Genomic DNA, 144,179 nt, shown 5'->3' on the forward strand with positions numbered 1-144,179 from the left:
GTCGTGTGTCTTTAGGGGAGTGCAAAGAGTCATTTGTACACTCAGAGAATAGTTCTTGCCTTTTAATGGTAAGTCCTCTATTGTGGTTTGTACCTCCTTAGGAAAGCCCGAGAGGTGGAGCCATGATGCATGCCTCATGACCATAGCAGTTGTGATGGATCGAGCAGCAGTGTCTGCAGAGTCTAACGAGGCTTATAGGGCTGTACAGGCTAAGAGGTATCCCTCCAATATCAAGGACTGGAAATGCTCCTTTTTGGTCTTTGGTAGATCATAGCAAAGTTCCTCCAATTTGGAGTAGTTCAGATAATTATACTTGGCCATGAGAACTTCATAATTTGAAATCCTAAATTGGACTGTGGCTGAAGGGTATGGCTTGCATCCAAATAGGTCCAGGCATTTCCAATCTCTGGCTGGCTGGCTAGATCAAGATTGGTATCAACAGCTCCTTTCCTACACCGCATTGACCATCAACAAATTTGGGGTGGGGTGCGAAAATAAAAATTTAGCATTCTTTGCTGGAACATATTTTCTGTCGGCGTGTTTGCAGGTTGGAGGGATGGAAGCTGGGGTCTGCCACAGAACTTTTGCAGATTCGAGACAAGCCTCATTGATTGGTAGTGTGATCTTTGAGAAAGAGGATGCATGGAGGATATCAGCAGTTTATGCTGTTGGTCTTTGACTTCCTCCAAAGGGATCTGTAGGGAGTTTGCAATCCTATGGAATAGATCTTGAAAGTGCCTGAAGTCCTTGGCAGATGTAGGGGATGGAGGCATAATTGCCTCATCAGGTGAGGAGGAGGAAAAATGTAAAGTTTGGGGAACCTCCTTTTCCTACTCTTCCTCCTGAGTTGGTATCAGTCGTGGTTTCACTTCCTGAGGATGAGAGATTGATGGAGAAGAAGAGGTGTACATCTCTGGCTTTGCTTTCTAGGACTGTTCCCAAATTGTGCCCTGTACCTGGCCGAAGGGTCCCAATATGGTCAGTTTGGTGGGAATGGCACATGTCGTTGCATCCACAGTGGCCCTGCCAGGACTGGGGGCCAGAGGTAGTCTGCATATAGTGAGGTTAAGCTTGTGAAATTTGTCCAGTAGTCAAGGGAACAATGGAGTCCTCCTTCTCCTCTTCCTCCTCCTCATTGGGGAAGGAAGGTGTTGTCCTTGAGAGAGAGAGGGAGGAATGCTGTGAGTCCAGAGAGGAGGGTAGAAATGGGGGGAAGAAGCGGAGACTCAGGAGTGTCAGATACCAGAGGTCTTTAGGGTTTCTGAAGTCTTGTGGAAGGGGAAGGAGCATTATCAGTGCCGTTGTAACGCATAGTGATGGAAAGAGAATGTATGTCCCTGAAGTTTCTGAAGATGGCACCAGAGATTTGGCCGGTGCCAGTGACTTGGCCAGTACCAATGACTTGCCTGATGCTGAAGATTTTGGTGTTGATGATTCAGTCGGTGCTGGTGACTTGGCCAGTGCCAACTATTTTGATGGTGCCGAGGACTTTCTCAGTGCCAACAGCTTCGTTGGTGCCAGAAACAGTGTTGGTGCCATAGCTCCTGCAAGTGGGCTGCCTCGCTCCCCAGAGCTGGGAAACGGTGCCGAGGGCTGAAGATGCCCAGACAATGTCTTTAGACCATTTCTTTGAGCCAGTACCAGAGCTACGTGGATGTGCCCTGGAGCTATGTCCTTTGTTGGATGAGGTTGAAGCCACCGACATAGCCAGGGATGGTGTTCTGGAGTGAGGAGAAGGAAGACTATCTCTTGTCATCTGCATGATCACAGATGACTTTCTCTTCACAGGGCATGGAGAGTGGGGGTCAGCAGACAATCTGGCAGAGCATTAAGGCCTCTCTGGGGAAGAATCCGGGCCCACTTCCAATCCTGGATGTAGCAATTTCTCCATGAGGAGAAGTTTCAATCTAATATCCCTATTCTTTCTAGCTCTGGGTTTCAGGCCGAGGCAGTGAGAACACTTGAGGGACGCGTCTCTCTCCCAGATACTGGATACACTGTGGGTGGATGTCCATTATCGAGAAGGTGGCCCCACATGAACGCACCTCTTATACCTGGGAGAGCCGGGCATAAGGAAAAGGGCTTCCCAGTCTGGAAGGCAGGAAGTGGGAAAAACGGAAACCTAAGATATGAGAATAACTGTAAAGAAAAAGTTAAAACAAAAGAAAAAAAATTTTATAGATAGAAGTTGAAAGAAGAAGAGGAAAATACTAACTACTCTATCAGGTAAGGAACTATCTATGAGGAGCAGCAGGCTCTGATAGTGGCTTCCATCCCAGACCAAAGGTAGTAGAGAAGGAACTGGAGCTGCCTGTCTGACCAAACAGTGCTCTCGCTCTCTCTCTCTCTATGTACATACATATGTATATATATATGTATATATATATATATATATCCTGTGCACAGTGTGAGAGACACAAGATGCACATGTGCAGTCCTACGGGCACTTCTGGTGAAAATCTCCAATCCCAGGTGCAGAAGACCCTGCCGCACCTACAACGGAGCACCAATAGGGACATCACTTGAAGAAGAACAATGAACTAGTCATAATGATGTCTTTAAATAATCGTTAATAACTAAGCATCTGATATAAGACAGCCTTCAACCTCATTCCACCACACACTTCTTGAAAATGTTTAATGAACAATTGAGTGGATGTCCTCACATTTGCTTTAGCTTTGTAATACAGATTTGTGTGTTTGTGTTTTATCAAGGAAAGTTTCTCTCAAGGGAAAATAACTGACAAGTCATATTTTTCTTGCCTTGATGTTTGACATTCATCAGTCATGACTAGATAAAGATAGCACAATCTCTCTCAAAGAAGCCAGAAAGAAACTGTGACATTTCATAGTGGTGTGAACCGTTCATCATCTGCTGCGTAGACTCCATTAGTCTGGCCTGCTTTTAAATCCAGTATATCGCAGGGAATCCCATTTTCTGTTGTCACTGGTGTGTCACATTTGTCTTCTAAATCACCTATCTCTGCAGACTCATTGTTATTTCTAAAAAGGAATAACAAAATTACATTACTGCTATCAAAGTGTACCATTCAACAAAGCCTGGAAATAAGAAAAATAGTTTAGCATGCACTTTTATTAAGAAGTTTATAACACACTATATACAAAGAGGCATAGTCTAGTCATCTGAGGATAGGAATGGGAGACAGAAATTCCTAAGTAAATTTTAATATCACTTTCACACTGGCTCCCTTCTGTTGCTTCACTTAACTTCTATACGTCAGTTTCCCCTTCTGTAAAATGGCTTGGAGGAGGGTGCAAAATAGAAAAGGAAAATAAAGAATAAAATACACATTCATATACTTAATAGATTTCAAGGCTATAAGGAGCCACCATGATCATTTAGTCTGACCTACTGCATAATACAGACCATAGATTTCACTCAATGATTGCTGCATCTATCCCAACAACTTGTGATTGAACTAGAACAGATCTTGGCATCCAGCTGTGACTTAAAGACACATGTTAGATGTTAGAGAATATATGCACCACATTTCTTGGTAATCTATTCCAATGGTAAGTTTCTCTCACTGTTCTAAATTTGTATCTTATGTCCAGTTCAAACTTCACTAGCTTTAACTTCCAGTCATTGGATCTTTGCCTGCTAGATTAAACAGCAATATGTCTTGCATACTTTCACTTTTCCAGACTCAAATTCTGATACCAACCATACTAAATAGCTGCTGAAGAAAATGATCTAAACTGACAAACTGTAAACAAATATAGTCAACAATGTCTGTATAGTACCTTTAATTTCCAGATTTATTTTGACCTTGAGATCAGCTGATTCATAGCTGAAGAACCTGCTGTACTTTACAGACTGTAGCATCAGCAATTTAGAATGATAAGAAACTCACAGGTTAGCTACAGTTTTTCTTCCAATCCCATAACACTTTGTGATAACCTGACTCAGTACTTATACATCAGTAATATTAACAATAATAAAACTTTATTGACCTGCGAGAGATACTTGGACTTTAGAGACCTGCTAAAAATAAATGAGAGTGGCTAATCAACTCCTCTCCTCCTGCTTGTGACATGCTTTTAAAGGGAGAGGGTGGCACAGTCACATCTTCTGGGGTTGTCCCTCCTAGCTTGGAAATGAGACAAGTCTGTTAGCAGAGAAGGAGATGACATACTGCCATGGTGATAGACAGAGGTGAAAGTAAGCAGGTATGCCCCGGTACGGTGTACCGGCAAGAGCCAGTGCGCCATACTGGGGTGAATCAGCTTTCCCAGGTGCAATTTAAAGGGCCTGCGGCTCCCAGCAGCAGCTGGAGCCCCCAGCCCTTTAAATTGCTGCAAGAGCCCCGCTGCCGGAGCCCTGGGATAGCAGCGGTGATTTAAAGGGCCCAGGGCGGTAGTGGCGGCCGAGCCTGGGCCCTTTAAATCATCACCAGAGCCCCGCCGCCATTTCCCCAGGGCTCCGGTAGGCTCTGGGGACGATTTAAAGGGCCCGGGGTGGTAGTGGCGGCTGGAGCCCCGTCCCTGGAGCCCTGCTGCCGGAGCCCTGGGGAAGCGGCGGCGGGGCTCCAGGGACAATTTAAAGGGCCCAGGGCTCCAGCTGCTGCTACCGCCCAGGGCCCTTTAAACCACTGCCAGAGGCCCCGGCTGCCGCTGTTACCCTGGGGAGGGGGAAGGAGGCACTTGCCGGTACACGGTGGGCCGGGGCTGGCTCTGACCTCCCCCAGCCCCACCCCTTCTGTCCGAGGCCCTGCTCCTTCCAGGGGCAGAGTTGGCCCTAGCCCAGGCCCATACCAGTAAGTCCCAAGACTTACTTTCACCCCTGGTGATAGAGCTAACACATTGGAAACCAGGCTTATGAAGGATTGGAGAAAGAGTCTGTTCAATATAGGCCTGATTCAACACCCATTGAGCTCAATGCCCAACTGCCACTGATTTCAGTAGAGAGCCCTATAATGAGGGGACCTGAAGCTAGAGCTAAATGGTTCTTGGAGTTGTATGCGGGGACAGTAGATTTTGAATGTTACTCACCAACGGCCTAATCAAGAAAAGCATCCTTATTCGGGACAGCACTGAAGCATGTGCTTAACTTCAATGAGACTTAATAAGTCCCACTGAAGTTAAACACGTGCTTACATGTTGTTCTGAACAGGGATGGATTTAAACACGTGCTTATATGCTTTACTGAATCAGGGCCTAAACTTCCTTACATTGCTCACTCTGTAAGGGTCTGATCCAAAGTCCATTGAAGTAAAAAGAGCCAGATTTTCAAATACTCAACACCTACAATGGGGGCTAGATTTCTGAAAGCACTCAAAAGGAAGCAACTCCCAGTGTGACCCAGTGTGACACCCAACAAGCTGAGCTCCTTTGAAAATCTGGTCCCAAGTGCCTGTCTCTTCCCTTGGGAAGCAAAGTGCCCCAGACCTTCCCTGTAACCCTTAAATCCTCCCAGCAGTGGACAGGAACAAACGCATTTGTTTTCCCTCATTTTCAACTCCCTTCAACCACTGTTGCATTGAAAGTATGATAGAATTCAAACATGAGCTGAGTTTGTGTTTTTCTGAGAAAAGATGGTAGCGAAAAGAAGACAAGGTAAGCCAACAGAAAAAGAATCTAATGAAAATATAAGGGCAAGAGATGGAGCAGAGAATGGGCAGGGTGAAAAACAAATTTAGAGAGGCTGACAAGAGGAAGAAGCAGAGAAGGGAAAAGAAAAATATTCTAAATAAAACAAATTAGACAGTATACACCATATATAGGGAGCCCTCTGTGCCAGCCTATTTATTTTTGAGAAGGAGGAAGGAGATGATGGGGTGTGTCTTTTGTCCCTAATATACAGCACAGGCTTCCCATTAACTAGAGAATCATGATTACTTACTATTATAGTTATTAATTTGTATTATGGAGGGCCTTGAGGCCCAAATGAGGATCCTGGCCCCACTGTGCTAGTCACGGCTCACATGCACAATATGAGACAGTTCCTGCCTTGAAGAACTTACAGTCTAAGTAGACAAGACAGTCAGAGGATGAGATACAGGAAGTATTATTATCCTAGATGTACAGAAGGGGTAATTTCTGTAAGAGTAACAGAGAGATTAAGGCTCAGATCCTCATAAGGATTAAGGTGTCTAACTCCCATTGATTTCAGGGGAGTTGATTGATGCCCAAGATTACACAGGAAGTTTCTGGCAGAGCTAAAAACTGGACCCAGATCTTCTGCGTCTGAGGTCAGTGCCTTAACCACAAGAACAAGCATTCATTCACTCGTTGGGTTTTGTTCTTGTTGTTTAAAACAGGGATGGGATTAGATAGTGAAGAGTTTCACAAATTCATACTAGTCTTCTGAATCCAAAAAAATAATTTGAAAGCCTCACCAAACCTCCAGCTCCATAGGGTTCACTCAACACTAGCAGTAAATGTTATTTTTACCCAGTTGTTTCAACCTCTTTGCCTAAAATGAGGCACTTTTATACTGGGGCAATCTCTGCAACATCCCAGTCTTCACACATAAATCCATTTACATTGGATTATTCATCAGTATTTTTTTTTTTTGCCACTGGACATTTGCTAATTTTTAAGCTATCCAGCTGTCCATAAGAGTTTGTACTTTCCCAATCTATCTCCGATTCCTGTTTGAGCCTGCAATGAAATCATAATGCTTGTGACAACATATCTATGTCCATGATGATCCAAGTCAAATAAAGGATGCTCTCTTCACTGTATGGTCAAGCAGGAGAGTCTCAGATGTGCTTAGAGTTGTCCTTATCTAACAACTATCTGAAATAACAGCAAGTAGGAACATAATGGGAGCCGGGTGTCAAAACCAAGGTTCCAGCCACTCCCTTCCCCTCTCCATCCCCATGAACTCACGGGCTCACAGCAGTAAGTATCAAGTAAGTAACCCTTATTATGACTGCTATGACTACTATGCACTCATCACTATGACTGGTGTTGCAATTCCCTGAAATAGGGCAGGGTAGTAAGGAGAGGGGAGACAACTACTCCTTACTCTACAGCATAGCTGTGATAATTTAGTCTCATGGCGAGTCCAATCTGGAATTGACCATGTGAGATGCTGAGCTCCTAGAACTCCTCATGAAGTGAATGAGAGCTGAGGCCATACACTGACTTACAGGATCAGGCCCTTTTAAAATTTCAGTCAAATAGCCCTTTGGTCATTGGTCTGGCCTACGTGTGGCTCCTGAATCTGCACAAATCAGGAGCAGTGTTTTAAATCTGCCAGTCTTAAAAATCAGTAGCCACAATCATTGCCAGCCACAATCATTGCCACAATAACTCTCGCATGCCTTATCTCTGACAGGAGACCTACCTGCAGTGCAGGGCTGGTGGCAAATAAACTCCTTGTAAAGCAATCATCTTTATTAACAAGGCTTCCAAGATCACATTCTTACCTTTAGTTAATAACTCCACAGTCCAAAATAACAACACCTGCCCTTTGAAAGGACAGATATCCTCAGCTGGGGAGAAAAGGCTGCTATTGTTTCTTTGTAACTAATGTGAACTGCAGGGTGACGCAACCCTAACACTTCTAGTTCACTTAATTCACTAACAGTTGGTTAAAACAAAAGCACAGCTTACTTTTTGCGTTGTCGGATTCCTGACACAACAAGGAAAAGAATTCCAGCCACAACGAGGCAAAGAACAACACTGAACACGATAAGCCAGACAGGCACAGTGAGTTCAATGGGTGGTGATAAAGTGGAGGAAATTTTCAAGAACTGCAGTGTGCTGTCTGTCAGTAGGAAGGCACTGTTGATTCTGTTTCTGTTCATCCTTTAAAAAAATACAAAACACAACACAAATGATAAATATATTTATAAATGAAAAGACAATGAGGAAAATATAGCCCTGATGTAGGCAGTACAACTCTGGCAGGGCTGAATGTGGCCCAATATGAAGTTTTTAGACTGCATACATTGCATAGCCACTGTCACTGATCCCTATATATCCTGTGCAGGGTGTTAGCCACAGAATCCCATATGCAACTGTTTTAAAGCTTAGGGGATAAGGATGACAATTGATATTTTCACTGTTTATGTATTTATTATAATATTAATTGTTTCTACTTTGGGTCATGCGTAGACTCTCATGAGATGGAATATGTACAAAACAAATGGAATTGTAGCTAAAACAAATGTTATTATTATAACTATTAGTGTAATTATTATTAAAGGAGGAATCTTGCACTTGTGAGATGTTGATTTTGATTCATAAACACTAAACAGATTTTGCATGTCCAACTTAGATTCAGAATACTGTCAGCAAAAGTAGTTGAATACTGAGCACAGGAGTTCTCATTCTGCAGAGAATTTTGTTTCTTGTCTCTAACCTACTGATAGGAATGTAAACATTTTTAAAAGTGTATACTCTTCTTTAGTAGGTGAGAGACAACAGTTAAAAACCAAACATGCTATAACAGCATCCAATTTCTGTGGCAAACAGTGCCTATAAAAGACTTACTGTAAATCAGCTTATGCTACTGAATGTATCAAAGAACAACAGAAATGAATTTAAAAAAGGTACATTCCAAGACTCTTAGCAAGTTTCAGTGAATAAATAACCTCCTTCGCCCACTAATGCACTGAAGTTGTTGCTGGGTATCTCTGTAAGAAATAGTTTAATCTGCTCAGAAGCTTAAAGTTAATCTTTCCAAAAGAACCCATACTCATTCATCAGGAATTAGGTATTACGCCTTTGCAAAGATAACATGATTTTTAAAGACAAAGTGCAATATATTTAAATACAATGGGTTTATTTTTCGCTTGATGCTTGGGAAACATATGTGGGTAACTCTATTTATGGGAGTTACCCTTGCAAAGCCCTTGTGAACACATTGTAAACTGTTGAGGTCAGATAACCTATTTTTCTTCTCTTCCTATGCAGCTCCATATTATGGTTTTTCTAGCTTCAGCGCAAGATTTTTAATGGAAAAGTGGGATAACTTATGCTACTCTGTATTGTGTGCAAATGGTGCTCATCTACTACAGTGACAGGCTTCCTACAAAGACCTAAGATAAAAAGAATATGAGCATTAGATTATTTGCTTGGTCTGACAGTGCAATATGAAACTGGAACATTCAGCACTAAAAGCATGAGCATCTGTTACTTGAATTAAAAGTACTAAATCTCCTGTCTGGGAGCTGTAGCAGACTCTGTGGATCAGCCATTAGAGGGGCATGTGCAATGCACACTGAACAGTGGGCTACAGTCAGAGCTCATCATGTCTAGATATCATAAGAACCCACAGTTTAAAAAAAGGACACCTTTCAAAGTTGCAATCAACCTCCCAAAGCCATACACGTTACAAGAGTTTAAAGAAATTGTTCTCCCTCAGCCACATATAATTCCTTTTAATCTCACATGCACGTAGGAAGAAGAGTATGGACCCCATTGTGTTTATCTATAAACTAATTCATGTAATTAAAAGATACAGAGTGCTAGTTCATATGGCCTGAGACATAGGCCCACATTAAGAAAGCATCTTTGGTTACTGAGGAAGAGTCAGAGGGAGGGCCAATTACTTTACCTTATGGCTGCCTCTACTTCACTTCCAGGAACAGTTGTCACATTTTTGGCAGAGTCTGTGACCACAAACCAAAATGACACCCTCTCTGTCATATTGCAAAGCAGCACATTGGAAATTCTGTGAACATTTAAAACAAAATGAAGTCATTGGAAAATAAGTACAAAACAGAAGTACATAATGAAGTGATACATATTATCACCGTATTTTGCAGTGTTTTAGTCTAAGGAGAAAAACCTTTTAGAAAAGGAAATTATTAGCTTCTGTTAATCTGACTGAGAAAGAAATACTGGTCATATTTTCTATCCTCCAATATAGGAACAAAACAACTACAAAATCACTGTATTTATAGAGGCTTTATTTTATTTTAAATACATTTTCTAGCCATATCATCACCGTCAGCTCACCACTAGGAAGTGTGTTTTATCACTGTTTAAATTTCAACCATTGAAATTTAAACTGTGAACTTGTAGGGCCAGCTTAGCCGGGCAGGGACCATATTTTGGTTCTGTGATTGTACAACACTCACCACAATGGGGTCCTGGTCCAAGACTGGGGCTCCTAAGGGATAAGATAATAATAAATAATAATAATAATAGTGTACAGCTAGAAATATGACATCAGGAGCAAATTCCCTAAAGTTGCCATAAGGAAGTGCACATTGTACTTCCCTGCTCCAGTATGGTCCCTTGTATCTCAGGGAGGACTGTGGGCAGAAGCGATTTTATTTCCACTTGGAACTCCATAGGCGCTCCTGGGGCAGGAGATGCCTTTGAGAGTGCTGAATCAGTGCACCTTCCAGCTGCCCTGGCCATGCCCACTTTCTGACCAGTGTCACTCATCTTACTGGGGCTGTGTTGGTTCCCTATGCCCTCAGTGGAAGAAGGGAGGCTGTGGACACTTTGTCTGACTGCAGTCTCCTCTACAGACTTTTGATCTTGAACCATTCTGAGAGGGTTTATGCCAGAAAAAGCCAGTCTAGCCCTGCGAATGAATCTAGCTCCTTTGTCACTTGCTGTAGTGGTTGTTGAGTGGATTGTGGAGGCAATGGGCTAAGTTTACTAGGGACTGTTAAACCTTGAATCATTCTAGCACTGACCCATTGCATTTAGGTTATGTTCAGCTACATTTAACTTTTTAGAGGCAGAAACATTCAGGTGGATGTGAAGCAGTTATTGGAAGCTTTGTATGCAATAAGATTTTCACGAGTTGCTACATAAAATAGAGTCTGAAAATGTCTTTAAAATTTAGGTTTTTGATACTCCTATACTTATCAGTAATTCATAATGAAAATACCATTAGAAATAGATGAAGGATTAAAATCCAATAGAAATTTAAAGTATATCTGATAGTGGCTGACTTTGTATTCTGAAAATAAAGGTGGCCCCAGACTGAGACTCCAGTATCTGAACAGATTTTAGGTGACATTTGTGTAAGCAGCTGTTCTGAGCAAGTGGCACTTGCAGATCAAACTCAAGAGTAAGGGCCCAGATTTACTTCCACTGAATTTCCTGGGCTGGTTAACACCGGCAGTAATTCAGCATAGCACTGGCAAGTCTCCACACACAAGTGCCCTGGCAGATCCCCACTGGGAGGACAGCACTACCAGCCCTCATGTGGAGTGAAACCCTGAGGCTATGTATGCAGTAATTATAATGCCCAGTATTTATTATTATTTTGCCATTGGTTCCTCCTCGTTTTTATGGCGTAGCCCATCCTTCTTAAAACAAAAGTTTTAATATTTATTCCCCTCTGGTTTCCTAGTGGGATATATTTCCTTCTGCAAACAGCTACCCACAACAGAGTAATGCAAATGTTCTATAGTGACATCTGCTGGCTGATCAGAAACATAATTAACTAATTTCCATCTCTATTTATATCATGAACAGGCAAATGCAATTATTGATATTTTTAATAGTCGAGCAGCAAGACTCATGAAAACAGGTAAATTGTACTTCCTTTGAGCTCCCTGTTATGTATAAAATCCTTGCATAATTATAATCATCCAGAACTTGGCTCCACGGCCACTCTTCATCAACAGAATCTGAGAGCAGCAAATCCTTCTAGGCTTTGAAAAGAATGAAGCTGTTGTTCATGGGAGTTTCAAGTCAGCTGAGTAAATACCAAGAGGGACTACAGTGCAAGACACACCAGTTCACATATCTTTCACAGCATGGTTATCATACAAAGTTACTCTTTTATATATACCATTTCCAACGCCCACATGTGGTCATTCATACTGTGCTGTAACATTATATGTAGCTAGGGTGACCAGAGGGTAAATGTGAAAAATCAGGATGGGGGTGGGCGGTAATAGGTGCCTACATAAGAAAAAGTCCCCAAAATCGGGACGGTCCCTATAAAATTGGGACATCTGGTCAGCCTACATGTAGCTAACAGTCAGAATCTGTTCAGACTGCAAAACTTGGCTTCATTATGTAAATTACCATTATGTAAATTGGTAAACATATGTCATGATGTGAATATTTTTTATTTATTGCAACTTTTTATTAAGGTAAAGTTACAATAAAACTGCCTTCTGTGTTAGAAATAGATAGCAAGTGTCAATATTTTGCCATGGAAATGATAGATGAATCAATGTTAGAATGACACACCGGACCGGATCTTCGGACCCACAGTATGTGTACTAGCAAATCTCACCAGTTAGCTTTTTTTAATATACGACATAAATTATTATGAGTATTCTTGTAGTACCTAAGAGCCTTAGTCATGGACCAGGACCCTATTATGCTCGGCACTGCACACACACAGAACAAAAGACATGCCCTGAACAAAAAGCTTACAATCTAAGTAATAGTTTTCTCCAGATCAGTGAGCAGAAGGAACAAATACTTGTAAGTTTCTTAGTCAGGGGGCAAAGTAACTTCTCTCCTGGGGGAGTTACCGGATTGTCAAGGAATACAAGAAAGTGGCAGGGAGCCAAAAGACAGTGCAGAGGCACAGAGCTTCTGTGCAGACCCTGTCCTCTACTGCAGTGGTTCTCAAAGCCAGTCCACGGCTTGTTCAGGAAAAGCCCCTGGAGGGCCGGACTGGTTTGTTTACCTGCCGCGTCCGCAAGTTCAGCCGATTGCGGCTCCCACTGGCCACCGTTCACCGCTCCAGGCCAATGGCACGTCCTTTGGCCCACACCACTTCCCGCAGCCCCCATTGGCCTGGAGCAGTGAACCACGGCCAGTGGGAGCTGCGATCGGCCGAACCTGAGGACACGACAGGTAAACAAACGGGTCCGGCACGCCAGGGGCTTTCCCTGAACAAGCGGTGGACCAGCTTTGAGAACCACTGCTCTACTGGATCATAGGAGAATCACAGAATTTGGGTTCTTCTGAGCCCCTTGCTCTGACATTTTGCAAGGCAGCAGACCATACTCCTCCCAATAGAACCTTCTGGAAATTATAAGGATTTTTCTGTGAAGAGTAACCAGCAGGGCCAAAATACTCATCTTGACATAATCAGTTCAAATCTGAGAACACACAAACACTTGTCATTCCATTTCTAAATGGTCAAAATATTTTAAATACAGATGTGATCCTTGTGTGGAAGATAAAGAACAAAGTTTGGTTCTGTATGGTAGGTCAATGAAAGATACTGCAGATTTTTAAACATAGGTGTGATAAAAGATACAGCAACAACTGATTCTGCTATTTGATTGAAAGTAAATGTTCTCACATTCTTTATGTGCTAAAGATTAACTTGTCTCCAACACAAAAGAGATGCACATTATTTCACACAAATCACAGATTAGGGAAACCAAAGTTACCAACACAAATTACAGAGGATCAATTTTTAACACTGCGCGATCAAAGGTTGGTTTATGTAGTTCATGAATGTCTGTATTTCAGAGTGAATTACAAGGCCCTATTAAGCAGGAAATCGAGGATTTGTGCCTCTGTTGGAAAAGTTAAACTTTTCAATAAACATTCATTTTCTGTCTATTATTAGAGAATTCTCAAATGGGTAGCGTGATTTTTCTGTTTCACACAACTTTGTACATTTAATATGTCTTTAAAGTGTTAAGCACAAATTACTGGTTTATTTTTAAAATTCTGATTTTAAAAATTTTGATATATTTTAGATTGAAGTTTGAATTTAATGGGAACCTGCCCTGACATCCTGACATAAAGTAAGGTCTAAGCAGGGCTTAGTAGTAACGGAGGGGCAGTAATGGGCACCTACTGCTGGCCTATTTCCATCTCCTATGCCAAAAGCTGGTCACTGTAGTGAAGAAAATCCTCTTTTATCCCTCCTCCAAGAGTCTAGCAAGGGGTCACTTTGAATTCTAGCAGGTAGGGGGTTCTGACTATGCTGATCCATCCACTATTCATCTCTCATGTCTTTGAAGAGTACGAATCAGGTGTGAGGGTTAATGAAGCCCTGAAACTGCAGGAGCTATGGAGCATCTCTCGTGCTGATCAGTGACTTTGTAGCAATGATTCTTTCCCCTCCCAGATCATCCCCCTCTGTGCACAGAAAGGATTTGGACCTATACTTGCAAGGGGAACAAGGATTTGGACCTTTATGCAAAAATGTAATCCTTCAAGCATTCTCTGGTTCCTGTGATTTCATAAATCTTTGATCAATTGTGTAGGACTCATATTGTTTAAATCTAGACCATAACATGCCTCAGTGGTAATCAGCTAGTTTTTCTTTTATGATACTGAGTAACTCATGGTGAATCTTCTATGACCCCTAATGAAAATTCATTGACGTTTTGCCAGTAAAATCACTGATACTGTAAAATGGAATTTAAACAGATTATCTAATCAAAAAATTAACTGGCACAAAAATTAAATTGCTAGATTAAAACAACCTTAGCCGATAAAGAAAGTGGAGAGGGAAATGTTTCTGTGACTTCAACACACAACATTTTAATTGGTCTAATATGACAAATTACAGTACACTGTTTCTCCCTTGACAATGTAGCACCAAAGAAGTATTCCTTTTCCAATGACACACAAAACCTCAACTCCAAGCAAGCAACACTGGCACAAAATGTCACACACCAGGGTGTTGGTAGTACGACCTCGTGATCAGAACAAGAGCCTGGCCTAGTGTTTGGAGCAGAACCAAAGGACAGAGTTGGAGGCATGGTCAGGAGACAGGCCACTGGCCAGAGCCAAAGCAGAGGCAAAAGGTAGAACTGGGGACGTGGTCAGGAGACAAGACAGTGGTCAGGGTCAGTTCTGAGCAATGGAGGGACCAGGGCTGGAGCAGGGCAGGCAAGGTGTCATAAATAAAAAGGGAAGGGTAAACACCTTTAAAATCCCTCTGGCCAGAGGAAAAACCCTTTCACCTGTAAAGGGTTAAGAAGCTAGGATAACCTCGCTGGCACCTGACCACAATGACCAATGAGGAGACAAGATACTTTCAAAAGCTGGGGGGAGGGAGAAAAAAAGTCTCTCTCTCTGTCTGTGTGATGCTTTTGCCGGGGACAGAACAGGAATGGAGTCTTAGAACTTAGTAAGTAATCTAGCTAGATATGCTAGATAGCTAGATTCTGATTCCTTTAAATGGCTGAGAAAATAAGCTGTGCTGAATGGAATGGATATTCCTATTTTTGTGTCTTTTTGTAACTTAAGGTTTTGCCTAGAGGGATTCTCTATGTTTTGAATCTAATTACCCTGTAAGGTGTTTATCATCCTGATTTTACAGAGGTGATTCTTTTTACTTTTTCTTCTATTAAAATTCTTCTTTTAAGAAATGGAATGCTTTTTCATTGTTTTTAAGATCCAAGGGTTTGGGTCTGTGGTCACCTATGCAAATTGGTGAGGATTTTTATCAAACCTTCCCCAGGAAAGGGGGTGTAAAATTTGGGAGGATTTTGGGGGGAAAGACGTTTCCAAACGGACTCTTTCCTAATAATAATAATAATACCGGTTAGACGTTTGGTGGTGGCAGCGAAAGTCCAAGGGCAAAAGGTAAAATAGTTTGTACCTTGGGAAAGTTTTAACCTAAGCTGGTAAAACTAATCTTAGGATGTTTTCATGCAGGTCCCCACATCTGTACCCTAGAGTTCAGAGTGGGGAAGGAACTTTGACATGGTGGCAGAGCGGTGGGATTAACTTGAAATCATTTTGAGATCAATTTGAGATTTTTTGAACCAAAAGCACAGATTTTAAAAGAGTTTTTTTTTTCCTTTGGGCTGCTGAAAAGCAGGTTTTTGGCTGAAAGCAGTTAGAGGTTTTTTTTCCCTCTGCTTTGGGGCCAGAGCTGAGAAAAAAGGGTATTTTCTTTTGTGAGCTGGAGTTTTCTCTACCTAAAGGCAGGGTAGTTAACCTCCTGCACGGAAATTCAAGTCTTCACAGACCTGAAGTTTTTTGTTTTTTGTGTTTTTTTTCTTCTCCTAAGAGCAACTAGAGGGGTTTTCTGCCTATATGCCTGGAGACAAAGGTGTTAGGGGTTTTTTTTAGGATTTCTCTGTAAGCTGACAATCACTATCAGAGAACATAGGTATTCGGACAGCACAGCAAAATTTTACAAGCCAAGTTTTTTTGTTTTGTTTTCTTTCTAACTCTCGGGTGTAAAGTTAGTTAAAAACAGAGAGGTTAGGATGACAGACTCCACGACTCAAACAAAGCTGGAATTAGCCAGATCTGAGGCTGAGGAAAAACAAAAGGAATATGAAAGACAGATAGAACTCATACAGAAAGAAATGGAGGCAAGGGAAAAAGAAAGGGAGGCTGCCCACAGGAGGAAAATGGAGGCAAGGGAAAAAGAAATGAAGGCAAGGGCCAAAAAAATGGAGGAGAAAGAAAAAGAGAGGAAGCATGCACTGGAGATGGAGAAGACAAAGGCTCAGGAGAATATGCCAAAAACCCTAGCAATCCTTCTCCAGGTATTACTTCCCATCCCAGAAAGTTCCCCACCTACAAGGCAGGCAATGATACTGAGGCCTTCTTAGAAAACTTCGAAAGGGCCTGCCTTGGGTACAGCATCTCTACAGACCAATGTATGGTAGAGCTGAGGCCACAGCTCAGTGGACCCTTAGCTGAGGTGGCGGCTGAAATGCCTAAGGAACCAGTATAAACTGTTTAAAAACAAGGCGAGAGTCAGAATGGGGCTAACACTCGAGCATTCCCGTCGGCAGTTCAGAGCCCTAAGGTGGAAACCAGACGTGTCATTTACCCGGCATGCCTACCACATTGTGAAACATTGGGATGCCTGGATATCAGCAGCAAGTGTTAAATCTCCAGAAGATATGCACTTCCTAATGCAAATGGAGCAGTTCTTAGAGGGTGTTCCTGAGGAAATAGAAAGATATATCCTAGATGGGAAGCCCAAAACTGTAATCGAGGCGGGGGAGATTGGAGCCAAATGGGTGGAGGTGGCAGAAAAGAAAAAAACTGGTCGCAGTTGGAGCAATACCAAAAGGGACAACCCCCGACCACACCCTACTACCGGAGGCAGCCCAAGGCTCCAACTACCCCCCAAGGAACCCTCCAGACACCTTATCGTCCCGCCACACCATTCTCCAGCAACCCACCTCGCCCCAGTGACCCGTCAGCTGGACGATGTTTTAAATGTAACGAGCCAGGGCATGTAAAGGCCAACAGCCCCAAGAACGCCAATAGATTATAGTTTATTGCACCGGAATCACCCCAAAGGTCCTCAGGCCCAGATACCTCCCAGATACCCTCGGAGCGAAGGGAAATTGTGAGTGTGGGCGGGAAGAAGGTCAATGCGTGGAGGGACACTGGAGCACAAGTGTCAGCTATCCATGCTTCCTTAGTGGACCCCAATTTAATCAACCCAGAAATCCAAGTGATGATTCAACCCTTCAAGTCAAACTCTTTCAATTTGCCTACAGCCAAGTTGCCGGTCCAGTACAAGGGCTGGTCAGGAATGTGGACTTTTGCAGTCTGTGATGTTTATCCCATCCCCATGCTGTTGGGGGAAAACTTGGCCCATCATGTGAAGCGAGCCAGGAGAGTGGGAATGGTCACCCGCAACCAGGCTAAACAAGCCGTCAGGCCTAGCTCTGTTCCGGAAACTTCTACCCGGACCCAGTCAGAGGTGATGAACCCGGACCCCAGGCCAATGTCTGCAACAGCAGTAGTGGATCCAGTCACAGAGACCCAGACAGAGCCAGTCCCAGAACCAGAACCGGCGGAACAACCAGCACCAGACCCATTGCCAGCACTGAATCCAGTACTTGCAACCCCAACACCAGAGGGCCCCACCGAACCTGAACCGGCAGCAGCTGATAACCCTACACAAGAGGCTCAGACGGAGCCTGAACCCCACCATAGTACACCAGTGGAGAGCGATTCACAGTCAACGGAAACAGCTCCATCCTCTACATCGCTTCCAGAGAGACCAAGCATAGGTCCACAATCCAATGAGGAAATGATGTCTCCAGCATCAAGGGAACAGTTCCAGATCGAACAGGAAGCAGATGAAAGCCTCCAGAGAACTTGCACAGCAGCATGGAGCAACCCACCGCTTTTCAGCTCTTCCAATCGATCCAGGTTTGTTGTAGAAAGAGGACTTTTATACAGGGAAACTCTTACTGGTGGACACCAGGAAGATTGGCATTCTCAGAGACAGTTGGTAGTTCCAACTAAGTACTGGGCCAAGCTCTTAAGCTTAGCCCACGATCATCCTAGTGGCCATGCTGGGTTGAACAGGACCAAAGACCGTTTGGGGAGGTCATTCCACTGGGAGGGAAGGATGTTTCTATCTATGTCCGCACTTGTGAGGTGTGCCAAAGAGTGGGAAAACCCCAAGACTAGGTCAAAGCCCCTCTCCTGCCATTCTCCATCATTGAAGTTCCATTTCAGCGAATAGCTGTGGATATTCTGGGTCCTTTTCCAAAAAAGACACCCAGAGGAAAGCAATACATACTGACTTTCGTGGATTTTGCCACCCGACGGCCAGAAGCAGTAGCTCTAAGCAACACCAGGGCTAAAAGTGTGTGCCAGACACTAGCAGACATTTTTGCCCGGGTAGGTTGGCCCTCACAGATGCAGGAACTAATTTCCTGGCAGGAACTATGGAAAGCCTTTGGGAAGCTCATGCGGTAAATCACTTGGTTGCCACTCCTTACCACCATCAAACAAATGGCATGGTGGAGAAGTTTAATGGGACTTTGGGAGCCATGATACGTAAATTCGTAAATGAGCACTCCAATGATTGGGGCCTAGCACGTCCCTTGGCCAGCACGTCCTTTAGCCCGCGCCGCTTCCCGCAGCCCCCATTGGCCTGGAGCAGTGTACCACAGCCAGTGGGAGCCGTGATCGGCCGAACTTGCGGATGCGACAGGTTAACAAACCCGTCCGGCGCGCCAGAGGCTTTCCCTGAACAAGCGGCGGACCAGCTTGGAGAACCCTGATCTAGATAATACTTAGTCCTTCCTTGAGTACAGAGGACTGGACTAGAAGACCTCTCAAGGTCCCTTCCAGTACCACGCTTCAATGATTCTCTTTGAGCAGTAGGATTTGTAAATTCCCAAGGCAGATAACTGGGTTAATATTAAAACTTAAGACCATTTGATATCAGCATAATAATTTTTCTGCTTCCAAGTCAACTTAGTATTATTTCTATTGCTATTAGCATAGCATGCAAGTAGCAGTGATGTCAGCAGGGGATGGAGCATCTCCCTTGTTTTTTCCCCAGGTGGGTGAAATTGCCACAAATTTGAAGAAAAAAATTATGAAAACGGTTTCTATCTAAAGTAAGTAAGAAGTGAATCTTCATGGATCATAAGCTGAAAAAGTGAACAATCTTGAAAAAGCTTTACAGGTCACCTTTAATGATTTGTTTACTTCAACTCATTTTCTCTGAGAAGCACTCATGTTGTTTGCAATGACGTAAAATAATAGAAGCATGCTGTCACCTGACTTGTTCCTGTGGAACCTGAGGAAAGCAATGGTGGTACATACCAGATATGGCTCTCTAGCTTCTTATAAATCAGAATGAAATGGTAATGAACCAACATCTCAATTATGGATGGGGTTGTTCTATTTAAAACTCAGTACTGTAGCGGCAATCAAATATCATATGACTCAGATTAGCTAATCTCTTTGCAAATATGGAAAATGCTTCATCAGACTCAGTGGCAGCCAGGGCCAGTTTTGCTTAAAAGTAAATCTAAAGCCTGGTCTCAGTAAAGTACTAGAGCTGCAGACATTTCTATTTATATTCATAAACAAAAAAATACAGGATACCAAAATATTTTTATATTGTTTTCATCTCTAAGGTGGAGGTGAGTATATTAAAGACATAGGAACTGCCACACTGACACTGACCAAAGACCTATCTAGTCTAGTAGCCTGTCTTATGACAGTAGCCAATACCAGAAATTTGAGAGGAAGTTATAATACTCAATAACATGGGGGAGATTTTCTCCTGACTTTAGCTGGTAATCAGTTTATGCCCTGATGTGTGAAATCTGAAGCTTTTTCCTGATTGAGTGTAAGATAATTAGGCAGTTGTACTCTTAGGGACAGATAACCCTCCAAATTCTGGTAAGTGTGCCATTGTACATCACTCTTGCCTTCTTGCATGCTGGCCTTTCTGCCATCTTGTCTATGAGATGCAGAGGGGAGCATAGGTAACCAATGACAAAAAAGGGAACTGAGCTTCTATCATCATGCCTACCTGAGAAATAACACTGCATTTCTCATTACTGCTACCCTTGTCCTTTCTTTCCCCTTCCTCCAACTCTTGGCTGTTCAGAACCTTCACTTATGGTGTCATATATTACATTTAAGGCCAAATTCTCTGCTAGTTTAAATAGGTGCAGGTCCCCTGAAGCCGACTAACTAATTTATGGCAACAGAGAATTTGGCCCGTAGATTGTACACTGCTTTGGGAAGAGATCATAAGCCGCCTAGCACATATCAGGATGGCAAAAAAAAATAACAGCATTGCAGTATGCTGGTTCTACATAGTGTTTATTTTTATAACTTCTCTATATCAAAATAGGTTCCATCATAAGCAATACTGTAAACACGTATATTGGAGGACTGAGTGTGCACTTACTGAGTTGTTTCTTTGTTGGAATATCTTCGCATTGCAAAAGCCACCATTGCCTTGAACAGGTATTCTTCACTTGCATCCCAAGCATACTGTAAAGAAAGACAGAAAAGTAACAGTTCTAGCACTAGTACTGGCAGGGAGGGGGTTACATGGAGCACTGACCCTGAAATAGTCTATCATTCAAAAAGAAATAAATATTCCTGATAATGCTATGAAAATAACTTCTTGAATATTGTTTGTTGTGCATAAAGGATTTTTAAATGGCTTGTCAGAAAGTACAATACACAGAACATTATAACTTTTCAAAAATCTGAATGGACTGAATGCTTATGAAAGTTGCCAGACTGACAGCACTAGAGATCTAATTTTAATCTTCATCAAAGACTAGGAATACCAACAGAAGCTTCCCCAAGCTCCACTAAGGTGGTTGGGCCCTATCCTGGTCAGATCACTTCTGTGAACAAATGTGAAGTCTACACGCCATTCCCATTCAGTTCTTGGCTTGAACAGGCAGAGAGAGTAGTCTTCACTGTCATTCATAGAGGTGGTCTGAACAGTACAGGGCAGAGGCACCTTCATTAAGTTTGGGGAAGAAGTGCTAGTTGTGATGCTGGTTTCTAAGATATGGACATCTGTACATCATGAAAAGAACTCATTTCATGCAGACAATTGAATAGTAATCAAATAGTAGCAACTTTCAGAGAAAACAGAGCAAGGCTAGATAGTGACATAGAAACGAAGGACCATTGTCTATACCTCTTTTACAATGAATACATTACTATCTGTCCATACAGTTTCCCAAATATCTGTGTGTGTGTGTGTGTGTATATATATATATATAAACTCAGCCCTTACATAAGCTATATATACCAGTTATATTCTACCAAATTAATCTTTGGCACAGGTAGGTATAATTCTAAATTAAGTTGAATAGAGTTGCACCTGCTTATGTAAGGGCTGAGTTTAACACATTGTCTTGAAACCTGACAGAAAACTGCACTTAACATCATTAATGTTTTAAGAGATAAAAACTGAAAGCTTCTAAAAATATTCCTATCTCTGAGTCCATATTAAGCAATAATTGTAACAACGTTCATTGAAACTATAGAACAAAGAGCTTAAAGTGCAGTTAAACTTCGCAAAATGACTTTGTAAAAAAAATTGTGTGGGTCCATGTTTATTATTCCTAAATAACTTCATATTGTGTTTGTTCAGTTTGCTAGTACAATGATTTTTTCCTCTAACTGTCCACTTCTGTGTACCTATTCTAAGATCTGAAAGTCAAACTGTGTTATTTTTGTTCACAAATTATCAACATCAGTTATAAAGATTCTGCAACTGGAATACAGGGCCAGATTCTCAGCTTGTGTAAAGTGGCATACCTCCACTGACTTCCCTGGAGCTATGCCCAACTCACACCAGCTGTGAATCTGAGCCGTCTTTATTAATTATTGATTGTGTGCCAGACAGAAAAGAATTCAGCTAACCCTTCCATGGGTGTATTGGCTGAACATTGGTAAAGGGTATAAAAAGTAGTAAAAATTAACTTTGAGTAAGAAGATGTCATTTTTATAGTCAATTTGCTGATTATAACTGCACTTTGAAATGATTGCAGAATTAAAGTTAAAGCAAAGCAAATGTTAGGACAGATTAGGATATTCAGCTAAAGGAAAACATATTTTAACCACTGGGCATATTATTTTACATTTCAATACACCCACAAAGTAACCACAAGTACACTCCTATACAGGTTTCAGAGTAGCAGCCGTGTTAGTCTGTATTCGCAAAAAGAAAAGGAGTACTTGTGGCACCTTAGAGACTAACAAATTTATTAGAGCATAAGCTTTCGTGAGCTACAGCTCACTTCATCGGAACTACTCCTATACAGTGGCTCAAATCCTAGCCCCATTACATTCAATGGCATACCTCCCAACGTTTCCAGTGGTGTTGGACAGGTCTTGCCACAGGAGGGGGTGTCAGGTACTGCCCTGAGGAGTAGAAGGCCCTGGCTGGAAGGAGTTGAGTGCTGCCCCCAGTGGGTTGGAGGCCTGGGGAGTTGCAGGACAAGCCCACCCTGCACTCACCCCACAGCAGTGGCTCCTGTCCCACAGGTCTGGACCTGGCTCCCTTCACCCTAATAGGGTAGTGGCCATGCCAAATTTGAGTGACACTGCGATGGGTGCCATGCTGCCCGTCACCAGGGAGGCAGGCTGAACCTGAACAGCAATGTGACCCCATGTGCCAAGACCCAGGTTGCAATGCCTGGAGTGGGGAGCTGGGCCCAGCCAGCCCCTTGGAACAGGAGCCACTTTATCCATGACAGGAGGCTTCAGGGGTCAAAGTAGGACAATCCCAGGAAACCTAGGACTGTTGGGAGGTATGTAGCGGGAGGTCTGCTATTTACTTCAATGAGGCCAGGATTTCACCAAGGTTTTCTATATGCAGAAAGAGAAATATACTAGCATGATACAACACTTATATATATTTTCATTCACAACTATGTACAGGATAACAGTTCTTCATAGGAGTAATAGCAGACCAATGTGGTGAATGTAACATCCCTGAAAAGGCAGCTTTCAGAATCTGCTCTGGAAATACTGCTTTGCCTTCAGTGTATGATCGGTCAGTGGCTTCTATTATGAGGATATAATAATGCTTCTCATTGGGTGTTTTAGTGCTTGAGGCCAGAACATTGACAAACTTGCATGGACTGATCATTGAAATGGTGTTTTGGGTCCTATGGGCATTTCTGGCATTTTCTAAAAGGGATATTAGCAGTCACTGAAGTCCAGCAATACCTAGTTGAGAGTGGTGAACAATGAGGCAGGATCGGAACGTGGTTAAGGGCATGTCTGCTAGTATTTTCAAAAGGCCTCACTGGGATTCCATATATTTATACAAGTCCTGCTGCTCTAGACCTGCCTTGGGAATGACAATCTTAACACTCACCACACACATCCCTTGGAGTAGGCTGATGCAGCGCACTTGAGACTTTCGCACTGATTATAGCCTGGTTACAAAAAGCATCAAATACACTGCAGATTATTACTGCACATAGAGAGGGAGAAAAGAGAGAGGCACTCAGGCTGCTTCAGTAAGTACAAATGCCACCAAAATATAGGCTCCATCCATTTATTTTGGTTTAGTCCTCTGCTATCCTGATGAAGAAATGTTTTCACAATTTCAGGTTTTCAGGCAGCTTCAACAAGTCCAATGGGCTTTTATTTTTTGTATTTAATTCTAATCAACCACAAGGATTGCATCTATTGCCATTTCTATGACAGGTTGATTTAACCTTCTTCCAGCAGTTTGCTGGAAATTAACAATTTGTTGGAATGATAATATTGGAGGTCAGAAACTGCATTCTACACCTAATTTGTAGCTTTCAGTATAAAATGAGCTTTTCAAAAATCCACATTATAATTGTCCTAGCAGAGCAGATACTTAGCTCTGCTGCACAGCTTGCAACTGTTTGTTTGTTTGTTTTTTTGAGGGGGCAATTTCAGTGCAAACATAAATAATAATACAGATCCAAACATAATAGTGAAAATGACTAATTTTGATTTTTAAACCCTGACAGCCACATGAGCAGGAGGAGGAAGGGTATATCTCTGTGCAGGGATTTCACTCCTGCACATAAACAAGGATGTGAACCACATGCATGATACCATCCTCACCTCCCTTGGGATCCACACAGGAGAAGTGGCAGGGACTCGGTGGGTTATATAAACTATGGTATAAACTACTCATCACCAAATGAGGAGACCTTACATAGGCCATTTGAGATAAGGCTGAACTTGGACATGGAATCTGTAATAACTCAGAACTTGGGTAATGTTCAGATACAGATCCACATCTGAATGTTAGCATTTGGGCCCATCGCTAATGTCTAGGACAGTGGTTCTCAACCAGGGGGTACAGCAACTCATCTAGATATTTGCCTAGTTTTATAACAGGCTACATGAAAAGCACTACTGAACTCACTACAAACTAAAATTTCATACAATGAGTTGTTTATATGCTCTACATACTATACACTGCAATGTAAGTACAATATTTATATTCCAATTGATTTTATAATTATATGGTAAAAATGAGGAAGTAAGCAATTTTTTCAGTAACAGTGTGCCGTGACCCTTTTGTATTTTTATGTCTGATTTTGTAAGCATGTCATTTTTAAGTGAGGTGAAACTTGGGGATACACAAGACAAATCAGACTCCTGAAAGAGATACAGTATCTGGAAAGGTTGAGAGCCACTGGTCTAGGAAATAAGAATGGTGCTAACATACGGTAGTGATGCGGGCCAACATAGAAACAAGAACATAGAAAGACAGAATGGTAGTCTGAACAAAGGACTCTGTCCCAAGGCCTAAACTTTCTTCCTACAGTTTACTTTCTTCCTACAGAACTGATGAAGATGTGAGACAGCAACAACAAAAAGACTGAGACTTAAAAATAAAAGATATAGTATAAAAGAACACTGAATGTAGATGAGAACCACAAACCTATTTTTCATCATTTTAAGGACATCTGCATTCAAACAACACAGCACTGTTTACACTGCTAAAAGAAAAGATCTTCCTCTTATTTGTTCATGGAATTACTGATTGACTCATGACTCACTATTGTACTTTTTCAGGACAGCTCCAAGAGGAAAAAATCCCTGTTAAATTCATCATTATACCTATTTGCCCAGCTCTCAAGACATTCACATGAGGGGCCTTGAAAACAGATGACTATATAAGCTCTAGTGCATGCTAATATAGATAATAGACATAGCACAGCATTACCAAATACATTTATTTTTAAATAGCTGAGTACAAATTTGGCTTGTTTACATACTATTTATGCACATATTGCACTGCTTTGTACAAGAGATATTCTGAACACATCACTTGCAATTCAGAAATCAATAGCACACTATCAGTGAAAGAGAACTGCAATATTTAACACTACAGGTTCTGTGCTGATCAGAGAGCTATTGCACATACCATCTTCTGTATTCTGTAAGTAGCAGAGTTATACAGACAGATCTAGCATTCAAAAGGTAATGTGATACTTTAGCAGTCTGACTCTATTGGTCAAACTGATCCTAGACCTAAGAAGGCATAACAATCTTTGACTTTAACACGTATTATATTTATTTACACCATGGCCAGTATGGTCCAATTAATTTAACTCTATCACTCTAAATACCTATGTGACTGGCAGTCATCAAAAGGATTTGAGTAGTACCAGAGTTCTCAAATTATTTCATCATGTTAAAATCATTTTAATGGTTTAATTTTATCTTGCAGACCACCTCCCCTTCACTGTGTGATCACATTCCCTCCATTGGTGATGAAATAACATCTGTGTGTCAGTTACAGCAACTGCTTACATGGAAAAGATATATTAGTAAAGCATTTACTGTATTTTCAGCTCCCCTTTAGTGTGATTTAGTAGCTAGAAATACAGAGGATATACAGTACCATGTGATCAGAGGCTCTCTGGGATCACCAATGGTCTAGACCAATGGTTTTCAAACTGAGGTACGTGTACCCCTGGGGATACAGAGAGGTTTTCCAAGGGCGTACAGGAACTCATCTAGATATTTGCCTAGTTTTAAAACAGGCTACATAAAAAGCACTACTGAAGTCAGTACAAACTACAATGTCATACAATGAGTTGTTTATACTACTCTATACTCTGAAATGTAAGTACAATGTTTATATTCCAATTGATTTATTTTTAATTATATGGCAAAAATGAGAAAGTAAGCGATTTTTCAGTAATATTGTGCTGTAACACTTTTATTTTTATTTCTGATTTTGTAAGCAAGTAGTTTTTAAGTGAGGTGAAACTTGGGGGTATGCTAGATAAATCAGATCCCTGAAAGGGGTATAGTAGTCTGGAAAGGTTGAGAGCCACTTGTCAAGACAACAAAGTTTAGGAAACTCAGTAATAACTTATAATGATCTGAATTAAAGAAGTAATAATATTATCATATGTATATTATAGTAGCACCAATAGGCCAGCCAGGTCCAGGCTCCATTGTGTGAGGTGCTGTATAAACATAGTAAATGACGGTCCCTGCACCAAAGAATTAACAGCCTTATTCTTGAACATGATAAAGAATGGTGTCTGTCTTTGCTACCATTACAAAACAGGAGAAAATCATTGATTACATTATTCTCTATTATTTGTTAGCTCTACTGACCTATATGCTAAACCCCTGGATGTATAGATCTTTATGGGTGATCCTGCCATCCAAGATTTAAAATGCCAGTACTGCTTATAGTCTTGTATCACCGTATATTGCACATTCATTTGAAAATGAATAAAAGTGATTTAAGTAGCAGAACATCTAATCAATGATGCAATAGGAGACTAAGTATTTTCCATCTGAAACTTATGTGATTGCACTATCTCTCCTCCATGTTAAAACTGGAAAGATAGCATTGTGCCCCAAATTATTAAGACTGAATTAATTTTAGAGTATATTGATATATATTTGAATGTAATTTATTTGCAGACAGCATTAGAAGTGCTGTAAAAAAGTAACCATTCATTGTGCATCTAGAGAAGCAATTATTGACCATCTGTTGATACTTCTGTGAGTCAACAAACTATTCTCAGAAGATTGTTGATGTAAAAACTATCCTAAATCAGATTGTTGCAGTTCTTTGCTTTATTCAAACCTCTCATACTGTGAGAAATAAGCTACAATTTATTCTGTGTAAAACAACTAGAGGAATACTTTATTATAACAAAACCCAAATTAAGGGGTACCTTTTTGAGCTACTGCTTCAGTAAAACAGTACTGAGTGATGTAACTGAAAAAAATATTTATTTGACTATAGTCAGAAAGATGATGTTATTGTTAAGGGAGAAAACACTGTGAACTGTCATTTTCATTCTTTGCTCAGAATGGAAACAGTTGTAATCAAGGTGAGTGTCAGGTACAATTTCATCATATTTTCTGGTTTCATAGTAGCAGCCGTGTTAGTCTGTATTCGCAAAAAGAAAAGGAGTACCGGTGGCACCTTAGAGACTAACAAATTTATTAGAGCATAAGCTTTCGTGAAGTGAGCTGTAGCTCACGAAAGCTTATGCTCTAATAAATTTGTTAGTCTCTAAGGTGCCACCGGTACTCCTTATCATATTTTCTGTTGCAGGATTATGTTATTTTAAATATATTTTTAAAACAATCTAATTTAATCTGTTTTTATTAAAGTTTCTTAGCCAAGGAAAGCTGATTTAAATATTGATTTTCAAAGACAAATACTTTAACATATATCCTGACAATCTACAATCCCTATTTGTTCTGGCTGTTGCACTTTCTATCACAATCAAGTCCCTGCTCACTCAGATTTAAATTATTTCACATTTCAGTTTTATTTGGGAATAGTTTCCTGTGCCATAAAAAGAGCTTGCATATCTGCAACAAATACCTCTTACAACATGTTACTGTGGCACTTTATTTCCCAGGCTTCTAGCATAACTGGGTTCTTGTCTTCCAATAAAGAAAAGTTCAAGACATTTCATATCTAATTCAGTGTTGAACCCTGTAACATACAGGAGATATACTGTTAGTATTTGAAACTGGGGATGAATTGATGGGTTCTGTCCACTGATCTGAAAGTCTGAAATAAAATAAAAACTAAAGAAGATCTAAGTCTTTTCCTGCTTATCTGCCAAAACTTGCTTGCCTTTACATTTAGCGTTCTCAAGCAGAGCAGGTTTAGCCAAACTAGGAGAGACAGAATTTGTATTTACATAGCACTTTTCATATTGAAGGTACAATATCTCAAAGTGCTTTCCAAAATAATATACATGGAGCATTCTCTTTATGAAGAGGTATGCTTTATACTTACTGTTAAAGGACGTTTGGTTTAGACCAATGCTATCCTAACCTCAAGAAACTAATACCTGAATTATGACTTGATGGACAGTTTATTACAGTGAGGACGTTGGTGCAAATTGTCCCCTCAGAGATTTCACCATTTAAATTAGCACTTCTTAGTCAGTTATTCAGTCAGAAAGAATACATGAAGATACTCTACTTACTGCATTATCTCCCAAAGCTGTTTTGATACTAAGCCGTACTTTGAAAGCATTCTGTGCATCTGAGACAAAGAAAAAGAAAGCAATAAACAGAAAAATAAGCTTGGAAAATTAGTTTTTAAATTATTTACTTTTCCAACTGTATTACAGATCAGAGCATAAAAGCTTCTAAATGTATCTTATTACATGATTAGGAGATGTCAACATTATTAGTGTGAACAAGCCTGGACACTGTGGATTCTCAATGTGGTTTTAACCATGATCTCTTCAGAATAGAATAAGATTGGCTTTAGCAACCTATTCACAAACTCACAAAAGAGGTGAAGGCTCAGAGTATACACCCTCAAACTCTATACAGAAGTGTTACAAAAATAAGTCTAAGCAGCCAGCTTTGAAAGTGTCTACCAAGTTGAGACATTTAACTGATAAAGGATGAGGCTCAATTGCAAAACTTACCTGGCTTGCAGAGCTCAGAATGAGCAATGGTAAGCAAGGAGAAAGCAAGCAGCAAAACCCCTAACATCCTTTCAGAGTGGAAAACTTGTGGCAAAAAGAAAAAAGTCACCACAGTAAAGCAGTCTTAAACTTTCTGTGACCCAGGATTAAAGCATCAGCAGAAAAAATGAGCAACTAAGTAAAAGGTTTAATAATTAACCCCATTATTTTAGCTAAAACTGTCATTGGAAAGAACCATTTTCTGTTTACTTTTTTCTCTTTAGCAAAGAGAGAGAGAAGACACATTTAATTTTCTTCCTCCAAGCTATTTCCTAAAACAATCAAAAAACTTCATATGCTAGCCATAGCTATACTTTCTGGTCTTTTTGATCATGATCTCCAACACATACCAAAAATGTCTGAGATCATAAGGTACTTAATTCAAGGTCAATCTGCAGTCTAGTAGCTGTGTGATGTGCTACCACTCACAGGATGTGAAGTTGCATTGTGCTGCCATTGTGCAACATCGACAAGTTCTAAGAGAAACTGCAACCAAGTTTAGCTAGAAGGTTCAATTTGCATGACAAATGGCCTTAACATAAACAGAAGAACAGCCATACTGGGTCAGACCAATGGTCCATCTAGCCTAGGATCCTGTCTTCTAACAGTGGTCACTGCCAGGTGCTTCAGAAGGAATGGATAGAACAGGCAATCATCTAGTGATCCCAGCTTCTGGCAGTCAGAGGCTAGGAACACCCAGAGCATGGGGTTGCATCCCTTACTATCTTGGCTAATAGCCATTGAAGGACCTATCCTCCATGAACTTTTCTAGTTCTTTTTTGAACCCCATTATATTTTTGATCTTCACAACATCCTCTGGCAATGAGTTCACCAGGTTGACTCTGTGTTGTGTGAAGAAGTACATCTTTTTGTTTCAGAGTAGCAGTTAGTGTTAGTGTTAGCGTGTTAGTCTATATTCGCAAAAAGAAAAGGAGTACTTGTGGCGCCTTAGAAACTAACAAATTTATTTGAGCATAAGCTTTCATGAGCTACAGCTCACTTCATCAGATGCATTTGGTGGAAAATACAGTGGGGAGATTTAAAATCTGTATTTTCTACCAAATGCATCCGATGAAGTGAGCTGTAGCTCACGAAAGCTTATGCTCAAATAAATTTGTTATCCTTTTGTTTGTTTTAAACCTGCTGCCTATTAATTTCATTGGGAGACTCCTGGTTCTTGTGTTACGTAAAGGGGTGAATAACATTTCCTTATTCACTTTCTCCACACCATTCACAATTTTACAGACCTCTATCATATCCCACCTTAGTCATCTCCTTTCCAAGCTGAAAAGTCCCAGTCTTTTGAATCTCTCCTCACATGGAAGCTGTTTCAGATCCTCAATAATTTTTGTTGCCCTTCTCGGTATCTTTTCCAATTCTAATATATCTTTTTTGAGATGAGCCAACCAGAACTGCATGCAGTTTTCAAGATTTGGGAGTACCATGGATTAATATAGTGACATATTTTCTGTCTTATTATCTGTTCTTTTCCGAATGGTTTCTCACATCCTGTTAGCCTTTTTGACTGCTACTGCATGTTGAGCAGATGTTTTCAGAGAACTATCCACAATGACTCCAAGATCTCTTTCTTGAGTTGGAACAGCTCATTTAGCTCTGGATTATGTTTTCCAGTGTGCATTACTTTGCATTTATCAACACTGAATTTCATCTGCCATTTTGTTGCCTAGTCACCCAATTTTGTGAGATCCCTTTGTAATTCTTTGTGGTCTGCTTTGGACTTAACTATCTTGAGTAATTTTGTATCATCTGCTAATTTTGCCACCTCACTGTTTACCCCTTTTTCCTGATCATTTATGAATATATTGAACACTGGTCCCAGTACAGATCCTTGGGAGACACCACTATTTACCTCTCACTATTCTGAAAACTGACCATTTATTCCTACCCTTTGTTTCCTGTCCTTTAACCAATTACTGATCAATGAAAGGATCTTCCCTCTCATCCCATGACTGCTTACTTTGCTTAAGAGCCTTTGATGAGGAAAAAAGAAAAGGAGTACTTGTGGCACCTTAGAGACTAACAAATGTATTTGAGCATAAGTTTTCATGAGCTACAGCTCACTTCATCAGATACATTTGGTGGAAAATACAGAGGGGAGATTTATATACACACCTTTTGATGTGGGACCTTGTCAAAGGTAGTCTGAAAGTCCAAGTATACTATATCTCCTGGATCATCCTTGTCCACATTTGTTGACCCCCCTCAAAGAATTCTAATAGATTGGTGAGGCATGATTTCCCTTTACAAAAGCCATGTTGACTCTTCCCCAACAAATCATGTTCATCTATGTGTCTGATAATTCTGTTCTTTACTATAGTTTCCAATTTGCCTGGTACTGAAGTTAGGCTTGCTAGCCTGTAATTTCCAGGATTGCCTCTGGCGCCTTTTTTAAGAATTGGTGTCGTTTTAGCTATCTGCCTGTCATATGATACAGAACCTGATTTAAATGATAGGTTACATACCACACTTAATAGTTCTGCAATTTCATATTTGAGTTCCTTCAGAATTTTTGGGTGAGTACTGTTTGGTTCTGGTGACTTATTATTGTTTATCAATTTGTTGAAGCATGAAGGGACATACAAATATTTAGCATATCTGGTACGTACATATCTTGCAATCCTGGCTACAACAGTGCCATGCGAACACCTGTTTTCACTTTCAGGTGACATTGTTAATAAGAAGCGGGCAGAAGTATAACTAAGAACTGTCTCATCTATGAATTTAATCTTGTTTTTGGAAATAGTTACCTGCTGCAAAAAAAATGGTCCCCCAGTTTCTGAAGAGACTAAAGCATATTGATTCATGGACAGCTGTTTACTGTTCCCAGCCAGCTAATTCTGTTGTCTGCTCAGATGCATATTTGTGCATATGAAAACAAAGGAAATGGTGTATTCGTGTTTAATGATGGTTTAGACTAACAGGATTTACGCACGTGCCTCAAAAGGAGAGCATACAAAAATTTTCAAAGATTTTCAATGTCACAGTTCAGGGCAACTGCACATGTATTTCCTGCTCCGTGGTCTACCAAAGGCATCCACTCTAGGTTCCTGGCTCTGCAGCCATCACCACTCTTGGGCAGAGACCAACATCTCTCTCCCTCTGTGACTTTACCCAGTGTACAATCTGGACTGATGAACAGTTGTGTCCCTTCAATTCTCCAACCTGGGGTGCCTTTTACACTGCTTTGCTGTGAGAGCTACCACTCCTGGTCTACTCACACATAGCCTCCAACATGTAAGTTATCCCAGTTATATTGTATGACTGCTGTAACCAGCCACTCATTAATTACGCTGCAAAGCAACACCAGCAAATTTGCAATCCCGCACTTTCCCCAGAATTGTGTGTCTTGTACTGCCCAGTGCCCTCCTGAACAATACAAGCTCATATAAAGTTGTTGTTTTATTAATAGAAAATGATATGCACAAATCCTGTTAACCCAAATGGAGTTTCCCCACTTCTTCAATCCAAACACACTGATTTAGATGAATCTATAAAACAAGTTTATTAACTACAGAAAGATAGATTTTAAGTGACTACAAATAATGAGGCATAAAAATCAGAACTGGTTACAAGAAAATAAAAGTAAAGCAAAACTAATACCTAACTTATTAAGCTAAATGAATTCAAAGCAAATGTCTCTTCATCGCATGTTACAGCGGTCTTACTGGCTGAATCGCCTTCAGTCAGGATCCCTCCCCCAGTCTGATGCGGTTTCCTTTGTTCTTCAAGCATTAAGTGCTGTGGTTAGAGACAAAGGGAGGAATCATATGGGGTGTCTCTTCTTATAATTCTTTCTCTTCTTCAGGAATCATCTCCCGCTGATGTTCAGGAGACAGAAAGTCTATGTGGACAGGAACCCCCATCTGTTTCTTAGTCAAGATGTAGATTTTCACCCACATCCTCTTTCCTGCCAAAGAATAGCCACTTAACCAGGTGATGGTCCATTTGATTTTGTTGACACCTGGCTGAGGTATTGGCTAGGCTTTTGTCTCTGAGGAACTTGTTTATAGCTCCTCCCCTCAGACTTGGAATATGTCTTAGTAATACCATATGGAGGAGTCTTATAGCTTTACAGTCAATGTTGCCAAACATATTTTACCTGGACAATAATGATCAGCAAATTATGAGTTTTCAAATGATACCTCACAAGGTATACTTTGAACAAAATTTATCATCATCCTGTAAAAGGGGTGAACACAGAGGTACAGACTGTGTCACCTTTTCCCCAGGCTGCACAGTTCCTTGCTCACATTGTGATTTCTTCAGCAAATCAGACTGCCTAAATAGGCCAGTGTCTGTATGTTCCTTTCTTTCCCAAGGCATGACAGCTGTAACTGCCACCCATTATAAGTTACTACACAGCCCTTTCTAAGCAAGCACATTTATTTAACACTGTTTCCTATCACAGAGATGCACAGCATCATTTTCATGAAGTGGTGGCAGCTCCCAGGATCCTGATTTTTTTTGTTTTGCCCTATCTGTTTGTTTATACATTTGCAAGTCTCCAGTGACTCTGACATCAGGCATTCTTGTTTTCAGTTTTCCATTTAATAAAATGGCAGCAGATGACAGCCCATTTTTATTGGTGCCCATTCTGTAATTAAACAGTGTTAAATATGGGTCAGAGTCTGACTCTGCATCCCTTTTCAGTAGGTGCTTTATTATTTTGACACCATTTTCCATCAACCAGTTGGACTGGGAATAATGGAACTAGCAGTTAAACGTCCAAGCCTGTACTACACTTCAAACTGCTTAAACTCACATCCATGAATCTGTGGCCCACTGTCAGACATTACGTCAAGTATACCTTGTCTAGCAAAAACAGATTTGATAGGTACAATCAACTGTTCAGTTGCAATATTTTATAAGAAAGCTATCTCAGGGAAGGGTGAATAAACAGTCCAGAACAAGTAAATTTTTTTTTAATATTGGCTGGAAAAAACTGACTACTTTTTTCCAAGGGATCCATTTTTCCTGTACCACCAGCATGAACTCTTATTTGACTTGCCATGTATTTTTGACATATGAAATAAGCTATAACTGCTTCCTCAGTGTCACTGCTCATTTGAGGCCAGTATAAAATGTCTTTGACATTCTCTTAGATTTTTTCAATCATGAAATGACCTTCATATACCCTTTTTAACATATTTTTCTGCATCACCTTAGGAATCACCATCCTGGCGCCTTTAAATAAAATCCCATCTAATACTGACAACTTCCCCTTAAACTGATAAATAGGGGCTGGGAATAAGCTGCCCTGGCCACCCTATTAAAACAATGACTTTCTGCATGGTCTCATCCTGAGCAGTAGCTGTGGCAATCACAGTCTACAATTCATCTGAGTCCAGACACAGGTATTGTTTTTTTAAAATAAGGTTGACATGTACTAACTCTAGCTTTGGACTTTGCTTCACTGCATTTTTGTCAAATGCTCTAGAGTGTGTGTCTGCAACCACCTAATCTCTTTGAGGTTTGTATTCAATTTGAAAATCATACATTTGAATCTGAAAAATTAATCTCTGTATTCTCAGGAGGATATTTGCAAGTCCTCTTTGGCAACGGCAATAAGTGGGTAATGGTCAATTTCAGCTAATGTAGGCCTCCCATAAATAAAGACATGAAACATTTTACATCCATTACCTAAGGCCAAAGTTACCTCCTTTATTTGAGCATATGGACACTTAGTTTTTATTGGTGCCTGTGACACATAAGCCACTGGTCTCCAGTTTTGACTATATAGTACAACCTCAGTTACGAACACGTTGGGAATAGAGGTTGTACATAACTCTGAAAAAAAACATGTTTTTTTCAAAAGTTTACAATTGAACATTGTACAGTTTTGAAACTTAATACAGCTTTGAAACTTTATTATGCAGAAGAAAAATGCTGCTTTCCTTTTATTTTTTCATTTAACACAGTACTGTACTGTATTTGCTTTTTTTTTGGGGGGGGGGGGTCTTTGCTGCTGCCTGACAATTTACTTCTGGTTCCAAATGAGGCGTGTGGTTGACTGGTCAGTTTGTAACTCTAGTGTTCATAACTCTGAGGTTCTACAGTACTACTGTAAGAGGACTACACTTACGCTCCTTGAAGGCATCTGTGGACAACTTACTTTTGTGCTTACCCTCACTATACCTCACAGCTGGGGCTTCTTTAATTCACTTCTTCAGTTTCTCAAAATCCTTATTAAGATTTGCATCCCATGTTTATTAGACATCTTTGCAAAGGAGTATTTTCAGGTTGCTGGTACAGGCAACTAGATTAGGTACAAATTTCCCTATATAGTTCACATTTCCAATAAATTGTTGTACCTCTTCCTGGGCTACTGGGGCAGGCATGTTGGTGATGGCCTCAGCCTTACTGTGATCTACCTGTTCACTTCACTGTGCTCTCTTCTCTCCCAGATACGTTATTTCCATTACATGGCATGTATATTTGGTTATCTTTAGTCCAGCAGCTCTGGTTCCTTCCAAGGTTGCTTGGAGCCTCTGGTCATGCTCATCTACTATTTTTGCCCCCTCCAGTCAAAACAATTATCTGTGTAAACCTTAGCACCTTCTATACCACGAAAAATTTGCTGTATTTTCCAGTTAAACACCTTGGGTGTCAAACACAACCCAAATGGCAGTCTGTGGAAACAGTGTGTCCTAAAAAGGATGTTGAATGTGAATAAATGTGTCCTGTTTTTGCAAGGGCACCTGCCAGAATCCTGCTGATGCATCAAACTGAAAAACATCTGGGATCAGCCAACTCCTCAAAAATGTCTTCTGTTCCATGTAGTGGAAAATGTTCCCTTTTTATTTAAATCTTTTAGGTCTATACCAAAGTGAAGGGTTCAGTCTTTTTTCAGAATGACCAACAAGTGTACCCGCTCTTTTGATTTTCTATTCATATTATGATTCCTAGAGTAATTAGCCTATCCGGCACATCTTTTAGTTTCTTCCTGAGGTTGAATGTGGGGTGCATGGGCTCTTTCAGCTCTATTCTGTACTCTGGTGAGAGCTTCTCTATCCCATGTAAGACACCCTCCAACTCTTCAATTACTTTGGCGTCCAATGAACGCACCCTCTTGATGAGACCAAGGGCTTGACACACTTTTAACCCAACAATGGGTGCTGTTTTCCTTGGTACTGTGACAAATTATATCTTTTCCAATTTGTTATTTACCCATACATTTAGTTCACATATACCTCTAGTGGTAATATACTCACCATCGTAAGCCCGGAGTGTCACCCATTTACCCTCCACTATCTGTGGCTTTTCTTTTAGTGCTTTTATCACCCTTTCTGGCAACACATTGTCTTGTGCACCAGTGGCCAACTTAAAAGTAATAAACGTCCCGTTTGCTTTCAGATTGACAGTTCAGTTGTCTTCTACTGCAACAACTACTGTTCCTAAAAAGGAGCTAGTGGTATGGTGATCGTCCTCTTTGTGCATACTATGCTGGTGCTTGAAAACTCTTGCAAAGTGATGTAATCAATTTAATGTCTTGCGCCTTTTCCCATATGCTGGGCATTGTCTTGATTGTGCAGCTTCATGTACTGTTTTTGCTGGACTCTGAGCTCCACGTGCTTTTCTGCCTCAGGTTTATTTTCTTGTTGTATTTTGGGTTCTCTATCATATCTACAGCATCAGAGCACTGTCCATGCTCCATAAGCTTCATTCTGGACTGAGGGATTTCTGCTTCTTGGCAAATTCTAACTGCTTTGTTGAGGGTTAATTCAGGTCTTTCAGTAGTCTTTCTCTGAGATGTTTGTTCCAGATCCCAATCACAATCTGGTCTCTTAATAAGGACTCAGTCCCCTGTGATGGGATAGGTTCTCACCCTAGTCAGGAAGGGATTAAAAGAGCTCTCTGGGAACAATCAGCCCCAACCTGTTGCACCAGGATAGGGGAGGCTCCTTAAAAGGGAGGATCCCAGCCCAGCGCAGGTGGCACTTAGAGGCAGGGACATGCACAGGAATTTAAAATTGACTGCTTTTGGAGGGGCACGTTAAACACCAACATATTATATACGCATTAAATCCTATCAACACATGCACATACATCATGTGCATAGAAATACACAGCAGTACACTCACCATTTCAATGAAAATCCATGTGCTGTGGAGCCATCTAAATAAATGTATCCACAAGTACTTGGCTGCGGCAGGGTCAGACAGCTCCTCTGGCCCCAGAGCCGCAGCAGGGAGAGAGAGAGCGAGAGAGTGCTCCTCTGGCCCTGGGGCCATGGTGGGGAGAGAGAGCTCCTCTGGCCATAGGGCCAGAGCTGTGCCCCCACCACACCCTAGGGCTAGAGGAGCTGTCAGCTCCCATCACGGCCCCAGGGCTGGAGGAGCTCGTTCTCCCTGCTGCAGCCCGGGTGCCAGAGGAACTCTGTGACCCTGCCACAGCTAGGGTCACTACCTGGCCGGTATTTGACCGGCCTGGATATTTTTTTAATGGATTTGCCAGTTGCCAGAAAAATCATTTAATCTGCTGGATTTTTTTTTTACTTGGATCTAAAGATTTGCATTACTAGCACAATACACTTGGATATCTAATGTTAAAAGTTTCTGAGTACAGCTAAAGATGCTGCAGTGTTTCCAATTCTGCAGTTTAAGCGATAACAGATCAAAACTGTTGAAAATACAGCAATCTACCCACTAACACACAAATGCATTACACATGTGTAAGAGAGGGGTTTGAGTCATGTGTGAGTGAGGAGAACGGATGGTTGCAGAGTCACCTTGTGATTGGGGGTTAGTGTTGTGGTGAGCTTGCCTTGTGTGTATGTATTGGGGGTGGGGTGACGCCACGTTTTTTGCATTTCAAATGTGGTAACCCTAGCTGAAGCCCTGAGGCTGGAAGAGTTCTGTGACCCTGCAGATTACTGGGGGGTTGTGCCCCTGCTTGCCCTCCTTTGTGCACACCCCTGCATAGAGGGAAGCAGAGCTAGAGCTCCCTAGCACCACAGAGCACAGTTGCTTACCCAAAAAGCTGCTGAAGAACTTCTGCCACCTGAGCCCTCTGGAGAGATAGAGGGACCATCTTCACTGTACTTTTCATTTGAGCCCAGAATGCTCAAACTGGGGCTCTCAGACTGTGGGGGAGGGGGGGAGGGGAGCATTAGGAACCCAGCCACCTTCACAGCAAATGCAGAGAAAAGTAAGGTGAGCCTGACTGTTTTGTGGCTGCAGAATTACTTTGTTTGCCTTTTTATTTGTCTGGACTGTGGTCACGCTCGGAGGTGGGAGAGCCGGCTCCCTAAGATGTACAGCTAGGAAACTGTATCCTGCACACCAAACAGGCACAACAGAATCCCCTTCAGCCAGAAAGGATGGGAGAGGTGCCCACCCTCATCCCATGAAGGTGCCCCAGAGTTACAATCAGAGATATCCCCCAAAAATGCATGATTGGCTCTTTCAGCCTTACATCAGTCACAAACTCTTCAACTCTTTTTGTACTCTTTGTTTAAAAACAAAAAATCTCACCTGTTTCAATTTTATATGGAGTGTATTACTCTTCAAATTTCTGTCAGACATTTTCTAGTTGGCCTCCTCTGCCTGAATTTACTGAAAACTATGAAACACAACAGATACCTGAGGATCAGAGATTGTCAAAAATAAGGCTACCTTCTGATTGTGTGTGTGTGTGTGTGTGTAATGAGTTCCAGAAAAAAGGAACAAACACACACACAGAGTGAAGCGCTGTTTAAACCAGTTGTTTTCCAGCCCAGTAAGACCTACAAAGCTTATAAAGTTGACACAATAGTCTCTATAAACCTTGTTTTGATATTGTTAGAATAAAATGCTTTGATTTTTCATTTTCAAATTACTTTTTTCCCCGATTTATTATAATTGTTTTAGAAAGCAGAAATCAAAATGAAACATTCTGATTTTGTTGAAACAAAACATTTTGAGCAAAAGACAAAAAAATAATTCCTCCGATTTGAAATGAAGCCAAATTTTGAAATCATTCTAAATGGAACTGTAGTCATCCGGCCAGCTCTAAGATATACCAGTAAAAATGCTAGAAAAGGAGATTTAGGGTATCACAAGTTCATGCCCTTTTATGCTACAAGCTGAGCATATCAGCATAACTGTAAAAGGCACACACCGTTTTGTAATTCTCCTTCATATGTTCACAATGAGAAATTCAAATGCATGTACAAGTCTTTTTCAAACCCACTCTTCTTCCCTTCTGGTTTGATGTGTAAATCTGCTTGCACATGTGTGTACTCATATGTTTAAATATCATTCGTCAGAACATTCATATGACATTTTTAGATGCACATATGGTGCATCTAAAAACATTTTCAAAAAAATTCAACATAAAAAGTTTTGAAACTGTTCATCTTTTGTAATGACTTTACGAGAGACGATCCTTTTTTAGTCATCTTTCAATTACAAGAGACAGCAACGCAGAATCTGATATTTGATTAACTTCTTAGAAATATCATTGAACTAGTGCAAATAATTTAGTACGAATCATAGAACTGGAAGGGACCTCGAGAGGTCATCTAATCCAGTCCCCTACACTCGTGGCAGGATTAAATAGTATTTAGACCATTCCTGACAGGTGTTTGTCTAACCTGCTCTTAAAAATCTTCAATGCTGGAGATTCCACAATCTCTAAACATGAATAGGACTGACTGGTTCAAAATACAAGATAACTGATATTTCTAAATAGTAGAATCCTCAAAAATATCTATACAATTTATAAATATATACATAAAATTATACCTTCATTCTGATTTTTAAGCATGTCGAGGTAAGGCTGAGATATACATTCAAGTAGGTATATGACTTTGATTTGCAGTTGTCTCCTGTGAAAATTAAAGTAGATTTAGCAAGATACTATTCTGCTTCCTCCCCACATTTAAATGTCTTTGAAATGAAAAGTCCCAAGGAACAAGTATTTATTGATATCTGTGTTGTTGTAGCCATGTTGTCTCTCTAATATCCTGAGACCAAAGTGGGTGAAGGAATATCTTTGAATGGACCAGCTTCTGTTGGTGAGAGAGACTAAAAGCTTGTCTCTCTCATCATCAGAAGTTGGTCCAAAATAAAAGACAGCATCTTACACCACCTTCTCCCTTTATTGACAGCTGTCATGTAAGTTAATCAACAACCATAGCTGTGCTTAATCCTGTTTTTTCTGTTTGACCAACTAATAGCTTTACATTCTGAGAAAGTTAATCACTACCACTTGGGACTAAAAATTAACACTTATGTGCTACTATCAGCATTTAATCACTCACAGAAATGTAACTACAGGCAGTATGGACCTAACCCTATAAGGTGACTAGCAGTTCCAAGCACTTCAGAGGGATCACAGGCACTCAGCACCTCTTGAAGTACTCAGAAATGTGCAGGATCAGATTCCAAGTGAACATGGGGTCCCCAAATGATAGGTCAATGTTGGATGATATAGGGCCCAATCCAGCTCCTATTAAAGTCAATGAAAAACTCCCATTATTCAGACAGAAGTTGGATTGGACCCATAGTGACTATCATTAAAATAATGGAAATGTAACTAAACTTACAGTGACAGGTTGGATCACAGAACTCCCTTGGGAATTGCCAATTGACGTGCCGAGACTACCTCTGAGCCCGTTTTCCCTGGCAGCTTGGGACTTCAGTGCCCCCTGCCTGGTTTGAGCCAGACACGCTTGCCTGCTACAAACTCAGACCCAGGTCTGAACCACATCCCCAAATGCTGCAGGCTTAACTGAAAACAGCTTAAGAAGTGTTCCTGTCTCCAACATCCAGGTACCCAGCTCCCAATGGGGTCCAAACCCCAAATAAATCCATTTTACCCTGTATAAAGTTTATACAGGATAAACTCAAATTGTTTGCCCTCTGTAACACTGATATAGAGATATGTACAGCTGTCCCCCCCCTCCCCCAGGTATTAATATATACTCTGGGTTAATTAAGAAGTAAAAAATGATTTTATTGAATACAAAAAGTAGGATTTAAGTGGTTCCAAGAAATAACAGACAGAACAAAGTGAATTACCAAGCAAAATAAAATAAACCATGCACGTCTATGCCTAATACAGCAAGAAGCTGAATACAGATAAAATCTCACTCTCAGAGATGTTCCAATAAGCCTCTTTTACAGACTATCCTCCTTCTAGTCTGGGTCCAGCAATCACTCACACCCATGTAGTTACTGTCCTTTGTTCTAACTTCTTTCAGGTATCCTTGGGGTGGAGAGGCTCTCTCTTGAGCCAGCTGAAGACAGAATGGAGGGGGTCTCCCAGGGCCTTACACAGACTTTCTCTTGTGGGTGGAGATCCCTTCCTCTCTCCTATGCAACCTAGCTACAAGCTGGAGTTTTGGGAGTCACATGGGCATGTCACATGTCCATGCACGACTCAGGACTTTACAGGTGGCAATCATTGTTCACATGCTACCTTGAACATCCTCAGGTAGACTTCTTATGTGGATTGGAGTCTTCCAAGGTTCAATTGTCCGTTAAGTGTTTCTTGACTGGGCACTTAACTTGCAAATGCCTTTCTTAAGAAGGTTTCAGAGTAGCAGCCCTGTTAGTCTGTATTCGCAAAAAGAAAAGGAGTACTTGTGGCACCTTAGAGACTAACAAATTTATTAGAGCATAAGCTTTCGTGAGCTACAGCTCACTTCATGATATTCTTGTTAACTGCTGGAATTAGCCTACCTTGCTTGTCACCATGAAAGGTTTTCCTCCTTCCCCCCCCAGCTGCTGGTGATGGCTTATCTTAAGTGATCACTCTCCTTACAGTGTGTATGATAAACCCATTGTTTCATGTTCTCTGTGTGTGTGTATATAAATCTCTCCTCTGTTTTTTCCACCAAATGCATCCGATGAAGTGAGCTGTAGCTCACGAAAGCTTATGCTCTAATAAATTTGTTAGTCTCTAAGGTGCCACCGGTACTCCTTTTCTTAAGAAGCTGACTGAATGCCTTACTGAGGCTACTTAAAATCGAAGAAGTACACAGCCAACATTCATAACTTCAAATTAAAAAAAAAAATGACACACCCATACCAATAGGATGAATATATTTAGTAGAGCATAACCTTCGCAGAGATAGGTTACATGGCATAGGTAGTACAAAACACATTCCACTTAGGTCATATATACAAAACGCCCTGACCCGCCAGTGGCTTACCCTGACGGGCCGGGAGCCAAAGTTCGCCAAACCCCTGAAATATAGGGCCAGCTTATGGAAGAGTCGTACAGTTTCTACTGTTTTTACCTATCCATTTTGGGGGGCTGGCTTATAAACGAATGAGCTAACGCACAAGTAGATCTGGTCATTTTTCAGAGAAATCTGACTCCATCCCAAGTTTTAATATGACGTCATTCCCAGCCGAGCGCGCGGCGGGGCGCAGGGGTCCCCGAGGAACGAGGCCCCGCACGCGCGCGCACGAGCACAACCCTCCCCGTCTGGGACCAAATCACGGCACCAATCCCGCCCCCGCGTCCCTTCGCCCCGCCCCCGCACGCCGCCCATGCGCACCGCGGCCCGGCGTGCGTGCGTAGCCGACGCTCCCTCCTCCCCCCCCCCCCGCATGCGCGGGTTTAGCCGTCGTCGGCCCTGGGTCGTGCATGCGCCGTTTTACTCACCAGTCCCAGCTTCCGCCCGACCCAGGGAAACGGAAGGAAGGCGCCGCCGTATCCTCTTCCGGTTTCGTATCATGTGACGTCCCCCTTCCCTGCACAACATGGCGGCCCCCATGCTGATTCCCGCGGCGGCCCCTGAAAAGCTGGGGTGAGTCTGGGGCCGCTGCTCTGACGACCCCTCGCCCTGCCTGACGCTGGCGCCACAGGGGGCCGCTCCCTGGTGCCGGGCCCGCCCGGGCCGCTGTGAGATTCCCCCTGTGCTGCCGTTAGCAACAACGGGGAGCCTGGGGAGCGCCCCCAACCCCCCACATTCCCCCCCCCCCACCCGCGCGCGCGCGCGCCAGGGTCGGCAGCGACATAAACAGGATCCCTGCCCCGCGCTGCGCCTGTCTCGTCTGTATCGTGCGGTTAGTCAGCGCCCCTCTCTCCCTTGTGGCTGTGTTGTGGAGGAGGAAGCAGCAATATGTTTGTCTCCTGCCTGAATATTTGGGGCAAGAAAGAGAGAAGTCAACGAGGATTCTTCTCGCTCTCTCTCCACAAGGCCCAATTACAGGCCGGAATGAGAGGAAGGCTAGCGATTGTGGTAACAGTGCCAGGAGATTGGAGAAGGGGAGAAGTTTTCAGAAGGAAATTATAATGAGTTCAGTTTTGGCTGCAGTAAATTTACCTTGATGGAGAGCCACATTGATGCAGAGCTGTCAGATGCAGACTGAGATGTGCTGTTGGCTAGAAATTAGAATTGGAAAGGTAGATCTGAGAATTATCTGTAGTATTTATACACCCAGACAATATTTACAAGGGGAAGAAGGCAAGGACAGAATTGTAAGGGCCCTACACACAACAGAAGAGAGGAGGAAGAGGGCCCACCACAAGAGATGCCTGAGGAATAATCAGGGAGATGTGAGAATAATTGGGAGAAAGTGGAGTAAACAACTGTCAGTGCTAGCCTCATCTCTCTACATCATATAAGTCAAAGAAGAACATGATAAGGCATGTGTGATCAACATTGTAATGTCAAAAGCAGCAGCGAGCTTTAATTAGTAGCCTTAATTATTACTACTGGCCAGACATAGTTCTAAAGACAAGTTTTGCTGCTTTTTTTAAACTAATGTCTGAAACTTTTATAGAAATACTGCTTCTGTGAATATTTGGTGTTATTTAGCATATTTGATTTTATGACTTTTGTGTTGATGACAAACTTGAAATGTTTAACTATACAACAAAAATGTTCTGATGACCTTTCATAATACAAGTGATGTACTTTACCATCTTTAGCCATAAAAAATACAAAGCTATTCTGAAGAAAGAAAAACGAAAGAAAAAGAGACAAGCGCTTGCCAGATTAAGAGATTCAGGTAATAGATGAGTCTTTTTTGTTGCTACTTTTGTAAGGATGTACAAGTTATTTTTTCTTGTCATAAAGAAAAGGAGACATTAAAATGTGAGCCACATTATTGGAAGGACCAGAAGACATACAATTTTAATGATGCTCCAGAAGAATGAGATTTATAAAATAGAATTTTTCTTTAGGAGATCTGAGCATGTAGTGCATTATTACCCACATACAGTGTCAGATGACTTAAAACAATATGTGGGAAATATTTTTGAAGGTTCTTTCAGGTTTTTTAAATGAATCTTAAGTTTAAATCTACAAGAGTAAAGGAAAGCATATACTCTAACACATGAATATCTTTGAAGAAATGGTATTTTTGATGTTTAGTTAAGAGAAACTAATTTTAAAAAAAACCTAGTGTATCTCTAATTTGAAGGTATATATTATAGCATTTCTGTTATATATAGTGAAGAAGACCAAGAGAAAAATTATATTTAGCTGTATGTACAGGGACATGTTACTCTTTCCTCAGAAATCACAGAAAAAAGTGAACCATTGCCTGAAGAGGAGGAACTGGAAGAAGAGGAAAAACAACTTGAGGCTGAAAGGTAAATCATCTAGAGTTTAAAATAATATCTGCAGTTGAAAAATTGTTGTTTAGTCTTTTATTTAATTTCATGTTGAAATCCCTGACAATTATTTATTTTGTAAATCAAAATCTATTTTTGTCCATATTATGTAGCGTACAGTCAAATTTCTCTGAAAAATTACCATATGTACACGTTCATTAGCCCATTCTTTTATAAGCCGACTTCCCAAGATGGATAGGTAAAAATAGTAAAAACTGTATGACCCTTTCATAAGCCAACCCTATATTTCAGGGGTTGGCAAACTTTGGCTCCTGGCCCAGGGTAAGCCACTGGCGGGACGGGAAGTTTTGTTTACGTGGAGCGTTCACAGACATGGAGCCCCTCCGTACCCTGTGGCCACGGTTCGCCGTTCCCAGCCAAATTGGCTGGGAACGGCGAACCGTGGCCACAGGGAACGGAGGGGCTCCCTGCCTGCAGATGCTCCAGGTAAACAAAACGACAATAGATATTCAATTCAATAATTTCATAGAGTTTAAAATCATCAAATTTTGGTGTAGACCCGTTTATAAGCCGATCCCCGCTCTTCGATGCGTCGCGTTTTTACCAAAAATATTCAGCTTATGAACGAGTATATATGGTAACTGTGGATTGAACTGAGTTTCCTGTGCTCAGCAATTTCAGAGAAACTGGATTTCCTTGTATCCATAATATATGCAACAATTTAACCAAAATCACTAAATTGGAAAATTTAAATCAGTTTATTTTGCCTAGTTTTAGCTCCTAGGATAAGCAACAAACATATGGCTGACTATTAAGGCCCGCAAACATATGGCTGATCATATGAGAAACTGCTGAGCTTGAATTAATATGCAAACTAGATACCATTAACTTGGGTTTTAATAGAGACTGGGTGTGGCTGGGTCATTACAAATATTGAATCCATTTCCCCAGGTTAAGTATCCTCACACCTTCTTGTCAACTGTCTAAATGGGCCATCTTGATTATCATTACAAAAGTTTTATCTCATATTTATTATCTCCTGCTGATAATAGCTCATTGTGATTAATTAGCCTCTTACAGTTTGTATGGCAACTTCCACCTTCTCAATGTGTGCGTGTGTATGTATATATATCTTCTTATTATATGTTCCATTCTATGCATCAGATGAAGTGAGCTGTAGCCCATGAAAGCTTATGCTCTAATAAATTTGTTAGTCTCTAAGGTGCCACAAGTACTCCTGTTCTTTTTGCGGATACAGACTAACACAGCTGCTATTCAGAAACCATATTAAATTATGTTCTAGTCCTGCCCAGAATTAATGTTGATCTATTGATTGGAAGCATATCTCAAGAAACTCATAATCTGGCAACAGAATAAAAACGGAAGTATGACTCTTTAAAATTCTGTTTAAATTCTCCTACATTTTTCCAGAATCAAAACAGCACTTTGGTATCAAAAGAACATGAATAAGCACCTTTTTGGGGAAATGTAACATTAAGAAAAAAAACTTATAATATCTTGCTGTGTTAAATAATTATAACTATGTTTAATAAGTCTGCAACCATGGCAGCTGAAATATAAACAAAAGTATGTCCATAAATTACTGATGAACACTGAACTTCTCTTGCTAAGTAGCATCTGATTTTATTGGTAGGCAAAAACTACATGAGGAATGGTTGCTGAGAGAAGAAAAGGCTCAAGAAGATTTCAGGCTCAAGAAAGAAAAGGAAGAGGCCACAAGAAGACTTCAGGAAGAAGAGGAGGTGAAGTATAAATTGAGAACAGTGTTTAACTGATACTGCCCATCATTTGGGAAAAATATTAATGTCTTTCTGTTGTGTAGCAGCTATACAATGCTTTTGGAAGTCCAGTTTTTTTTTTTTTTTTTTTTTCAGTTTTGATCTTAAAAAACATATAAACCATTCCGCACCAAAGGATATCTATGCAATGCTCTGGCCACCCTTGCCATAAATCTAAAAACTCAGTTCTGGAAAGGTTACAACATATAACATGGTTGATGGCAGGATGAATAAAAATCAATTATTATTTTTAATAAAAAATCATATTTAAAATATAAATACAGGTTTATTGTTAAAAATTGTGCTGACTTAAAATTTAAATTTGAAATGACAATATGAAATATGTTAAGGCCTATTTGTGACGGGTTGGACTCCAGGGGATGTCATCTGGTGTTCTGAGACGCCACTGAGTCAGACTCTTCTGCCAGCCTGGGCCCCGTTACCTGGTCTTGCTGTGTCAGGCTCCCTAGCCTTTTCCAGCGAAGCACACCACAAGGCCACACCCAGCTGCACAGAGAGACCGAGATTGGCTCTGCGAAGGCTCAGCTTAAGGAGCTTGCCACAATACCCAGATGTTCACACCTCCCCCCCCCCCGGAGTACAAACCCAAAATGATATGAAATTCGTCTCTTCCCTCAATGTGGAGGAGGATCTGCACAACTTCTCGCCCCCCCCCAGTTAGAAATCACATAAACTGGGTTATATTGTAAACCAGAAATAAATGTATTAACTATAACAGGTGTATTTTAAGTAGTTAAGGAGGTAGCAGACAGAACAAGGCAGATTACTAAGAAAATAAAAACAGAGCACACAAACTAAGCTTAATACACTAAAGAAACTGGTTACATGTAAATTCTCACCCTAAATATGGTTCTAATAATCTTCTTCGCAGGCCAGACACCATTCCAGTCTGGATCCAGTTCTTTCCCCCAGTTCAGTCTTAGTTGTTTCCAGTAGTCATCTTGGGTGGGGTAGCAGGGGAAAATTGACGACCTGGATTACCTTACTCCCCACCCTTAAATAGGATTTGCATCAAGCGGGAGTCCTTTGTTTCCTAGTTTGACCCCCCCCCCCCATCTTCTCCTGGAAAAGTACAGAATTCAAGATGGGTTCCAGTACCAGGTGACATGGTCATATATATGCCTCTGTAGGGCCCCTGTAGCCATTCTTCACAGGCAGATCCACATGTTCACAGGAAGACTAAGCTCTTTTACTGTCCATTGTCTCTTGCGGATGGGCCATCAGCGCTGTCTGGCTTTTTCATTGTTTTACGTGAAGTGTTAGCTGGGGCATCACCCAAAGCAGCATAGTTAAAATACAGATACAAAGTCAATATTCCTAACTTCAGATACAGGCATGCAAATTGGATAATCACATTCAGTAAATGATAACCTTTCCAATAATATCTCACATGAGCCATCTTGCATAAAGTATATCTCAGTTATGTCACATTCATATCATAAGCATATTTCCATAAAGAATATGGACTGACAGGTCACACTATAATCTATTAAAATAATTTAAATTAAATAAAAATATTTAAGCAATACATGATTGCTGCCAAGTTTTGAAGAAAGTCAACCAGTGAACTGGTGAAAGTCACTGGCTGAGCATCTGGAATCAGTTTGCTGAAGTACTGAGCCAGCTTTTGATAGCAGTAGCTCTTCTGCAGATGCATAGACAATATTGTCATCATCTCAGTTTAGTCAGCAAGTTCAGTTACATTATTGTAGTTCATTCAAAGTTAAGAAACCAATGGGGAGTTGAAAAAGCATGAAAGCTTATTTTCTTTTACCAGTCTCGGTGTGAGATAATAAGATTGACTGGTTCTAAAATCTAGAAGGACTTGGTGATCAGTTCAATTCACTCTTTACAAATTGTTTCCTTTATTTAATAAATCAGTTTTAAATGCAAAACGTGTTTTAATTAACCTTTTTCTTATGTATCCAGCGCATTGCATTAATAACAAATATTTTAAAATGCTGTCTTTGTGCATATTTGATTGAATTCAAATATCCATCCAAATAAAGCCTGACACAAATTACGGGTACAAAATTATCTAGTCAATAAGAAATGCATCACTTACCATTTTTTACTATATTAAAAATATAAGCATTAAGAATCTAAATAAATGTAAGTTAAGCTGTATAATTGCTTAAATGTATATAGATATATATCATGTATCCTTCTGGTTTGCAAAAAGTACCAAATTTAGTGGAAAGGCTATATTTAGTTGCAAATCAACAAGTTATAATGACATGTTTCAGAGTAGCAGCTGTGTTGATCTGTATTAACAAAAAGAAAAGTAGTACTTGTGGCACCTTAGAGACTAACAAATTTATTTGAGCATAAGCTTTAGTGAGCATCCAATGAAGTGAGCTGTAGCTCACGAAAGCTTATGCTCAAATAAATTTGTTAGTCTCTAAGGTGCCACAAGTACTGCTTTTCTTTTTGCAAGTTACAATGGTTACCAAACAATGAGAATCAAAACTTCTTTAGGAAAATAATTAAGATGTATAAATGCAAAGCAGCATTAACATTAAAGATTTAAATCAGCGTTTATTGCTTGGTGATTTAAAACATGATTAAAATCGACAATTTAAGTTGCTTTGAAATAAATCAGTCCACCCTGGGTGATGGGTTTGGATTTACCTATAGTTTTCTCATTCACATACATATTTGTATGTACTGTATTTTTGAAGGAATATTCTTTTAATAATTTACCAAGAAAATGAACAGTTTCTTTCTCCTCATAAAGAGAAAGATAAAAGAAGAATGGGAAGAACAGCAAAGGAAGGAGAGAGAAGAGGAGGAGCAGAAGCAACAGGAGAAGAGAGAGAGAGAGGTGATGCCTGCACTGGGAGGATAAACACACTTTATATCCTCTTACAGTACCAAATGTAACAGTCTACAATTATATATAAATGTCAAAAGACAGCTTGTCCATTTATTGGAGTTAAAAAATGGGGAATGGAAATAATTGACAGGTGTTTTTCTGAGACCTGGAAATAGACCCTCAGTATTTTATTATACTATAATGAAGCCTTATATTGGGGATAAAAATTATACAAAAGTAGCCTCAGTCCTTCAGTTTATGTAGCAACATATGGCTTCTTGTATTACACTTCACTTGTAATTATTTGCATGGCGGAAATATGAAGGTATATTGCTGGCACCCTTTCTCACATGTGCACTTAACATGTGACACGTTAAAGATAACTCTTAACGTAGTATTGTATATTTTCCCTATCAGACATCTGAGCAATCTTAATGTAATCATTTTTAAAAAGTTCCTTACTTTGATCTGGAATTATATTGCTGCTGTTCCTTAACAGTGTTCTTACTCAAAAGATGTTACAGGTCCTCTTTACTTGACTCATTCATCAGGATGTATCTTTTTCATAACTTGTTGGGTGGGGAAGAATACAGTATTGAAAAGTGATAACAGTTTTATAATTAATTTAACCAAAAAAAGTTAATTGGTAGAGTATCTGCTTAGAATTTAGAGAGATTGTAGCTGTCCCCCTGGATTTCCTCCTACAAAGGTCCAAAGTCAAGTTGACCCATTGCTGTCATCGGGGAGGGATGATCACAACTTTCTGGAGTTCATCCATCTCATTTCAACTTCTCCAGAGCAGCAAGAGATGAAAACTGATCTGATCCTACTCAGTTTCATTCAGAGCTCCTTCACCAGAAACAAAGATGTGATTCAGCCCACTGCCATCTTCAAGTAACTGCTGCAGGAGAGGAGAGAGAACAAGTAGTTTTCCCTCCTGCTTTTAATAATGGAAGATAGTACTGAGGCTACTGTACATACAGTAACTCCTCGCTTGATGTTGTAGTTATGTTCCTGAAAAATGCTACTTTAAGTGAATTCAATTTCCCCATAAGAATTAATGTAGATGGGGTGGGGGGAAGGTTCCAGGAAAAAATTTTTCACCAGACAAAAGACATATACAGTGTAAGTTTTAAATAATTTTAAACAATTTAATACTGTACTCACCAATGATGATTGTGAAGCTTGGTTGAGGCAGGGGCCTAGCAGAGTTAGGACACGGGGGCTTGCCCCACTCCACCTGCCCGGCATTCCTGCCAGGGAGTGGGGTTGAGGCATGGGGGCTTGCCCTGTTCTGCCCACCAGCGCTGCTGCCAGGGAGCGAGGTCAGGGCTTGCCCGCTCCTCAGCTGGAATGCTGGGCGGAGCTGGGCAAGCCCCTGCACCCCAACCCCGCTCCCCAGCAGGAGCGCTGGGCAGGCAGAATGGGGCAGGCCTCTGCTCCTGCAACCTTATAACGGAACATTGCATGACTTTAAATGAGTATGTTCTCTAATAGATCAGCAACCTAACAACAAAAGTGTTAACCGGGATAACTTTAAGGGAGGAGTTACTGTACTTCTCCCATAGAAGCAAAAGAGTTGACAGAAATTGTCAATCACTCTGTGGAACTACTGAGGAAGTGATATGAGTGCATGTGAGGCAGCCACCAAGATATAGATATGATCATCTGGATAAAGATAAAACTAAAAAGTAAAATGTGGGTGAGTGGTAGAAGTGGACAGTAGACTAAGAGGATAGAAGACTGATCCAAATGGAATGAAAGAGTGGAGACTGTAAAGGAAGGAAAGGGTGGTTGGACTTGGTTGAGCAGTCAGCACTTACCCAGCTGGGGCAGAATTATGTCCCTCGTTCCCTGGGTAAACGGGAGCTGGGAATACTGTGCTGTCAGGCTGCAAAAGCAGCTCTATTCACCACTCCCCCTCTCCCTCCACCTCACAGAAAGTTGCTACGACGCATGTCTTCTGTGTATGATTCTAGATGTCCAAACCAAGATGAAGGTATGAGGAGAACCTCAAACATGGTGGGACAGACTGAAATGGAGAGAAGAGAAAACAATAGAAAGATTGAAATGATAATTCAAGGGGAAGAGAGTGGTGGAAATAAGGTGTTAGTTGTTAATTCCTGGAATCCAGTATACAGTATAGAAGAGCACTACTGAGTTGACAGAACAAATGTCATGCTTAAACTGGCCAGCAGAAATTTGTGAATTGTTAGCTAAAACTGGTTCCTGAATTCTTCGTGGTCACCTGATGGTGGGCCACAGACAACTACATGGTCAAATGGTGCTGACTCTGCACCTTGTTTCAGCTGCTAAATTGCATTAAAATCAATATAAATACATTACATACTCTCCTAAAATTGCTCTTCAATGTAAACGATTGCTGTAATTGCCCAGGAACTATATATTATCAACACTCGGAAGGGAAGTGGTCCACATGATTGTGACTGGGAGGGGAGGTGGATCCATGAGCCATTCGTTATTAATACATAGTTCTCAATTTTTTTTTAATGGACTGAACACCAGAGTTAAAATAAAGTCCAAAACTTTTTCTATAGATGTTACTGAGTGGGCTGTGTGTATGCAAAGAGACCTAAGACTAGGAAAATCCAAAGCTAACTTATTAATATTAAAAATGCATTTTAAACTTAAGTGGTCACTTCTCTTGGCTTGTCCTGAATTCCATTTTATATTTATGCCCACTTATCAAGCAGAGTGTTCGTGCCACAGATATGTTTAGGTATGTAAAGTAAAATACAGTTCAGTGGCAGCAAAAATAGAGAAAGAAAACTACTAGCTTCAAAAGTAACTTTGTGAAGTGCTCTAGCATTTAGATATTAGAAAACGCTCATCTACATCAGTCTTCTCAGATGTATCCTTTAACAACATTATAGGGGGTCTGACTTACTGCAAAGCAAAATATAAATTTTCAGTGTTTTTAAAACAAACCACCACACTACTTTAGAGAGTATGGTCATTAAATATTGCAAATTAGGTTCTTAACTAAAGAAACCAGATGAGTTACCTCCCTTCAGGGTTTTCACTAGTCCTGTGTTTGCACCATTTATAGGAAGCTGTGCAGAAGATGCTGGATCAAGCTGAAAGTCAGGTATGTTCAGTCTCTTTTCAATAAAGAACTGAAAGATCACTATGGACTACCATCTGACTTTTGTCTTTTGGCATGATATTAATCTCTTCTGAAGAGAAGCTAATGGCCTTGTATAATTTAATATGTAAGGGTTTCCATGAGCCATAAACAATATATTTACTAGCTGGAACATATAATTAAGCACATTTGTGGCTATGAGGTAGCAGTGCAGCTGGGAGTGCTTGTTGCTGTTCAGGAGAGCCAGGTCTAGAATGACTTTGGGATTCTGCTTTCTGGGCCACTGAAGACTTGTTATGATGGTATGTTTTCTTTGAATAAAAGCAGTCTTCAGCAGGAGGAAGTACTGATTCTGAAATAAGGAGGGAATCACGTGGCTACCTGGAAGAGTGTAGATCTCAAATTGGTAAAGAGTAGTAAGAAAATCTGCAGAATGTTCTTAAATTAGAACTCAGTGCCTGAATTCAGTCTTTCCATTTCTTTAAAAGAAAACAACTAATTTTATCTCACCCAGTCAGTAAAGGTTTGTAAAGGTTCTTGCACTGAATAGACTCTTGAACGTATCCAGAAGTAAACTTAATTATAGTTACCCATTTCAGAGTTGATTGCTATTAGCCACATTGGAATAGTGTTGGATTCTCAATTATATTTAGACTGAGCAAGGGAACTAAACTTCTAATTAACAAAATCTGGATGGAATACTGCTTTGACTGTTTTTATTGTCTAGGGCTCTAATATACTTCTGGCAGAGAAACAAAGGGAAAATGTAGTATATTGGAGTTTGAAATTGAAAGATACGAGGTTTCAGTTTGTGAGTTCTACCACTGCTGAAGCCCCAAATGACATTCTGCCCCGGCCCCCTCCCAAATGGTGCTATCCCCAGTAGAAGTGCCAACTGTAAATAATCATAGCTTTAACTTTATTTGATGTGAGAAGCACTACTTCAACACTCTTCCAAACTCTTTTTGCTTATTAAAATGAGTAAAATTCACCTTTTTAAGGGTGCTTCCAACTTTGCTTCAAGTCAACAAATATTTGCAATTTGGTAATCTCATGTTGCATTTTAGGAGTCCCAGGTCAGTGTCTTGAGTACAGAATTAGAAAAGGGGAATTCCTGAGTTTTAATCCCAGTCATAGCTGTGACCGATTTTTTTTCTGTGGCCTTGAGCCAAGTTACTTTAACTTTAGTACTTCATTATTCCTATCTTCATAAAAATTGATACTTGTTTACCTACTTCACTGGACTGTTGTAAGGATAAATTAATGGACCCAATCCTCAGTTCCTGCCAGAAAGCATTCAGCCCAATTCAGGCAAGGGGGTGCAAAGATGTCTTTAGCCACTGTTACACTCTCCCAGTCCTGGGGTTGCTTTGCTCTGAGGTGAATCTCTTCCCTGAGGATCCCCCTATGCTAGAATGGTGGGCTATCCTAATGCAAGAAAGAATATTTGTAATTCTCTTTGATGGTGCAAGTCCAGTGTAAGGACTGAGTACTGTCGTTGTTCGTAAAAATTTAATGTATCCTGCACTCTGGCAAATAGAAAATTTCCATTTGTGATCTTAAGTTCCTTTTTTGTAGAGTTTCCTCGAATCTGTGTAGTTACCGAGGAAGAGCTGTCCTCTTTAGATAGATCAGAGGCACTTGGATGACCATACAGGGCAGTATTTAAAATCCTTGGTTCAAACTCACCTGGGTGTCAAAGGAGATAACATTGAGTTACATAAGTATTGAATTTGACTCCTTGCTTTCACATTTATTTATTTATTTTACTGTGTTTTGCTCGTTAAAGTAATGATATGTTAATGGTGTTTTTAAACAGCTGGAAAATGGCACTACCTGGCATAACCCAGAACCCCCAGAGAATATAGGAACGGAGAAAGATAGAGCTAATTGCCCATTTTATATCAAAACAGGATCCTGCAGATTTGGAGACAGGTAACTGGTCAAATGTTGGAAATATAACATGGTTGAAAGGGGTTTGCTCCTTTGGGATTTCTTACAGGTTTGTGATCAGATTATCTCCTCACTATTGCTGTGTGGGTTTCCTGTAGACTTACTAGATAAGATTCTGTTCTCAGTTATACAGCTGTGACTTGAGAGTAAAAGCAGTGCACAGTCAGAATTGGTTATTTTTTTTTATTAGAACATCAAACTGCTAATAGTCTGGTCCCAGTTTTGATCTGACTGATTCAGCAGAAGCATTTGCAGAGGTAGATCATTGTCATCAGAGTATATGCAGTTTCCTATAACTATTGGTGCAGCTCCAAAAGAATATATCCAGTCAGATGTCTTACTTAAATTTGCATACACTGCACCTAAAACAGCTACAAAAACAAGTTAGTGTACATCTGCATGACTGGAAGTGTCATGTGACTTTCCAGTATCTCATTATTTGTACAGTACACATGGTCATTGCACATGGGCCATCTAATTAGTATCCTTTCTCCAAAAGTGCTCTGGACCAGATGCTTTAGAGAGACAGACATGCAAAATACCCATTGTGGACAATTCTACAACAGAATTCTGGGGAAGCTTCTTTGGCAGTTAATGGCTGGCTTCAATCCTGAAATATGAGAGTTGGTACCACTTTTAAACCTCATCCTAGCTATTTCAACTGCAGATGACGTTTTTACTACTCAAATTAATATTTAACCCATTTTAATCCTTCTAAGTTCTTTATCTCAATGGTATATTGTGACAGAGAGTTCCATGGGTTAATTATGTATTGTGTAAAAATAAAAATGTCAGTGGTTTTAAATAAAAAGAAAAGGAGTACTTGTGGCACCTTAGAGCATAAGCTTTCGTGAGCTACAGCTCACTTCATCGGATGCATCCGATGAAGTGAGCTGTAGCTCACGAAAGCTTATGCTCAAATAAATTTGTTAGTCTCTAAGGTGCCACAAGTACTCCTTTTCTTTTTGCGAATACAGACTAACACGGCTGCTACTCTGAAACCAGTGGTTTTAAATGTTTCCTTTTAATTTCATTGGGAATCCCCCTGTTCTCATATTATAAGACAAGGTGAACAGAACTACCTGACCTTCTAATCTCTTACTTATTGCCTCTGAAAACTTAATAAGCCCTAATGTGTTCCCATGACTTGAATTACACATGTCTCCTTTCTTGGGCACTCTTCTGTTATGAAATATATAAAATGAATGGTACAGAAGGTCAGTAGGGTGCTTTTACCATTTTGCAATATCAGAAGGGGTCGTACCATCAAATTTAAACCTGAAATGAAGCCTTTTTGTATAATTCATAAATAAGCAGTGGAAGTCTACATGTTGAGGTTGAGCTTAGTAGGACTCAACGTTAGACTTCTGTTGATATGAAAATATGAAAACATATTTACAGTAGATACGATCTGAGTATGTGTCAATCACTAATTGCTTGGAGATAGGAAAAAATTTTCTTCCTATGGAAAGCCTGTTCCATAGTTTTCTGTTACAGGGCTTGTACCTTTCTCTATAGTATTTGCTCTTTGCCGCTATCAGACATGATACTGAGCTAGATTGACCACTGGTCTGATCCGGTATAGCAGAATCCTGTTTATCTGATCTAATTGGGACCAGGGCCAGATTGGATAATCAGAAAGTGGGATAATCTGGAGAATGGGAGAGTGCAATGCTGCAGCACTAGCTAGCAGCGCTTCTGGCCTTGGAGTCCTGGTTGTTTGGTTAATGCGGAGAGCAGGAAAATGGAGGATTGGATAAACGGGGTTTTACATTCGTATATCATGAACAAACCACCTAGCTTTATTGTAACAGGGTTTCTGTCTTTTCCAATTTTAGTTTCCTATCATACAAGGTTTCTTTGTATAGAGTTTTAATAAATGTGGTAGTTTGACTGCATTATATTTAAGATGTATCCTCTGAAGTGTGCTTTCAAGAAAGAACTAGCACATTTTGGACAGAGCTTTTTGACTCAGTTACCTGGGTGAACAGGGGAGTGTTTTGAAGCAGAGATCCTAAAGCATAGTGAAACCCTTCTCATTCAGAAGTAAGACAGAGAGATTACTATCTGAGGGTGTCTCACTGAGCTTCAGGCTGTTATGGTGAACGCTGTATTGCAGCATCTGAAGGCCACTTATGGCCACCAATATGATGTGATGTAGGTTAAAATAAAACTTCTGTACAGAGCTGTCACTTGTAAAATGTAGTATTTCCATAGCTGTAGATGTTCATAACCTGGAGCCTAATTTTCCTTCCCCTTCCCAAAAGGATGAGAGTAGTTTCATTAACTTCAATAAGAGTTATTTAATTTTGCAGAGAAGAATGGAGGGGCTCTTACAGAAGTAAAACTTTAAAATATCTTGCAAGACCCTTCAAAAATTGAACAGACATTCCAAAATAGCAGCATTTGAATTAAATGCCTTTCATTTTTGAAATTTCCAACTGATGATTCTGTGTGTGTTTGTGAACATTATTGTAATTTGTATATGGCAAGATGCTTTAAAACTATCAGGAAACTTGTCTTGAATTACCTGCTTTACTCATTGAAATATGCTGATTCCCATAATTACACGAATGAAGCTCCTTTTTAGAATATTTTCTTGCAATTCAGAGTTGTTAGTGGGTCCAGAAATAGCAAATGTTTGCAGCTTTAGCAGGCGTAGCCTTTGCTGAAAGTGAGGTTTTTTTCTTTACCATAAATTATATAGGTGTTCCCGCAAACATAACTACCCAACATCCAGTCAGACGCTTCTGATCAGAGGTATGTTTGTTACATTTGGGATGGAGCAGTGTAGAAGAGATGACTATGATACGGATGCGAGTCTTGAGTACAGTGAGGAGGAAACCTACCAGCAGTTCCTAGACTTCTATGAAGATGTACTGCCTGAGTTCAAAAATGTGGGAAAGGTTATTCAATTCAAGGTATGCATATGAGCCCAGTGATGATCATCACATCTCATTGTTCCTTTGCCAGTCTTGACTAGTGTAAATCTCAGTTGTGAAATAGGCCATAGCTAAGTTTATGTACAATTTCTCAATTCAAACTGCGTATTTCTGATGGCACCTGTAAACTAATCTCTGTGTCATCACAGAGGATTATATTTCTTCAAGATATAGGTGAAATCCCTCCCAAAGCGTATTCTGGGACAAACTCTCAACATATCTATAAAATTACCTTCTGAAACAATCTGCTTATTTCTCAGCCCTCATCTTACTAAGCTTTAGCGCAGGCCAGCATATTCTCAGATCATTTTCAGGGCTGGAAAATTTTACCAACCACCTATTAGCCCAAGGACTAAGCCTTTTAGCCAAAGTAAAGGTAGCTGTGCTGCCATGGCTGTGCGTCTCTCACCTTCCCCCCCTTTCCCCTTACAAGCTATGCCTGTGGTAATTTAATGGAGTAAAATGGTTATATGCTTGATTTATTTAGAACACAGTCAACTTTCTGTTTAATTCACTTTTTAAAAATGTAACTTGCTACTAGGACTTGGTGAAGAATAGAAAAATATTGAACTAGTATGAAAGTAAAATGTTTGAATAGTACCTGACTAGTTAGAAAGGGTAGAATTTGTTGCAGAAACTGCAACTTTGACCAAATACCAGCTTTTATAGTTGCTGCAAGTTTGAATGGCGTTGGACCTCCTGCACCAAGTTGCAGTGCCATGCAATCAAATTTGGCCTGGCTGCCCCTTTGTCATGAGCAGGTGGCGGCGGAGGCCGATGAGAAGGATGGGGCCAGGGATCCATGTGGGTTGAGGCCAGGCTTCCCAGGAGGCTTGTCCTGCTCACTATCCAAGCTCTGTGGTGAGTGCTGCTGCCTGCACTTGGCCCTGCTGGTGCTGGCCTTGCACTTTGTCTTGTTGCAGTTTTGCCTCCACCAAGTGATGTGGGCTAGGTCCGCCAAGAAGCAGCTTCTGTGTGATCTTGAGGACTTCGCTTTCTGTGACTGCCCAGCTGCACCAGAGGATAGGCTTGGGGAGGCCTAAGTGAAAGGGGCCGGGTTGGGACTTGTGCCTCCCACAGACACAGGGCTTCGGACAGCAGAGCCCCAGCAGTTCCAGCCTCCCACAGGCCTTCAGAGGTCTCTGTGCCTGGGGCCAACTCTAGAGCACAGGGGCTCAGGCCCTCCACACCAAAACCGCAACTTTAATCAACTGTGGCTACAACTTTTGAACCAAAAAAACCACAATTTTTTTTTCTTACAGCCTTAATTCAGATCTATTCCAAGAAAGAGAGAAATCGTCTCATGACCAGTCCTGATTGTTTTCCATTTTTATCCCTCCACCCTCTTTCCTTTTGTTGAAATCTCTGCCTTTCCTTTCCCCCCAAATATTTTTCTCCTGTTGTACAATACACTTGTCCATTGTTGGGAATTGTATCCCTGAACGCTGTGAATTGCATTGTTGATAATGAGGCTTTGGGGATTAGAAAGCAAGGCAATACACTGACTTTCAGTGGATTTCATTACACAGTATTGTATACAGGAGTTGAGTTAGTTGATGATCTGGCCAAAGTTGGAAGATCTGAAACTCGGATTAGAATGACAATGGTTGAGGATATTGATGCCTTATCAAAAAAAGTATTAGCTGAAATAAATGGCTGAAAGACAAGATCTTCTGAAACCAAAGGATTTCTGAAAATAACATCCACTGTTGTGAGAGTAAGGGGACACGCACTGTAGGAATGAACATCAGCAGATGGGATCAAGATAGATGCACTCTGCAAGATTTTTCAGGAGCAGGCTTTCACAACCATCTATGCCTTTGAATATAATATGGTATGGATTTGACACCTTGCATCAAGCCCTTCCAAAGAACCTTGTAGGAGTCACCTAATTCATTCTCAGCTTTCATGCTGGACATTATTATTGTGGGACAAGACAACAACAAATTCCTACCAGGCAAAGGTGTAGACAATGCTCCTAAGGCCAGTCCCAGTTGTACCGCCATGGCAATTAAACCTGTTGAAAAGCATTGCTTGTCTGTTGAAATACATGTTGTTGTGGCTATTTTTTCATATCTGATTTTTCACCTCTGTTGTTTTTCTCCATCTCCTTATTCATTCTCCCCCTTGTCTTGTCAATTTTTCCTCTCCTGTAAGTGCTGTTAGTGTCTAAAGTGAGCATTAGCTGCTCCAGCAGCACTTCTAGCATTTATTACTACTAACTGTCATTAGCTATTAAAAGTCCAGATGGTGTTGACTGCCTTTGTAGTATTGGTGATGCCTTCTTACAGTCCAGCTGGACAGAACACCATGTAATCAGGAGGATTAATCATGTGGTGACACATCAGTGTTGCCTACCCAGGGTGCAATTCTAGAGAATAAAACAGAACCTGATTAACAGAGCATGAGGGGTGTGTGTGTGTGTGTTCGTTCAACTAAAAGCTGTCAGCTATAGGGAAAAAGAAAACTCCTATGTTTAACATCAAAGCAAACCATTTTAAATGGTGTTCAAATATACCACAAATACTTTTTTTTAAACAAACTTCTATTTAATCAGAACTAAGTATTCAGTTTTATTAAACCTGTATGTGAAAACCAGGCCAGAAGAATTGATAAATAAATAAAATACTTTTACATTCTTGTCACCCTACGTATGAGCTATACGGGTGAGTATAGTTCCATCATGAACGAACTATATGGATCTCTCAGTATTTCAGAAGCCTTAATCTAACATTTCATCTCCTCTTAGGTCAGCTGCAACTTTGAGCCTCACCTGCGGGGAAATGTATATGTTCAGTACCAATCGTAAGTGCCTTGCAGTTAACTCTTTATGATGCTTGACAGTTATATACTCTAGATCATAAGCAGTACCCAAGTAATACAATTTTACTTTTTCCTGTTGGGTTCTAAAAGGTTTAATTCCATATTTCCATTTTACTTAAATTTGAATGTCACTTAAACCCCATTTTATCTAAGTGTTTCATCCCCACACTGCAGTAAGAGTCCAAATTTGGTAGAGAACATAATTTAAAGGATTGTATGATATCCCAGTAATGCTACAGGCTGCCTTATCTTTAAATTAAAGGGAGCGAGACTGTCAAGAAGCCCTTACTCTTTTCAATGGACGATGGTATGCAGGACGACAACTTCAGTGTGAATTTTGCCCAGTGACAAGATGGAAAACTGCTATATGTGGTATGTAAGGGATAAACCTTTATAAAAGGGAAAGTCTCTCATTACTAAAAGGCTTATAAGAGAACTGAAAGATTAAGAAGTGATGTCTTACAGGCTTTCAAATCAGAGAGATCCACATAAAACTGTGTACCACACAGTACAGGAACCTTTTGGGGTGCAAGGTGACAAACTGAAAACGTACTAACTTGATTACACAAGCTTTGGGCAGGAAGTGTATATGGTGTCCAACTGACACTAATGGGGGGATTTAGAAAACTGACTGTAGTTAGGATGCAGTAACACCCTCAACCTTTAGGAAGAATGTTTTGGGATAACAAATGATTGTAAAATAGGCAGGATGTACGTGTTTTTCTCTCATTCAAAACCAGCAACCTAACTGGTTCTGAAACATTAAAACATAGCTTCTTCATTATGATCAGTGTTAACTATATTTAGCTGACTGTTACCTCAATCTTGCTACAATCCGAAATGTATTTATCTTGAACAGAAAATTCGTACCTCCAGGATAGCATTTAGGCTATAAGGGGCCAGTCCATGCCGATTAACTCATGCCTTTACCTAAAATCCCTGAGATTTAACTAACGCCCATCCTGCCCAATTTACATAACTAGGAAAGTTAAGTTATAAAATTACAAACTCACTTTAGTATAAGAATGTTTGAAAGCTAAAACTAATATCAGGATGTATGTGTCTCATGAGTAAGATTAAAGTATAATCTTTGAAAAGAATTGAAGTGTGTTTTTCCTTTGTCGATGAGGCTGATAGGCATGGTATGAGTATCTACAGTGGAAAAAGCCAAAAAATTAAGTGCAACAGATCTTTTAAAATACATATTTAATTAAAATGGCTGACATTTCATTAAAAAAATAGAATTGTTGCCTTTGTATAACATTACCAGTAACCTTCTTTTTAAAAAAAATAAAAATATCTGTTGCAGGTTTATTTGAAAGGCAGAAATGCCCAAGAGGGAAACACTGCAACTTTCTTCACGTATTCAGAAATCCACACAATGAATTTTGGGAGGCCAATAGAGACATACATATTTCTCCTGAACGGACCAATCAGTCAGCTAAAAACTCTGAAAGGAGAAACAGAACAGGCCATCATGAGGACTATTACAGCAAGTCAAGAAGACGGAGCAGCCCTAGCACAGATCATTCTTACAAAAGAAATGGCGAATCAGAGAGGAAAAAAAGTAGCCACAAGCGCAAGAAAAGACGGCGGTCTAGCAGGTCAAGAAGTTGGGAACGAAGGCGGTCACATAGTAGAGGGAAGAAGAGGAGAGGTCGTAGTCGCAGCAGAAGTCGTAGTTGTACACGTGGTCGTAGTAGAAGCCGAAGTAGAAGCTCCTCTCGGTCCAGGAGTTGGGGCACAAAGAGGTCAAATAGCAGAGGAAGAAGTAATGAACCCCCTCCAAAAAAGTGAGAATTCTTTGAGGAGTTGCCACTTGAGCAACTGTTGTGTTACCAAAGATACCATGTGTGCAGTAGATGGCTATGTACCAAGAATAATGTTGTACTACATTAGGGTATATCTTGTATTAAAATGAGTATCTTCATAATAAAGGACCCAAGCAGGACTTAAGAGTTTAAGAAAGATGGTACAGATTTATTGATTAAAATTTACCACATGATCTTGGGAATTCAGTATTTTGTGTAAATCCTTCCTGTTGGACTAGACACCTGAATGTATCCTCCGATCAGCTGGAGATCAGAGATCAAATTCTCCCCACCGTGGAAGAAAGCTCCCTGTGTTGCTTCTTCCACGCAGTGCTTGCCCAGCAGGAATATGGGGGTGAAATTAAGATTGTGAATGTCACTTTGCCTCGCCTGCTAATGACACTGAGCAAATCCTGCATGTAGGCACAGCACGGAGGTGGTCGTGCTGAGGGAAGGAGAAGTGCAAGCCTGGAGAACAAAAATGCCAAGAGGGAGTGCACAGGTGGTTGGTTCAGTGGTAGCCCACGTGATATTCAATACTGTGCTCCCTGAGCTAGCTGTAGAGATCATGTGCTTGGTTCAGCAAGTTAGCTGGGGCATAAATCAGGCAGTAATGTTAAGGCATGGAAATCTATGGGTTGGGTTTTTTAAAGTGAAGTAAAGGCTAAAGATTACTGCAGGGATACTATAAACCAAAACACAAGAGCTGTTAACTGAGGAGCAGAGTGGCTGAAGAAATGAATAAATAATACTTATAGGGCTGTCAGGACTTCCTCATTCCAATTCCTTATATACTTTCCTATGTGGAGCATGCTGCCACTAATGAATTTGGATGAATTGTTTTGAACAAAGCGGTAATAAAATAACTTCTAGAAATCAAGGTTAATCTTGATAGATGGGGTGCTATTTGTGTTTAAAATCTGTTTGCATTCCAAATGGATGTTTGAAACCTGTACAATCTTGGGGTATAAATTAGATACAATACTTAGATGCCTAATTGCCCTTTGCAAATCTCTCCTTAACTCCCACTGATTTTTTTCAAGAGGAACTGGGAGCCTATCTTGTTCTTGAAAATATCCCCCACAATGCAGATACTTATAGGCACACTATTAAATAAAAAAGGAAATATTTATTCCAGCCTTGAGGGTGCAGCTTCTTCTAAAGCTTTTACTGTGCATCAGTGGTTAATATCAATAGTGCATTCAGCAGCTGCTAACTGTTATATTTTTCCTCCACATTCAGCATGCATTCAGCACCAAAAACTAGACTGCCACAGGTCTGCTGCTACAGCTTTGAGGTGTTAACATTCATTTTCCAACTGCTTTCATATTTCAGTACTACTGTTTCCCATAACACCTAAGTGAGGTCTGAGTCTGTGAGGATTCAGAATCAAACAGCCATGTGCATGGCTTTTTGTAATAACACTACAATGTAGTGAGTGATTATTTTTATTTGAAATCACAACCAAAGATTTTTTTAAATGTAAGCTTAAATATTGCAAGAGAAATAGCAGAAGGGCTCAAAAAGGAACTAACTTGAGAGGATGGATTTTCCATGATGTGTATTTCTACTGCCCTTACAGCTCATGAAGACTTTACAAAATACAATAGTACTGGCACAGGTCCTATCATATGGTATCCTAAAGGAATATGACAGTAGGTCCCCAGTGTGCTAGGTACTGTACAAATACAGAGACAGTCCTTGCTCCATGGAGCTTACAATCAAAGACAGGCCCCCCCCCGCCCCCGGAATGAGGGCATTTCAAGCAGTCTATAGTGAGTGTAGGCTGTTGCCAAGATCCCATCCCAAAATGACTTAATCCTGGTGGAATTAAACAGGGTTCCTGTACTGCTGCAGCATTTCTTCAGAGCACGTAACTAATTTTATGGCTATACTTCAGAGAAGAGCTGAAAGTTACTGAGCTAGATGCAGAATAGTGGAAAATCAGGCCCTTCATCTCTTCTGGCCCTCTTGGTTCTCCAGTTCATAGCAGTAGCAGGACAGGTTTAAAACATTTTTGGTAATCTTTCAGCTCTAACTTTTGCCTTTCATGCTTAAAGGCAAGAGTCATTTTCTCAACAGAGATGATGACCATCCTGTGCATTACCACAATTATTGTATTAAAGGCTACATAGCTGTTCAACAGTGAGTGACACCTGTCTCAGTGCTATTTGTCATTCATTGTTCTCTGCCTCAAAGAATAAAAACTGCAGCTATACTGCATGTCAGACAAGTTAAATTGCTTCTTGTCCCAGGTCAGTAGCTCTCAGAAGCAAAGCTCTCAGTACTATTTCTTGTTCAGCCAATCACTCAGACAAACAAGTTTGTTTACATTTGCAGGAGATAATGCTGCCAATTTCTTGTTCACATCACCTGAAAGAGAGAACAGGTGTTTGTATAGCATTGTTGTAGCCAATGTCACAAGATATTTACATGCTAGATGTGCTAAAGATTCATATGTCCCTTCATGCTTCAACCATCATTCCAGAGGACATGCATCCATGCTGAATAACAATCCAAAGCAGTGCAGACTGACACGTTCATTTTAATCATCTGAGTCAGATGCCACTAACAGAAGGTTGATTTTCTTTTTGGTGGTTCAGGTTTTGTAGTTTCCAAATCAGGGTGTTGCTTTTAAGTCTTCTGAAAATATGCTCTACAGCTCCGCCCTCTCAGATTTTGGAAGGCACTTCAGATTCTTAAACTTTGGGTCAAGTGCTGAAGCTATCTTTAGAAATGTCACAATGTACCTTCTTTGTGTTTTGTCAAATCTGCTGTGAAAGTGTTCTTAAAATGAGTATATGCCAAGTCATCATCTGAGACTACTATACCATGAAATATATGGCAGAATGCAGTTATAACAGAACTGGAGACATAATTCTCCCTCAAGAAGTTAAGCCACAGATTTAATTAATGCATTATTTTTTTTTTAAATGAGAATCAACATGGAAGCATGTTCTCTGGAATGGTGGCCGAAGCATGAAGGAGCAAACAAATGTTTAGCATATCTGGCACGTAAATACCTTGCAACGTCAGCTACAAAAGTCCCATGCGAATGTCTGTTCTCACTTTCTGGTGACATTGTAAATAAGAAGTGGGCAGCATTATCTCCCATAAGTGTAAACAAACTTGTTTGGCTGAACAAGGAGGAGGCCTGAGTGGACTTGTAGGCTCTAAAGTTTTGCATTGTTTTGTTTTTGAATGCAGTTAGATAATAGCATTTTTAATCAATACTGGATTTTTCTGACGTATGCTCTAGTTCAAGCAGGAATTAATGCAGGAAAGTGGCATGGTTTGTGTTATAGAGGTCAGGCTAGATAACAGTCTCTCAAGACCTTATCTATGAACCTCTTTCAAAAAAGCCTTAATGGAGTAGATTAGCAGCAAGCTACAGGGCTCCACTTCAGCATGCTGCAAAAATCAGCATCCCTCATAAGCTATGGAGTCTGTATGCCTCACCCTTGTTCCAGCTTCACAGGATATGAATGGGAGGGAAAGCAAGTAGAGAATGCACTGGTAGAGGAGGTTGGGGGGACAAGTGGCTAAAGCAACAATTTTCGGTGGAAAGCGTAGCTTTGAGGGAAGAAGAGAAGGTAGGGTGCATGTTCAAGTTCTCTAGTTAGTAACAAATGGCAGCGCTAGTTTACAGTACCCTGGAGAGAGAAATCTGACAACCTTGTAAAGATGCTGGTTTATCACTTCACTGAAATATGAAAACAAAAACAGAACATCCTCCTGCTTTCTAAGGCAAGTAAAATCAAGCAGCAGAACAAAACTTTTACAGTCGTGGTACCAAATGAGATCAAAAGATGGAGTCCAAACTGCCAGGAAAACTAGATTTCTATGGTAGCTGGCCCATAGAGGTAAATTTTGCAGCATGGCAGAATTAGCAGAATCCTGCTTATAAATTAGAGAAGTGGGGTTAGCTTGAGGTTGATTTATACCCCTAAATGCTGTTTTGCAGTCTATCCTTCAACACTTAGAAAAATATTCTGCAAGGCATTCAGTTTGAAAATTCTTGAAGAGTCCAATGCTCAGTATTACAAGCACAGCACAGACTGTGTGGCAATAGCTGGTGTAGAAAAGGACAAAGTAGAGAAACTTGCTCTTGCATTTAAGCTTGCTTTCATCTTATCCGTGTCAGGGACCCTTTAAAGGGACGGTACTAATGTTTTTCCACACTCTTCTTCCTTCAGGTAAAGCCAAGTGAAATTCAGACAAGAATCTTAGTGCTCCCTTTTTGAAAAATGGATGGCGGCTTCTCCCAGTTAGACAAACACTTCAACTGAAATGAGGACTGCGTATGCTGTACTGAACTGCCCTTTATTAGTCAAGAAATTGAATGTTAAGTTTGTATTATCCAACACACCTTCAGTTAATGTGTTTTTGGCTTTAATTCTTAAATGAAATAGCACTATAGTCTAAACTGAATATCCATTTAGATGAAGTTTCTTTACAGTAAAGTGTTTAATGTGATTAAGCCTTCTATTACCTGCTAACTTATTTTCTGTAAAATTTTTAATAGCTGTAAATAAATGGAATCCTTGAGTACACCTTACACTTTTTTTTTAATAAAGTTTGATGCAAATCCAGTGACGTAATGAAGTTTAATTGTACATTTTTACCTATCAAAGATTTACCCATCCTCTCCTTCCCCTTGCAAAAATATTAAACCTTTGATTATATATAAGCACACAGTATGGTGTAAAAGTGAACATTTATTAGTATCACATTAATTTAATTGTAAGACAGTGGTTACAGGTTTTGATACAATCACAACAAAGCTTAATCCAGCCTAGCACATACAAGTGACAGCGTAAACTTTAGAAATAGGTTTGTTTAAACACATAAAAAACTGCTTTCAGATTGACATTTTAAATAAAGGAAATTCAATAATTCAATCACTTCAACAGCACAAACAGCAGGCCATCCCATACCAGTCGTATCCTTTTTTTTTTTTTTTTTTTTGCATATTCGACATGAGTGAAATGCAGAACAGGGCTCTTGTGTACCTTTTCAAACATGATATTCTAGTGATTTGAGAGGCCTGTGTTTTGTACACGAGATGAATGGAAATGAATACTGTAAATGTGTGGTACTGCTTACGTCAAGTGAGCAAACTGAAATGTTATGGAGCCTATGGTCAGTTCCAATACAACAAGTAAGCTTAGAAAAACACTCACCTTGTGATCACTGCAAATACACACAGTAGAACTTTGCTACTCCACATATAATTTGCAGAAAAAAAATGGCACTGACTTCTCAGCAACAGAACAGAGTTCTGTTCAGAGATCTCATAAGACTAAATACTTAAAGTGTAGACTATATTGCAAAACATCTATAACTGTCAAAATAAATGAACAAAATACATTTTGTGGTGTATTACCCTTGATTATTTGTTCATTTACACACTGAAACTCACTCAGTAATTTTCAATAGGACCTCAGTGTTAATTAGTTTGGTGGTACTGTATATAAACACTTGTTTGCTTAAGTTTAGTAATTTCACAATGAATATCACCTGCATGTACGGTGACAGTCAGGACATTAATGTTTATCAATGAAGCAGGTTAATAAAATAGATTTTTAAAACAAGTGCTTATGCCCCCATTGAGCATACCATAATATACTAGTAAATGCAAAGCCATTAGTCTTGTTTCTAGGGTTCAAAATAAAAACTTCTAAATTAGTTATATGCAATGGTATAGCCATGTCTGTCACAAATTATTAGACATGAGGTGATATCTTTTATTGGATGAACTCTGTTGGTGAGAAGCTTTTGATTTTGCATGGAGCTCTTCTTCAGGTCTGAGAAATGTACTTAGTCACAGCTAAACACAATGTGGAACAGATAGCATAAATAGTTAACACATTTCAATGGACCATTCAAGGTGAAGTGGCCTGTTAGCACCCAGAAGAAATATGGGGGAAGGCAGCTTGGGTAGGGGGGGTTGTTAGTGGATACAAGATTGTTGTTATAAGTCAAATTCAGTGCGTCTGTTCAGTCCATGATTTTTAGTGTCTAGCAAAGTTATGAATTTAAACTCAGAGGTTCATCTTTTGAAAGTGTTGTGCAGGTTTCCTTTGAGGATGAGGACTGATATGTTAGATCTAGAGTGATCACTTTGAGAAAAGTTTTCATACACAGGTGATGTGGTGTTTTTGTCTTGTAATTTCCACTGGATTTATGGTTTATCACAACAATCTATACCCCCCCACTAACATCAGCGCTGGAATGGGGGGGCTATGGCCCTCCCACTTTTTGAAAGCGGATGGGCCTGGCCTGTCTGCTTTTCACCACAGGCCCTGCCCCCCACTTTTGCCCGAGGCCCACCCCGCCAGGCCAGCAACTGGAGCCCGGCTGGGGAGCCTGGGCAGCAGACAGCACTGTGCTGTTGACTCAACACTTCCACCTGCCCACGGTGGGGGGCCCAAAGAGAAGCCCCTGGCCCATGTCCCTGCCCCTAGGCTCCCCACGCAGGGCAGGTGAAAGTGGGCTCCCCATGCCTCCTCACAGCTGACGGGCTGTGTGGCTCTTACCCCTATCCCCCGGCTGGAGCTGGGTTGGGGTAAAAGCCACGAGCCCTCCACCTACCATGGGCTGCTCTAGGGACCCCCACAAACCCCAGGTAGGTGGAGAGTCCACAGCTCCCAACCTGCTCCAGCTTTCGGCTTGGCAGGGACTCGGGCAGAGCCACAGAAGGGGCAGAAGCCCTGGTCCCCCCCACTTTTGGGAAGGCTCTGCCAGGGCTGACTAACAACCCTCCCCCAGCTGCCTTTTCCCACTTTCCATTTCCCCCTATGACTGGAGGGGTGTTAGTGGGGCATTTCACCTTGAATGGTCTCTTGAAATGTGTTTTAACTACTTATGCTAAACCATCTGTTCCACCTGGTATTTAGCTGTGACCCTCAGAGTACATTTCTCAGACCTGAAGTGTAGTAAGCTCAAAAGCTTCTCTCTCTCTCACCAACAGAAGTTGATCCAATAAAAGATATTCTTACCTACCTGCTCTCTCTAACTCTTAAATTGCACATTTTTAACTTTCCCTTTAGATTATCCCCTTCTTTCCATGATGTTAAGTGCTACCCCAGTATATTTTACATTATCTATCTACTAATCTGAATAGTCAGAAGGGCAAAATACATAATCTAGGTACAAGTCTACAGTGATTAAGCAATAATATTGATGTTAAAAACAGGATGATTCCAATAAACAAATTATTTCTTACAACCTGCATTCCCTTTATAATACATTAACTCTCATGTACTTGTGTGAAAAATCTTTGTATTGTATACTTCCATTTCTATCAAATGGTCCGGTTGCAGCTCTGTTCCTAAAAAATGAAGCCACCTTAACAGATCATACCAGTTTGATATACAGATCATAATAGGGTTCTTTGGTATAATGAAAAAAATTCCATAGTAAACAGTTAATTCCCAATCTTTCTGTATTAACTGAAAAAAGCAGATTTTTTCACAAATGTTGACATAAAATGTAGATGAACAAATAAGTCTTTGGTTGCATAAAACCAAGTTCCATATTGTTACGTTTCACATTTAAAGTTGTCACACGTACTTTCCTTTCTGTTAAACATGACAATGTATTGAAGCTGATTCATTTGTTTCCTTAAGTCACTGGTGCTTATAAAACAGTGTAATTACCGAAGTCGTCACCTATGATGCTCTCAAATGCACCAAAGAGAGGTCTTGAATTGAAATCCCTTTCTTTTATCCTTTTTTGGAGGTTTTAAATTTTTGTTCCCTTTTTTAAAACTTTAAATGGGATATTTTCTTGTAGGCCTGAATGAAGCAACTTAGCAAAACAGTAATACTGACAAACAGCATCTTACACCATTAGCTAAACATTAAAATGATGGCAGTGAACATTTACAGTACGTAAAACACCAGGAGACTTCAGAGGAGATTTATGTGAGTCCAATTTCTTCAAGTACACTACGTGGGGTCTCTGCTTCCTGTGGAGGGAAAATTTGAGACAGTGGTAAACAGATCCTGTGCTCCTATTAAACAAGCTTATATGTGGAAAGTTAATATGGAAAGTGCTTTATTAAAAATCATAAGGAAAAATGTGAGTTTATATGTATGACATCAGATACATTTCTAAAAGGATTATTAAGAAGCTTGCCATGGTTTATAGGGATGGCTTGTAAGCTTTATGACCCCTTAACACTAAAAAGAAAATAAATCAGACCTTCCACCATGGAACAAGTCACAATTTAGTAAAACAGACATGAATTTTTAAAAATCATGTAATGGATTAACTTTATTTCGTTTTGTGATATTTTATGGAGAGCTCCAAAAATCCCTCAAGTAAAAATGAAATGGCTGATGTACTGTATAGCTACAGTATCCTTTAAACCTAAGTTTTGGAAGCAACAGGTCCTAGTCAGGCAGAAATAACAGTATTAATTCTCAAAATAGCCCTCCCAGCTAGAGACACTATTGTATACTGGATAAAAACTATTTGAGAAGGATGAAATGGCGAATCTTGAAGTGAAGGGATGCCCAAGATTTGGTGCTATAGTATTCTAGGCCAGGTATAAACTTCTGGAACCAGGTTCTTTCCTAAAGGTACTGCACTAAATTTTCAATGAAGACCGTTGGCCTGTACCAAATAAAGCAAATAAGTGTTTAATATATTTATATATACTAAAGTCTGTATCCGACTTTCATTTTGGGAATTTGAAGCAATACTTCTAAGCAACTGGAAGAAGATCTAGCCAATTAGAAAAACTGGGCTGTCCATTTCCACAATTACTTAGCATCATCATCATCGTCAATGAAAAGAGATACTGTGTCTTTATGAAACCAAAACCAATGTAATTTTAAAGCACCCAGAGAATGAAAAAACACAAACTTACTTTAGCATCCTAAGACAAGGCATGTCATGAAGCAAGAAAAAGAAAAATTACAATTTAGCAGCAAATCCTCAGAAAGCTTAGTTTTACAGACTATTTAGATGCATTTTAAAAGCGTCAGTTTACTAGTCTTATACCTATTTGACTCAAGTGGTTTAGTATTGTAACATTAGCACTTCAGAAATGAGTCATTTAACCTCTATACATGTAATACGTAGAATGATCAAGTTTTTAATCTTAGATTAATAGTAAATCAGTGTATACACATGGGTTAAAGGCAAAAAGATAAATATTAAGACAGTCCCACTTAACTTGAAACAGGTGTATTTTTGTACTTTGAAAGGACACTGTTGAGCAGCTTACGCCCAACATTTGACCCAAGAGGTCCATTCTACCCTCAATGTATACACAACTCCATCAATAATGCTGGAAATTAAGTACGAAAAGGAGACTAAAATCACTCACTTATTACAATCTGATTAAGAAAATCCTGTGGATTTTTTCAGTCCACCCACTTTTCAATGAAATTAAAAATCTCCCCTTTCTAATAAAGCCCAGGACATAAAATCTCACTTCAAACCATGTAACACCCACAGATATGTTTTCCCACTGAAGAAATATTTAAATATTCTCAGACCTGTACTGAGATGGAAGCTGGTGTGAAACAGCCTTTGCATACTATCATTTTAACTATTAAAAATGTTAAAAATACTTATGCAAATTTCTACTCCACAATAATAATTTAAAAAAGATTCTAAAACAGGGTGGGCAAACTACAGCTCGCAAGCCAAATCTGGCCCCTCAGGGCTTTGGATCTGGTCTGCGGGATTGCCCCCCATGGTGCCGCAGGCCCCGCACTGCTCTCAAAAGCGACCAGCACCACATCCCTAGTACCCTGACCCCGGGGGGGGGGGGGGGGGAAGCTCTGTGCATTGCCCTTGCCTCCAGGCACTGCCCCCCGCAGCTCCCATTGGCCAGGAATGGGGAACCGCGGCCAATGGGAGCTTCGGGGGAGGTACCTGGAGGTGTGGCAAGGGCAGCACACAGAGCCCTGTGCCCCCCCCACTTCCCCAGGGGCCACACTGGATTGTGGTGCCGGCTGCTTCCTGAAGTGGTGCGGCATGGGGCCAGGGCAGGCATGCAGGGAGCCTGCCCTGGCCCCAGTATGCGCCACTGCCACTCCAGAACCACTTTAGGTAAGCGGCGCCGGGCTGGAGCCCAAACCCCTCCTGCACCCCCAACTCCCTGCCCTAAGCCCCCTGCGTGCACCTCACACCCTTCCTGCACCCCAACTCCCTGCCTTGAGCCCCCTGCTGCACCCTGTACCCAACTCCCTGCCGAGCCCCCCATCGCACCCCACACGCCTCCTGCACCCGTCCTGAGCCTCCTCCTGCACCCCAACCCCCTTCCCTGAGCCTGTTCCTGCACACCACACCACACCCCAACCCCCTGCCCCGGCCCTGCATACAATTTCCCCATCCAGATGTGGCCCTCAGCCCAAAAAGTTTGTCCACCCCTGTTCTAAAATGAAATATCAAAACTGGTGAGAAAAGAAACAACATTTTCATGCTTTGAGAATATTACAGAACAAAAACAAATTGAAAAGTATATTAAAACAATGAGTTGACAGTGTCTTTTTAAGTATTTGTTTCCCTGTGCACTAATTTTAAGCATTTATTATAATAAATGAGGGTTGAACTTTATTCTGATGGTTGGATTAAGAGAAATAGAACTGTTAAATTCTCATGCAAGCTGCTGGGAGCTTGATGTCTACATTTATCCTGTTTATTTTAATGCAATTTTTCAACATTTGTCAGGGATAGTCTAGGTTTACTTGGTCCTGCCTCAGGGCAGGGTGCTTGACTTGATGACTGCTAGGTCCCCTGCAGCCCTGCATTTCTGTGATTCTAACTTTTAATTATAATGGATTTGAAAACCTACAACTACAGAGGTGAAATTGATTTCCTAAATGACCAAAAATACTTTCCACAATAACTTCATGATATCAATTAATATTGTTACTTCAATTTTTGTACACTAAGGAACTTTTCTGCCACTGTATATTCAAATTCCAGATAATCTTTAATTGTAAAAGTATTTACTGTACTCAAAATAAAGTTTCTTCCAGCTAACTGATCCTGTGTAGTTAAGCGCATTGCTTCACTCATGACTCAAATAAAATTCAATGGGATTTGACTGGATACTGTGTTATTAAAAATCTAGAGCTAAACCTCGTGAGTAAGTCATGATTATGCTTATTGTACAATAGCGAAAAGAAATAGTCTTGTGACAGATACATTTTATCGTGAATTCTTACCGACTGCCTTCATCATTCCAATTTAGGTTGCCTTGATATTTTTAAACATTTTGTTACCAACTGCAGAAATCAATTTAAGATTTAAAAAAACATGGACAAGATCTATGCTATATTTAGTTCTATTTGTGTTTTTTAGATTTAGAAAACATTAGCATACATTTTTATCTAGCTGTTATGGGATGCTTTTTACAACATTTTATATGGCACCTGCAATACAGAATTTAACAGAGGTAACAAATACACATTTGAAATACCAGAACCAAGAGTTGAAAAAAAGCCATTCACATGAGACAGAAGTGCATGCAATACTTTATTTCAGACATGCCAGGAAAGCTAATTCATTATCTAGTAATTTAAAAGCAAGCAGCTGTATACAGATAAGAGAAACAGCATCTTGTTACAGCTCAATGCATAGCATTTTAAGCCAACAGGCACGAGAGAATGCAGATTAAAGTAGCATTAACCAACTGCACATGTTCACACAAACTGTTAATGTCTTACAAAAAAGAGTAACAAACTTGGAAATGGAAAACCATCACTATGATCTAATTTTCTATAACATGTCCCAAAATGCTGCAAATTAAATCCAAAAATTCCCCTTTCATGTCCTCCAAATTTTTTTAAAGTCAGATAGACATTTAAAATGTAGTGCATCACCATATATGAAATACTTTTGAAAATTTAAACTGTTTGTGGTCGATTTATTTAACCAGTTCCTTTCTATTTAAATGTATGTAATCTTTGCCTTAAAGATAAACTCGCTCTATATAATGTAATCTTTTAGTGGACAATATAGGGTGAAGTATACGTCTTCATCTTGACTCTGCATACACGCAGGGTAGTTATTTTAATAGACATCTTTAAAGCAGTCTTCCTTTTTCAATTAAATACATTATTTCAAACTACAAATACTGATCAATGAACATTAAGATTTTAATATGCTATTAATGACTGAATAGTAAAAGCAAAAAGTTACAACCTCTGAAGTATTAGGTTGCAAAGGAATGTACTTGGGTAACAATTTTAACCATTACTACCATAAAAGGAGGACAAGTGCTCAAGTGTACTCAACCTTTAAACACAAATCAGAATGTTAGAACTCTGAGATTGTGACATTACCAAAACGTTATCTATCTTAAATGCCAATGATTGGGCATAACAATTTCTCCCCGCTACCTCTATACAAAACAAACAGTAAATCACCACTGCCCCCAACAAATACTTTCAAAAGATATTAAAAGATAGAGGAAAATGCATTTTACTTTTGCATTTTTCATTAGAGATGTACACAGTTTTACAACTATACATAAAGCTTATACATATGTATGTATGTATTCTATACACACTTTAAAAAGATAAACCTTACACTATTCCATGGAATCACTAGTTTCTCTCTATAAACTTCTGATGTATACTACAATTTTATATGTATTTTAAAGTAACACCACACCTGAAATATTTAAAAGATCAAGTGATGTTACAATATGTACTTATTCAAGCTGAATGACTTCCACACAAACGTTAAACAAAAGACTTGAAACTTTTCACACAGTAAGAGATCATTTGCTGACAAGCACAAGTTATAACAAGATGAGACATGAGAATACACAAACAGAAGGGGAGAAGGAAAGTACAACAGCAAAGATAATGGTTGTGGTATAGTCTAGTGTGTTCAAGATGATTGATTTCACCAAGCTGAGGATAAAGTTCTGCCATGAATAAGTCAGGTCTATCTCCTCTCTGAAATTCTGCATGCATGATGAATGAAGTCATTTAGTACACTGGGACATTAAAGTATTCATGACGTGGCTACAAAAAGAAATGTATACATTCTTACACATAGTACACAGGTGGACATATATACAATAAATATTCTTGCCAAAAGGTTCTTACAATACTATCTCTAATATAGAACTACACACTAGCCTTGTCTCCATTAGCCCTTTGGGGGAAATATTTTACCATTGTACTACCATTAATGCCCCTCCACTGGTGATATAATGCTGGGAGAACTAAGACAGGGCACAAGCATTTTTACCACTATATCATCTAGATCTAATAAGTGGATCCAGAAGACATGGGTTACAACATGTTGCAGATCTTTCTGCGTAAGCTCTTCCACCACTACCAGTAGCAGCACTGCCCCAGTGAGATTTCCAAGAAAGCTTCATGTAGACATAGCACCATAATTATTCCAAGTAGGGTTGTTTGTTTGTTTTTTTTGGGAAAAGATGTCTTTTTTCTTTCCTTTATGTAAACACCACAAATTTCATTCATAGGTTGATGACTGCCTTTCATACTGGTAGGACAGCTCCTTTAGAAGAGGTGAATACAACATCCATGTAACAATATGCTGCTAAAATGTTTGTGTTTGGATATTGAGAGCTTTATAAAACTTATCTAATCTTCTACTGTGCATTACATGTGAAAAGGACCCATATCAACTACCTTAAACCAGATTATGGCCGGTACTACCAAACACTTTATCTGCACCAGTTCCAGCCAACAAAGACTTGCCCACACTAGGGCTCCGCATACTAATACCAGTTCATTTGAAACGATGGTAGTGCAGATCAGAATTTTCTGATAAAATTCTGTAGTATGAATCCTGCCTCTGAAGGTACAAATATTTTAATCATCAGATACTCAAAAAGGAACTGTATTTCAACTAAATTTACCAAAATGATGGGTTGGTATGTTTTTCCTTACAGTTATCTTCAGCATAGTACAAACTGTTAAAGGAATATTCTACAAATACTAGAATTCCATTTGTACTTCCAAGAGGTTCAGCTGCAACAATTCATTTTTCTGTGGTTTTAAAATATGTGCACGTCTCATGAAGAGGGGCCAGATACTATCAAGATTCCCTCCTCTCAAAAAAAGCACTTTTGTTTAATGATTGCAAGACTTCCTTAACTCAGTGTCAAGATCAAAAACTTTTCACAGATTAAATCTTACTATTTCACTGAAAATACTCTTGATTATTAAAAGTTTGTTCTTGGACTGCATTATGAATATGCACATTAGAAAAACTGCTTCAGTTGCAGTATATGGTTAAAACGCACACAGCATTCACAACACATGTTCACTTTATGCAATGCATTATCATGTTTTGAGGACATTTGGGTCAGAATTTCAAAAGCGCTCAAGGGATTTAGGAGCAGAAGCCACACTTAAATAAATCTCCCCTCTGTTTTTTCCACCAAATGCATCCGATGAAGTGAGCTGTAGCTCACGAAAGCTTATGCTCTAATAAATTTGTTAGTCTCTAAGGTGCCACAAGTTCTCCTTTTCTTTTTATCCTTTACTGTATGCCAATTAAAGACATTGTTTCACTTTCCATTCCAGGAGTCAACAAGAAATCTCAATACAAGCAAAATTCTTAAAAAAGGGATGGAAATACTTGCAAGAAAAACTTCCGCACTTGCTAATCTTATCTGTAACACCCCCCATATAGCTGGTCTTTAAATAGCTCCAATTCAGTTTCATGTCAAATGTTTTAACAAATCATAAAAAATAAAAATGTATAATTCTCAATTTCCATGGAAACCATTCTTGAGGAAGTAACATTATTCTGCAATGTTTGCAACCCAACCCAGTTATTTAGAAATTGACTATAAACAAGTGAATTTGACCAATTCAGCACTTCTAAAACTATGCTACATATACCATTGGTAGGAGAGCAACAATCAAGTGGCATATGGGTTGGTTTAAATTTATGATGGATTCTTATTCAGATATTAATTGCACTGATTAAATTAATAAAAATGCCATGGCATGACAGGTCTTTAAGTTTGAAAACTTTCTCATTGCCCAACCCAAAACAGGTGTAAACTAACAAATAGTGAAGAGAAAGTTTCAGTCTTGGTCTACACTAGAAAATCAGGCTGGTTTACTTATGTGAGTCAGGCATGTGAAAAATCCACACCCTTAAGTGTTGTTAAACAACTCAAAGTCCTTGCATAGACAGTGCTAGGTAGACAGAAGAATTATTCTGTTAACCTAGCTACCGTCTCTCGAGGAGGTGTATTATCTATGCTGACAGGAGGGGTTCTCCCATCGGCATACATACTGTCTACACTGAAGTGCTACAATGATGCAGCTGAATTCTTGAGGCATATTTTCGGGGAGGAGGCATCTTCTAGCGCTGGGCCCTGGTGCTGTGGCCTTTGGGAAAGGAGGCATAAGTGCTAGCTCTACACCTACTGAGCTCTCCCTCATGCAAGAGGTATTCCCTACAGGGTACTTACAGAAAGTTTCAGCTTCCCTTGTGCTGATTGAGTGGTGCAAGTTAGTGGATTGGGGGAAGCACTGCAAGATAGTAGACTGCCTATTTGAATATTCTGTTAACAAGTCTAAAGAAAGTGCTTTTTAACAATGTTATATGAATTTTAACTTTACTGTGTCTCTTAGTAAGTACATTTAAACTATCTGCCCCCAATTTAGATTTAGGAAAGGTATGTGAAATAGCCATAAATGTATATCATTTTCTCCTCCTGGGTATAGCTGGAAGGTGTCTTGGGCTCCCTTCCCCTAGTCCAGCACCTGCCACTATTCCACCTGGCTGCGCTATTCCTCATCTCACAGGTACCCGAGAGCACTTTCTGGTCAGGGAGAAGGAAGATTTACTGAACCCAACAAGACCTCGTTTCCATAACTCTCCTCTGAGGAACTCACCAATTAATTGAAGATCTTCCCAGCACAGTGCCAACTTCTCTCCAGCACAGGGGATTGCCTCTGAATATAAAGGCTCATAATTCAATTTCTTGCAGGATTGATACATGACAAATAAGAATGCCCTAATCCTTCACTTAATGGTTTATCCAGTTGCTACCTTGCTGTTTTTTGTACTTTCCAAATTAGATTTTTTATTCTTGCCTCAGTGCCAATATGGAATAAGCCTTAACTTTTGTTTCCTCTATGCTAACCTAAGGGCTTCCTGATGTTGTATTCCAGTTGAACAATAAAAACCCTAATCTGTTTTGAAAAGCAAATATTTTCTGAAATGCATTGGTCTTTGAATGGAGTAAAAGTCTCTGAACAAGAATTTACTTCAGTGGGACTCGCTGGACATAGCTCACAGTGAGAGAAACAGGAATGCTGGAGCCCAGAAGCACAGTTTTGGAGCCACTGAGACTATGTGGCCTACCCTTGTGGCAGAGTGTGACCCTTTGGGGGTCTAGCACACTGAACATATCCTCCCCATGGACTGTCTAAAGGTTAGGAAATGGCACAGATCCTGTAAATCCATGACATATGGAACAATGAATTTTCTACACATGGTCACTAGCATGGCCGATGAATCTGCAGCTTCTCAGCTTGGCCACATGGCAAAAGAAGAAACATTTAAAGAGCCATTTAAAAAGGGGTGCTGCTCTGAAGCAGGGGGCTTGACCATCACCACATATAAGCCTGATGGGCAGGAATCAGAAGGGGCAGGAAGGACTCTGCTCAGCTTGAACACTGACAAGTTTCAGATTCTCAGAAGGAACTAGATCAGGCCCAGGAGGGATGCGTCTCAGGCCTGTTCTCAAAGATCTGTAACTCTCAAATACGTTATGAGTAGAGTAACTTTGGTTAAATTCCTTTGCTAAGCCGATGTTCCTTGCTTCCATGCCACGTTTTCCCTGAAGGTGTTAAACTAGAAGCTTGAGTTCCACTGCCTAGGTGGAACTCTAGAGAGCGTGTCTAAGCAACTGGGGGCTCAGAAAAGCTGAGACGTTGGTTTCAGGGCCTAAGCGACTGCACTGTGGAGTCCCATGTCCCAAGGAAGGACTCAGACACAAGGTCTGAGCCTGGGAGTGCAACCTAGAGACCCAGGACTACAAACAATTAGTAGATTCTACCCAGACCACATGGGCTTAGAAGCACATGGAACCCAGCAGTTAGGTCTACTCACAATAGACTTGTTTCAGAGTAGCAGCCGTGTTAGTCTGTATTCGCAAAAAGAAAAGGAGTACTTGTGGTGCCACAAGTACTCCTTTTCTTTTCACAATAGACTTGTATTCGTACAGTTGCAGCACAACTGTCAACGTTGTAACATCAACCACCCACTTCTGAAAATCACTAGTCGTTTTTGAAAATTTAAACTCCAGCACTTTGCCTGACATCATGAGCTTGGTTTCAGATTTCGCTTTCTCAAATACTTATTTGGAAATTAATGCATCATGAGTACTACTTCAAATGACAGTCTTTTTTACGGGAAGGATGTTCAAAGGAACCGAAGAGAGCAAGGCTCCTCTGAAAATCCCAGCCTGTCACTAAAGATTCATATATATTAGGAAAGTGGTTCAGATGAGATTCATGTTAGCTAAAATATCTAGCTAACCCCAACGTAACTTTAATCCTTTCCCAAGCATAAATATATAGGTTAACAACTTTTGCCTCAATTTAGCTGATTGATGTCCGTAATACCTAAACTGAGTTTAACTAATATTGTATCTAGATCAGGGAAAAGTTGATATTAGCTCTCTAAGTACGTATGCATTAAATGATGATGCATACACCATCACTGTAGTATCTGAACACCTTCTACATAAAATCAATAGCAACAGTGAAATCCCTAGTGGACTTCAGAGTGTCTCTTACTGCTCCATTTTTGGGATCAATATTCTATGTAGCGTAGAGGATAGGTAGGGGTTTAGAGGAAGGAGAGAGAAATGCATTGAACTGTGAGCGGAAACGTGTTGGCTAACCTCAGGCCAACCTTGATCACTTTTCCTAGTCTAAACAAATACAAAACTGGAGCAACAAATCAGTAGTCAGTATAGAACTGGTAACAACTGTAGTCCATTTTTCAGGAGTGTTTTTGGTCAAAGAAATGAACCATCTTTGGGGGAACAGTGAGAAGTCTTGATTAAGACTGAAATCATTAACAACTGTCAATTCGAAGAGATTTCAAGGAAAAATGCACTTGAAGATAAGGTTGCAAAATTAATGATTCCCCCCAACACACACACACACACACACACAATTTGTTTAGGAAATATTAATAGGTTTACATATCCTAGCCATGTAAATATAAGAAACAAAACAAAAATAATTACAATAGTAAGATTTTGTTTAAAAGAGACATACAGGAATCCATCAGATCTTAGATCAGTTTAGCAAATAGAGGTTGAGTCACCAGGAAATATTTCATAAGAGATTTCTCTGTACAAAGCTGCTACTGTTCACTTCCTTTGCAGTTCCATTGTTAGGCAATTCAAGCATTATTTTGCAAGGATATAAAAATTTTACACAGGCACACAGTGAAGTAAAAAGAAAAGGAGTACTTGTGGCACCTTAGAGACTAACAAATTTATTAGAGCATAAGCTTTCGTGAGCTACAGCTCACTTCATCGGATGCATTTGGTGGAAAAAAAAGCTTTTTTTTTTTCCACCAAATGCATCCGATGAAGTGAGCTGTAGCTCACGAAAGCTTATGCTCTAATAAATTTGTTAGTCTCTAAGGTGCCACAAGTACTCCTTTTCTTTTTGCGAATACAGACTAACACGGCTGCTACTCTGAAACCAGTGAAGTAAAACTGTCATTTCCCTAGTCTTCACTTCACCAGTCAAGGAAAGAGTGAGACACAACAGTAGTGACCCCTCTCCTCCTCCATTCTCTACTGGGGAAACAAAAGTACCAGCTGAACCTTCATTCATTATAATCAGTCTTCAGTGGGTGTCTTTTTTTACCCCCCTCACCCTCTCCCACTTCTTCTCTGATCTGGTTGGAACAAAGGTGATAATCCCTTTAGAATGCAACACTTCACACCTGCCAGTTAATTGATAAATGGTGTATTCCAAAGGTCAGTAACACTCAGCATCTGTCATGCTGTAGCCCCAAACAACTACCTCTAGGAATTCCCGTCCATGCCAGGTACCCAGGATCTAGCCAAGAGCCATTTCCTATTTGGCAATGTAACATGGGAAAGGCAGGATGATAGCACAACCCCCAATTCGAGTACCCATGTCCTAGATGAATGTCCTTCAAATATAAATGTAGTATGCATCTTCTATATCATTATAAATAACTACCCTCCTATGGCGTGTAGGACTATATAAAGGCCACACCGGAGGTTGTTTTAATAAGATACAGTAAGTGCCAATAATTCTAATGAAGGCTCCATCCCACAGGACAATTAACTGCATGAAAAAAGTGCTGAAGGCTTTCACATGGAGCTCCACCCAACTAAGTTTCAAAAATATTCCAAGCAAACAAATGCATTGTTATGAATGTTTATTCTCTATTTCCCTTAAACCAGCCTATTATAATTATTTTATTGAATTAATCCAAGTTTTTGTTCATGTGCCCCAAATCTCCATCCTACACAATTTATCAAGTCCCCCCCTCTCTTCCCACACACTTTACAACACTGAACTCCCTCACATTCCAAAGAAGTAAAAAGACTCCCTTCCTCCAAATAATTTCCAAGTGAAAGTCATTAATAATGTTAAATCTAGATAAGTAATAACTGAATCTATGAGGTCCACAAGATTTTTACTGTTTAAACACAGATGCCAACAATTGTATTAACTGACATGATTTTGAATGCAATTTAGTGGTCATTGTAGACCAGAACAAACTAACAGCAATGTAGTCAGTTGACATGAACCTGATTTTTTTGTCCTTGTTTACCTTGACCATTAAACTGCATTCAGCATCATGTAAATCATAATTGCTGGCAATCATGTTCATGTAAGATAAAATATTGTAGTGCAATCCAGCCCCTTTGAAGTCAAAACTTTATCTGCACTCTTGGATGCCATCACAGGAGTCATCAAATGAACAGCAAGCTAAATTTTATTTAAAAGGCAAAAAAACCTCAGATTCATAGACTAAGGTCAGAAGGGACAATTATGATAGTCTAGTCTGATCTCCTGCACAATGAAGGCCACAGAATCTCACCCACCCACTCCTATAATAAACCCCTAACCTATGTCTGAGCTCATTGAAGTCTCCAATCATGGTTTAAAGACTTCAAGGTGCAGAAAATCCTCCAGGAAGTGACCCATGCCCCACGCTGCAGAGGAAGGCGAAAAACTCCCAGGGCCTCTGCCAATCTGCGCTGAAGGAAAATTCCTTCCCGATCCCAACTATAACGATCAGCTATATCCTGAGCATGTGGGCAAGACTCACCAGCCAGACACTCAGGAAAGAATTCTCTGTAGTGACTCAGATCCCACCCCATCTAACATCCCATCACAGGCCATTGGGCATATTTAAGAAAATTTAACCACTAAAATAATTATGCATCATATACATAAACCAAAATTATGACTCTAATCATAAAAGGCAAGCTGAGCATCTGAACTCATTCTTTGCAAAATGTATTTTCTTAAAGATGAAATTTCCTTTCATTACTTGCAAAGTTTGTGTACATTTACATTCAACTGGTCTAATGAATGAAGTCTTAATCTTTATATATCTGAAACCACACTTGAAATAAAACATTCCTGGTTGCATGTGTACACAATAAAAGTTGATACATTACATAAAGGTAGTTAAATATAACTAATTTACACAGCAAGACCTTGACTAATAGGCTTTCAAAGTGACTCATTTTTCAGATGTGTGCTTTTTGAAGACAGTCTTACCTTTTCTTTGTAACATTGCCACAATGTATTCCTCTCTTAAGGGCCTGCACAAAAATATGTAGCAATGCACTATATATGCAAATAAGTTTGTTCTCTCATGCAGCATCACCCAGTATTAGATATAGAGTCAACTGAAGCAGCACCCATTCTACACAGGGGCCCATGTCATTTGCCTACCAGAGGTAACAGCACATTTTCCAGTAAACATATGTTTAAGTGGGTTGCTTACAAGTAAACAAAGCCAAACATCTGTTTAGTAATTAATTTTGGTATACTACTTCTCTACACTCCATTAACCCACTTAATTACCAACACCAAAACAAAGCTCATAAAAAAAAATCACATTTCAAACTGATGCTGTTAGTATAAAAATGAAAATAAAACAGAACACCCAAAGCACTCTCCAAATACCATCATGCAAATGTTGCAGAAGGTTAAGCCCATCACCATAATTTCTGTGTATATCCTTTACTCATCAGGCAAGGACTTCATTACACGTGCAACAGTCTCTGCATAGCACCCATTTAATCCATGCCACCAAAATGGTAAATCTGGTAGTTACCAATTTAAAGGGGGGTCAAAAGGGCTAAGGCCTTAGACTGCTCTTAATCATAAGATATCCTCAGACAAACCTCCCCAGTCTTCATTCTGGCTCTACAAACACAAAATCAAGCAGCAGTGAACATTTCATAGTTATTACTTTAACCAATTATTTGTAGGTAGCTTTGTCTAGATACACTAAGAAAAATATTCTGAACTTCATACAAAAAAATCAGTTACTTATAGCACTATTGTACTTCAGCTGCTATTGATTTTCAAGAAAACAAATAATTTCATTACATTAACTGAAGTCCACTGCTAGGAAAAATGCAACTAGCAAAGATGAAGAACATCTGTTGAGGATCCCAATAAGTTGCACTGTAAGAAAAAGCTCACTATGGTTTGATTTTGATAATTTTTTAAACAGAAGCATGAAGTTTAATGATAGAGGAGTTTTAAACCTTAAAAAAAAAAAAGGAGCTTACTGAAAGTTGTTTAGAAACCCACATTAATAATTAACCCCCCACCCAGGAACCAACTGAGCTTTTTCTTACAAGAAAGAACTGTAATATTAATTGTTCACTACTTATAACCGTAAGATTTATAAAATATCAGTAGGAAGTTACAGCAATATTTTGTATATATTTAATCCCTGTGGTTGTATTTCACACAGAAAACTGATTTTTTAAACCATTAATACTGCTCTGTAATTAGAGCAAAATTGGTTTTATGCCTGTACAAGGCAAAAGTTACATCATAGGTTCACTTATTAGCTACCATACCCTCTCTGTTGCAGTTTAGAGCAAGAATTTTAATACAAAATTTACTCAACCACATTTTTACATCACTTCTCCTCTGGTTACCATATCAACAACTGAGTTCTGTATGTCAATAATTCATAGCAATTATTTTCAGGTAGCATTACTATATACAAAATGTTAAAAACAGTAGATGGATTAAGTACAAATGTTAATGGATTATCAAATTTATTTAGATTACTGATTGTAAAGAAACCATTTTCTTTCTATGTTCAATCATATAGATTCTCTGGCTTAACATCTAAAAAACTCAGCAATTATTTGTTATGGACCTTAAAATTCAGCACTAGAATTTACATCTTCTTGGTCAAAATTTCTTCTTTTGCGTAGAGATAAACATAACAGAAGCTACTGTAAAAGGGCACCAACAATGTGCTTGGTACTAATCAAGACAGAGAAAGACAGTCCCAACACAAGGAACTTACAGTATAAGACATACAGAACAGGACACAATGGGAGGACAGATGCAATGTTAATATTTTTTTCCTGTTGTTTTGAAGCCTCATGAAACACATCTTTAGCGGTAACGTGAACAAAGAGAGGGTGAGAACACTACATGGCAAGCTATTCCATGCAACTGGAAAGCCTCTGTACATATGAAACATTATATATTACTCTCTTCAGCATTGTGTTGATTCAACGAAACTATGAAATACACTGAAATGTAGATTATAAAAAAGTCACTAAACAGGAAACACAGGATTTGAGAGACAAGATGTATAGAAGCTTTATTGTAAAGCAGAGTGTTCTCCAATTGTTCAGTGAACTTATTGTACACATTGACGGATAACCCCAGTAGCTAAAATCCTCAAAGTAAGTAGGATACATTCAATGGCAATGCAAGATTCTTCACATTGCCTTGTCACAGCCTGCTTCAAGCCTGTTCTGGAATAGAGCATCTCTAGGGATGAACTGGTAGTTTACATTTCAGGTATACCGATTCCTTGGCATGTCTGCAGAGTTTGTTGTTAATTTCATGATAATAGTTTTGTAAGGTGGATGCTGTTCACTAGACCTTGCACCACAGAGGCTTCTGAACAGCTATCAGATGGTAAGGACTTCCAATTAGCACTAATGAGTCTGAGAGCCTCTAAATAGGAAGTATTATCATTGGGATTTCTTGTAGTACTTTGAACACAGCTAGCTGCTCTAGAAAACTAAATCTAGCATTAGAGAGGAAGACATTTTCCAGTTGGCATATGTGACATTAAGAATTTATTTTCTGTTTTTATTTTTAAATATATGAAACTTTTGAGGACACAGCTCCTTTTTATAATGTCCTTCATAAAAAGACATGTAAATTTTGAAGTCCCCTATCTAATTCCAATGTGAACAAAATTGAAGGGGGGGGAAGAAGGGGAGGGGTATTGTTACACAGCTGAATACATTTTTTGGGAGGCAGAATTGGTGAAATGAGGAGATTTTAAGGATCTAGGAAACTGCTTGAAAACCTGCAGCAGCACACATTAAGTGAAAATTCTCTGCAATCATGTTTCCTAAGTAAAAAAATTATTTTCTATTTAGAGTAATTCGCATAGCAGCTGTTCCTATTCCTCCAAAGACACAAGAGAAAAAGTTTGCTGGTTGGTCATAAAAGAAAGCATGGTTAATGGCATTAAAAGGCTGATTTTACTTTTTAATAACTTTTATAATATAGATTCCACACTAAACTAGCAACACCAGCTTAGCCTACCACTATTTTAACAAATTGAGAATTTGATCTCTATTGTTTTAAGTAATACTATCCAACAGGGTGATGTTCCAATATTCCTGCAGTTTGCAAATATGCATACTTTTGTAATTTATCACAAAGCCAACTCTACTTCTATGATACGTTTAGGACATTTTAACAGTAACCTTAAAAACAGTTAATGGAAAGTATATTAGTGAATTTATATACCTTTTTAAAACGTTTTACACAAATCTAACTACAAGCAGAGCAGTCAAACATACAGCCAACCATAAAACAAATAATATAAAAACAGGATATAAAGATTATAAATCATACTTTATGCTCAGATATAATGCTATGAAGAGTTAAGTAATTATAAAACAGACACATACAAAGAATACATGATAATGTGGCATGGTTCAGAAGTTTTATTGGCATGACTTTGGGATGACCATATTTCTGCAAGTCATTGCAAACAAGTGCTGATCAAACCTCGATACCACACTACCATGTACCCCATATGTCATGTTACCAAATAAATTATCTTAGAAGTGCTTTATTTATAAATTGTTGTACAACCCAATGACAGTACACAGTATAACTGAATGACAACTAGTTCAACCCACATTACATAAAATTTGACTGAATATGAATTGTTCATAAAACAATTGTTTTAGCAATCTCTTCTTGGCCAATGGGGGACAGAGACTTTAAAATATAAATATTTACTTCCATCAAAAGTAACTAACTGGGCAGGAAAGGATAATAATTTATGTCTATTTAAGTTATAAGCTTGAAAACAAACATTTAAATAATTGACTTAATTTGGGTTAAGCTGTTGCAGTTTGCTTTGGAATTCAATATTTTGTAACAAGTTACCCAAATCTCAAGAAACAAGCTGTGCAAAAGCTATTTTATTTCACAGTTAGAGCCTACAGAGCCTTCTATCCCAGAGGATTCCAAAGTGCCTCACAAAAAGTAATACACTTCTCCCCCAACCCTAGCACTGAGATGCAGCCACATCTTGCACTAAAAGATGCAAGAAAGCAAATGAGACTTCAGGGGAAAGTTAAGTAGGATGAATGTAGCGTCCCAAACTGTACTTAAGTATTTTATTTACATATAGGCTTTTCTACAGCATTTATTACCATAGTATTCGAGCGCCTCACAAACATTAATATATCTTTACAAAACGTATAATCAGATAGGCACAAAGATTAAACGTCTTGCTCAAGATCACAGGAAATCTATGGCACAGCCAAAATAGAACCCAAATCTCATGACCCAAACTTGTCACAAAACAGTTCCATATGCATGAGATCATCTTTCTTGTGTCTGGCCAGAACACTAGGGCTAACACCTGTTTGTTGGCTATCCCTCTATACTAGGATGATGTCTGCCATGGGAAAAAGTCATTGATGAGACTTAAGATGGCTGAGGTGTCCAATTCGTACTTTACAGGTTTTTCCCACATAACAGGTGGTTGCTTGGAAAGAGTACAACTGCTGGTCTGGATGCTGTACAGTTTCCTTCCTCCTCTGCTGTTTCTCAGCCTCTGGAGCAAGGCGATTCTCTTCAACATGGGATGACGCTTGACGTACGATATGCCACCACTACAGCTCTTCCTAATTCATGGGGTCAGTGCCTCCCTTCTTCAGATATACTTTCAGGGTGTCTTTGTAGCATTTCCTCTGTCCTCCACAGGTCCTCTTACCATGACTAAGTGAGAAAAGAGGAACTGCTATGGATGATGAGCATCAGCCATCCATACACAATGACCAGCCCATCGAAGTTGATGTTTCATAATCTTGCCTCAAGACTGGTGATGTTAGCTGCAGAGAGGCGGCTTGCATTGGTGCAATGGTCTTCCTATCCAATAGAGAGAATCTACCTAAAGCAGCGCTGTTGGTACCACTCCAGAAGCTTAATATGGCTTTGGTATGTCATCCATGTCTCATTCCCTGAAGAAGAGTGGGGATTACTACTGCATTGTAGACCAGGATCTTAGTTTCCAATAAAGACACGATGGAGCAACTTTCCAAAAGATACGCTGGCACAACAGATCCCATGTTCAGTCTCCACATCAAGACTGGTTGTCTGGGAGAGGTGGCTACCAACATAAGGGAAATGCTCAACATTTTCCAGGGGTTCACCACCAATGACAATTTGTGGGAGAACAGGAGCAGCTTATTCTGGGGCAGGATGGAGGAGCACCTTAGTCTTCCTAATGTTGAGGGAAAGTCCCATGCTATGATAACTATGCGAGAAGAGATCTAGGGTGGATTGCATGAGGATAGCACAGTCATCAGCAAACTGAAGGTCAGTAATAACAGTCCTGGTGACTTTAGTTTTAGAATGAAGACATCACAGATTGAAGAGCCGGACATCCATGTGATACTCAATCCCAATTCCAGAAGAAATGCAGTCACAAAGAAGAATTAAGATTATGGCAAGAAAGATGGAAGAAGGGTTGGGGGCAATAACACAGCCCTGCTGTGGCTGGCTGGCTGGCACCTCTACTGTTGCTTAATAGCCCTTAGCATCTCCTACAAGTACAACTGATCAGGACTTATTTCACATCTCATTCTGAAGACTACACCTCCAAAATGCAGAGCTTCACTCCTTCACCCTCCTGACATGTTGGGACACTGGTTCAGTATTACGCTTAGGGGAAAACTGCTGTCAACTTAAATCAACACTACCACTTCCTACATCTCCCTGAGACTTTAATGTCTCCCAAACGATATATAGATTTCCATTGTTGCCCAATCTTCGGACACTTCATTAAATGAATGCCTCCTACTGACACACACACACACTATTGCTTTTCCACCAGGTTTCCTACAATATAGCTTAATTTATAAAATACAAATAAAATGTTCAATGAAAAAGAAATCCTTGCATGAAATAAAGCATATGTATGAATTTCTAAAGGATTGAGGTCTAAAGGTATGATGGTGAGATGTGTCCCATATACAACTCCCACTGATGTCAGTGGGAGTTATGTATGAAGAACACATTTCCCAATAATACTGTCATGATATGCAAGCTTGCACTAATTAGTTAAGACTCTGCTATTCTCATTAATTCTTTTGCTTTTGTGGAATATGAACAATAGCAGAAGCACCAAATCTGACAACAGTCAGGATGACAGTATTTCATTGCTTTATACTTTAAAATTACATTCATAACTATAAGGGCTAGAAACATTTTTAAATGAAAGATCAGATTCTGCAGAAACTGAATGTGAAATCACATTCACACGGAAAGTGCTCCACTCACCAGTGGCTGAGTTTTTCAGCCTCTGTTTACTTGGATACAGTAAAACTATCTTAAGCAATCACTCAAGGGGGACAAACAAAAGCAGCTGCTTACAGAGGTGGTCTTTTAATAGAGATGATGAAAAATTATGTTCCCATCCACTTGTAGAGATCCCTTATACAGATTAAAATGTTCGGGGATTTTTATTTTTAAAAATTGCTATTGCTAGCATTATTTATATGCACAACGGTTACATACACTGGACCGTGGCTAGAACGTGGGATTTGGGATCCATGTGCGGTACCGTGTTAACGCAGGGACCACATTACAGCAGGAACCACATTAAAATGAATTCCACTTAAAGTAATTAAATTTGGGATCCATGACCACGACCGCATTATATGCGAATTCGCACTATATAGATGCACGTTCTAGTGAGGGTCCGGTGTACTACTAAAGGCATATTACAGCCTTTAGAACCATACACAATCGTACAGTCTACATGTAGTTGCTCTTTCCAGTTGAGAAGTTCTTCCTCTGATGGAAAATTCTTATGGCAGTTCCAAAATAGCCTCCACTTCCATACACATAAGTTGCTTATCTCAGTGGGGAAGCAGGTTTTTAATACCAAAAAAAAAAAAAAAAAAAAAAAAAGTATTTGCCTTCAAAAAAGTAGACAGGAATAACAGATTGAAAATACACTTATTCTTCCTCATATACAAGGACAAGAGGTCACTAACTGAAATTAGGATGCAAGATATTTTTAAAAGATGAAACAATTACAGCTAATTGTTAATTTTAACGAAGCACATACGTTAGTAGTATTTAGTAAAGGATTAGACAATTATATGAATAATATGGAAACGAAAAGTAAACAGTTTTGATTTACCAACAGACCTTTTGGCCATACTGTTGGAACTTCCAATGAAAACAAACATCAATATTCACAGTGAAATATCCAACCTGTTCTTCTGAAGACCCCTAGAGGAATAAATAACCTCCAGTGATAATATGTAGGTTGAACAAGATTTGGAAATTCTAGTGAAAGAAAAATTCACCTTCAAAAAAAGATTACAAAACTATTTTGAAATGTGGTTACTAGAAAAAAATTCACCTGCTGCCAAGCCTTTAACAGTTATGTTCGTTGTTTAGTAAACACTGATGGTAATGGTTTTGTTTAATGAGATTAATTTTTTACTTGTATTGGGACAATTATGTAGGTTTGCACAGTGTTAGTCGGAGACAGTATCTCATACTAATGGCCATCATTGAATGACAATTCCTATATGAAAAATGGATACTTTATTATTGTTCTGTACTATACTCAGAGATACAAGTGGGTGAGGCAATATCTTTTATTGGACCAACTTCTGTTGGTGGGAGACAAGTTTTCAAGCTTCACAGAACTCTTCTTCAGGTCTGGAAAAGGTAACCAGAGTATCACAGCTAAATACAAGGTGGGACAGATTGTTAAGAATAAAGGGTTAACGCATGTTGCAAGAAACTTCTTAAAATGAAATAGGCAATTAACCTTTTTCAAACCTGAAAGAGGTATGTGCAGCTCTAAAGTTTGTCTCTTCCACCAACAGAAGTTGGTCCAATAAAAGATGTAAACTTACCAACTTTGTTTCTCAAATCCTAGGATCACCATGCTACAATATCAATGCAAACTATATTGTTTGTGTTATTTATTTGTTATGGTGTCAAGTATTAAAAATAATTAGCAGTTTTAACTGGAATAGTTAACAATCATGAAATTGGTCACATGACCTTTACTCATCCACAAAAATATGATGCATAAGGAAAAGTAAAATTACTTTTCAGCTGTTCAATAGGAGATGCATTTGTGCTCATTTATGTAATGAGCTTAGGGAAGAAAAAAGTCACTAGAGGCAAAGAGTTGAGCTATGACCTCAAAAGCAATATGTCGTCTTTTAACAAAGGTATGCCTCAGTAATGGTTTTGAGTTACTAAATAGATTGGTAACTGCAATAAAACAGGATTATCAAATAAGGTCCTGATTCAGCAAAGCACTTAAACACTTCCTTAACTTAAAGCGAACCACAACGCTTAAGTGCTCCGCTAAACCAGGATTTACTTAAGATTCTGCTTAAATGCTTTGCTGAATTGATGCTTACATCAGGAAACAACAAAGAAAATATAAAATGAAAAGAGCAATATCCACACAGAAGAAAAAAGTGCACATAGAGATTAGAAATTGCTACAGTTCTTCTGGAATACTGTACTAATGTCAATGCCAACCTGAGAAAAGAATAGAAGGAAGTGGCATGGAGAACTGGCTCTGTAAATATAATTACAATGCAATGTGGTTAATATCACATCAAGACCTGAAAAATTTTATTTCACAGCTCCATAACAGGACAAAAAATGTATTCTTCTCAAATGGAAATGCATGTGCCCCCCTACACCTCCACACACAGAACGTCAAACTATTGTCAGGGTTGCAGCTCTTTTAAAGATGAGGGTGAGCTGTGTTTCACTGATAACTTTAGCGGACAGCACCAGATACAAAAACATTCAATGTGTTGTCATTGTGAAGAGAGCTAAGAAGAACGCTAAAGAAAAATGAGCGTCAACTACACATGAAATCACAGCTTGCAAGTCTCCAAAATCAGTACATTAGTGAGATGAGCACTAACAGAAATGAGGACTGCTCTGTACTAGGAAATTATAACAGTATAACTACGTCGCTCTTGGGTGTGAAAAATCCACACCCCTGAGCAATGCACTTAAACCTACCTATCCCCTGGTGTATACAGCAATAGGTCGATGGGAGAATTCTCCCATCAACTTTGCTACTGCTTCTCAGGGAGGTGGAGTATCTACGCTGATGAGAGAAGCCCTCCTATCTTCACTGAAGCACTAGAGGCACAGTTGCAGCATTTTAAGTGTAGACAAGCCCTGAGTGTTTGTAAGTGATTATAACAGTACTGAAAGTTTAAGTGCATGATACTCTAAAAGGTGCTGTACAGTATAAAGCATCTCCTGGAAAACTGCTGGGGGAATACAAATGGACGAGCCTATAAGGGGCCAATTCACTCTTCAAACAACTCTTGCCTGTGCATGTTTTCCTTTTAATATTACTCACAACAGCCACTGCTTCCTCCCACTTAAGATCTGTAAAATGATGTTCCTTTGTGTGATAAACATTTCTGAACAGCTAGTCATCATCAAAATGCATTAGAAACACTAACTACTTAATGATACATACATAAAATTTATTATATTTAATGTATTAAAAATACAGTACTTAATTATTTTTTTTTTAACAACTGTCAAGTAACAATCCATTTAGGGCTAAAAGAAAATCTTTAGCTTTGACATATATTGTGCATATGAGGAGTGGATCTGGTGAGAAAAAAGCAGTGATGTTTGAAAAAACTTGGGATTGGTAGAACTGAAGAATGAATTCTATTTTTGTGGACTTTTTCTGAACTATTCAGAGAAACAAATTCACTGAAATAAAAAGATTCTCCAATGGTGACACATTAATTCAACATTTCAGTATTCTTCATTGTCAGACTCTGGACTCACTTTGCACCAACTAGCATGAAAGGAAAGATCCTACACTAAAATACATAATTTTGTGCTAAACCTCTAACATCCTGAAGTCCTTAAACTGAATTCCCACTGAAGTAAAAAAGCAGCCATATAAAGAGTGCCATTTTACATTTAATTGACATCATTAATCTATCAAACAGTGACAAAAATCTCAATTAAATTTCCACCATCACAATGTAAAATAAACTTCAAAAGCAGCAAGGATATAGATTTTTGTTACTTATTGGTTACAATCAGGAAAATAGTTAACCCAGAGACCATAAAATAAATCAGAAGGCTGGGGGGCAGGGCACAGGGGGACGACTTTCAAAGAAGCGAAGTCCACATTTAAAAAGAAAATGGAGGGAAGGAGAAAATTTCCCATTGTAAAAAAATTTTAAAAAGGGAGGCTTCTTTTTTTTTTAATTTTGCATTATTTATTTTTAGTGTCAAACTAATCTAGGGGTAATAGAATGAAATTAAAAGTAAAATTTAGGCAGAATATCAGGAATTATTTCTGACAGTAGGATACAATAAAACAGCCTCCCAAAGGAAGTCTCATTGTTTGTCATTTTTAAAACTAGACTGGACAAAATGCTGCAAGACATTGTAGGGAACAATCATGCATTTGCAGGAGACCGATTATTTCCTAGATCACTTCCCATTTGTAACTTCTGCAATTCTTTGATTCTAGGAAAGCAGATGCTTTAGATGAAAAACCCCATGGAACATTTTCTCTATGCCATAACAATAGATGGCATTAGTAGAGTACCAAACAACTAAAATTTCAGCAGGCCTGTAATATCCACCACAATAAAGGAGTGACGAGGAGTGACGAGAGGAAGGTTTCAGAGCATCCTTTGAAAGCAGGAATAATTAAGCTTCCCAAACCAAAAAAGGATACATCACACAGAGGTGCTAATAAACTATCTACAAATATGAGTCTTAGCTGATATGTCATCCTCTTACTTTCACCTCAATAGGATTACAAAATGCAACTAAACTATGAGAGTGGAGAATAAAGGATGGGATGATTTTTCTATCCTATAATTTAGCAATAAGATGTTCATGGGACAATATCCAGGATGGCAGAAGGAGAACCTCAGAACTGTGGAATGCTCACATGACAGATCAACAGAAACAGATCTCTCACAAGACAAAATAACCCATTAAAATGTTCACAGGACAAAGCTCGAATACTATTTTGCATTTATATAGCATCTTTTACCAGTGACCTCTAAACATTTTAGAAGCCTTAAACTTTAACATGCACGTGAGATGGGCAAGTTGTACATCCCTGTCACCAACTGGTGCACAGAGAAGTAAGTGACTTTCCCAAGGTCTTACTAGGTGTCATTGGCAGGGTCTGAACTGCCAGTTCAATGTTCTAACCTTGAGACCATAGTTAATAAATAATAAAATACAAAGGGGCTGGTAGAGACAAGAGGGCTTTTTTAATTTACTTTATTACTAGGGATTTTGCAGTACAACTTTTAAAAACTGCTTTCCAAATTCTGGGTTTAAGATCTGAGTTCATACTTTAACAGTTCTCCAAAGTCAGAAATGAACAATAGAAATATTTTTATTTCAATAACTGAACAACAGGTGAAGTTTTGAACGCCTTTTCTACTTCATTCTATATATTTCTATGACTACTGATGAACTATTATTCTAACTTTATAATGCATTTCTATTTTAAAATAAATTAACTACAACATTAAGACATAATGCCTTTAGAATAGTTAATATTAACTATACCTGAAAGAGGCTCAAAGAAGAGAGTCTAGCTTCTGGATTTGAGCAATGAAACAGTAAAGAAGCACACATGCATCAGGTATGACAAAAAAATAGTGATAATTATCAAGATAACTGAAGAGAAATTAAAAAAAGAGCAACATCTATAAATATTTGGTATATGCATGAAAAGAGCAGCTTGCAATTCTAGCAAAACATATAACACAGGGACAATCTCTAAATAAATCTAAAGCTTTAAAAAGAAGCTTTACATGTGTGTGTCCTGAATACAAGGTGAAAAGAATAAACAAGCTGAAAGATAATATGTGATAGTACATATACTACACAAACAGAAAAACTAACAGGAGATTACATGCTAAGCATGCTAAAAAGCGATTTCTATCATGTTAGAAAAGTGAAAGCCTTCATTAGACATTAGCCAGAGCACAGCAGGCTGGTGCTTAGGCAGGAGAAGTACCATTTGCTTACCTCCTGTAACAGATCTGCCTGCTCAATGGCTTTAAGAACATTTTTCTTGGAGGTCTCCTGAACTTCCCCTCCCAACAGGAACTCATCCAGAATAAAATAAGCCTTTTCAAAATTGAAGATGATATCAAGTTCACACACCTGAAAAGTACAATAAGTGTTGTGATGGGATGGTAGCACTGCCTTATTAAAGTTGCCCGACACTTCCTATTACTAGATTCTTCTTTCACTCGTTCACAACTTTGCCAAGCTAACTGTTTGGGCTGAAAATTTCGATTTCAGGCATTTTCCTAAGGCTGAATTTTTTGTGGAGAATTTCAGCCAAAATGGTTCCACCACTTCTGAGAATGAGGCTAGTGAGAATTACATCTTGCCTATGTTAAAAAATTCTGGTGACCATTTCTCTGACAAGCTCTGGTCCCCGCAAGCTTTGGAGCAGGGACTTGATATTTGGCAGGAGGGAGGCCTTTGTGTCAGGGATGCACCTTTCACTGTCCCCATGAGAATGCACCCAAACTGTGATTTGGCCCAAGCATCTGAAAAACCACATCTGCTACTAGAGACTTGCTTGAATTTCATAGCTAACTATGATTCTATCTGCATTGAGTATGCTCTAGCCTGCGGCTGCAGAGGACTGCACAGAACTTTTCCTGAATTTGCAACTGAAGGAAAGTAGATTGGGGAAGGAGCCTGGAGGGAGAGAGGAACAGGACACACAACCACCTCCTCACTTGACAAGGGTGTTGTGAAGATAGGTTAGTTACCAGGTTGGTTTGGCAGATCAAGCGATATAAGATTTGCCATGTATATCAGATATCCATGTCCAGCAGCAAACATATCACTTTTAAAGATATTTTTTGTCCACTAAGCAAGATGACGACACACTTACTATATTAACAAAAACACAATGGAATTTTGTAAAAAAAATGAAACCAAAATTAGAGTCACTAACTTACACTGCCAAAATACTTGTCAAGTAGTTCCACATAACGATGAATTATTTCCAGGGTTATCAGTTCGTTGTCCTGATCTTCAATAGCACAACAAAAATAAAGGCTTGCATATCTGCAACAACAAAATTATCTTTATGTTTTTATAAAAACACCAGCCCCCATGTCAGTTAAATTTGTGCTCCTGAAAGGTGAGATTGTTCTCAGTCCTGGAAACTAAGATCTGTGTATCCTCAGAAGTAACAGATTAGAGGCAGCAGCACTGCAAGCTTGCCCACATAGCATGACCGCTGTTCCTTAAAAAGAACTGGGAGGGACCACCTCCATGGATCAAATAATGTTTCAATTTCTATGGCCTTTTTAACCATTGACTTCTCTCACGTCAAACTGAACTTGTTAGAAAATTTAAAATGTTTTCAATTTTTTTTTTTTAGCTTTTTTGTCAAACCTGATTTAACAGAAATAAAAACAGTTACTCCAGAGGATTTTTAATGCACTACAAAACCAATTATGTCTTTTATACACAGTTGTTGGGTAAATCACTTTCTACTAGCTTAGTTTTTAAACGAGTACAGAAAGCATCCAATAGATAAGATCTGAAAATCTAAATCAGAAATAAAACATTATTAAAACATCAGTCTGGAAAGACAAAAATACCTGTGTATTTTTTAGCACAACAGTTTGAAGCTTACTCTAATTACTAGCACTCAAAGCAAATCTGTCTGAATCCTTCTATTCTGTTACTCAAGGCACATGACTTTCTCCACATTCATTTTCATGTCAGCTGATTATTGCTATGTTCAGCTAAATTGTTTCCCTTCCAGTGCTTAAGGATAATTTGAATCTCATGACAATAGCAGACCTTCATTTCAAGTTAAACGAATAATAAGCTCTTAAAAGGACTGGACTTAAACATGATTAAACAAACAATTTGACCTGTTTCAGACAAAACAGCTTTTGTGTCACTTTAAAAAAAAATGAACTCCCACTCCATAACACTTGGTCATAATACCATGTTCACAACTAAATACAGATTTTAAAACTACATCCAACCCTTTCAGACAGGGCTTTGGAGCTGTGCTCTGGCTCCGCTCCAGCTCCAGGCAAAAACCTACAGCTCCACTGCTCCAGCTCCAGGCTCCGCTCCAAAGCCCTGCTTTCAGAGTCCATTTTAATAGATCAAATTACTTTTCAACAATAAAAAAGATATCACCTTTCTTCTTAGAAGACTGTCCTTCATAACCATATTTAAAGACAAATTTAAGGTTGGAAACCCTGTCTATGTAGTATTTTCAACTAAATTAAAGCAAGTGTTAACTAGAATGCATTTTCAAGTTCCACAGCATACAGTTTGGAGGGGCAAATTTAAATATATTTAAGTACAAAAGCTTCTAAGTTGCAACCTCCAACACAAATTGGAAGCAAAGGTACCTATAATGATATGCTGGCAGGGGAGAGAGCATTGTCCATCAAAACATTCAGCAATAATCAAATAATCGAAACAGGAGCAAGCCTGATCTCTTGAAAAAACTCATTCCCATATCCAGGCTATGAACACCAAGCACCTACACCAGATACAACCACAATTGCAAGGGCCACATCTATAATCTTCTGAAGGAGTAAATAAAGGCACATGCTCTCAACAGGCCCCAATGCTTGAAGGCAGTCATATTGGTTCTCCTAGCTTGGACCTCAAAATATTCAAAACAAGCCCTGAGACGGGCAAGCTAAATCTCTTGTCAAGACTAGAGTGGGTCCTCTGGAGATGAGAATGTGCAAGAGTTTATTTCTGTGTTTTTTCTCACGGACATATATGAAAATATATTTTCATTTTTTCCTCCTAGAACACTTCATTAAGAGGATGTCTTGCCAATACTAACCATGATGAAGGGCTACCGCCTTGGTCAAAGCATTTCAACTTTCTTGATTTGTGTACATTGAATATTTCAGGTGATGTATATATGGCACAAGCTATAACGGGCAGGCAAACTTTTTGGCCTGAGGGCCACATCGGGTTTCCAAAATTGTATGGAGGGCCGGTTAGGGGAGGCTGTGCCTCCCGAAACAGACAGGCATGACCTGGCCCCCACCTCTTATCCAACCTCCCCCTTCCCCCCCCACCTCTCACTCCCTGATGGCTTCCCTGGGACTCCTGCCCCATCCAACCCTCCTGCTCCCTGTCCCGACAGCCCCCTCCCCCAGGACTCCTGCCCCATCCACCACCCCCTGCTCCCTGTCCTCTAACGACCCCCGGACCTCCCACCCCTGACTGTCCCCTGCCACCCCATCCAACCCCCCCCCCTTTCCTGCCCCTCCCCCCCAGGAGACCTGCCCCATCCAACCCCATTCCCCACCCTCTGACCGCCCCAACCCCTGACCACACCCCCCGAATTCCCCTGCCCTCTATCCAACCCCCCCCAGCTCCCCGCCCCCTTACCGTGCTGCCTGGAGCACCGGTGGCTGGAGGCACTGCCGCCACCGCACCACCCAGAGCACAGGGTCAGGACGTGGCTCTGCAACTGCGCTGCCTGGCTGCCAGGAGCATTGCGCAGGCGGCACAGCGCGCTGAGGCTGCGGGAGAGGGAGAACAGCAGAGGAGGGGCCGGGGGCTAGCCTCCCGGGCCAGGAGCTCAGGGGCTGGGGAAGAAGATCCCATGGGCTAGATATGGCCCGCAGGCCGTAGTTTGCCCACCTCTGAGCTATAAGCTTACCAAATTTGTATTTGAGTTTGTATTGATCTCACAACAAAGGGATGTTAATGAGGCCCTTGGACTTCTTTTTTTAAAGCACTGATGATCATTTCAAGTGTGAAATTTCCTAGAAAATTCTCTGTAACAGAGTGGATAAAAACTGACTTTAAAAAATAAGTCAATTTTTTCAACTAAATTTATTTAAAATTAAATTTAAAATTATGACAACCCATGTTAAGGTTGAACTTACTTTAACCTATTAAAATCACTTATATCAAATAAAAAAAATTAAGCAGTGTATGTTTACTGCCAAAGTTTTAAAGAAAGTCAAAACCACTGAACTGGTATATGTCGTTGGATACACACCTGGAACCAGATTTTGTTGAAATAGTAAATCAGCTTTTGACAGCAGTACCCTCTTCTGCAGATGCAGAGAGAATAATTTCTTCATTTCAGGTTATTTAACTAGTTTAAGTTCAATGACTAGTTAATTCAAAGTTAAAAAGCATTCGAAAGTTGAAAAGTAGAAAAGCTTGTTTTCTCTTCCAATCTATGAATAAAATCTAAATGCGAGAAAATGAGATCTGCTAGTTCTAAAATCCTGAAGGACACAGTGACCAGAAACAACTAGTTCAATTCACTAACTGCAAGTAAGACTTTGTTTAATAAATCAGTTAGTTTTAAGCGGGTTTTGATTATTTTGTTTTTGTTATGTATCCAGCATATTTAAGGTAGCTTTAGTTTACTAATTAAAAACTTTAAAATTTTGTTTGCATTTTAATTGCATTTGAGTTCAAAGAGCTCAAAACAAACCACAAGTAAAAAAATTAATCTTGCAAATAAGAAATGCATTATTCACCGTTTACTAACATAATACAAAATGAAAAAATTAAGCATCTGAATAAATGTAAAGCAAGCTATATAACTGCTTAAATGTGTATAGATATAGTGTTTCCTCCTAAGTTTGCAAAAAGCAGCATCAAATTTAGTGTAAAGGCTGTACGTAGTTGCAAATTAACATGTTTTAAGTATTATCCATCAGTAAAACCAATTCTCTTTAGGAGTACAAAGGCAAAACAATTAAAATTGATTGCTTAAAATCTGCTTTGATTTAAATAAACCTACTACCTTGCTCTGTAATATCTGAAATTCTAACAATTAGGTAGTTCTAGAAGAAATAAGAATTAAGCATGCATTTCAGCAATTTAGATTATGAAATAAGAAAAACATGAACTAGCAACACGAAACTAAAAAATGTTAAATGTTTTGTGTTTTTTAATAAGTCATGGTTTTTACCCAATGTGAGTCAAACTGTCCCCAAACTATGGGACAGAAGAAGGTAGACCTTGATAGAGGATTGGCTCAGGATTCTCTGTAGCATCCTCAACCTTGCAACCAAAATGGAGCACCTCTTGCTAAGGAGGATTGTGACCCCTGCCAAGGTTTGTCATTGTCTGGTTCTCTTTTGGCTACCTGCCCAGGACAAAGACTACCGGAACGCCCTGAATATGAAGGATTGTTTCCTCTGAAGGCAGCACTTGGACTCTTGGGCCACCAGAGCCTGCTCCTATTCCTTCTGGGTTTCATCATTATCTTTGGAAGAATGCACTTTCTCCAAGCCCAGAGGCACTTATACTTAAACCAAGTAATTTTTATTTATCACTACTTAAATCCAGCCCTCTCGGTGATGTTCCCTCAGCTGTGTGAGGACCATGACTACCCAAACTTGAAGAAAAACAAGGAAATAAAACAAAGGAAAAATTAAATTACTTTCCCTGACATCAACTAACTTGCAATTTTTTTTTTAAACTACAACACAATTTTTTTTAATAAGTTCCTCAACTTGACCACACCAGTTGGTGGCGAGAGTGAAACAAGTGATTACAGTGGATGTTGCATGCCTTTGGTCAATAGGTTATAGGACTCAAAGGATGCATGTGTACCCCTCATCAAGTACTGCCTACAAAGGTTTCATGGCCAAGTAGCGAGGCATGAGAGGTATAGACACATGTATATATATGCTTCAGGTTATATCCTCTTTCATACTGAGGCCCTGATCCTGCAAACATAAGCATACCTTAACTCACACGATTAGAATGACATTAATCAATGGCAGTACTGATATGAATAAAGTTATTTACACTCTTAAGCAAAGGCATTATCGTGGCCTAAGTGTCTAATTCTTTCTTAAATCCAGCTATACTATTTGACACAATGCATCAACATTATTAAAGTTATCTACATAACAATTTCAGTTCCAGTTTTGGGGTGGAGGAAACTATCTTCTCACCAATGGAAAGAAGGTGAGAACAGTAGGGCAAGATATTTTATTTACAATCCAACAGGGAAATACAGGAAATGCTAAAAAATATAAACCTCTGAAAGTGACCCGATTCCCTACTTAAATATTAAAAATGAAAGGATGAAACTCCTTTTATAAAATTAGCTTTTAGTAGGATTCATTTATTTCCTTCATCTCATTGGAATGTCAATTACAGTAATTTGTGGAGAAAAGCAATTTCACAGCTGTTTTGTATTACATTCAAAAGGTCAGCAGAAGGAAAACATTCCAGCTGCAGAACTTTAGCATTTTGCAAGTAAACAGATACAAAGGGAGATTTCTGACTAAGAAAATTAGACAGTACTTTCACCCATAGAAAACTGATCTTGATTTCTCAAAGTGAAAAAATACTTTTTTGTACTGACAACAAAAATCTTTTCTTATTCATATATCTGGTACCTGAGACCAAATTATATTTGTAACCAATTTATAGTTACCCAGTGCTTGAGGTAAACATGTTTATAGAATTTAGTCATTCTAAATAGCCCTGGAATCATACATTGTTTTTCATATTTGTATTCATCCTTTTACTTAGACAGCTGAACACAGAACTGGAAAGAATCACTTTTTCTTAAGTTTAAGAAAATCTAATCTCTGTTCTTCAACACATTTCTAAACGCATGAGTGGCTCTTTACATATAAATGCTTCCTACTAGGTTATCAAACTAAATTGAAGAAAAAAAAGCTCAAAACCAGTCTGTTTTCATCATGAGTAAGGGAGAAAACATTTCACATTCATTATTTTCTTTGCTATTCATTACATCTTTTTTGATGTCTAGTAATTACAAGCTTAGTGAGGCAGAACCACCTTTTGTAGACAATCTTCAGGTCTCTCCACTCCAGGAAGCTGCACATTTTTGGTTTACGAGCCAGCACTGTCTGAACGAGTTCCCTTGTGATTTTCTTCTTCTCTTTGTCAGACAAGGGGACATACCACTTCTGAAGTCTCAGCTTCCCCTGACGACTAAAAAGCAACATAAACTGCATCTGTTGAATTAACAAAAAAAACTGTAATGACTCTGTCCTTCAACTGTATCCAATGCAAACATTTTAAAATTAGTTTTGTTTTATTAGTTGAAAAATGTTTTAAAGTAGGAAAAGAAATTACAAGTGTCAATGACAGCCATTCAAAAGCTCGTTTACTCTGCAAGATACTTTTAAAGGTGTAACCACTGATTTACTAAGGCACCTTCTACACTAGAAAAACGAAGCACTGCTGATAGCAGATGTCCACAAGGAGTTAAAGAGAGGGCTGCACAAGAGTAACGTGGAGACGAAGAAACAGTGTTCGGGAATTTCAGAAACAGAGGTTACCACCACCAGACGCTGAACGCGTTAGTCTGAGCTTGCGGCTAAACCACGCTCAGCACTAGGTGCACTCGCACCTTTTGCGGATACTCATTGTCCTCCACACAGCTGTTCCACTGTCGACAAACTAACAAACTGCACCCTCATCTCCTTAATGTCAAAGCCCATGATTTCCCATACCAAACTCGCTGCCAACGGGATTATAGCTGTGGCGTTAAGAATACTTTTTCCACCTCTGTCAACTTAATCCAGAGGCACTTTAAAGGCGCTGATCCAGCGTCCTGGCTCCCTGGGAGGTGGCAAGCCTTTCCCCCACGCCCCAGACGGGGAAACGGGACCAAGGGCGAAGAGGCTGGCCACGGGGCTGCTGTCCCTCCCCCAGGGATAGTCCCACTGTGTTTGAGAACGCACTGGTTTTAAGCACGGGTTCCTGCACGCTTCTGGGGGGCTCAAATGTCCACTGAAGGTGGAGAAAGAAAAGGAGGACTTGTGGCACCTTAGAGACTAACAAATTTATTAGAGCATAAGCTTTCGTGAGCTACAGCTCACTTCATCGGATGCATTTCTGTTTTTTCCACCAAATGCATCCGATGAAGTGAGCTGTAGCTCACGAAAGCTTATGCTCTAATAAATTTGTTAGTCTCTAAGGTGCCACAAGTCCTGCTTTTCTTTTTGCGAATACAGACTAACACGGCTGCTACTCTGAAACCTGTGAAGGTGGAGAGCAAGCGACGCCCCCTTCGCCTTTCAGGCGGGTCTGCTTCGCGCAGGGTCCCCGCCGCCCTGCCCCGGGTCGGCCTCTCCCCACGAAGGGCTCCGGCAGTCGGCCGCCTCGCCTCGCGAGCGGCGGCAGGGAAACCAACCCGAGGCCGGGCAGCGCCAGCCGCGGAGCCGCCCGGGGGCAGGGCTCGCCTCCCGGCCCGACAAGAGGGGCCCGCGGCAGGCAGGCGACATCGGGACCGCTCCGCGCTCAGAGTCCGGCCCCCCCGGGGGGGGGGGGGGGCAGAGCAGCAGTTTAACCGTCGCGCGCGGACGGGGGGGGGGGGAGGGCGCACGGCGCGGTCCCGGGTGTCCCCCGCCCCGGGGTCCCGTGAAGTCACGGCGGCCACACGCGCTAAGCAGCCGGGCGGGGGCAGGGCTGGGCTCCGCGAACCCCTCCCCCGTTTGCGCAGCGGAGCGAGCGGCGCGGAGCCCGGTATCGGCCGGGTCTATGCCCCGGAGACTCTCCCCGCGCACCCCCCTCCTCCGGCCGGACTCGGAGCCGCTTACCGTGCCCGCAGGAGGAGGCGGCAGCAGCAGGGGGGAGGGGAGCCGCCGGGAGGCTCCGGCTCGAGCTCTTGGCGCGCGCGCGCGCGCGCAGCTGGGCGAGAAACAACCGCCCCAGGGCCCGAGCCGGGAGGGAGGAGCCGGGCGCGGCGAGCGGCTCCAAGAGGGAGGGGCAGGAGCGAGAGGAGGCGCCGCTTCTCTTCCAACAAAACTTTATTAGCTCGGCGAACACAGGCGCCGCAGGGGCTGCACGCACCGGGCGGGGGGCGGCACGGTTGGAGCCGTCAATCAGCGAGCCGGACATATAGACAGCTCGGGAGGTAGCCTAGCAGTAGCCAATCAGCGAGCCAGGCACCTTGGCCAAGGGGGGGGCAACGAAAGGAGCCAATCAGCATGACAGAACCACAATAGGGGCGAAGGAGGGATTACGGTAGCCAACGAGAAAATCAAACACACCTAGCGTTTTTTTTTTTTTTACAGCAGCCAATCACCGAGGGAGACACAGATCGGAAAATGGCCTCCGTCAATCAGCAGCCTGGAGATAAACCCCTCTCATCCACCCACAAAGCCGGAAGTGACTGAGAGCGCGAGGTGCTCATTACGCATGCGCCCTCGGTAGCGGTCCCTAGTGTACTGTGCCCACAGACGTCCCATGGGTGTTCCCTGAAGCACGAGCACGCTCGGCGGGGGGAGGGTCGGCCAGGCCTGGGGCAGGAAGTGAGACACGTGCTTCCTCTGCCCCAGGCCAGGGGCTTTTCCGCGGCTGCGTCAGGGTGGCGAAGGGCAGTGGGTGGTCCCCGCTGGTTTCCCCCCCCCCCGGGGGCGGGCGCAGTCACCAAGAGGGGGTCCGGTTATTACCACCCTCGTGGTACAAGGTTTAGTTGTAGAGAACAAAGACTTCCTTGCTGAGCAGTCTGAGTGTAACGCCTTGCACTTAATTAACGTGCACACACTAGTGTCAGTGCCGCGTTAAAGTTTGCGAGATCATCTACTCATAAAGTCAGAAATTCCCAAGAGTTACAGTTATCCCTGCAACTCTATACCATCCATGCTATGCATCTTGTATATTTTATAGGGCAAGTGCCTCCATTTCAGTCTCCTTCCTGCCTGACAGCAGGCCCTTCTCCTTTGTATCCCTCCCTAAAATGCACTTTCCCCATATGTTTTATCCCTAGTTTTTTCCCTCCAGAAATATTAACTAAATTCCTTGAAATGAATTTTCTTGAATATAATATATTCCACTGAAATCAGTTGGGTACTGTTTTTTTTTTTAACAAATGCATAGCTACACTTGAGTCTACAAAACTGGAAATACATTGCGTCCATGTACAAAACTGCTGAATTTAGACATGCATAATTTTAAACTTACTCAACAAATTTTCTTAAAAGTCACCTTCTTTTTGAGTGTCAATGAGCTTCATAAAGTAATCTCAAGGTCCTCTCGTCAGAGGTTTGAATTACGTCAGAGTGCAAAATTTCTTATTAGAGTAAATGGAAGAAGTGTTTTTTCCACACTCACATAGCTCAAACAGCTCAAATTATTTCTCACCCCCCCTTTTTATGCATCTTTGGGCTGAGAGCCTACATGGAAAATTTCAGTATAGAAAGAATGCGAGTAAGCAAAAATTGGGAATGATAAAATAGAGGATGGAATTAGTCTTAAACTATAGTCTATAGTCAATGTTACATGTACCTGCTGCCCTTCTAAACCAACTTCTATCCAAGCTACTCAAAGTGCTTTAAGAAACAACTTAAATTTTAACACTCCAATGGTGTTAATAATTATTTCCCCCCAATATTAGAGATGGAGAAAGTTAGCCATACAAAGCTGTGAATAATTTGGCCAACAGTAAATCATTAGTAGAACTAGGGATTAGAATCCAATTTTGTGCTTTGACCACTACACATCGCTCACTCCCTGATCAATAGCTTCAATCACTTTGGAAAGTGTCTGTTTTTATATAGCTTTTTACTATTAACATATTTTATTTTAATAAATTACATGCTTTTGGAGAGAAAACAGTTGTAGCAGCAGAACTGTTCATGAAAACAATATTTTAAAATGTTTCCTGCCATTTCATAAGATGTTTTAATCAAAAGTACTTGAGGAAAATTGCAAATATATTACTTTTTCCTTTTATAGCCCACCTGGCAATTGTAAGACTGGAACCTAATGTGAGGAAGGGGAGGAATGTGTGGAACTAAAATGAATGGAAAAGTTGATTATAAGCTTGAAGACTAAACAGAAGAAGAGAGAGGTCAACATTCACAAAGGGACCTAGGCATTGCAATGGCCAGCATCACAGTGTCTAACTTTTAGGTCCCTAGAAAATCATTGAAGCAACAGTGGGATCCACAAATCCTGAGTGAGGCACTTTGACTCCCTTTACAATGAATGGGGAGAGATAGACACCCAAAAATGAAATCTACAGAAGCGAGTGTAACAAATGGTCGGTGGTGGGCAGGGTCGAACCAGGAACTTCTGGAGCTTAGTGCGTGAGCCTCTACTGCATGAGCTAAAAGCTAACTGACGGTTAGCTAAGGCTGTAGAGCAGACTCATTTTATCTCTAAGTGGTCCCAGCACATCCAGAAGGTGTGTGGGTTACATGACCACACTAGACAGGGAGCTGCCTAGGCTTACCAGTGGGAGATACTGAAGAGAGCAGTGTGTCCTAAGCCTTCTAAGGAGTTTGGTGCATAAATCCAGGCTGCAGGGAGGCCCCATCTCTGTTTGCAATCTAGAGCTAGGAACCCCTCTCCTGGAGTCAGGCAGTTTAGGTACCTAAATTGTTTCTAGTGAGAATGAGTGAGGCACCTGCTCATTCCACACAAAATGGTCAAAAGAGGAAGTGGTGACCATATAACTTTTAACCTATTAATTAAAACACTCCCCTGAGAGGTGGGAGACTCAGGTTCAATTCCCCCTTCCACTTGATGGAGGCATGTGCTCAAACCATTAAGTTATGGGCTATGCTGATGTGGGATTTATTGAATCTTACCTGCTGAAGCTGTTTCAGCTTGTATAAATAATGAAGGCGTCATTGGAGCAGGGGGACTGGACTCTGTGTCACCCACCTCTCGAGTTGGTGCTCTAACCACCAGCTATGCAGGCATTCTCAACTCTGACCCAATGACTCTGAATTGTTATTCAAAGTGGAACAGCTTCAACAGGAGAGATTGAGGGAGTCCTGTGATGCTGGCAGACCAGGTGCCAGCTCATGCCAAGGTCCATAAGCCTCACTGAACACTGACAAATGCATAGCTGAAAACCATCCTGGCTCACCTGTGTGTTAGCATTGTTAAAATAGATGTTAAATTGATAAGAATGTATTTAGTGTGATAAGAATGTGTTTAGACTTGATGAAATGCTTGTAGGATGCTGCATGTACTGATCTTACTTATAACATCTGTAATGTGTAGTAGGAAGTTATATTGAGTGTTTGCATTGTAAACCTCTCTAATTGTGTAACTCACCAAACAGGAAAGAAGCATTAATGAATGTGAAGTGGTTTCACAAGAAGGCCTTTTGAAACCAAATGAGCCATTTTGAAATTCAAAGGACAAAGAATTTGTTGGTTTCCCTTCCCCTCCCCTACTGATATCCCCACCCCAGCCCAACCCAACCCAGCCCAGCCCTCACCCTATACCCTATATCCATGAAGAGGAAACAGGCACTAACACTTGACCCATCAATTTGAACTCTGGGGGAAAGAAATAAAAATCACTAACCAGAAAGCACTTTATCACTGTGCTGCTTGGAATTTAGAACATAAGCAAGAGTTCCCCAAATTTACTCCCTGGGGGAATTCTGCACAATTGCACATGCATAGAATTCAGATCCTCCACAGATTTTTTTTCTCTTCAGAAAATACCTTTTTGCTTGAGAGGCAGTGCAGTTATGCCTTTTGCCCACCAGGGTTGCTGTGGTGCCAGAACAGACGGTAACCGACTCAGCCAGCCACAGAGAGGGAGGAGGAGAGGTTGTGTTCCTCACAGTGCCCTGCCCATGGGACCAGGTAAGGAGGCATGGGATATTGGGAGGGACAGACAGCAGGGCACATAGGGCTACTGGGGCAGTCACATAAACTGGGGTTCAGAAGGTCTAGTGGAGGGGACAGACTGGGGCAGGGGCTGAATGGGAGTCGGGGTGCAGGGTAACATGGGGATGGGTAAGGGGTGGCTGAGTAGGGGTGCAGGGACACATGGGGATGGGGGGATTGTGGGAGTGCACTGAAACATGGGGAATGGGGCAGATGTGCCTGACTCTATGGGAAAGGCTAAGGATCAGCCAGGGTCTGCATGGGGGAGGATCCCCAACTCCCTAACAGTCCTCCCCCACCTAAAAAAAGCCCATGTTCCATACTTCTCCCACCCACACTCACCAACCTTCCAGGTTCATTCCCAGGACCCTTCCCAGCAATTTCTTCCCTCTTTCTCAGCTCCTCTGATACCCCTGATTTTCCCAAGCCTTTGCACTGCTTCTGAGGGATGCAGGAAATGCATTTATGTATTTTAGTTTAAATGAATTATTACTCAAAGTTCTGTATTAATATACCTAGTAAGAAATCTATTTGTCAAAAAAAAGTCCTGAATCTTTTTTGTTGTCTGTATTTTTACAGACATACTTGCTGACAAGTATTTTGAAATAAATGATTAAAATAATTGAAACTGGTGTGATTATATTGTGTTATTCTGACAAATAAAATATGCAGAATTTTAAAACATTGTGTGCAGAATTTTCAATTTTTTGGCACAGAATTCCTCCAGGAGTACAAGTTGCTTTTTGGATTAGCCTTCAAGTACATATAGAGCTTGAGTATATAGCAGCTACTATTACCTTTTGGAATCTAAGACTTAGGGCAGGTCTAACTAACATCGCTCAGGAATGTGAAAAAGACATCCCCTTGAGCGACACAAGTTACAGCGACCTAAATGCAGTCAACACTGGCACTATGTCAGCAGAAGATGCTCTCCTGCCGACATAGCTTCCACCTTTCATGGAAGTGGAGTAATTATGCTGATGAAGAGCACTCTGCCATTGACATAGAGTGTCTTCACCAGACAGGCGACAGCGGCACAGCTGCACCTATGTAGCGCTTCTAGTGTAGACCTGCCCTAACTTATTTGTGTTTATATGTTTACCTGCTTTAACCTCGTAAATAACTCTAATTTCTTTTTCCTAGTTAATAAATCTTTAGCTAGTTTATTACAGGGTTGTCCAAAGTGTTGTCTTTAGAGAGAGATCTAGGGTATAATTGAGCTGGGGTAAGTGACTGGTCGTAACCAGAATATTGTTGTGATTTTTGGTTTAAGGGACTATCTATCATAAAGACAGGTTTGCTTGGGTGGCAAGATATAGAGCAGAGTACCCAGGGGGACTACCTGTGACTCCATGGTAAGGCTGTTTCAGTGCTTTAGGCGTTCACACTTGTTCTTGGGTTGGTGAAATCTAATTATAGAACACACAGCCAGTTCGGGGTTCGTGCCCTGGTTTGTAACAGTCTGCCCTGAGGTTGGCAACCACATTTATGAACCACAGACTGGACCCTGGGTCACCCATTGCCTCAGTGAGTGCTCTAACCACCGGTTATACACTCATTCTCACTCCCTGGCCCAGTGAGTCTTTATTCAAACTTTGGAACAACTTTGGAACAACTTTAACAGGCGAGAGCCCCATGTCAGAATATCCCATAGCTAGTGTCCTACCAAATTCACAGCCATGAAAAACACATCATGTATCATGAAATCTAGTCTCCCACTGCAAAATCTGGTCTTTTGTGTGTTTTTACCCTATACTATACAGATTTCACAGGGAAAGATTAAGAATGAGCTCTCAAAAATGGATACTCTCATAAAGAACTAACCTTCTACACAAACTTTCTCGTGGCTGGACTTTACAAAAACTAGACAAGCCATTTACAATACACACTTTGCTTCTCTACAAAAGAAAAAGGACACTAAGCTATCTAAACTACTACATGCCACAAGGGGCCACAACAGTGGTTCCCGTAACCCACCCAGCAATATTGTTAACCTATCCAACTATACTCTTAACCCAGCAGAAAAATCTGTCCTATCTCGGGGCCTCTCCTTTTGCCCCTCCACCCCCACGAACATGATACAGTTCTGTGGTGACCTAGAATCCTATTTTCGACGTCTCCGACTCAAGGAATATTTCCAACACACCTCTGACCAACATATTAACCCACAGAGACCTTTCTACCAACACTACAAAAAGAAGGATTCTGGGTGGACTCCTCCTGAAGGTCGAAACAGCAGCCTGGACTTCTACATAGAGTGCTTCCGCCGATGTGCACGGGCTGAAATTATGGAAAAGCAGCATCACTTGCCCCATAACCTCAGCCGTGTAGAACACAATGCCATCCACAGGCTCAGAAACAACTCTGACATCATAATCAAAAAGGCTGACAAAGGAGGTGCTGTCGTCATCATGAATAGGTCGGAGTATGAACAAGAGGCTACTAGGCAGCTCTCCTACACCACTTTCTACAAGCCATTACCCTCTGATCCCACTGAGAGTTACCAAAAGAAACTACAGCATTTGCTCAAGAAACTCCCTGAAAAAGCACAAGAACAAATCCGCACAGACACACCCCTAGAACCCCGACCTGGGGTATTCTATCTGCTACCCAAGATCCATAACCCTGGAAATCCTGGACGCCCCATCATCTCAGGCATTGGCACCCTGACAGCAGGATTGTCTGGCTATGTAGACTCCCTCCTCAGGCCCTACGTTACCAGCACTCCCAGCTGTCTTCGAGACACCACTGACTTCCTGAGGAAACTACAGTCCATTGGTGATCTTCCTAAAAACACCATCCTGGCCACTATGGATGTAGAAGCCCTCTACACCAACATTCCACACAAAGATGGACTACAAGCCGTCAGGAACAGTATCCCCGATACTGTCACGGCTAACCTGGTGGCTGAACTTTGTGACTTTGTCCTGACCCATAACTATTTCACATTTGGGGACAATGTATACCTTCAAATCAGCGGCACTGCGATGGGTACCCGCATGGCCCCACAGTATGCCAACATTTTTATGGCTGACTTAGAACAACGTTTCCTCAGCTCTCGTCCCCTAATGCCCCTACTCTACTTGCGCTACATTGATGACATCTTCATCATCTGGACCCATGGAAAAGAAGCCCTTGAGGAATTCCACCATGATTTCAACAATTTCCATCCCACCATCAACCTCAGCCTGGACCAGTCCACACAAGAGATCCACTTCCTGGACAATACGGTGCTAATACGCAATGGTCACATAAACACCACCCTATATCGGAAACCTACTGACCACTATTCCTACCTACATGCCTCTAGCTTTCATCCAGATCATACCACACGATCCATTGTCTACAGCCAAGCTCTACGATATAACCGCATTTGCTCCAACTCCTCAGACAGAGACAAACACCTACAAGATCTCTATCATGCATTCTTACAACTACAATACCCACCTGCTGAAGTGAAGAAACAGATTGACAGAGCCAGAAGAGTACCCAGAAGTCACCTACTACAGGACAGGCCCAACAAAGAAAATAACAGAACGCCACTAGCCATCACCTTCAGCCCCCAACTAAAACCTCTCCAACGCATCATCAAGGATCTACAACCTATCCTGAAGGACGACCCATCACTCTCACAGATCTTGGGAGACAGGCCAGTCCTTGCTTACAGACAGCCCCCCATTCTGAAGCAAATACTCACCCGCAACCACACACCACACAACAGAACCACTAACCCAGAACCTATCCTTGCAACAAAGCCCGTTGCCAACTCTGTCCACATATCTATTCAGGAGACACCATCATAGGGCCTAATCACATCAGCCACACTATCAGAGGCTCAGTCACCTGCGCATCTACCAATGTGATATATGCCATCATGTGCCAGCAATGCCCCTCTGCCATGTACATTGGTCAAACTGGACAGTCTCTACGTAAAAGAATAAATGGACACATATCAGACGTCAAGAATTATAACATTCAAAAACCAGTCGGAGAACACTTCAATCTCTCCAGTCACTCGATTACAGACCTGAGGGTGGCTATCCTTCAACAAAAAAACTTCAAAAACAGACTCCAACGAGAGACTGCGGAATTGGAATTAATTTGCAAACTGGATACAATTAACTTAGGCTTGAATAGAGACTGGGAATGGATGAGTCATTACACAAAGTAAAACTATTTCCCTATGTTATTTCTCCCCTCCAACCCACCCCCCACTGTTCTTCAGATGTTCTTGTTAACTGCTGGAAATAGCCTACCTTGCTTGTCACCATGAAAGGTTTTCCTCTTCACCCCCCCCCCCCGCCCCACTGCTGGTGATGGCTCATCTTAAGTGATCACTCTCCTTACAGTTTTCAGAGTAGCAGCCGTGTTAGTCTGTATTCGCAAAAAGAAAAGGAGTACTTGTGGCACCTTAGAGACTAACAAATTTATTAGAGCATAAGCTTTCGTGAGCTACAGCTCACTTCATCGGATGCATTTGATGGAAAAAACAGAGGGGAGATTGATATACACACACAGAGAACATGAAACAATGGGTTTATCATACACACTGTAAGGAGAGTGATCACTTAAAATAAGCCATCACCAGCAGCGGGGGGGGGGGGGGGAAGGAGGAAAACCTTTCATGGTGACAAGCAAGGTAGGCTATTTCCAGCAGTTAACAATATCTGAGGAACAGTGGGGGGTGGGGTGGGGGGGAGAAATGACATAGGGAAATAGTTTTACTTTGTGTAATGACTCATCCATTCCCAGTCTCTATTCAAGCTTAAGTTAATTGTGTATGATAAAACCCATTGTTTCATGTTCTCTGTGTGTGTATATATAAATCTCCCCTCTGTATTTTCCACCAAATGCATCTGATAAAGGGAGCTGTGGCTCACGAAAGCTTATGCTCAAAGAAATTTGTTAGTCTCTAAGATGCCACAAGTACTCCTTTTCTTTTTGCGAATACAGACTAACACGGCTGCTACTCTGGAAGATTTCACAGGGGAAACCAACATTTCTCAAATTAGGGCTCCTGACCCAAAAGGGAGTTGCAGGGAGGGTCACAAGGTGATTTGGGGGGGGTGGGTGTCACAGTATTGCCACCCTTATTTCTGCACTGACTTCAGAGCTTGGCGGCCAGAGAGCGGCAGCTGTTGGCCAGGGGCTCAGCTCTGAAGGCAGCGCCCCACCAGCAGCAGCGCAGAAGTCAGAGTGGCAATACCGTATTGAAAGAAATGCCATCCTTTCTTCTGCGCTGCTGTCTTCACAGCTGGGTGGCCGGTCAATGACGGCATCTGGCTGAGGGCCCAGCTCCGCAGGTAGCAGCACAGAAGTAAGGGTGGAAATCCTTCTGCGCTGCTGGTGGTGGTGGTTCTGCCTTCAGAGCTGGGTTCCCATCCAGCAGCCACCACTCAGTTCTGAAGGCAGTGCTGTGCAGAAGTAAGGGTAGCAGTACTGCAAGTCTTCCTACAATAACCTTGAAACCTCCCCCCCCAACTCCTTTTTTGGTCAGGATCCCTACAATTACAACACCATGAAATTTCACATTTAAATAGTTGAAATCATGAAATTAACTATTTTTAAAATCCTATGACCATGAAATTGACCAAATGGTGAATTAGTGCAGCCTTGTGAGAACTACCTGTTCAAATCCTTACTCTCCTGCAAGCAGAAGGGGGAATTGCACCTGGATCTCCCACATCCCAGGTGATTCGCTAACCATTAGGCTAAAAGTTATAGTATTACCTCCTGCTCTCTCACCACAGATTAGTTTTGGAACAAGGTTTGATCCCTTAGCATGCTCTGAGCATGGCTATCAGATCAGACAAATAGGCACTCCTCTGCCTACCTTCCCCTGGTTTATGGATCATGCTGGGGCTTAGGCAGCGGATGGGAGGACTAGAGCGAAGCAACAGTGCACATGGCAGGAGGCAGAAACATAGAAACTTGGGAAACTTTTACTTGGAAAATTTAGGCACCAAAAGAGTCTAGACAACAACAGGGTTAGGCAGCAGCCTAACAGGATTATGTTGATTGCAGTAGACTCTGGCATGACTCCTGGGACTCCTGGTGCTTAAATCTGGGGCTTAGGTGATAAAGTAACTTTGTGTATTTAGGCCAGAGGCACTATCTAAGGCACATGTCGCCAAAATATGTAAATGTTTTATTTTGCATTCATCAAGTCCTCATTTGAGCTTGTCTTTCCATGAGTCCAGGATTTATTTATTTCTGATGAGTAAAAGAAAGAGAGAAGGTATATATCGATTTGTTAAATCATGTTCTCACGTTTGGAGTGATAATAAAGTCACGCAGATGGCACAGCAATGAGAGCTTGTTGTTATCTTGTTCTTTGGTTCTTTGCTCCCCCTCCCCTTGGGGCAGTCATGGGTGGATTCTGGTGTGCCCTCAGGGTTATCGGACTATCTCACCCAGAGCATTCTTCGCCCAAACAGTTGTTTGGATAGTTGTTTTTCTTATTCTAGGGCTGGCACCTCAACCTTTTATTACCCATCCAAATATACATCCGCAATCACACTCTATTTCACTTAATATATTTTCTATCACATCTACATTTTATTGCCTATTCATCCTTTACCATGACCATTCTAAATCATTGGGGCATGACAGACTTCAATAAGCCCATTCATACCACTTGTTACATATGAAAAGAAAACAAGCAAGATAAGAATGCAAGAGTGGGGTTAACAAATCTTATTCCTGAGTCCCGGAAAACAGAGTTGTAACAACAGCTGTCCTTAATGGTTATCTTATCACTTTAGAACAGACTTTTTGTCTGGTGATATTCTTTTACAATTAACACAGACCTTGTAAACTGACAGGCATGTTTCAATTAGCACAAACTCAGCAGGCTGAGAGACATACTTCTTTCTAATGGTCAGGCCAAATCCGGGGTTTGTTCTGGAATCATTCTTTCTTACATTTTCCCATAAGAGAAGTGTATTAATTATCACTTTAATCCAACAAGTACATCCTTTTGCCGGTACAGGATTATTCCCTACAATACATTTTATAATATTTTGGCCATTCTAGTTTTAGAAGTCCCACAGAATAGGGTTCCATCCCTCTCTTTGGGAGACTGTTCCAGTCTAAAGAAAAGGAGTACTTGTGGCACCTTAGAGACTAACAAATTTATTAGAGCATAAGCTTTCGTGAGCTACAGCTCACTTCATCGGATGCATTTGGTGGAAAAAACAGAGGAGAGATTTATATACACACACACAGAGAACATGAAACAATGGGTTTATCATACACACTGTAAGGAGAGTGATCACTTAAGATAAGCCATCACCAACAGCAGGGGGGGGAAGGAGGAAAACCTTTCATGGTGACAAGCAGGTAGGCTAATTCCAGCAGTTAACAAGAATATCAGAGGAACAGTGGGGGGTGGGGTGGGAGGGAGAAATACCATGGGGAAATAGTTTTACTTTGTGTAATGACTCATCCATTCCCAGTCTCTATTCAAGCCTAAGTTAATTGTATCCAGTTTGCAAATTAATTCCAATTCAGCAGTCTCTCGTTGGAGTCTGTTTTTGAAGCTTTTTTGTTGAAGTATAGCCACTCTTAGGTCTGTGATCGAGTGACCAGAGAGATTGAAGTGTTCTCCAACTGGTTTTTGAATGTTATAATTCTTGACGTCTGATTTATGTCCATTCATTCTTTTACGTAGAGACTGTCCAGTTTGGCCAATGTACATGGCAGAGGGGCATTGCTGGCACATGATGGCATTTATCACATTGGTAGATGCACAGGTGAACGAGCCTCTGATGGTGTGGCTGATGTGATTAGGCCCTATGATGGTATCCCCTGAATAGATATGTGGACAGAGTTGGCAACGGGCTTTGTTGCAAGGATAGGTTCCTGGGTTAGTGCTTCTGTTGTGTGGTGTGTGGTTGCTGGTGAGTATTTGCTTCAGATTGGGGGGCTGTCTAATACATCTCACTGTTCAGGAAAATGTCCTGATATTGAGCCTAAATTCTCTCTTTCCTAAATCAAATCCCATTACTCCTTTTACTGTCCTACATAATTCCTTTCCATCCTTGCCATATATAACCTTCAAATATTTGTATTTTCTCCTTAGTCATTGCTTAAGCAAGCAATACAGTTTTCTCACTTTTGATCTTTCCTCATAAATCATCAGTTCAACTCCTTGGTCAATTTTGTTGCTTTTCTCTGAACACCTTCCAATGTATTAGCATCTTCTGGTAATACAGAACTCAGAAAGCGAACACACTATTCCAGTGTCATACCAGAGCCATATAAAGAAGATCTATTATCTGTCTGCTCAGCGACATATCTACATGTGCAGACCAAGGTCCTGGTCCTACAAACACTTAGACACAAGCTTTATCTCAAGCACTTTAGTAGTTCATTGCGTATTATTCACATGCTTCAAATTATGCACACATTTTAGTGTTACCAAGATCAGGCCCCAAAATTTAATTGACTTTTTTAGCTCCCATATCATACTCCAAATTAATGTCAGATTTGCTGTCCAGTCTGTCCATGATCTCTTTAAATGGTACTACCCCTGCTTTTTCTCACCCACTGGATATCTGTTTGGACTATTTTCCTTTGACTATATTAGCTTGCATTTTTCAAGATGAATTTTCTTTTCTTTTTTTCTATTTCCTGTCCTTACTTCTCTTCTCTTTAGGTCTCATTGTATTATTTCTCTATCTTGATTGATGTTTGCAAATCCTCCCAATTTAGTATCACCTGCAAGATTACATAATGAGATGCTGACACCCACTTCTAGTGAATAATAAAGATATTCATTAAGATCAGGCCTAATACTGATCCCTGTAATAACCAGCTAATCACTATTTCCATAACACAGTAATTATTTTTTATAATTACTTTTATAGCAGTGTGCTAGGACTTTTATAGACTTAAAGCCCAGGTCCTGCCCGCAAAAGCTCACAATCTAATTTTAGACATGGCATAATGAGTCTTCCTTTCACTTTGCTCATTTATCATTACCCTTTGTTTACCATCTCTTAGAGTATGTCTGCAGTGCAGCTGGGAATGTGCTGGGTAGACAGATATGCTAGCTCTGCTCAAGCTAACATGCTAAAAATAGCAGCATAGCAGGGGTAGCAGAGACAGCAGCTTGGGGTTAGTCACTTGAGTACGTACCCAGGGTGTCTGGGTGGATTTGTACTCAGGTAGCTAGCCCAGCTGCCACCCCTCTGGCTATATACCTCTTAGACCCCTAACAGTGCTAGCGCATGTCTGTCTGTATGTGCTGGAGACACACTGCCTGCTGCAGTGTAGACATACTCATAGCCAACTTTAACAAGATGGATTTTCAAAAATGAGTTCAGAACCTCTCATATTTTGAAGACGTTAGTTTTAGCCCTCTCTTTTATTAATGGGCCTGTTTTCTCCAGAGTATTTATTTTTGTAACCCTGATATACTTGCAAAGTCCCTTTTCCCCTTGTAAAACACAAAGCAAGCCTTCAGGATACATTCTTCTGGTTGAAGGTTGCAGACTACTGGGCAGGAACTGAAAAGAGTATATATGTAGTCACAAGAGTTGGCAACATTTATGGCCCCCTCCAATGAAGCTAGTAAGGACTAAGCAGGCTGCATCTTCCAGCTCCATAAAACAATAATGGCCACACTTTTCTAAACAATCCAAAATGTACAATCAACAAAAATCATTGACTCTCTCCTTCTTGTTTTATATTATTATGTAACATTTGCATCTAGTACCACAAGTGTACATGGTCCTTCACACAGAGAAGGACGACAGCTGGGGTCCCAGGGCCAGGGGATTTTGCTGTCTAGATTTCATCCAGAATGATGTGATGCAGGGAAAGAAGACAACAGGCCATGGAGAGGGAGGAAGGAGGCTTGCACAAATTAAAGATGAAGTTGCTTGTTTTGCAAGGTATGCTTTATGTTAATTTTTTTAATTACAGTAATTAAAATTTATTAGATTGCACTGGGAATGTGGGTGATGTATACAAATTAATAAGGAAAACTACCAATGTCCTGGTATCTGGCAATTTATTGCTGTTGCAATGCCAAGTCTGAGGTCCCTAATAATGTTTTGTTGTGTTTTGTTATTGGGAACAGGAATGATTGGTAAACTAAGAGACTTTTATAACCTGAGTTGCTCATTAATTCCAAATAAATGATTTCTTATTAAATTTTAATAGCTGTATTGCAGCAAAAAAACAACAACAACCCAGCACTTAGAAGAGTAATGGTTCTCTTCCCTCCTCCTTCAGCACAGAATGCTCACAGCCTTGGGACTAGCCATGGACAGAGAGTATTCTGAGAAACCTTCTGACCATTATTGCTGTCCACTTGGTATAAAAAAACAAATCCATCCAACTTCAACTAATTCCTCCCTCTCTGGAAGTAAGGTAAAGTACTTCCTGAAGGGCGGGACCATAGAACAGCGTAAGGGCTGTAGGTCAGGAACAAGGAGCATATCTGAGCCACATGGGGAAGTTTGTGTATTGCTCTGGCTCCATTGTTCTAGCTCTGGACAGCATCAACATTTCTTCAATTCCTACCAAACTGATTATTTAAAAAGTCCTTATCAAATACATATTTGGTTGCTACATGGTGCATATTCACCACTGTAGAGACTAGCACCATGCACCTCCTGTGAAACAGAAGGAAGTAGCATAACCCATGGTACTACCCTTTTTATATCATGCCCCTTACATGCCATCTGCTTCAGAAATACTCTAGATAGCTATTATTAGGCAGTGTAGCTAGAGGACTATACTGGAACTCAGATCTGCTGTCTGTTTTCTTGCTTAATGACCCTGGGCAAATCACTTCACCTCTCTGTATCTTTGTTTCACCCTTTATCTGATTTCTCTATTTAGCTTTTCAGGGCAGGGACCATCTCTCTGTTTGTTTTTGCATTGTGCTTAGTACAGAGATCGGCAACCTTTGGCCCATGGCCCGCCAGGGTTGGCCCCCGGAAGGCCGGGCTGGTTTGTTTACCTGCCACATCCACAGGTTTGTCCGATCGCAGCTCCCACTGGCTGCGGTTCGCCGCTCTGGGCCAATGGGGGCTGCGGGAAGTGGTGGCCAGCACATCGCTCAGCCTGTGCCACTTCCCGCAGCCCCCATTGGCCCGGAGTGGCAAACCACAACCAGTGGGAGCTGCGATTGGCCAAACCTGCAGATGCGGCAGGTAAACAAACTGGTCTGGCCTGCCAGGGGGCTTACTCTGGTGGGCCATTGCCAAAGGTTGCCGATCCCTGGCCTAGTACAATGGGGACACTATTTTGGTTGGGGACCCTAGGTGCAACTGTAATACAAATTAAGAATAGAATCTTAATTTTCTAGTTATGGTTTCAATAAGTGGAATACAGTTATTTCAATAAGAATATAGAGATTAATATGCAGGGTAGTTTTCTCAACTTTTAATAAAAACAGCCTAATAAAAATAGCATCTTGGAATATACAACTATTCCAGTTGATGCACTTTTATAATTGTTTCAGAGTAGCAGCTGTGTTAGTCTGTATTCGCAAAAAGAAAAGGAGTACTTGTGGCACCTTAGAGACATCCGATGAAGTGAGCTGTAGCTCACAAAAGATTATGCTCAAATAAATTTGTTAGTCTCTAAGGTGCCACAAGTACTCCTTTTCTTTTTATAATTGTATATGTCTCAATGCAGGAGTAGCATATGGCCCTTTTATATTTCTTTTTGGGCATGATTTTAAAAACATTGGAAAGATATCCCCATGGACACAAATATAATTTATGCAATTTGTGCCTACCTGAGATTAAAAGGATCTGTTTGTTATGCTACAGCCAGTTATAAAACAAATGATCCAGGTCCAATATAATATGAACTGAAAACATGCCAGAGAGAGCCAGCTGTCACTACATTAAAAAGTCATTTTCTCAGACAACACAGATTGAAACCAATTAGTTTAGAAACATATTTCTTTGCCCAACCAGATCTGTGTAACACTAAGGGTTTGTCTGCTGCATGGAGAAACAAAAAATCAGCTTTCCCTAAGATGATTTGTCAGAAACTTTTAATTTGGATGAACAGATGGTGCTAAACTATCAAACAAAGATAACAATATTAGCAGCATTTGAGCTACAAAATTAATTCTCTCTACATATTTTTTATGTTTAAAATGAGAACATAAATACAAAAATGCCTTTGGGCATACTTGAGCCAAGGTATGCCTCCACAGAGGTCCTTCTGGCTCCCATAGTTGAGGAAGCGGTAATCCCTGGTATTAAGATTTTTCTTTAAACAAAATTTCCCACCACCTCGTCCGAAGAAGGGCCGCCATCGGTTAGGGAACAGAGAATCCCAAGAATGAGGGGTACTGAGACATAGAAGGCATTTATATAAGATATGCAATTAATGGCAATGGAACAGGTTTGTTTATTAAAAGCGTTCTGCAACATGCTGACCGTTATGCTGAAAGTATCAGGCACAGATATTTTTGGCTGATGGGCTCTTGCACAGTAGAATGGACTATGTACTTTGCCTTTCATTGTTATTAAATGATCCAGATTGCAGAGTTGCCAACTCTTGCAATTAGTGCAAGGCTCATGACATTTGTTGCCTTTCTTAAAGCAAATGATGGAGGCACATGATTTTGTGAGAATCATTAAAAAAATAAAAGCTACATTTCAAGGCCATACGCTTGTAGAGAAAAGCCTTAAAATGTGACCTGAGTGAACCGTAAAGGCCCAGAAACTAAAGGCAAATAAAAAGGATTTTTTTTTAATCTCATGATTTTTAAAGCCAATCTCATGGTCAAACTCATGTTTTTTGAACACTCAGGTTTGACAATATTGTCCATGGAAATTTTCCTTCTTTCAAACCAGTGTAGGTTCCACAATTTATTCTCTGGAGTGGCAGGTGGGAGCAGAGCCCTGGTATGTTATATTAAAGCACAAAAGAGATTTTTACTCCCCCTCCCCATTGTGGAAGTGAGATCATTAATTGTAATATATATTGGTATATCTTAAAAGGATACATTATTAACACTTCTAATGATAGCAGCTAAATACATTGTAGCTAGAGCCTATCGTTCTGCTTCTTGCAGATAGCTACAGAGATATTGTTATATGAAAGCTGATGTGTCAGAGCTCTTCCATAAAGTGGCAAGGCACTGGCTCCATCCCATATCACTCCAGTGGAAAGATTCACTGTGAAAATCTTTTTGTCTACTGTTTGGGGTGTCTGTCTCTCTTAGAACCTGACCAGAGTGTGACCCTTGTGCACCTCCCTCTGGCTCTGAACATGTTCAGGCAGTTTCTTCTGGGACATGCTGAGCTAGTCAGGCAGTCTCTTCCTAAACCTGTACAAACAAATTCCTTTTTTAACCTAAAGCTGGGTCTCTGCTGGGTCTACTCTCACAACAGATCTGCTTTTAATTATATTCCCAGTCACCAAGTAGTGAAATACCCAATTTTATCAAATGTGTTAATGAGGATTTATCAAACATACATGAAAAGCAGAAGAAAAAGAAGGAATAAAAACAACCTTGCTACCTTTCCCTCAATAGCTTGTTTTTTCACAAATCATCTGAACTTTGCTTCAATTATATTTCAACTCAGTTTAAGATTCCCTCTTTTATTATGATGCACAGCTACTGACCATGGCACCTATGCAGCAAGATACTGAAGCATATGTATAACTTTAAGCACTAAGCAAAGCCATTGAAAAATAATCAGTGCAACTCACATGCTTAAAGTTGGGCACATGCCTAAATACCTTGCTGAATGGAGTCATCTGACCCCAAGCAGGCTGTGTAGGCTAAGGCAGATTGTGATGTGAGTGATACTCTGGCCATAGATTGACTTGCAGGACTGAACTAATGAGAGATTTATCTGTTGCTTGCCACATGCTAACATTGGAACAGGACAATCAATTCCAAATTAAATATTTACAGAAGATTAATAGATAAGAGAGGTTCAAAGCAAACATTCAGCTATTTACATTTTCAAACAGCTGTTCTTCATTACATTGTCTCTCTCACTTATAATGATATAATTGACTTTTTCTTCTATCTCCACTTTGTCCTCAAAAGCAGTGTCTCCCAGATGCATACAGGGACTGGATCTTTCTCTTTAAATGTATGAGTTAATTTAGTGTTCATGAGAGTCAGGAGCTGAACTGACTTGAACAACTTCAAAGGAAAGTTCCCAAGCCTATCGCTCCCATATGTCAACTGATCTAACTCTGAGGGTGAATATGTGAGGTATGAGACCTCCAGTTTGGCAAAATTAAAATAATATGAAGTCATCAGTTCTATTTATGTATTTTCTTTAGCCAAGAAAATTGTCAAATGTAAGTGTGCCACAAGCATCCAGGCTGAAATCCAAATTCGCCTGAAGGATGGACTAATATTTAGATTACTCAGTTTGTGTGTTACTTGAAAATAAAAGGGTATAAAAGGAGACATATATAGGCTGATTTGGTTTATCTTCTAAACATACTGTCTTACAAAGAGAGGCAGAAGAGGGACTCTTTCTAGCTACAGTAGCTATTTATACACTCCCTGTTACTGTAGGAGAGGCTCTGTATTTGGAGGAGAAAGAAATCCTCCCCAAACTATTTGTTATGCACAAAACCAGCACTGAGAGGAGATATCACTAAGGAGAAGCTTTTGATCATGTTCAGGATATTCTTGCTTTTTGGGTTGTGCAAGAGCGTGTTGTTTTCCTTGTTTTATAACTGCATCTCTTTTCTTTTCTCACTGCTTCACTCTTTGACGAATTACACCATTTGTTTCTGGTAACGCACACAGGAATGGGCTGGAGGAGGAGAGTCACTATATAAACTGTGCTGTTTGTTACAGCTTTTTAGTTTGCTGCTTTGAAGCAGACGTATTGATGAAATGCTGGCAACCATCTGTTGCCAACAACACTTTGTAAATAAATAGAAGTTGATTTAAATACTCCCTCTTCCGTTGCTCTGTTTCAGGCAGAGGGCTCTTTTTTAGTATGTTGCAGGTTTTTGGTCTTATCTACTTCTGACTACATGGATATTTTTATGGTGATCGCACATAGAGCTCTTTGACACACCTTATTTCAGATGCTATCAAGTGTGTATAATCTATTCATTCAGTGACAAAAACTTTTTTCATTTTTGTGGGATGAATTATAAGATATCTCTACCTACAGCTCATTTCAGACATTTGTCAAAGTGGGACTAAACTCTACCAATTACAAATAATTTATTATTATATTTATTTTGTATTACTGTAGCACCTAGGAGCCCTAGTTATGTGCCAGGATCCCATTGTGCTAGGCAAGCTATAAAAATAAGGGTTGACATTTTAAAAGGTTTGCAGCCTAAGGATTTTTTTCTTACTTTATGGGTTACCAAACTTTTTTTGTGGATTGGACCACATTTTAATATAGAGATTACACATTTTAATACATCTCCCTTGCATTCACGCTCTCATGGACACTTTCCTTCCCAACTGTGACAGTGTAACTTCACTTGCATCTACAACTTCTTACAGGGAAAAGTAACATTAGGAAAGCAGTATAAGATATCATACACTAGATGTCAGATGATAGTATTTGATATCTGATGGTAGTGCTTCAAGCATCTATCCCAAGAAGTGTTACTTGTGATCCCTGATACCATCTTGCACCATAATGTCCTAGGGAAATAAAACTCTTGGATCTGGTTTGCCATCTGATAGCTCTGTATCCACAACAAACACTGCCTCTAAGTGTTCCATGAAAAACCCATGTCTAGGGGAAAAGATTAAATGAAGAAATAAATGAGTGTCTGATTGCCAGGTTTTCCAGCTAAAATGCTGTTAACTTTTGAAAGTTTAGTAGTAAACCTTTGATTACCCTTAGAATACAACAAGGACTAGATACACATCAATAAATACTTTTTTGTTAGTTTTCTGCTAAACATAATATTGAGAACAGTTATTGCATCTTATTTAGCATTATACACTGAACATTTTTCTGTAACTATAACATTTTTCTGATGAATTTTAATATATAAAAATAAAAAATGCAAACTCTTTTTCCACCAGGTATCCTGAGCTATGAGAGACAAATACAAAGCATAGCTGTATTACTTTTCACTGACTGCTGATTATTTTTTCTTCCAGATGACTGCAATGCTTATGGAAGCTGCCAAGATAGATTAAAATCATTCATGAATCTATAATAAGAGTCTTAGGTTCAATTCAGCAAGTAGTCTGCAGGGAAAGGGGTCATTGCCAAAGGATTGATCCTTGTTAACAGCCTACTCTGCCATTTTGAAGTACTGGCCTCCCATATTCAACCAAATAATTGAGTCTGTTTCTAACTTTCTTCCACTAATAACGCATTGGTCCAGGCCTAGTAGCACAGGGCAGAATCATGCAGTCAGATGGGGAATGCAGTCTTCTTAATGGAACAAGCTTCCTACTAAGTTTGATAGGCTAGTGCATGGATGGCAATGAAAGGAGAGCCTTGACTATGGTAAGGCAGGTAGAAAAATGGAAAGAATTCCTAAGTTCTTTCCCATTCTTTAAAGCTCTCTAATGGCAAGGAAGCCCAGGTGCATGTTTCTTCACCTGATGGTCAATTTCCCTGGTAAAGAAGATACCATTGCTAGAGTGCAGTTGCTTTGTGCCAGGGGAGTGAGGTTATTAGAGAATTGAGCTCTATTATGCAGTAATATTGACTGCTTACAGGTCTAGAAGGGACTATGTAGATAGTCATTTTAAGAGCTTGATGAAAGAAGTTGTAGTAAATTAAACTCAGCCCCATGCAGAAGCCAGCACAAAGTCTGTGCATCATCTAAATTCCATTTAAGACTTCAAAATAAGGAGTACTTGGTTCATATGCCTTGTGCTGCCCTACTACAGGAGGGTAAATTTCACTCTCTCTGAATAGTCCAATAGGAAAGAAAAACTGAAAATTGAAGGCATTGTGTGGTGTGTCTCTCTTGTGTATTAGTGGGGAGAAAAGTGGCAAATCATTTTATGCATTTTCTAAAAAAAGATAAAATAAAGGAATGTTGGACTAAGTCACACAGAAGGATTTGAAATGGAAGCCTAGTGCAATCCCAGAGGATCATTTTGGAAGACTGGAAGATGTAGGAGACTGGTTATAGTATATGGAACATTTCAGATCTGAGCTGCCAATTCAAATTCAGCCCAGGTTAGTAATGGCAAAAAGCTGTTACCCCGGATGGATATTTAGAGGCATGTGTGAAATGAGTAGGTGTTCCTAGTCCAGATTACATGCCAAAACCACCTTCCACCATTGGTGTGCTTATCGCCAGTCTAAGAATAGGCTTGAAAATAGGACTGACCTCTTGCTCCTAGCAGTGGTTCTTCCAGCTGTGACATGAGCCACATTGGCATGTCAGCATGGAAAAGCTGGCATCATGCTTCATGTACTCTGTGGAGAGGGAACTTTACTGTTCGGGACTGTCAAACTGGCACCTTTCATTGGCATTAAATGTATACACATGAACAGAAGATGGCAAACTCTTCAGGGCAGGGACTGTGCCTGCCTACATATCTGGACAGCAGATAATTCAAGGGTCCTTCATCCTTCCTAGGGACTCTGGGCTTGGGCACTACTGCAATACTAATAATGAATAACTAACTAATAATAAAATCAATACCTACATTATACAATGGGGCTAATGCTGATGACTAGACCAGAATAGGGAAATTTGCTAGCTGTCTCAGGTGTGTATTTCTGATCAAATGGCCACTGTGTTTGCAGCAGGCTCAGACTAGTAAGTTTTGAGAGCAAGTGGGAGCCCCTGGGAAACAATGACTGGCAGCTGCTGTAACACACATGTATAGGAGAGATAGGGTGACCAGACAGCCCAATATTAGGGTCTCTGTCTTATATAAGCAACTATACCCCCCAAAAAGTGTCCCTATTTTTCACACTTGCGACCCTAACAGGAAAGCTACACCAAACTCTAAACTCTTCCTCTGTTTCTGAAACTCCAACATCAGAAGTGAAACTGTATCTTTGATTCCCACTGTATTGTTGCTTCTGCCCATATAGATGATGACTTTGCAACATGTATCCCAGCATTCTCATCACTGGATCACCAATTAAATCGCTGTGGAGTAAACCGGTGGGGCAAAGCTGTGCCTAATTGATAGATTGGGATTTGCTGAAGAGAGGCCAAAAGCCTAATTCACCCGAAAGTGGAAGAGGCACAGGAAGGAAGTGTTCAGGTGGGAGGAGAGAGACTAACTGGCTTTTGACAGTCACAGCCAGGAGAGATTGCTCAGGGGGAAAGATATCTTCTGTCTCCCTGCTCCTCAGCTAAGTGAGCTAAGGATCGTATGCTTATGAATGCAGAGCTTTACATGTTTGTAAAGATGGTAGGGAGAATGCAGTAAATAAATTGCACAATATGTTTGACCAGTATACAATCTCCAACCCATTTGTGTCTAGAAAAGAGACAGTAGCAGGACGATGCCCTATCACACCCACTTGCAGGGATTCGCTGTTAGTACTGATCACATTTAGGGGGAATGCAGATGTCCAGAAGCTTCCAACAACCTGCTGTGTTACATTCACACTTAAGGGAGAGGGAGATGAAGACTCAAGATGAGTATTGCAAACCAGTGAATCAACAGATATCAGCCTACTAGTTTTCACTGAAATGTATTTCACTGGTCAAGGAAGATGGCTACGTATAAAAAGAGATGCATGGCAACGAAGATAATACTGTAATTTATGGCCTCAGTATACGCTTATTTCCAGCTTAGCTTAAAATAATAGCATTCCGTATGAAACATGATGGTACACTAATAGCTTGGCCAACAGTCAGATAGTAGCTAAGTGAAGATTATAAGATTACAACATCCTGTTTGCAATCTTGAGAGGCAAAATCTAACAGCAATTAGTCACAGAGCTAGTAACTCAGTTCTTACTGCCTTCATAATAACTGCACTGTTATTCAGGCAATGGGAATGTTGTCTGATATTGTGCACCAAGAAGATAAACTTACAGTAAAATGAGTTTCACACACACAACCAGTATCTAGTGTAGTCCAGAGCAGCAAAAAGACAATATGCACATGTCAAGTATACCACCCTCCTCTTGGGGAAGGTGAGCCTAGCTAAAAGAAATGATGTGGCACAAATCAAACAAAACTAGATTATACTTTGAAAACATTAAAATTGTATCATCAATAAAATCCTCTATTAAGGGGGTCAGAGGAAACCCTCTGGGGAAAGGAGTCTCCAGATGAAAAATGTCTGCAAGGGAAAATGTTTTGGAGGATTCCTCTCACGGGGGTAGAAGAAGCCCTGCTAAATAAAATGCTTCATGGTAAAATGATTCTGAAAAGTACCTCTTTTGAGAAACCCCTCCTCTAGCACAGTGTCTCCTGAGCTTGCAAAGTTCGGCGTTTATAATGTTAAACATAGCCCAGACAGCCCACAGGTTAATTAGCCATTCCTATGGCTACTTAATCTAGCCATTTAGGGCCTGATCCAATGGTACCTTATTGTCTCTTTGCACCAGCTTGAGGCAGAATGGCTCCGGATGCTTCCCCTGGGGCAGTGCACTCAGGCTCTCCTTATCCTGGGTTCTGCTTAAATAGCACAGTTTACCTCTTTGTTAGACTGTAACCTAGACCATAGACTAGCTGTGAATTTATTAACCTGGATTTTATAACAAACATTCCTTTGAGATATTTTTGGTCTCCTCTTGGGGTATCCAGTGCAGATTATACCCACAGGCAGGGAAAACAAACTTCTGAACTATGGTAAGAAGCAGAACAGGGATCAAAAAGTACCGGACATAAAATACTTGGGCAAAGGGGTGGGCCAGAAAGAAGTGCATGCCCCTGTATTGTTGTCAAGATGCTGGCAGTGGTCTGTAAGGAGCTCAGGGAAAGCCTGATGACAGAAGTAGGGAACCCAAAGTTACAGAGGCAATGCTATTAAAATACCACAGATTTTTCATTAAGAGGTTTTATTTTCCGTGGCAGGATTTTCCCCAGCATCATGGATGAACTGGGTGTTTTAGGTCTTAACTATAGGGCAAGACAGAATAACAATCCTAATATTAAAATAAAAATACACAAATGGAGAAGAAGCATATTGAGAAATTGCTACACTATTGTAAGTAAAAAAGTTAATAATTCTGAATATAGTTTTCTTAGCAGTGTTTGTGAGAAAGATCTTGATCCAGTATTGTAAACTATCGAAGGATACTCTCAAATGTGAAACTTGTCATAAAGTGTAGTCATTGTAGTTACTGAGATTACACTAAGTGTCAGTAATGTCACCCTAGGTGTGTTCTAATATGGAACAGCATCTAGGAGGGTCTCTATAACAATATCATTTGGGCAGTTCTCTAACAGCATTAGCTCTTAAACCGGTAATTGTTCTGCTTAAATTGCATGTCATTACTGTCCTACTGCAAACAACAGAGAACCCTTTTTAAAATGGAACAGATAAAAATGTTTAAGAATTTACAGTATGAAAGGAAAGGGCTGTTTTGATTATTTTTCCCTGATATTTTCTAACCAGGGAACCACCCTTCTTATGTTGCATATATTTTGACTATTTCAGCACAAAAACAGATGTATCTTTTTGGAAACATTGTCCACTTTCCATTAGTAATAATGGGAGTTGCACACATTATTCACTGTATTTTTGGGAATAACAAGTCCCTTATGCAGCTAAAAGGGCCCTTGCTTGGGAAAAGTATGATGTAGCACTTCTCCAAGCTGCATTTGAAGAAGGCTGCAGCCATAGCACACTGTGCTTTAGCTTCTTAGATCTCAGAAGCTAATTGCAGCTTGAAATATGTCCAGTACTTCAATGAGAGACTTCAGCAAAACAGAGCTGTTACAGGAACCTGTGCTGATGATGCAGTAGGTGAACCAATACCCCAGCATTTTACTGGGGAGTAAGGTCAAGCTGTCCTTGACTGTTGTGCAGTGTGCTATTGGGAAAAAAAAGTTGTGTTTCAGCTCGGAAGGGACTGCAGTTCAGTGGTGGTGAAGTGATTCCAGTTGGGGCATTTAGCCTGAGCCAGGGGCAGTGCAGACCTGCACCATTACAGAAGTAGTGTGAGGAAGGACTTACTCACGAAGGCACAATCCTTCCCCAGATGGCCCAGTGTGCAGGGGAGTACACAGGCTGAACCATCCTTTAGGTTGGTGCAATCTGCTTCCCCACACTCCCACCAAGTCCTGACAGGTGTTGCAACAGTACCTCTCATGATAGAGAAGAGACAGCGTTCAGGTGTAGTAAACACAAAGGGGATTCTTTATTGATTCAGCATGACACACAGAGACCTTATAGTTCCCAAGCTGGAAGACCAACACAGCTCATGCTGTACAGAGTCACAGAATCTGTCTTAAATTCTAGCCCAGATTAAATAATCATGGCACCACCACATTTAGTCCATAGTTAATAATGTGCTTTGTGATCCTCGAGGTGCTGTATAACTATGATAGGAATAAAACGACTAGAGGCCTTCTATTTTAAACAGTGTTTAGTTTAAAGTGTATACAAGTCCCCAGATATTTATCAAAATAGAGCTGGTCAAAAAATGTCTCTCGGAACACTTTTCCATTGGAAAACATCAAAACATTCTGAGCGAATGTGTCAGTTCCGTCAAAACTTTTGATGGAAACCAGGCTAGCCACCCTGTTTTCCTGCCAGCCTTGGCTCTCTGACTCCCCAGGCAGCCTGTTCCATGAGGAGCTAGGGATCACTGAGAGGAAACTGCTCAGGGAACCACTTCCCCAGCTCCTTAGCAGCTGCCTCCTGGGCTGCCTGATCCCGGGGAGTCAAGTAGCATATGGAGGCAGCTGTGCAGGGAGTTGGGCAGGTGGGAGTAAGGTGATCTAGCCACAAGATGGCATCTCACTATCACAGAACGTTTAGCAAGAGGAAATATATTTTTGAAAGAGAACTAGGCAATTACCAATATAAATATAACTAAAGTCAAAGCAATGGAGATTGTTTTAATGGCAATAGCGTCCTAATGTTTTTAATTCCCACCCTTACAAAAACTGAAATTGCAGTCTGAACACACCATTAATATAATGAGGGTACTTTGAGGATTTTTAGGCATTTTGATCATTAGAAGCTATTTGCTAACTTTGTGGTAAAATTTTTATTTTTTCATCCCTAACAAAGACAAATTTATTTTTAAATTTCCCGGGAGGGAAATTCCATTTTTTTTGGTCAGGTCTAATCAAGGTAGACTTTAATAAAAACAGCTGATCTTCCCTATTACATCAATTCAAAAGCCAGTGATACCTGGTACCACAATAATATAATTACAAAACAGTAAATTGATCTCTGATCTACTTTACATTTCACTGCCAGTTAATGCCTGGAAATTTTGAACATAAATCTGCCTAATTCATTTTATATTGGATCTGAAGATACTTTTTCAGTCATTGAGAATTATATAGTACTAAAATATTAGGAAGTCATTGCCAACTTTTTACTTTAGAGCAATCCATTACCACAAAGTTAGCAAATAGCTTCTAATGATCAAAATGCCTAAAAATCCTCAAAGTACCCTCATTATATTAATGGTGTGTTCAGACTGCAATTTCAGTTTTTGTAAGGGTGGGAATTAGAAACATTAGGACGCTATTGCCATTAAAACAATCTCCATTGCTTTGACTTTAGTTATATTTATATTGGTAATTGCCTAGTTCTCTTTCAAAAATATATTTCCTCTTGCTAAACGTTCTGTGATAGTGAGATGCCATCTTGTGGCTAGATTTGAGAAATAAGTGACTTAATTTTGTCAGTTTCTGAGCTGCTTTAACTTGTTATGGTAAAGCAATCTAAACATAAAGAGGATTCTTTTTCATTTTTTTATTGGATTGCTTAAAGTTTAAAAAAGAAACAATAAATTATGTGATCTGGAACCATCTGGCTCAACACCACTGGAAAGCCCTTTCCAATGCTCTTTAGATCTTGTAAGGAGAACAAGTGCTTCAAAGATCAGCCTCAGTTCTTTTTGAAATCCTCCTTTTTAATACATGTCCCAACATTATATTAAAAGGGGTCTAATTTACTCAAAATTCAGTGACCAGCAAGGTTGCTTATATGGGATTATTAATAACCGTGTCATCAAAATTTTAATTAGTTCCCAATCCTGAATCATTGTCAATGCAAAATACTTCTGATTATTTACAACTTCTGACATAACCTTAGTTCATATTGTGACACTGCACCCCATATTTTTCATAGTGATTATTATGATATGGCTACAGCATAATTATGATGTATTTTATGCAAGATAAATCTTGTGAGGTGTCAGTGGAAAAGTTATGATTTGCTGAATATGATTATCCTATTTGTATGCATGTATCATTTTTGTATCTGGAGTTATGAATATTGACTATGTATTAGGGATGTAAAATATTAACTGGTTAACCAGTAAGCATCAATCTTACCAGTTAACCTGCCTTAACCATTAACCTCCTGGGCCGGCCAGCTGGCCAACCCCAGCAGCCCTGCACCAGCCAGCCGGCTGACTGATCCCAGCAGCTCCATGCTGTCCAGGCTGCCAACCCCAGCAGCCCAGCACCGGCTGACCAAAGTGGCTCCAGCCCCAGCCACGCCAGCCAGCCGCAGTGGCCTCAGCCCGAGCTGCACCAGCTGGATTGGCCCCAGCCCCTCTCCCTTTAATCAGTTAACCATTTAAATTATATAATTTTAATCGTTTAAACGGTTAACTTTTTAAACAATATTTACATCCTACTATCCGTATTTCAAATGTAGTTACACCTAAGTAATGCCCACTAGACAAGATGCTTTCAGTCTAGATAGTGGGTGGGGAAGGGGCTATTCAAGGCAATGGGCCATTAGGAAAAAACAATAGGCCCTAGGAGAAGCTTATCTCCCGCCTGGGGAGCCTTCCTGAGAACGCTACAGACAGCCTCCAAGTAATGGCTGCTATGACACTACAAGGATGTGTGACCAGACCACATGTCTCTGGACTCCATCTTGGGATGTCAGTATTTTTCCACAGACTGGTCTGGGAACCAAGCTTTGGGTTCCCACCATATTCAAAAGCTATATCAGGCAGGGAGTGACATCATCTGGTGTTCTTGACTCCCCAGAAGACTCCTGGAATCACCTGAGGAACAAAGACTGAACTGGGAGAAGTGCAGGACTCAGGCTAAAGAGATTTTTAGCCTGTGAATGAAATGTCTGGGGATTCCAAGCTGTAAAGCAAATGCAGCTTGCCCCTTAAGAATCTGCATCCTGCTTGTATTTTTGTTTATTTGCTAGGTAATCTGCTTTGATCTGTTTGCTATCACTTGTAATCACTTAAAATCTATCATTTGTAGTTAATAAACTTGTTTTTGTGTTATCTAAACCAGTGAGTTGGAGTGAAGTGTATGGGAATCTTAGCTCAAAGGGCAAAGACTGTTGTATATTCCTCTCCACATTGAGGGAGGTGGCCAACTTTATGAGCTTATGCTGTACAGTTCCCTGTGCAGTGCAAGATGGCTTAATTTTGGATTTATACTCCAGAGGGGGTGCGTGCCTGGGGAGCTGGGAGTTGCCTTGTTGTAGCCTTTCTATTATTGGTTCATTGCAGGGGCTGGAGAGAGAGCCTACATGTAACTGAAGCTGGGTGTGTCCCTACCAGTATGAATGCTAGTGAAAGTGCAGGCTGGAGGGCTTTGCAGCTTGTCACAGCAGTACCGTGTGAGAGGGATCCCAGGCTGGTGGTGACAAGGGGCTCAGTGGTACCCCAGTTCCAGGTGACACCCTGAGGGGAACCTGTCACACCTCTTGGTAAATGACTGCTGCAGAACTGACACAAATTAATTGCAGTTATTGCAAAATATGGGGACAGTATGACTTAATCACATAAAAGTAGGAGAATTCTTGTCACCACAGTAAATCTGTTTTTTCTCTGGTTATATAGATAGTATTTTTGTCTGCAGTTGTTTGTATATAAAGCAGCACTTTAACAAGCTGTAAATATGTGGATGACAGAATCTTATTCTTTCAATAAATAGTGAACTAAAATGGAGGCATAAAAGAAAGATGAGACTCCCATTTTTAAAAATTAATGGCTTTTATTTTTTATATTCAAATAACCCACATAATTTAATTGTGTCATCTTTATTCGTTCCTTAGGCATCTATTGTAAAAATGGTAATGATGTAAACTTACTTAGTAATACTGTAGATGTAACATGTAATTGCATAGGACTCAAAATATAACACTTGCTTCCCATGGGATCTTAACTACCCACTCCCTGAGTTTGCTAAAGTCTGCCTTCTTGAAATCCATTGTCTTTATTTTGCTGTTTTCTCTCCTACCATTCCTTAGAATCATGAACTCTTATCATTTCATGATCACTTTCACCCAAGCTGCCTTCCACTTTCAAATTCTCAATCAGTTCCTCTCTATTTGTTAAAATCAAATCTAGAACAGCCAATCCCCTTGTAGCTTTCTCCACCTTCTGAAATAAAAAATTGTCTCCAATACATTCCAAGAACTTGTTGGCTAATCTGTGCCCTGTTGTGTTATTTTCCTAACAGATGTCTGAGTAGTAGAAGTCCCCCATCACCACCAAGTCCTGTGCTTTGGATTGTGTTAGTTGTTTAAAAAAAGCCTCATCCACCTCTTCTTTCCGGTTAGGTAGTCTGTAGTAGACCCTTATCATCACACATGGATATATCCAGCAGTGGGGCATGCACTATCTGGAATGCACGTGACGCCCATGCCGGGCAGGATTGCCTGTGCCTCCAATGGGCACCTACTGGCCAAGTAGGGCAAGGCAGGGAAGCTGACTGGCTGCTCTGTCCCCGAAGATCCATCTCAGACTTTCAACTGCTGTCCTGCTTTACAGGTTATCACCTGGGTATCTGGGCTGCAGGCCTGCTTTGGGTCTGACCAGATTGCCTTTTTGGGGTTCAGGAAGGAATTTTTCCAACGGGGGAAGATTGGCAAGGTGGCATGTGTCTTCCCCCACTCCCTTCTTCTCACAGCACCAGGAGGTGGCTTGGTGGAATGAGAAGGACAGAGATAGCAACAACAAGAAAGTAGTATAATAATGAACAACTGTTGTTGAAGCCAGTGTGGGGAAAATGCTTTGGAGACCACCTGTTGGGGTAAACCCATGCACAGGAGGCAGCTGGCATGGAACTCAGCAGCCTGAGAGGTTGAGAAGATTATACCCTTGCTGAGACTGAAACACCCTTCATCTGTACCCCTGTCTGCTCTGGTAGGAAGAGTCAGCAGCTGAGCTGAAGCTTGCCTTTCCTTCAGAAAGGTTGGGCTAAGGCAGCTGACTCTCCTTTCATGTCTGGCTTAAGGCTAGTTGACTCCACACTAAACCCAATTAATGCCTGGTAGTTTGAGGGAGCAGCTGTCCAACAACATTAGTCTGTTTAAAAGTTAACAAAGTTGTAGCCTAATATGAGGGGACTTACAAACCCCACGCTCAGGCCAAGGCAGGGGAAAGCCTGGAGCCGTATTGCGTCAGGAAAGCTCTGCCTCTCAGGCATTGCTGAGCATGCTTGTGGGGAAAGGAGCTGTATAGAGAGAACACCAGTAGTCTAGGCAGGGAAAGGAGAGAGAGAAACTATTTCTTGGAGGAGTGGTGCCCTGAGATGATGATGATGATGATGATAATGACGATGACGACAGCAGCGGCTCTTAATGAGCAGGTCTGTCTGTACGTCTTTCTCCCCCTCTTTTGAGACATCACTCCAGGGATAGGGAGGACCATGTACAGGACACCATATGGTTGCTTGCATCAGCCCCAAGACTCTGGGGCTTGGAGCAAAGGAGTATAAATGAACAGCAGCCACACCCCAAACTGAGGTTTTGGGTGAGATAGGAAGTGGCCCAGGAGAAGGTGAGCAGGAGGTGCTATCCCACTTCCAGGGCCTTGGGCTGGGACCCAGCAAAGGGGGAGAGCCACATCCACCCCAGATTCCCCTACACCTATCCCTGGGACAGGCAGGACTAGGGGATGCCTTACAAGGAAGCCAACCCAACTGAACCCATTCAGGGGATACCAGACACATTGAACTAAAAGAGAGACTAGAGCAGCAGCCCCTGGCATAGGTGCTGGAACTAGAAGTGCAGGACATGCTGCTGCACCCCCTGGCTTGAAGTGGTTTCCATCATATACAGGGTTTACAGTTTGGTTCTATGGCTCTCAGCACCCCATTATATAAATTGTTCCAGCATCCCTGGTCCCTGGCCACTAGATCTTCTGACTGAATAGATAACCCCACTACACCAACCTTTAATGCAGAGGTCCCCAAACTGTGGGGTGCACCCCTAGAGGGAGGAGGTGTAGGAACGTTTGGAGGGGGGCATGGTGAGGCCAGCCCCCATGGGTGGCAGGAAGGGAGTACTACTCAGTCCTGCTCCACTCCCACCCCACCCCCAGCCTTGGCCCTTACCTGTGGCACAGCCATGGCTCCGCACCCAGCCCCAGCCTCAGACCTGCCCCCAGCTGCAGCCTCAGCCCCCTTACCCTGTCTGTGTCCCCCCCCAGGAGGTGTGGCTCTGCTCCTGGCTCTGGGGGAGGGGGCCACAAACAGGGACAAGGGGGGTTGCGACCCTGAAAAGTTTGGGGACCACTGCTTTAATGACATTCCTGTGTCCATCTGCATTTGTCTGTTTAGACTAATCAAAAGCAATTTCCTAGTTTGTCCATTCATGTGTAGAAAATACACACATCAATCACACTGGAGACTCATTAGCTATGCACTAATAGCTCTATCATACCTCATTACTCTTATATACCCTCTTCCTGAAAGTGATTCATAAGGATAGATGTTATATATTAACTAAAATGTCCTCTGGCCATTGAATTGAAAAAAACTAGTGACCAATAAAGTCTCAGATTCCATCATTACATTCTGTAATAGTTTCTTTAACAAACTGCTGTTGAAGCAATGTTGCTAAGTCTAATTGTTTTTTGCTTAGGGTTCTCAATCCATTTCTAATCTATTGGACAAAGCCTCAGAGACTGACTGGGAAGGCACAAAGAAATAGTTCATTATGTCTCAATTAACAGAAGACAATTCCTGCATATCACCTTTTTGATTTCCTGCTGCTTTTACCCAGTCAAACTATCCAAAAGTATAAAATGCAATTTATTAAAATATACATTTGGTGTCTGGGATTTTTAACACAGGCAAAGAATATCAGATCAACTAACTTGTTAACAATTGGCTTAGTCTGATTAAGGCTACTTGTTTCTTCCTCCTAAATTAATGTCTTGATTATTAATTTTTTTGATAGAAGTCAGTGGGTGGGAGGGCTGCCATTAACATGTTAAAAACCAAAGTCATATGTCATCAGTGGGGATGAAGCCACAACCTGCAACAGGAGGTGAAATGTGTAAGCTAAGGTTTTGTATAACTAAAGGGCTCCGCACCCAGTGATGCAGCCCACAAGGGGAAGGGGGCTGTGATGAGGCATTGGCCCCACACTGGCCTCTAAGGGGTTAATAGAGCCCTAGGAAGGCTACACAGAAAGCAGCCAATAGGAGAGAGGCTGAGAGGAGCAGCCAATCAGGGCCTGGAAAGCCCATATAACATAGAATAGAATAGAATATCAGGGTTGGAAGGGACCTCAGGAGATCATCTAGTCCAACCCCCTGCTCAAAGCAGGACCAATCCCAAATTTTTGCCCCACATCCCTAAATGGCCCCCTCAAGGATTGAACTCATAACCCTGGGTTTAGCAGGCCAATGCTCAAACCACCAAGCTATCCCTCCCCCTAAATATATAAGAAGAGATGCAGGGCAGAGCAGGGTCAGTTTCTCCCTGGAGCTTAAGGATGGAGGAGTGGCAGGCAGGCAGGCAGGCAGGCAGGCAGGCAGAAAGAAAGAAAGAAAGAAAGAAAGAAGTGAGCGAGCGAGCACCTTGGATAGAGCAGTACTGCTAGCAGGGACCGGGGATCTAGAGAGAGCTCCTGACTGGCTGCTGGGATTTGCAGGCTGAGGCCCTGAGGCAAGGGCGAAGAGGGTGCTGGGGCCTTGTGGAAGTGGCCAGGCAATTGGCTATAGTTGCCACTGGTAAGTGGCAGGACAGTTGGACTGCAGCACTCACCTCCAGAAGTGGGGAGCACAGATCATGACATGTCCAAAGGGCTGTGTCATAGAAAGGCTGCTGTGGTCCTTGGAGTGCTGTGGGTCCAGGAGCAGAAGAGACAGCAGGCTAAGCACCATCAGGAGAGGGCATATTGGCCTGCAGCACTAATCCCCAGGATGACCAGCAGGATGTGTCAGCATGGTGAGTGGAGCCCTGTTACAGGGGCTCCAGCCCAGAAGTGGCAGCAGCAGTAGCTAGAGGGAGCCAAGGTTTCAAGTGATGTCACTTGCAGGGGAACAGGCTAGCTCTCTCTCTCCTGGAATCGGCCGTCAATGCAATTTTTAACAACAAATCAGAATACAAAGTTAGTCTGTTGAAACCATCTAGATCTTATAGGCCACACTATAGGTTCTATGTCTGGCCAGCACAACCCCAAAAGCAGCTGAAGATCTGTCTACTCCCCTCCCCGGGCAACATAACCAGAGAAAGGTGATTGTGCAAACACAGTCTACCTCACTGATGGGTGTTTTGTCCCTCGGTGCAGCTACAGAATGCACCAACAAATATGAGTCACACCTATAAGGAAAAGCATGAAACATACAGCCTAAATGATGCAAGACTCTGATTAGTATTACTTATTAATATCATAGGGCTGATTTGGATAAGGAGGATAGTGGCTTGGAGAGCAGGGGGTATCTCCTGGAGGAGAGCAGGGATCTACTAGGCATTATAGGTGAGTTGCTACGGGTGGCTTAATAAAAACAAGGCCTAGAAGTAAACAGATAGCAACAGAAATTTAGTGTTGGTTGTCTTACTTTTTAAAATTAGATTGGGGCCCAAAGCAAAAGCTCATGTTTAAACAACCTATAATGATAGTGAAATTCAGATCCAACAGCAAGATTCGTGGCTTGGGCTTGTCTCTAGCTAAAATTGAAAAATGGATAGTAAATTGTGACTAAAAAGTATAGCCACTGGGAGGGATAGAAAAAAAAAACAGTTTTTAACTACCTAGGTTAGTTCAGATGATTTGATAGGAGTAAGGGATGTATCAAAATGGCTACCTTCAATACACATCAAGTATAGGTCCAGTCCCCAGCTGGAATTCAATTGGTAAACCAGAAAAAGAAATCAAAGCTATTTACATTATGAGCCCCATTAAGCAGCACACTCCACTGATGCAAAACAGAAATAAACCTGCTTTAAGTAGCTGGTTGAACTAGGCTTTCAACTCTTATTTTGCCAAAGCAGAACAAAGCAACCAGAGCATATAATTGAATCTGGCTCAATGTTTTGAAAAACAAATATCAGACAGCCATATGTTTACTTGTCCTGCGCCTCTGAATCTCTGAGCTGACTTGCTTACAGTCATAACTGATCAGTCTGGGAGAGTTTGGCATATGCCTCCATTTCAAATTTGCTTGGAGCATAATGAATGATAAGTAGATGACAGTTCTGTATCCGCAAAAAGAAGAGGAGTACTTGTGGCACCTTAGAGTTCCATTCTATGCATCCGATGAAGTGGGCTGTAGCCCACAAAAGCTTATGCTCTAATAAATTTGTTAGTCTCTAAGGTGCCACAAGTACTCCTGTTCCTTTTGCAGAGACAGACTAACCTGGCTGCTACTCTGAGTTCTGTGTCTGACAGTAACCTAAGAAAATCTGACTGAAAATTGTGCAAATCCACAGTCTTCCCTGGCAAATCCACATCAGAAATGAGGAAAGCAGGTGGAGAATCAGTCACCCTGATGTTTAAGAGCTCTTGTCAAGGGTTACTGTGCAAGGGTTACGGTGTCTATAGAATAGCAATCCAACCTCAAACAGCATAGAAAACAATGAACTGATAGAAGAAGGTACAGCCTAGAGGAAACCTTGGAAAATCGATTCCCAGGGGAGAAGAGAATTCATGCTGCCCTGAGTGAATAATTCAGCTCAGAATTTTTGCTTTGGGCAACTCATAAAATTACCAAAGCCTTGTGTATATATAATGGCATTTATGAAAGTTTTATCCATTCGTTCAACATTGCATAGCTCAAGCACAGACCTTGCTTATTCTGCCCAGTATTTTTTCTCAAGTTGAGTCAAGATTGATGGGGCTTTTATGTGGCATGGAGTACACCAATTGCTGTTCTCAAAAAACCCCTTTCAAGAGCAAATTCATGTAAAATCACAATAGGAACTCTAGAGTAACAACAAAAGTTATGTACAGTTCCTGCCGCTAAAAGCAATTTCCTATTTATTCTGAGCTAGGCTATGTATATTTATGGATAAAGGTTTTATAAATGCTATTATATACACTTTTCAGTTTTAAATGAATGTCTGTAATGTGTTAATCTTTTATGTGCATCCATTGTTTTTAATGTATAGAAGATGGAGACATTTACTTCAGGCTGGGCATGGTTTGTATAATTCTAAAGTTAGCAAAATCAGCTAAGTGCTGGAATCTAGTATGTAAAAAATTTTACGTAGAAACTAACACACAGAATCACCCAGGAACAGTACAACCCAGGACTGTACAACCCAGTTGGAATTTGACTGTATAAACATGACACCCAGGAACAGTACAACCCAGTTGGAATTGTATTGTATAAACATGCATGTACACATATACAGTATGCAAAAACACTGGTATTTGATTTTTTAAGGAGAGCTTATTCTACCCAGGCTGCAAATATCAACAGGAAGCTTATATTAAATGCCAACCCCTAGTTCCACTGACTAGTACTAAGGTGCTCAGATACTAAGGTAATGGAGGCTTACGACGGGGTGTACTGGCCCCACACTGGAGCAGAAGGGGTTAAGGAACCACTCTTAGCAGCAGAAGCCACGCCCCCTTGACCCTGCTGGGCATGCTCCAACTGCTGCTGCAGTATAAAAGGGAGCAGCCTAACTCAGTCTGGGTGGACTGTTGAGGAGGAAGGATGCACCTTGCCAGCTCCAGTTGAGGAGCAGCCAGGTACCTGGACAAGGGAGCAGCTGATGCCTTAGAGAGACTGCAATCATCACCGAAGGCACCCTGACTTCAGCTATAGGAGCCATGGTAAGAAGCAGCCCAGGGAGGGACTAGTCAGTGTCCCTGAAGCAGTTGGCATATTGTGGGTGGCCCCCACCAGCTTTCTAGCAAACTCCATTGCCACTACCAGAGCCATGGACTGGGACCTTGTAGAGCAGGGAGGGCCTGGGTCCTCCTGCCCAGCTGTCCCTGCTTTTTGGGGTGCAGGGCAGCCCACCAAGCCCACCTTCCATTGACTCTGGCCATTGGGTCACACTCCCCTGCAGACAAGGGGAATCCCATTGACTCTGGCCATTGGGTCGTGCTTTCCCAAATTCAAGGGGAGTTCTGTTGACTCTGGCCATTTGACTATGCAGACTTGTGGCTGAGCGCAACCATATTGACTTAACTGTGGGTCTACCGGGCCCTTACCCCTCCCCCAGGGGGATGGGTGTAGGGGCACTGGCTCCGCAACACTTGGTGGAGAATGTGGGCAGTGGTCAGGACCTGCTAAAAGGCCCCCGAGCAAGGGGGGCTTTATTTGGTGATTTATTTGGGAATCTACTCAGCCTTGACTTTAATTAAGATATGTAATTCTTGATTGTACTAATATTTGCACATCTTTTTTTCCTTTAAAATATTTGTTCAGACTGTGGTGTTCATCAGGTCTGGGACTGCCAATAACAAAACTGACCTAGGACTGACAAGGCTACAATTACACTGCATACAAAAAGAAAAGGAGTACTTATGGCACCTTAGAGACTAACAAATTTATTTGCGCATAAGCTTTCGTAAGCTACAGCTCATTTCATCGGATGCATTTGGTGGAAAATACAGTGGGGAGATTTATATACACACACACACACACACAGAGAACATGAAACAATGGGTTTTATCATACACACTGTAAGAGTGTTGATAAAACCCATTGTTTCATGTTCTGTGTGTATGTGTATATAAATCTCCCCACTGTATTTTCCACCAAATGCATCCGATGAAGTGAGCTGTAGCTCACGAAAGCTTATGCGCAAATAAATTTTAGTCTCTAAGGTGCCACAAGTACTCCTTTTCTTTTTGCGAATACAGACTAACACGGCTGCTACTCTGAAAACTGCATACAAAAATATTATAGCTGTTTTGAAGAGGGAGCACTTTTGGTATGTACCAGCAGAGGGCAGTAAAGGCACCAGCCATCTTCATAGAGAAGCTGGCTTTACAGCACTCTGAAGTCTGACTGGAAAGAACTTTCCATTTGTTCATTTTTACAAATTTGGCTGGGAAACATTTAATAAATGACAATGGGAAAGAGCCTTGACTATTCTATGCAAAGAACATTAAATAGTACTGTAGTGCCATGGTGTTCCTTCTAAGTACTTGTTATAAATACTAGTTTACTAGGAATAGATTGAAGACTATAAACTATGAAGTATTTGACTGAAGGCACTTGCATATAGTCTGTGTGCATTAAAACAAATGTTTATATACATTCCTAGAAAAGCTACTTACCCTAATGTACAGTATCTTTCTTCCCTTTCAATAACAGAAAATGATAAGAACCGGGCAAAGAAAGGTGGCAATTGAAGCTGACTAAAGCTTTATATTTGCAACTCTGAGATACAAAAATCTTAATAATCATTGTCTATTTGTCCTTAATATCCGGATGTCTCCCCCATACAGATTATCTTCTGTTTCTTTTATTACAGTATAGTAACATCAAGGGATAGTCAGCCAATCTTTAATTTCAAGCTCAAATTTGATTAGGGCTTTATTTGTTGATTGAACCTTTGCTGAAATGAAAAACCATGTCTGTCTTAATGAAGCTGAAATCTCCAATGGAATTCCTTCAAATTCGTTCAAAATTTCCCAAGGCTTGCTCAGCATCATCAAACTTTTCAGCACTTGAATTATTTACAGGTAAGCAAGACTGGATACATCAATTATAAAATTCAGCTTTTCCTCACTCGGGGCTATTTGAAGGCAGTTACACTAATATAGGCAATCTTGCATAAACATGCAGAAATACAGTTGTTTACCTGGGCCTTGGTGTTACCCTGGGCCTTGGTGTCCCTATTGGTTAACTCTATCTTGGATAAATTAGGTTCAAGGCCAATATCCTGGGATGCGTAAACAGTGGGGAAGTAATTATATTCTGTATAGCTGTAGAGAAAATATCTGCATCCATAAGTTTATTAGTTGGTTTAGAGCAGGTTTTACTTCAGTGATCCATATTCTAATGGTAGTGGTGTTTTTCAGCAGATGTCTATAACTAACCTTATCGGGCCTTTGCTTGGGATGTTGCAAGTTGAACAGCTGGAATACATTATGCACCAAGGAACTCTGCATTGCCCCTCAACTTTTTTTTGTATGACTTTGCAATTGTTGCTGTTAGATCTGTGTATTCAGACTCATCAGTTTTTATGAATGTTTATTTAATTTTTTTATTTTGGCAAGGTTCTAGGCACCCCACTACCTGTTACAAAAACATAAATGGCATTAAACAGCAGCTACCCCCAATAATCAATAGAACAGAACCCTATGCCAATCACACAACTCCCTACCTGACCACCATCATGAAGATCTAACTCCCATCAAGCCCCCCGCTTCCCAGCAGCCCTTGCAAGTAGATGCACCTTGGACTGTCCTGAGAGTCAGAAGAAGGGAGGAAAACTTAGAATCATAGAATATCAGGGTTGGAAGGGACCCCAGAAGGTCATCTAGTCCAACCCCCTGCTCAAAGCAGGACCAAGTCCCAGTTAAATCATCCCAGCTAGGGCTTTGTCAAGCCTGACCTTAAAAACCTCTAAGGAAGGAGATTCTACCACCTCCCTAGGTAACGCATTCCAGTGTTTCACCACCCTCTTAGTGAAAGTTTTTCCTAATATCCAATCTAAACCTCCCCCATTGCAACTTGAGACCATTACTCCTCGTTCTGTCATCTGCTACGATTGAGAACAGTCTAGAGCCATCCTCTTTGAAACCCCCTTTCAGGTAGTTGAAAGCAGCTATCAAATCCCCCCTCATTCTTCTCTTCTCCAGACTAAACAATCCCAGCTCCCTCAGCCTCTCCTCATAAGTCATGTACTTATTCCCTAGGTGGAGCCCTTTGACAGAGAACATTTCCCCTCTACCCCATCCACCTTTTTAAAGTGAGAGTATCCAGTTCTAGTGCTGCTGATTGGAACTCTGGTAGTATGGCGATCTAAAGTAGGAGGGTACCAAACTACTTCAGTTGTGTTGAATTACATATTGGTCTAGTTCTTGCTTTGGAATTATATGGGGGAAAGTAAGGGGTAAATGGGGCTTGGTTAAACAAAGCTAACTTTCTGTGGTGTTCCCATAATACAAGCACCTACAGTTATGCTTTAATAATATTTTGCTGTCCCAAGTACGGTGGTCTACACAGCTATGATGTGATACAAATAACATGTCTTGCCAAGGCTATTAATGAACAAAGATGATGGCCCCACACCCAGGCCTCTATCCCAAGCCACCAGTCCTAGGTCCCAACCCCTGGCCCTGCACCCAGGGCTCAGGTCCTGGCCACTGGCCCCACACCCAGGGCTCTACCCTTGGGGCACTGGCCCCATGCCTGGGACCCCACACCCAGCCCCCCACTCACGGGGACCCAGCCGCTGGCCCCATGGCCAGGGCTCTGCTACTGGCCCCACACGCGGGGTCCTGGCTGTGGGCCCCAAGCCTGGGGCTCTGTTCCAGATCCCCCCCCTCCCAGAGACATGGCACTGCTTCCTGCCCCAGCTGGGGCAGGGCAGGTATGGACAAGGGTAAAGGGGCTTGCTTTCAGCAGCGCCACTATTAAAAGGGTTCCAGCGCCACTGCACAGACCTGCATATGAGTCAGAAATTAGCTGGTAAAGGGGGCATAATCCTCTCCCTCTGCTCTGAAAAGGAAAGGATCCAAGCTGTTTGTTCCTCAGCCATCTGAGGGCTTCATTCTCATTCTGTCTCAGAGAGAAATGCACAGACTTTGTTTTACAGAGGAGCAGGAGGTAGTCTTGGGAAGGCAGCCCTATCTCGGTAGCAAGTGCAGATGGCTGCTTTGTATTAGGGGACCAAGACTGGAACCCCGATGTTCACAGTTTCTCTTTTCTCCTAGCACTGAAGTCCTGCTAGAAGATTACTCTGAGATGGCCAGCTTTGTCCTAGTTGCTTACTGAGATACTGTATAGCAAGTTACCAAATAAAGACCACTACATTCTAGAAGAATGTTCCAGGCCCTGTGAATTGCTGTTATGTGAATAGTTAAACATGTAGTATGAAGTCGTCTTCTCAGAAGAGTTGCTGGCATGTTATAGACAATACAAGTTCTTGCCAGAAAGGGCATATGAAAACCTCACATTTTGTAGCATACATTACTTTGTGTAAACTTGGCCTTCAGGATTCAGCATTGATGAAGCAAAAATATAACTGCGACCAGGGCTTAAGTAGGATTAGCTGACCCAATGCTCACTTGTCCTTGCTAAACTGGACTGACACATCATGTTAACAATGCATTAGCTAACTCACCTCTACACCATTGTGTTCTAACATGATAGAATGTAGCAAAGACAAAGCTAGAGAGGTGAGATATAGTCATTGTCTCCAACCTACCTCCATTCTCCTGAATAGCTCTGTGTTTGATGTATACGCATTTCTTTTGGACCACTTTTATTCATTTTTAGGAAAAAATGAAGACTGCATTCTGTGATTATTTTGATATTGTCATTCTTTTGAAATATTTTGACAAACAAAAGGCTGATAGTATTTTCTTACAGTTCCAGTAACTAGGTATTTTTAGAGATGCCTATCACTGTAGTGTCTAAGGGCCAGATGTTCAAGATACTTGGGCCTGGTC

The 144,179-nt window shown here is 40.7% G+C and overlaps 3 protein-coding genes and 1 long non-coding RNA gene across 9 annotated transcripts; 2 read left to right on the forward strand and 2 right to left on the reverse strand.

Annotated features, from left to right (window-relative positions):
* Positions 1-2,623: 2,623 nt before the first annotated feature.
* CLTRN (collectrin, amino acid transport regulator) lies at positions 2,624-29,147 on the reverse strand. The gene is made up of 6 exons (XM_038380723.2): positions 29,030-29,147; positions 28,577-28,635; positions 20,530-20,615; positions 9,532-9,648; positions 7,584-7,778; positions 2,624-3,002 (listed from the first exon to the last, which is right to left on the reverse strand). The coding sequence occupies exons 1-6, from the start codon at positions 29,094-29,096 to the stop codon at positions 2,846-2,848; spliced, it is 681 nt and encodes a 226-aa protein (XP_038236651.1). The 5' UTR covers positions 29,097-29,147; the 3' UTR covers positions 2,624-2,845.
* A 13,525-nt stretch (positions 29,148-42,672) lies between these two features.
* ZRSR2 (zinc finger CCCH-type, RNA binding motif and serine/arginine rich 2) lies at positions 42,673-66,467 on the forward strand. Its single transcript, XM_038409194.2, has 12 exons — positions 42,673-42,830; positions 43,958-44,037; positions 44,548-44,623; positions 46,260-46,368; positions 49,163-49,249; positions 52,311-52,349; positions 54,166-54,281; positions 57,007-57,220; positions 59,991-60,046; positions 60,327-60,436; positions 61,374-61,857; positions 66,072-66,467. Exons 1-12 carry the CDS (start codon positions 42,784-42,786, stop codon positions 66,073-66,075), a joined length of 1,422 nt encoding a protein of 473 aa, XP_038265122.1. The 5' UTR covers positions 42,673-42,783; the 3' UTR covers positions 66,076-66,467.
* Positions 66,468-66,575: 108 nt separating this feature from the next.
* Positions 66,576-103,488, reverse strand: AP1S2 (adaptor related protein complex 1 subunit sigma 2). Of its 6 annotated transcripts, XR_005293955.2 has the most exons (7): positions 103,280-103,470; positions 101,511-101,689; positions 95,678-95,786; positions 94,725-94,862; positions 83,212-83,303; positions 70,754-70,762; positions 66,576-69,847 (listed from the first exon to the last, which is right to left on the reverse strand). XR_005293955.2 is itself a non-coding variant. In XM_038409747.2 (6 exons), the coding sequence occupies exons 2-6, from the start codon at positions 101,687-101,689 to the stop codon at positions 69,800-69,802; spliced, it is 483 nt and encodes a 160-aa protein (XP_038265675.1). In that variant the 5' UTR covers positions 103,280-103,466; the 3' UTR covers positions 66,576-69,799. The 6 variants fall into 6 exon arrangements, 5 of the variants coding, with proteins under 5 accessions (XP_038265675.1, XP_038265362.1, XP_038265456.1 ...); XM_038409747.2 differs by lacking the exon at positions 83,212-83,303 and having other exon boundaries at positions 103,280-103,466; XM_038409528.2 differs by lacking the exons at positions 66,576-69,847; positions 70,754-70,762 and adding an exon at positions 73,360-74,876.
* Positions 103,489-139,234: 35,746 nt separating this feature from the next.
* On the forward strand, positions 139,235-143,551 carry LOC119845058. The gene is made up of 3 exons (XR_005289495.2): positions 139,235-139,376; positions 141,032-141,242; positions 143,442-143,551. It is a non-coding gene; the product is annotated as an uncharacterized LOC119845058 (long non-coding RNA).
* The last annotated feature ends 628 nt before the right edge of the window (positions 143,552-144,179 follow it).

Source organism: Dermochelys coriacea, chromosome 1 (assembly GCF_009764565.3).
Source record: "Dermochelys coriacea isolate rDerCor1 chromosome 1, rDerCor1.pri.v4, whole genome shotgun sequence".
NCBI lineage: Eukaryota > Metazoa > Chordata > Testudines > Dermochelyidae > Dermochelys > Dermochelys coriacea.

What these genes read in the sequence shown, in the direction of transcription:
- ZRSR2 (XM_038409194.2), top strand. Translation starts at nt 42,784, where the DNA reads ATGGCGGCCCCCATGCTGATTCCCGCGGCGGCCCCTGAAAAGCTGGG. An exon ending in TGGATCAAGCTGAAAGTCAG is followed by an intron (nt 52,350 to 54,165) that starts GTATGTTCAGTC and finishes GTTTTTAAACAG; the next exon opens with CTGGAAAATGGCACTACCTG. An exon ending in GAAAGGTTATTCAATTCAAG is followed by an intron (nt 57,221 to 59,990) that starts GTATGCATATGA and finishes ATCTCCTCTTAG; the next exon opens with GTCAGCTGCAACTTTGAGCC.
- CLTRN (XM_038380723.2), bottom strand. Translation starts at nt 29,096, where the DNA reads ATGTTAGGGGTTTTGCTGCTTGCTTTCTCCTTGCTTACCATTGCTCAT. An exon ending in TCCAACAAAGAAACAACTCA is followed by an intron (nt 9,649 to 20,529) that starts GTAAGTGCACAC and finishes AAATGTTCACAG; the next exon opens with AATTTCCAATGTGCTGCTTT. An exon ending in GGAATCCGACAACGCAAAAA is followed by an intron (nt 3,003 to 7,583) that starts GTAAGCTGTGCT and finishes ATTCCTTTTTAG; the next exon opens with AAATAACAATGAGTCTGCAG.
- AP1S2 (XM_038409747.2), bottom strand. Translation starts at nt 101,689, where the DNA reads ATGCAGTTTATGTTGCTTTTTAGTCGTCAGGGGAAGCTGAGACTTCAG. An exon ending in CTGAAGATTGTCTACAAAAG is followed by an intron (nt 95,787 to 101,510) that starts GTGGTTCTGCCT and finishes TTGTTGTTGCAG; the next exon opens with ATATGCAAGCCTTTATTTTT. An exon ending in TTGACAAGTATTTTGGCAGT is followed by an intron (nt 94,863 to 95,677) that starts GTAAGTTAGTGA and finishes TGTACTTTTCAG; the next exon opens with GTGTGTGAACTTGATATCAT.